This window comes from Echeneis naucrates, chromosome 24, assembly GCF_900963305.1.
Source record: "Echeneis naucrates chromosome 24, fEcheNa1.1, whole genome shotgun sequence".
Lineage (NCBI taxonomy): Eukaryota > Metazoa > Chordata > Actinopteri > Carangiformes > Echeneidae > Echeneis > Echeneis naucrates.
In genome coordinates this window covers 16,958,143-17,102,321 of record NC_042534.1, presented here as the reverse complement: position 1 = coordinate 17,102,321, position 144,179 = coordinate 16,958,143, and the positions used below count along the sequence as shown (strand labels likewise).

At 39.9% G+C, this 144,179-nt stretch overlaps 1 protein-coding gene across 3 annotated transcripts; it reads left to right on the top strand.

Annotated features, from left to right (window-relative positions):
* Positions 1–32,146: 32,146 nt before the first annotated feature.
* epha7 (eph receptor A7) lies at positions 32,147–118,198 on the top strand. Of its 3 annotated transcripts, none has more exons than XM_029497156.1 (17): positions 32,147–32,300; positions 33,970–34,034; positions 34,633–35,302; positions 56,096–56,251; positions 66,005–66,340; positions 98,509–98,633; positions 100,332–100,500; positions 104,067–104,175; positions 106,442–106,497; positions 109,757–109,882; positions 110,366–110,551; positions 110,893–110,954; positions 111,167–111,376; positions 112,211–112,360; positions 116,055–116,248; positions 116,866–117,021; positions 117,805–118,198. In XM_029497156.1, exons 1-17 carry the CDS (start codon positions 32,207–32,209, stop codon positions 117,917–117,919), a joined length of 2,979 nt encoding a protein of 992 aa, XP_029353016.1. In that variant the 5' UTR covers positions 32,147–32,206; the 3' UTR covers positions 117,920–118,198. The 3 variants fall into 3 exon arrangements, with proteins under 3 accessions (XP_029353016.1, XP_029353015.1, XP_029353017.1); XM_029497155.1 differs by having other exon boundaries at positions 112,145–112,360; XM_029497157.1 differs by lacking the exons at positions 56,096–56,251; positions 66,005–66,340; positions 98,509–98,633; ... (9 more) ...; positions 116,866–117,021; positions 117,805–118,198 and adding an exon at positions 44,819–44,915.
* The last annotated feature ends 25,981 nt before the right edge of the window (positions 118,199–144,179 follow it).

Here is a 144,179-nt window from a genome sequence, read left to right as displayed (position 1 = left end):
TTTTCATGAATTGATGATTTGTTAAATAGGCACACTTTTTAATTAGCTTGACTTGTAAGTACATGGAACATTGATTGGAGCAGTGGAAGACTGAGAAAACACACTACCAGATTTACACTAATTTTTTATTGCTCACTTTATGACACCTATTGGAGGCCAAATCTGTCAGAGTTGATCTTATCTAGAAACCTGCAATCCACAGTCAGTTAATTATGTTAACTAATATTTAACCTTCTGCCACTTGACTACACTATGAAACTGACACGAGAGATTTACTGTCAAAAAATATTTGTCAATTTCTTCTTCTTCTTTATTTATATCTTTAGTTTGACAACCATCCCTCAAACCTGGAAGATAATCTAATGACCCACCAAAGGTGTCCCGAACCCCAGATTGAGAACTGCAAAAGTGCATGAACCGTTGGCCTGCTTATATGTCTGAGTGACTGCTCATATCTCCCTGTCTGTTAGTTTGATGTAATGTTATTGTAGGAACCACAGGGGTAAAAAAAAACAAAAAAATATATTTCTCTGCCTGATAATAACAACATTGCAGATTCATTGTGACATTTTGTAATAATTTTTCAACATATGTTTTAAGAAATTACTCTACTGTTTAAACTAAGTTTTTCGTTTTTCAGCCAAGTTTGATAGTACCTCAGTCAGCATGTTCTGCAGCCTGGTAATGGCGTATTCGAATTGGTTACCTTGAAGCAGTACACTTGATTTTTGTCATCTCCTTCACAACTTCTTTTCCCTTCAAAGTTTCACCATACAGGCATGTTTAGATGCATTTTAGATTCTAACCCTAACCCTAACCCATTGGTTCGTGAGCTGCCATATTGAAGCCTTGATTTTGGAGGTTGGCAATGTCCATCTTGTTTTTTTTTTTTTTTTTTTTTGATACCAGAAGAAACCATATTTCAGTGTTATGATGTGGTATCCTAATTGGTTGATACAGTCTGTCAATCACACTGTAGCAACGCACATGGGACCATCATGTGTAAATTTTTACCTCTAGATTTGTACCTCTTTTACCTATGCTTTCCACTTTTTAGTATAGCGACTCATTGAGGTGTAAAGATGTGGCAGTGCTGAGAATACATTGTTTATGACAGCTCAACTTTAGCAGCATTTGCTTCACCTTGCAGATCCAGATTATACGTTCCACTTTCATATACACACTATAGTCATCCAGAAGTGCCCATCCAACACCAGACCTACAACATCCATACCCAAACTCTTCAGTATGGCCTCAACAACAATGCATTCAGTATCCTTCTTTGCCCATTTAGTTCAAGACATGTCCCCTCATCCCAACACCAAAGTTGTTAAGACAAAGCAGTGATTTATTTAGCCAATTACATATGGGGGTTATTAGGGGGGGATCCCGGCTGGGAATGCGTCCAGTATGCAGAGGTTAATGATAACCCTGTTTGAAATAAGTGCCATGTGACCAATGGGAGTTCAGGCTGGAGTGGCTGATCCAATCTGACGTTGCTGTGGCCTCTGAAGTGCACAAATGAGTACTGGGAAAGCACCTGGCTGATAGACTGCAACTCCCAAGTGTCACGCTTGTTATTGTAATGCCATTTCCACACGACAATACATCCTGCCACTTATTTGATCATGTTTATTTCTATCTGATTAGCACCAATGTTTTTTTTCTCTCTCTCTCTCTCTGCACAAAATTATGAATAATGGAACACAAAAATGCAATTATTCTTTCAGTGCACATGGTGAGCGTGGATTAATTGAATGAAGAGCGACATGACCTCCAGTGTTGTGTGGCGGTCTAACAAACATTGCCGGTCTGCTTTTGCGGATTTCAACAATACTGACAGCTGGATATGTAATGAACTAATCAATGCCTAATCAGACACAGTTTTATGTCCCTGCACATACTTAAAATTCAACTGAAATAACAATTGAAAAAAATTATAATGGCCAGACTGCAAGATCAGCATCAGACATGCTGAGTGAAGGTCAAAGTGTAAAGTAGTAAAGATAATGGTGGGTAATTTAATTCATTAGCCAACCACTGGCCAATGCTTCTCCCAGGTGGATACCATTAATGCTGCAGTCACCTTAAAGGCAGGTGTCTGTTATCACAGCTCTGTTTGACTTGATGATTTTTAATTCAAATGCTTTTAATTCATGGATCTTTAGCCTTTCTTTCAAAAAAGGAGGAAAATAGCACCACTCCTGGACTCACATCGCAGACACATGACTGCCAGAAAGATTATTTAACAGTTTAATGTGCCGTTTTGCAAGAGTTGCTGGAGACAAATGTGGCCCGGCAGGCAGGGGGTGGCTGCAGGATGGTAGAGAAGGTGAGGCAGGAAGCTTGATTGGGATGAGCTAACAAAGAAGACTTGGAAGGTTTATCCACAGGTGGATAAAATAAACCAGGCTGGACATGGCAGGAACATGCTTCGATGGTGTCTGGGCCAGAGGGGAAAACATAGGTAACACAAGTGTTCAAGAAGCATAGCAAACAGAACATAGTGTCACACTCACACTTTCAGATAATTTAGAGTCAACAATGAAATTGAACTTCTTTTCTTTGGTCGATGGGACGAAGGTGGAGAATCTGCTAGTAAAGATGCAGGGTTTAAACCCAGAACCTCAGCATTGTAAAGAGGGCCAATAGTGCACCCTGTAGAGTGTGTACCCAGTCAGGGGAAGTTTGTGTTTGATTGTGACTCACTTCCCTTTGCTGCATGATTTAGTCTCTTCTTATTCAAACTGCAATAACAGCTAACCCCCCCCCCCCCCCCCCCCCCCTTAAAAAAAACAAAAAACAAAACAAAAAATCTATCACCAAATAAGGTCGCATAACGCAAAATTGAGGTCTCTATATTTTACAATTTTAATCTGGCCAGCTTGTTTAACTCAACTCAACAAATGATGTCCAAAAGACAGACCTGCAAATACCGTGTACGACCACCTTTGGCACCAACAGAGATTTTTGAGATTGCTGCGTAAGGAACCCTGTTGAACCCCTAATTGAACTATCTGTTGAATTACTTGTAATTTCTAGTGTAATGTGTTTTTTTTTCGCTGCATACACTGTGCATGCAATAATACAGTAAGGATCCCTGTGTAAATGTTCATTTCTAGAGGCAAAACAAATGAGCACAAGGTTGTTGAAAATGTGCACACATCTGACAGCACATACATTACACACCAAATTAAAAGATCACCTTCCAGCATCATGAACTTTGTATGAGACAAATGCAGTGACTACATTACCACACCCAATCTTTACAACATAAGATATAATTGTTGCCACTCTAACACACAGCCTGAAAAAATTCTGCCCTTCTAATTTTATCAACCACCTTTCTTGGTTTTCTGCATTCATGCTCACTGCTGGACTTCGATCAAATCTAATCATCTCGGCAATTCCTGAGGATGGTCCAACCAGCATCTCTGTCCACAGGTCCATTGGTCCATTGGTCAGTTGGATGAGTTTTCATTAAGACAATTTACATCTGCTGAAGCCCCTAACCTGTATTTGGAGGATTTTATGCAAAAAAAAAACTGCTGCCAAACGGTTGGGTGGATGAATAAGTGCATGAATAATCATGTCAGGTATAATGCTGCTTTCACGGTGTCAACATTTGGGCCCCATGATACATGTAGAATCTACACACTCCAGATGTGTGTACTAGGCTAATATTGTGTATGTAGTAGTGACAGTAGTGGTGTGATGGAAGAGATAACACTAAAGGCTTTGGTTAGTTATTAAATGTCATGTTAACAAAACCATGCTTTAATCAAAGTAAAACTTAAGCATTATTTAATTACAGACTGTCTATAAAAGTGGATGTAGCCTCTGAGTCTGAAAGTTGCATTCTATCTAATGACCATCAGGGTGGCAACTCCACTGGTTGTAAAGAGTCAGGTTGCAATGAAGGTTACGGTGAAATGTAACAACTTGCCACTTCATTTATTCCCTCAGTAAACATTTTCCCATTTTCTACTCTTCTTCTGTACAACAGCCCCGCCCACTCCTACATTGCCTTTCTGGTTTAAAAAAATAAACACGATGGCCAATAGAAAAATTACACATGGAGGTTTCAAAAAGACACCTCAGAAACCAATTGGTGACAGTGTCAGCCACATTTGAAAGTGCAGTTTTGTCTTATTGCTCAGGGTTGTGTTTGTTGTGAAAACATTCAAAAGAAATAAATAGAATCCTTCATAGATCAAATCAGTTAAAGCTTTGAAAAACGGAGATTCAAGGTTTCCATCTGACATTCATATTAATCACAGTGCCCTGCAGGGAAAAACACATTAGGGTGCTTACATATCAGTAAACACGTTGGTACTTGTTTGTTAAGATCTGTTTTTTTGTATCCGTAAAGCGCCTCCTGGTCACAGCTGTTCAGGATCCAGGTCAATACAGTGAGTCAGCCACAGCCAAAGGAAGAGGAGACACACCTTAGCTTCTTCTCTGTTACACATTGCACAAACACGCAGACGCATGTATCTTAACAACAGCAGAGACAGTCAAGTCAGAGCAGACTAGTGAGTAAGGCAGGGATCACAGCTACTGTAGCGACGTATCAGCTTGTAAATTGCAGGCCTGAACTGGAGCAGAATGAAAAGATAGACTTTGTGTGATGATAATATTCTTCACTGTGGGAAAAAGCTGATGTCATGTATTTGGTGTTAACTCAGACACAGACTTAAACTGAGTCTGCTCATGATGACACTGCTCATCCTCTCAAGTAGGTATGAAAATAAAACAGCACATATACAGAGTCTTTTAAGCCACAAGTGGACTGAGCAGCAGACTGCACTATTGTAGCATGTTTATTTCTATCCACCCCACCCCCACGGCTGCCCCCACCTCTGTTCGGCAGGCCTGTGGAAAGTGTTGCATTCTTCAGCCAGCTTCCAGAGGTGGACCTGCAGCAGCCCAAACAAACAAAGGAAACACTGTGGGAGGAGTGGCTGGCTGCTTATTCTCAGACTCACACGGCAGAGCTGTCCTTACTGTTGGACTTCCTGCAACACGAGTACAGAATGAGAGCCTCAGTGATAATGATAACAGTAATATCCCCACATTCATATTCTACCAATAATTAGTGGCAGAATAGAAAACTCCTAAGGGAATTATATGATCTCATATGTATGTGTAGAAATAGCCAAATATACATACAATTTAGTTCAACATGAAAAGAAACTTTACTTTCATGCATTTGCCGAACACAAACGTTTTACAATGATAGAAATCTTCAAAAGTTCAGTGCAGTGGAGACTTTGGTGTTAGTATTGACGATTACAGCTTAAGTAGCAAGTACGGAAGAGAATATAAGACAGCAGACAGAGGAAGGTCCCTGCTGTTATAGGATTTGGGTCCTTGTTCACCATCAAAAAGGCACAGACCCGAAGAGAATGGAAGGAGATGGTCTCATTTGTGGGGGTTAGTTATGCTAGACTAAATTGCTAACAGGAACATAGTGGATGAAAAGGCACATGAGACTGAGTGACTGAGTGCACAAATAGGGTTCAGATGCTGATGTCACTCCAACTCCACTCCAACAAGGTAGCCAGTCTTGGTAGTGTAGGGACATGTGCCCTTTTGGGCTGATTGGAGACCTAATATGGATTCCTGTGAGGGTTTGAATATTGCAAAAGTCATCTTCCTTTGTTCTCAGTCAAAGTGAGATATAACCAGGACCAGGAGCTGGATGAAGGACTGAGTCAGGGAACACCAGACCTTCCTGATGCAGTGTGATGCAACTATGGAGCCTACTGACATCAACAACATACTAATGTAACATGGATAAATAAGCATTATAACTCAGGTTATAAAGGTGGCCCACTGCAGAATCGATGCTCTAATATGCTCTAATATTTATTATGTATAATATTTTCATAATAATTTCATATATATATAATATCATATAATTTCATAATAATTTCATCAAACCAGCTCTATTTCTCACTTGATTTATTCCATCAGTGAATATAAAAAATATTGCCAACTAAAGACTTCAAAAGATGTATTTTTACTTTCTATATCACAAAAATGTGAATGGCATCATAATTTTAAACTCTGGTTTTGAGTTGTCATGCTCTATGTCACCTTGATTAAGCAGTGACATGGGATGGGATTCATGAATTTGGCAGCAATTTGGGGAGTGGGATGATTTCCTAGGAGGTTGTTGCAAGCAGTTTGTACTGAAAGAGAAACAAAAGGCAACAATGAGTTTTTATTTGTATTTTTTTTTTTTTCGGATTTTTTGCGATACTTAATTAAATTTTTTATGTACTTTGGTCTAGATTGGGCCATGGTTTCATTCAAATCTAATTATTTTACACTATTGGACTATCCTCTGGGAAGGTTGAATATGAACATAAACATCAGTCTGGTGGTGGGGCTGTAGAGAAGGTCAGGGGGCATCATGAAAATCACTGTGGATTGCTCCACGGGGATCATTAAAACGCTCATATTTCACAGTAATCTGGCCGTTTGCTGTGAAGACTTGTTGTGGGACAACATGCCCAGTGGACAGCACACATTACCAACCTTTATCTGGCTAAAAATTGTATTGCATTCCTCTAAGTTGCACTTCATATTTTCATGACCTGCAAGCATTTCAGGAGCAGTGCCCTTTGAAAGATCATTTTCATGGCATTTCTATTGTATTACACAGTTCACAATCTGTAAAGAGAAATGGAAAACACTGTGTCAGAGGTCTAAGGCTGAATTTGTACCTTCGACATTGCAATTACACCTCAGTCACCAGGACATCCCATAGGAGCCTTTGTAAAGATTTTGCCCCTGTCCCTCCAGAGTCCAAAGCTTGTTAGTAATTGCCCCACTTGAAGTCTGAATAGATTTTCAGTATTTGCTAGGAAACCACAACCTGGAGTGAAATCCAAAGGGAAAGCTGAGAAGCTACAGCATGTATTCCAATTCTTGTGATGACAAACTGCAGGTAAAAATAAAGTTGACAAGAATCTGATGGGATGTCTGAACTGCTTAGTACTGTGAGATATCAAAGAGAAGAGTGATTGTATGTGACAGATGTCAGCGTGGGATATGTGGAATCCTAAACAAATGATTATGAGCGGCAGTGAAAGACAAGTAGGGACATGGAGAGGAGGAAAATTCATCTGTGTGCGTAAATTCTGTGTGTGGGACTCACAAAAGAGTTGATGCAGTCTCTCTCGCAGTCTACACGTTCATGGCTGAGCGTTGATGACAGGTCATGAAAGGAAAGAGTGCTGAGAGAGATATTTATCAGGATTTGAAAGACAAGAAACGATAACAGCTATCAGGACAGGGAGAAAAGAAGATGAAGGCAACAACTGTTCATTTTAAGAGGAATTCTTCTGAAGAATGTGCTCAAAAGACATGGTTAAAACTGATAAAACCTGATAAGAACTAAAAAGAAGAATGGTTAAACTAACAATCTGTGGGGGGGCAGAGGCTTCATGGTGGCTGAGCCTCCACAGAGGACTGATCTGATCTCAGCACCTATCTTGGATTAATTTCAATATATGTGTCATGTGATTATTAAGATATTAGTATGCAGTAGTAGTTACTACTATTGTCAAATGGCCACGGTTATAGCCCCTACACCCCTGACACATTAGTGGCAAAGAAAATGAATGGATTGATGATATTATAATAACACAACATATTGAGAATTAATGTCATACTATACTGTCATAACACAAAAATTATGTCGCTTCATTGCTTTATACTAATCCATATTATTTACAGTTCTATTACAGTTCTATTTTAACACAATTATTATAATTTCATTTTTATATAATGGATATGTATGCAGCAGCTTTTGTTGCATAAATGTCCCTCTTCTAGCTGTCCCCTTCATGTCACACCTTTGTTTTGCAAAACAGAGGTTAAACTTCCAAATTTGATCCACCTTCTACCGCTTTTCCGTTTCTGGATCGTGGGGGTGCTGGAGCCAATCCCAGTTCACTCTGGATGAGGACGGGGTACACCCTGGACAGGTCGCCAGTCCATTGCAAGGCCAACACACAGAGACAGACAGAGAGATGAACACACTGCTCACACTCGGACCTACAGACAATTTAGAGTTGCCACTTAACCTGGACATGCATGTCTTTGTATGGTGGGAGGAAACCAGAGTACCCGGAGGATCATCACTTAATTTCATTCTTATAGACATATGGGTTAAATTGCCTCAAGATCTTCTTTCAAATGTATGAACTGATAAATGTGTTGTTTGGGTTCAGTAAACTTCAAATTTCAAGCTATTGGTCTATGAGACAAAATAAATTTGTCCCAGACTTGGAGAAATGTTTCAAACGTAGCTTATAAGTAGCAGTTTCAGAATCAAAAACTGTGTTTTGCAAGGCCACACTGATCTTGACTTTTGGTCATTCAATTCCTGAATCCAAATGACTGGCTTCAAGTTTCAAGGCTTTCATGAAACATTGCGCCTATAAGAATGACAGACAGATGGACAACCTGGAAATACACTCCCTCATCACATTTTTTCTACTTAGTATCCTCATATGAGACCTTCATGACCTCGACTTCATGATGCCAACCTCATCAGGCAGACAAACAAATCCTATAAGAAAGAAACATTTCTTTCAAGCAATAAAGGAGTAGGTAACTGCTTTGGATGAAGTAGATTATCTTGGAATTAAACCTTGAAGCGCCAAATTCCAAATCCCATGACAGACAGACCCCTCTACTCCCTCAGTTGACACCACTGTCTAAAACTCTAGCTAATGTTTTGTTCAGCTCCTTGCATTGTCTCACTTCTTTAGACAATGCAAGCTCTTCCCATAACCATCTTCCTTTTCCAAAGCATGAGCTGCTGTTTAAGTCAAAAAACGTAGGTGGAAATGTTTAGTTTTTTTTTCTCCCATGTATGTCTTCTTCTTCTTTAACCACAACTGCTTCCGACCTGACTCATTTTCCTTGGGCAGGGTGTTTGCAGATGAGCTGGTGTGAGGTCGACAGACCGGGTTGGCCCTCCATTGGATTCAGACCACATCCATTGCACATAAGCATAACACTGCAGAGGCAAAGACTAAACCAAATGAACAGACACACTTGCTCTTTCTACAATTTTAGCCAAATGCTGTCATCCTTAATTTAATTCAAGCATGCAAGTGTATATTAAGCCTTAAATTTACAGCTTGAGAATTAACCACAATGAAAGGCTTACCTATTGCAACAGAAGGTGCCTTTTTTTCTGGCATGGATGTTGAGTATCTTCTCAAGTGACAGCTTTGAAGTCAGATTGCCCTCAGTGTGCACCAGGACCAGATCAGAAAATCTCTCCAGGGCCATTGCAGATCTCTTCCAGTTACTAATCCTCCTCATGGAAGTGAAGGTTCTCTCCAATTATGTAGGTCCAATTGGCATATTTAAATCCCTACATGCATTTTTGGCTTCTCCACAAGATTGTGTCCATGGACTCGAGCTGTTGTTGCCAAATTCTGACCTTACCATCTGCTACCTCAGCAAAAATCTAGGTTCATCATCACTGGTGTCCAGTGTTGCTGTCCAGCCTGTGTCTGCTGTTGTTTCAGGTTTCAGGTCTTTGCTGACAGGAAGTAAAACCTGGCTTGGTCCTCTGCAGCTGCAGTCCATCCACCTCAAGGTTCAAGATGTTTTGCATTCTGAGGTGCATTTTTTTTTCTTCCTATCGTTGGATAACCATAACAGTTTGTCTGTTTCAACCAGTGTTGCCATTCTCCTGTAATTTCCCTCCCCAACGGGATATTCCCATTTAGTTAACTTCTGCAATTTCTTTCCTCTTATTGTTGTCTGACATAACACGTCATGGGTTACCATGGGTTATCATGGGCACGACATGGTCACGCAGTGTAATACAGAGCATACGGATGAAACAGTAATGGGAGTCATGGATTGTAAGAAATATGGATATAATATATAAATATAAAAAATGGCACAACAATAAAAAAGAATCTATCAAATTGAGCCTGAACCTGCTCTGAAATTATTGAAAGAACTGGGAACGACCGTATTTGGTAGAATATATGTTGATTCCATCAGTGAACAGAAATACTATTGATAGAAGTTTTTGGCTTTTTGCCAACTTATTCTATCCCTCAGTGTATGTGGTTCTACTCTATACAGAATGGGTTAATTGATGATTCCTAGTATAACTACAATCAAAGACTGCTTTCTGCCTTATTTTTGCCACTTTGCTTGCTTGGAGTGTTTCTCCTCTGTGATAACAATGTGGAAGTGAGAGCAAATACGCAAGGAAATGTAAGTACAAAAGAGTGTGGAAATGTAAATACATGCTTGGAACTGGCTGATTGCACTACACATGGGAGAAAAGGGTTTAGGTAATCATCTACAAATCTCCCTAAATATGAAAAAAGGTTGAAACATGAAATACAAACAGAGATTCTAAAGGGCTTAACACATGCAGGTGGTTAGCATTAATTTTTAGGGCTGTATATTTTCTCTGCTCCAGAATGTGAATTCTTGCTTAGAATGACTGGCTGGTGCTTGTTATTTTTTTCCTTATAATAGGTGACGATTTTCCCAGTGCTACATCCTCACAGTGAGCTGGACTCTGCAGTGAGTTGGAAGGTGATGCTGAGACGAGCTAGGGCCAGCTGGTTAGCATTGCAACTTCAACAGAGGAAAGGAACAAATAGAGATAGTGAATATTTTCCACTGCTAGAGTCAACTTTTGCAAGTACAGGAGAAAAGTTTGGTGCCAGTTCAACACCTGTTATTTCGAACACTAGGGATAAGGTTAAACTTATTTTGTTTTACACAACAGTGCCAAAATGAAGCACGGCAGCATATTGGTTAGCGCTGTTGCCCCACAGCAAGAAAGTCATGGGTTCGTTTCCCAGGCCTGGGGCCTTTGTGTGTGAAGTTTGAATATTCTCCCTATGCCTGTGTGGGTTTCCTCCAGGTACTCCCACAGTCCAAAGACTTGCATGTTTAATTGATGATGAAGTGTGTGTGTGAGTGGTTGTTCGTCTCTGTATGTCTCTTTGTGTTGGCCCTGCAAAAGACTGGCAATGTCTGGTCTTAAACTATGACCTTTCCCATGTGATCATTAGCAACCAATAGAGAATATTATAGATTCAATAGCTAAAAATGATCCACCATGACACTCTGAATATCAGCAGTCTCCATCCTTTTGTCTTGGCCGACTATCATCCTACTTGCCACTGCTTTGGAGAGTAAACAGATATCCCAGCTTCTATCTGTCCCAAAAGGCAATGGCCAGGTGCTGGACTTATTCTTTTTGATGGCAATACAGATCTGTATTCTCAAGGGAACCTAAAGGAAGAAGATAGATGAAGGCCTTCTGTGTTTTCATCGTTGGTGTCAGAAGAAAAGGTGAAGTTGTGAGGATGCGTGTAAAAGGTCTTGTATTTACTGTTGCAGTACCCACAACCATATCAAGCAGGTAACATTATCTCACATAGTTGTCCAGGACTCAACACAGAGGAGCATGTTGAACTCAAAAGTTTTGAAGCATCTCACTGTGCAAAGTCAGACAAAATGGCTGCTCTCAAACTGTGGACTGACCTATAGAGAACAGTGTCATTAAAACGGATATGGACGTAGAAATACGTTCCAGGCCTGTAAAGGGAAGCAACATATATACAGCCTAATGATCATCAGAGGGTGCCTCCACTGGTTGTTAAAATAAGTCAGATAGGACTGATGTCTATGGCAAAATGTTTGCACTTCTCATTTCTTCTCAGTAAATGTTTTCCAAAGGAGTTTATGGTCTCTGATTGCAAGTCTTCTTTAATACAACATGATATTCACTTTTTAAAATGACGGTCCATTTTAGAGGTAAACAAGCCATGAGGGAGCGGCTATTTTGTGACTGACATACTATACCCCCCCAATGTGTTGGTCACTTGGTCACACAGTTTTGCTTCTGTTAGTCTAACTGTTGATTTATGGAACACATTTGCTGTTACATATTATTCCCTACATTCATTTTATAATTTTTATTTAGAATTGTGTTTCATTTAAGGGCGCAGGTGGTGGCGCAGCTGCCTTTTTATGATTTGTAATTGTATATAATGTTTGTGTAGGTTTACATACAGCAGAAGGCTTTAGTCTATTGATAAATAATAAAAATTTAATGAAGCAAAGGTCAGATCTTTTCGCAGCTTGCACTGTGATATCTGCACTCTTATTGTTTTCTGATATTGTCTCACAGGAATCTTAAAATGAATATATCTATAATATGTTGTGTGTTCCAAAGCAGTGGTCAGTGCTGACACTTGCATATTTGTTGAGGCAACACATTTCAGTTTGTCATAAGCTTGCGTTGCAGGCAAAGAGGCTCTTTGACTGTATGAAGCACGCTGAGCTGCTGTTTTGTATTGAATCCCAAGTGGATATATTTTACTTGCATACATCTACATGTTTTTTTGCTACAGAGTGAGAAGGAGGAGGAGCATTGCTGAGATCAGCCTGCCTGTGCAGGGCTTGGATTCAAGCTTGCTCAACAGTTTCCTTAAGCCATCAGATATGTAAAAATAAATGTGGAAAGATCATCAAGCCCCAACAAGAGACTGAAAAGGCAATCAACACATTTAAAAACACTGCAGAATACTCGATCAGAATACTGTATGCGGGAAAGTTTTGGTTTTTGAGATGCTGCTGCAGAGAGACTAATGGGATTATTGCGAATATCATGTGGTGATGTGGCTTCTACACTGATGACTAGCTCAAGGGTGTGGAAAAACAATTATTGCACAAAACCCCCAAGGGGAGAAAAGAAGTGGGAGCATTCTCAGAAGCGATACATTTTCTTCCCTGCTCATCTTCATAAACCTACGTGGAGAGCGATGCTTAAGAGATATGCTGTGTTACAATAGCTGTCACTCACGTTTCAACACTTTTGACAGGCCGAACCTTATCCCTAAAGCCATGAGAGTGTCGAGCAGTGTGCACATCAGCAGCTATTGTAAAGTTGATGAGCCATTAAAGTGACTTATTATGATTTCAGATGCCTTATCTATTATGTCAAGGGAACAGGATTTCAATTTAACGGGAAATATAACTTTACAGCAGCTTCTAGGTATAAAGTGCATTTTTCACACTTTGTTATACAGTGGCTATGATTAAACAAAGCTCTTGAAAGGAATAAGTATCACTCTTGTTCTCTGCAATTCTCTGATGTTGTGATATGTCTGAAAATAAAGCGCCTTTGTCTTCTTTCTGGCCTTTGTGTGTCAGAGTGGCAGTTTCGATTTCACATGTTGAATCCAACACGTGAGGCACAATTGTTTGGAGATTTAATTATCTGATAGTATTGTATGAAGTATGCGTTTACAATGATTGTAAATTCATGTGAGCTTGCCCTGTCTTTTCAGTCCTGGGTCTGGCCAAGCTTCCTTCTCTTGCCTTATTCGGGCCATCTGTTGGATCACAAGATGATCAGTATCTCTATCCCATCCTGTGTCTGCCATCTACGTCTCCATATTTATCCTCTTAACCACAAATCAACCTGTCACTTTTTTATTGCCTCTGCCTTTTGATCCAACTTTGTCTCCCACCCTAAGGTCTTTCTCAGAAATGAGAGGAAACTGTAGGACTGTTCTCTGCAGCACAGGCTAAAGTAATTGTCATGTAATGTAGTCTGACACAAACTAATTTACTGAATGAAATTAGCAAGGCTAAGACACAGGGACACAACTACAACCCCAACAAACCTGAATTGAATCCATGACCACTCTTACTGTCCACTTAACTCGCGTTAATTCAGCTAAATGTGTTCGCCGCCAGTTAGCAACTATCTGATAAACACAGAGATGCTAATAACTGCTAAATATTCAGATGTAGTCAGTGGAGACTGAATACTGAATGTCAGACTCATATTTATCTGCTAGCTGCAACCATTTGCTAATTAATTTAGTATATTAACATAAAAGTCAATGTGTCAGTCATATTGTTTCACTTGCTACCAATGGGCCACACAAACAAACAAACAAACAAAAAAAAAGTTTTAACCGCACTCTACCAGAGGAAATGATGGCCACCAACATTATTACATTACATAAGATACTGAGAACACCTGACCTTGATATGCTGGTTTTTAAATTAAACATCTAGTTGTAAATAACCTCTGTGGGTCAGTGTCTCGATGGAGTTTATTATTGACAGACAGTTTTCAGGTCTTTTTGCTGTGCTCATTTTTTGTTATACAGCTGGAAATCAATTCTTCTTTGCTGCAGATTTTTGGTAAACGCTCCATCGTTAACTCTTAGCAAAATGTCAACCGATTATATGGTATCAAATAGGTGCATAGACTCAGTGGTTAAGCTGGCTTTTGTAAAGGGGGGAGCTGACTGCTAGGCCAATTTAACTTCTGCTTACCTTCTTTGCCAGTGCTCCAAATAGCTAAGCCCTTTTATCAGACAGATTAGTAAATACACAGACTGAGTCTCAGAAAACTTTATTATAAAGTCTCGGGCTGTAGCGTGAGGGAGACAACACTTGACCAGAGGATTTCTCTCGCCTACTTGGCAGCTGCTGCATTAGAATCTGAATCATGCATTATGACGTATGATAATTTCATGTAACATTGATGGATGTATATGTAATTCATTTTGTGGCAAATGTGAATTATCCACAGTCACCTTTGTCATTGCATTTTTAAGAGATGTTATATAATTATGTGTGCTATTTCAGAGTATCAGAATTGGGAAAACTATGTGGCCAGTAGAAGGTTACAACTTTCTCTGTCTTTCAAGCATTAGAGTCCTCAAATTCCACGTCATTCTGATGTCACAGTCTTGTCTAGTGCTAGGGTGTTCAAAAGCAAATGAAGATGCAAAGGAAATACAAGTGGCCACTTTGCTTTGTGCATACAGATGACAGAGCGCATTGGAAGCGAATGAAACCAGGTTTAACCAGGCTTTCAAACTGGCAGAATTTTAAATTTTTGGGAATTAATGAGGGTCATTTTATCTTCCCTCATGACACCTGCCTGGTACAAACGAATATTATATCACAATGAATCAACCACAAAATTAAACCAAGTTTCAACTGTCCACTATGTTGGTGACCCCGCTTTACCAGCGCTGAGGGAATGAGGTTTTGTCACTGCTGTCTGCAGGCCAGATTTATTCTAGTTTAATGATATTCTATTCTCTAAAATAAGTGGCTGCACATTACTACTGGATTAAATAAAGTGATGTTCAAGAAACAAATTTCATAAGGCAAGTATCTTTGTTGTTGTTTTTCCTTGTTGGACTGATGTCTCTTGCTTGTCATCATCCCACAACAGGCTTAAATAAATCCATTAATGCCCCGTCTTGGAAATACATATTGGCATAGTGGCTGGATTCATTTATGAAATGTAGAAGGTTATGAGCTTCACACTATTACATACCGGATATGTTTGGTGACAGTGAACTGTAATGGATTAAAAGGTGTGAATCCATATGGATTCACTACAGGGAAGTAATAACACATTGCAACCGTCCTTTTGGAAGGAATGGGTGACCCAGTTGTAGGAAGATGACATTTTTTTTTTTTTCTTTTTTTGTGTGTGTGTGTGTGTGTGGTGGGCTTCAGAGCCATGTCAACATATTTCATATAATCACAAATGTGTGGTTTCAATATCCACCTTCCATCAAAAACTAAAAATGTTCCCATAAAGGTTTGAATATTCTACTTCATAATTTTTGTGTTAGTTTGTATCCTGTCTCCTTTTCATACTTTGGTGTAATTTAGTTTTGGACATCACATTTCCACCCACTGTCCAAAGACATGCATGTTTGGGTTTTGTGTTGTCTGCAGGTCTGAGTGTAAGTGGTTGTTGGTCTCTGTCTCTGTGTGTTGGCCCTGTGATGGACTGGTGACCTGTCCAGGGTGTACCCCGACCAGGCCTAATGCGACCTGGGATGGCTCCAGAACCCCTTGCGACCCAGAAATTGATAAGTGATAGAAGATCAATGGTCTATTGAGGCTTCTGCTGCGCACCCGCTTAGTGTTCATCTCTTAAATTCTAATAAACATACAAGTAAGTATACAGTAAACATACAAAGCTGCCAGTTCCAATGAACCTATATCATGATCATGTTTGACAAAATCATCATCATCATGACTTGGAAAACTCAAGGGGAAAAGTTGTTTGAGTAGAATGTAAAATCCATGTACCAATAAAGAACCTACAGTTCTTTTTCCTACGATCTATAAAAATTTGGAAGTGTTATTACCTAGTAATGTGTTAATGTGTTACTCCGTCATACTTTTAATAATTTTTTTCAGTGTTATTCTATTTCTTAGAGACAACCATCAGCTTAAATGTACTCTTAACTGTATCGTTCAGACTGTGTCAACCACCCCACTGCCACCTTTCTGTTTTGTTTCTCTTACTCTACATCACCAAACAACAAAGTGTTGTGTCTGTGGTTCTGACAGCAACACGAAACCTAAAGTTGGACAAGTTAACAAGTGGCACATTTCCACATGCTAATTCAGTTGCTCTGGGAAGCGGGCATGCAACAGTGACCTCTCTCTGAGTCAAAGTATGCCACCAGCATATTAATGCCAATGTAAACAGAATCGAAGGCTAAATTACAATGCTACAACTGTACCCCCTGCATTTTAATCAAAATGATATACTGTTACAGCTTTCGGTTTGTTGTAGGTGGATTGTTTTCTAAATCTTAGGGGTCAGGGTGTTTGGTCGCAGCTATAATTATGAAATAAGGTTCAGGCAATGTCTAATGTAGTTGTTGGTTTATGCAGTATAGCCTCCAAGTCATTAAAGTTACCAGCACTCAAATTAGTCAAAGAATATTTGTTAAATTAGCAACAGCACCATGGTGGAATAGTGGTTGTAGTCGTCCCGCAATAAGAGGGTTGCGGGTTCCGTTCCCAGCCTGGAGCCTTTCTGAGCTTAGTTTGCATGTTCTCCCAGGCCTGTATGGGTTTCCTCCGGGTACTCCGGTTTCCTCCCACCATCCAAAGACATCATGTTTGGGTTAACTGGTGACTCTTAACTGTCCATAGGTCAACCACTCACGAGTGGTTGTTGGTCTCTGTCTGTCTCTGTGTGTTGGCCCTGCGATGGACTGGCGGACTGGCGGCCTGTCTAGGCCCACCCTCACCCAGAGTGAGCTGGGATTGGCTCCAGCACCCCATGTGAACTGGAAACAGACAAGCGGTAGACTATGGATGGATGGATGGACATAAGTGCAGGAGCATTTGCAGTAAGTCAGAGTTTATGACAACAAATCCTTTATTTAATGAGCTACCGCTGACACTGAGACAGATATGTAATAATAATAATAACAATAATAATAATAATAATTATTATTATTATTATTATTATTATTATTATTATTATTATTATTATTATTATATGATAATGAAGAACAATTAAAGAAAAAAATATAAAATACAATAATAACCCTAACCCTAACATTTTTTTGTACTGATGCATTTAAATGTGAACATCAATTTCATCTTTCAATTTGATATATTTTATATACAGTTTTTTCATTCAACTATCAGCATTCTTCTGATATTATGAAGTGATTATATCATTTAAGAGCAAAATCTTTATCTGCAAAGAACTCTGTAGTTAATAGAAGAATGTCTTTAATAGTCAGATAAGTGTATATAGTTTGGTGGGAAGAGGAATATTTCCCTCAATTCACCATTTCTTCCTGACCAATAATTCTCCCAATCAGAAAGCATGAAGAGGCAGAGGTGCCAGGGTGAAGCGTTGGCCTGTCCCTATTAATCTTACATAATCCCTTTTTGTTTCCCTAAAGGGTAAAAAGAACTGAATCTGGAGTCAAAAGTGCATGTGGGGGTGGTTTAATGACAGAAACCAGCTGAAAAGTTTGGAGCTAGCCAGTGGCGTCTCATTAATATATACACACAGACTCGAGCTGGTGTTAAAGGATGACTACCTGCTCCCATACTCTGTCTCAGTCACTGCTGATGTACTACAGTTGAAACGAGTGGTGATGAAGAAGGAGTTTAACCGAGGCGTGTGGCGATTGATGTTATAATGATAGCGGGTTTCTCCCAGGGCCACTGCCTCACTGCTGGAAAGCTGATTGAAACCTGCTGAGGATTCTGCACATTTTCTCTGACTTGTCGGGGAATGGAGACATTTTTCTTAATATAAACTTGCTAACAGAGTATCAGTAACGTTTCTCTGAGTGTGTCCAACTTGATTTCACTCCATTAATGTAACTTAAATGCACTCTGCTCTAAAGAAAGCAAATGGTCTTGGTGTATTTCATACACTTTTCTATTCAAAGCGACATTAAATTACCCTCTATCACCTATAAGTGATTCAAACATAGGCATATAGTGCAATTTATAGTAATGCTCAGCCATATATAAAGGAGGGCTTTAACCCTAAATACAGCTTTATAGAACGATGCTGGATTTCTAAACTTAAAAAAGACCCAAGGCTAGCTACAATATTAATGCAATAATAAGGCTAATGCAACACTTTAAATACTGCAATTACTCTTCATTTAACCAATGGCGATATTGACCTGGGCACAGGTTTGCTGTAAATATGACAGTTAGAATGATGTTATTACCACTATATTATGTCATGCACTTAGACTCTACAAAGAAATGTCTAAAAAGAAAAGTGCATTTGGCAAGTTCAGCAGAAAAAAAAAAATGGTTTGGATTGATGCAATAAATTAAAAATATGATTCACCCAGTGGCCATTTTTTGAAGTGAAGTGACACATCCCAGTGTAGATTATCAGTACAGGCTACAATTTACTGACTCATTTCCTCATTTACAGATGCCTTAAATGCAGGGAAAGGGAAAATGGGAGTTTTATAACAATTTATAGTTGTTATTTTAAAATGTAGCTTTCTCGCCTTCAGGGCACCAAGCATGTGCCTGGTTGGCCTGTCCAGACAGTTTTCCTTTGTGGCTATATGAGATTATTAAATAGAAAAAAGCATAGATGAGGCAAAGCCACAAACATATCCAAAAAGACAACAGAACTAACAACTGATGAAGTCTTAATCAGCACCCCACCAAATATAATGCTACTTTGAAATTCAGACAGCATATGTGAACATATGAGCATAATGAAAGGAATAACCAATAAGATGTCATTTTAACATTAATCCAAATTTTACCAAAATGGCACATCCACAAAAGCTAATTTAGTATTATCTAGTCATTTTACATGATTTGATCAAGCCGGTGGGCTCTTGGGGCACCAATGCCGTCACCTGATAAAGCACAGAGAAAACAATCAATATTTCTTCAGCGTACACATTACTTCGGCATCTGTTCTGTCATGTACCCATCTGTGAAAGGCAAAATTAAGAGAATGCTGATACACTCACTGGGTTATTTTTGAGTTACGTTTGAGTTGTCTGCTGGAACAATTACAAGCAGCTCACTGGGATTGGTGGGAGACCAATTTACAGGGACTTCCATTTGATTTTCCTGCTTACACCAATATAACACTTCGGAATCATCAACATTGCTGTAAGTACGCTGTCCCACTGATCTACGACCTTAAAAATTTTTCATGTCACCAAACTTCTGTGAAAGGCTCTTAGATAGCAACCATACCATCTCCAGAGCACCAGAGTGACTCTTAAAAAAAAAAAAAACAACAACAACAGCTTATAGGCCAAATTGTAGGCCGACAAACAAACTATGTGAATCATGCAAAAAAAAAAAGTTGTTGCATTTTCAAGTTTGCTAGGCATTTGAAGCTGCAGTGGTTCATCAGGAACGGTTAGCGACAAAGCAAAAATCCTCGGTAGACCAGACCATCTCATTTCAATTTTGGCACTAATTATTTAGAGTGGACAGCACGGTGGCTGTCCACTGTGCTGTCGTGGGTTTCGTTCCCAGGCCTGGGTCCTTTCTTTGGGGAGTTTGCATGTTCTCCCCGTGCCTGTATAGATTTTCTCCAGGTGCTCCAGTTTCCTCCCACTGTCCAAAGATATGCATGTCTAGGTTAACTGTTGATTCTAAATTGACCGTAGGTGTGAATGCATGCGTGAGTGGTTGTTTGTCTCTGTTTGTCTTTGTGTGTTGGCCCTGTGATGGACTGGCGACCTGTCTAGGGTGTATCCTACCCTGCGCCTTGAACGTTTGCTGGGACTGACTCCAGCACCCCCGCGACCCGGAAACGGAAAAGTGGTGGATGGATGGATGGATGGTTTAGAGTGGCAAAAAAAGGCCACACCTTCAGAGGCCGTGTCGCCCAGAAAGTGCAAAAACAGATACCGCTAATAAGTAGATCGATAGATATATAGAGATATAGATAGATAGATAGATTTAACTTTATTGATCCCCAAGGGGAAATTCACCTAGTCAGGAGATCATAAAAATAAAAATAAAAATAAAAAAAACAAAACATTATCCAGTCAGCCGGGGTTGAAATCTCTAGATATTAATACGTACCTCAAAATGTTTAGTCTGTATCCTGGCAACAGTTTCATTGAGAACTTCACATGGAACTTCATCAGTTGTCAAGTATTGTTATAATATGACTGAATTATCTTGGTACATAGTATGGTCTCATACCAACTGCCAATAATTCATTATCTGGACAACACATCTCCTTGACAGTAATAAAGCCAGTCATCCTCCTTTCGTATTTCCACTAGCTTTAATGTCTCTGTCCATGGTATACTTTCTGAGTCTTCACCAATATCTCCATCTTATTATGTTAGTTGGGTAGAGAGTTGACATTTCCCATGACAATCAATGGCAGAAAGGGCTTATATCTCCATTTCCTGGCCTTCACCTTTGCACCAGCATGGGAACCCCGAAAACACCCCTTTGTCTCAGCTGGAATCGGGTGGTATCCTCCAGATTTGCCCAGTTTCAATGAAAGAAGTTCTTCTCTTGAGTAAACTTTTCTCCCCACAGAAATATCCATCAGCAATTGACAAACAATAATAAAAAATATTAATAAAACAAAAATAAAGTAAAAATTAGTGAAAATTGAGAGCTACCAGACTTTGCTGCTTCTCGTTGAAGCGCATGTTCTAGAAAGTAGGAGAAAGATGGAGAAACACTAAGTGTGTGGGACGTATATGGAGGATTTTCTTCATTAATTTAATATTGTTTTGTTTTCAGGCTTAACAATTGATGATCTCTGTTGCCACCACATGTTGAAAGGCATTAGATGATCTGATTGATATGATTCAAAGGGAGAAATGACAAACCAGCCATTAGACATAATAACCTCTCAACACAGAAAGTGAGCAATATTGGCTGGAAAGGTTAAACTGTAATCCAAGTTGAACGAGGAGCCCGGATCTCAAGTTCTGGAGCACTGGAGCTATCTTATTTTTGTCCAACTGATTTGCACTCTTGTTTTATCTTGGTTTCTATCATGCTCTCATTTGCTTCAGCCAACAATAGGTTCTTTTTCTGGGTAAAGGTTTGACATTTACACCGGCTGTTTATCCATCCAGCATTTCAACATCTTGTTGAAGCTAGCAACCGGGAAAACAAACAGGCTGTCCTTCTCCTGTTTTGGTTGAGCAATGGCAGACATTTTCCCCCTGAGATTTTCTAGCCAGTTGCACAAAGAATTAAGGTGAGGTTTATATGGACCACTGTAAAGCAGCAGAAATGTACATTCTCTAGAACGAACTTGCTGTGAAATAAACATTTCTACCTCTGCAGTTTAAGGACTTCAATGTGAAAAAAAGTCATTTAGCACTGCACATACATCTACCTCAACCAACTTTTCTGCCTTGCTACATGGACTTCACCACCCACTGCAAATATGTTGAAAATTAATGCAATTTCTAAACATACTGGTTTGGACAACATTTTCCCACACAGGTTATCAAATTTCAAGTTTATTTTCTGCCCACTACTTTGGATTCAACCATATCATCTTTTTCTTCCTCCTTTTACCACGTCATAATGGATTGACCACTGATTCTTGGTCTTGATTTAGCTTGTATTCACCACAGCTCAAGGAAATTCTTTAATCAGCGTTGCTCAATTCAGATGATGAAAAGAGCAAAAAAAAAATTGTGTCCATATTCTGAACGTTGTACGTCTCTCAGCAGTATTTTGGAATGTCAGAGTCAAGAGACGAAAGTACGAAACTTACTGCATGTTTCTGGTATTTTTAAGGACATAAAAATATTGGCATGATGTTAGCTATGCTAATTTTGCTCACCTTGAAACAATGAAGTGAGTTAAAGCTAGCATTAGCCTGTTTGATGTTTTTACAAAACAGAAATTTTTCTCAAGTGGCAATATTCAGTAAATATCAGGAGGTAGCAGAGCTGGACAGTGAATTTAATTTTCCCATACAGCTTCAGCTGCATGTTAAAAGAGTCAAAAACAGTCAGCACATTGTGCGGGCAGCTGATTAAAGAGCAATTGTATGCACACACAAAAAAAGGGGGTCGTGAGAGCCAGACAAACAGACTGTGACTGAAGGCTGAGTCTGGGCTGAGGACAGCCGTTGGACAGACTGCCCATGGGAGACTCTGGCCAAACATCACCTTAACTGGATGCTGTCAGTAGTGCGGCAGAGGCAGTTTGAGAAACAGTGCAATAAAACACCTTTCTGCTGTACATCCTTCAGATCCAAGGAGGCCAGTCTCTTCCCTTTCATGATGTGCACCTCCTGACTGACTTCTTCACCCTGTACCCCTAACACCCAGCTCTGACTGAGGAAGTTCATTTCAGGGACACTTAAGTAACACAACACTATTACCACATTTGGATTTGGGTATTATGCAGTCTACCTCGTAGTGTGACATGTTGTGTACCTGAGCAGGGCAACTGGAGCCCTCTGAGCCTTGCTAATCCAATTTCACTTCATAAAAAGATTTATTGCTGAACGAGCAGCTGAACAATCCTCTCACAAAACTGTGTTTCCAGTTGTGCATTGACATCTCAGTGTTATGAAACTCTAGGTGGGAAAATGTTGACTAAGTATCCAGAATAACTACATAAATAAATGAAAACATACAGTACAGGCCAAAAGTTTGGACACACCTTTTCATTCAAATGAATAGGGAAGTGTGTCCGAACTTTTGGCCTGTACTGTATTTTTTTTATCTTAAAAGCTGAAATTATACTTAATGTATTCTGTTTGTTTGTTTGTTTGTTTTTTTTTTTATTTGCAAAATGCAGCCTGACTTTGTTGTTTCTATTGTGAGCTAAAAAGAGCATTCTACAAAGGAAACAAAGCATTGTGCGTGGCTGAAAAAAAATTTGGGAACAACCCCACTATCACTCATTCATTCATTCATTCATTCATTCATTCAGCCTCAGCTGCTTATCCATCTCTGGGTCGCAGAGGATGCTGGAGCCAATCCCAGCTCACACTGGGTGAGGGCGGGGTACAGCCTGGACAGGTCTTCAGTCCATCACATGGTCAACACACAGACAGACAGAGACCAACAACAACTCACACTCACACTCAGACGTATGGACAATTTAGAGTCACCAGTGAGCCTAAACATGTCTTTGGACAGTGGGAACAAGACTGGAGTACTTGGAAGAAACCCATGCAGATACGGGGAGAACATGCAAACTCCACACAGTAAAGCCCCAGGCCTGAAACCGAACACACAACCTTCTTATTGTGGGGCAACAGCACCAACCACAGTAATAAAAAACCAAAATGTGATAAAGAAATAAAAATTGCCATTAATCAAAGTTCTTATAGCCTGTGCTAATTAAATACCACTATTAAAGGTACATAATAAAATTATACTTTATAATTCCTATTAACATATTCATGTTATTGTCAATTTATAAAAACTCTATAAAATAATTTCATATACCTGCGTATTTATAACCCTTTTTGAACTTCCAAATGAACATCAACAAACTATATCATAAACTCTTTTCAGGCATCCACATTTATTATTGAAAGTGAAGCATCGTACTCGTAAGTATTCATCACTGTCAAATTTGCACTTCCTGACTTCCGCTTATGTTTCACAGATGACGGTGGTAAGAAGTTGCTTTCAGACTTCCTGACTGTGGGATTTTGGCTAAAAGCTAAAAGGATGCCATAATCACTCTGGAAATAAACAAACAATGCAATGAACCAGTCCCATTGCTGTGCATAAATGACTGAAAACAAACACATTCCCCTCTAAGTGCTGACGTCTGGATGTCTTCATTTGTCAAAGCGACTTCAAAAAATCCACAACCGAACTGAAAGGGGCAGTGAGAAATGAAATAGAGCCGTGATTTGCGAATCAGACCATTGTATCAGTTTAAAGCAAACAAGCTGCCATGATCTCGGCATACTTTGAAATTGGACTATAAAAGCTGAATCTTATGTGAGCAAGGCCGATTAATTAGTGGCTTTAATTAATTTTCATTTTCACGGAAATATCAAACCAGAATTAATAGGATTGTCTTTATATGTGCTTGTGTTTAATGTGAGTACATCAATTACCACAGTTGTGTGTTGTTCTGTGTCATTTTGAGAATGTTTAAATCATTTGAGGCTCCATTAGTCGCCTTTGTGTCTAATTTTCTGTTTTCGCTGCCGTTCTCTCTGTAGTTACGGGCAAAAAAAGTCTGTATTGCAGCAAAAATTAGTTCGTCATAATATCGCGTTCACTCTGAAGTTGAAATATTACACATCCTGTGACCCATTAACTAAGATGCAAGATACCCAACTTCTGCTGTATCTACACAACTAAAAACTAGAGCAACATGCCAGACAGAAAAGTGCTTAATAAATACAACTGGATACTTTTCTCTTTGAATCTCCTAATTGGATCACAAAGAAATGTGAATTTCTGGTGTACTTCCTTGTTTCCTGATGAACCAATTTTCATAATTGCAACCCAAGGCACAAGAGTTTAAACACAGGGGAAATTTTGTGTGGAATGATTACTCTTTCTTTGGTGTTCTGCATTTTAAAACTTCCACGGGAGTACCAGTCAGACTCCAGCAGGAATGTGATTATATCAACAAAACGGTGTCAGGTGCAAATGGCTTTGAGCTGCCCCACAACAATACCAGTTGAATTTTCAACACTTGAGATTTCCTCTGGGACGACCATTCCATATTACCAATCTATAAAAAGAAGCAAATTGCCTGCTTGCACAACCAAACCGCCATTTGACAGGGCCTCTGGGCTGCCTCTTATGGTCGCTATTAAAGCTCTGGGTGGTGTTCTCCTCTGGGGTCTGACAAGCAGACTTCAGACTGCCACCACCCTGGCTTCTGGATGCCAGGATCAGCCTGCACACATGCATGCAGCCCCATCGGCTGTGGACGGCTCGTTTGCTACTTACCAATACAGCCTGAGAGGTGAATGGGAACAAGATACAACTGTGTACTTTAGCATTTCCAACTTCTTTACACATCTCAGCAGTCTGCGGGACTGTCTGAGACAAGTAATTTGAGCCTAGAGGGCGGAAACACTGGGAGAGGAGTTAAGTGCTGCCTGCCAACGAGGACACTGGATGAATGTTTAGCAGATTTCTCTGGAGAGGAATACAAATTCTAGATAGCTGTGTATCTCATACATTGAAAAGTAAAGATTCTTGCTGAGACCAGGCATGGTGACGTCACAAACGTCATCAGTTCAAAGAGAGTGGAATGACCGGTCAGGAATCCATAGCAAAATACTCACTATATTGTCTGTCAGGAAGAAAGAAACAAACAAGTCACTGCTTTTCATTAGCCGATTGACCATTCAACCATTTATAGCTGTATCATAAGGTGGATTTCCTCTGGAAAGAGATGGTAAATTGTTCACTTTTTTTTAACTGATTTACATGTATAATTTGAAGCAACAACTAATCCTTTCAAGAGAACAAAAATAAAAAAAGAAAAGACTCAATGTAATCAAATCTTCTTGCATGATGGGATAATCTTTAATTCAGACTCCCTCTCCAAGGACACAATTTTCACAGGGAAATGCCAATTATTAATTATTATTATTTGATTTGTGGTAAAGATGTATTATTGTTTTCAGGTTGATGATTGCCAATAAGAACTTTAATCCCATGAGGAGACAGCATTACATTCGAAATACCTTCACCTCCATCTTGTAGGGGTGGGGCCACACAGCTTTCAGAGGGCGGACAGGTTGAAGCCAGATAAACTCTGACTAATATGTGAATGGAACATAGTCTGTCTATAAAAACAGACAAAGAGGTCTGAGTAGTGAAGCTATCACTCAAGAGTCTTACAGCTGCATTCTATCTAATCACCATCAGGAGGCCATTCCAATGCAGAAGATAGACTGTACTGAAGTCAATGGGAAAAGGGCCCTATTTCACACTTAATTTATTAGCTCAGGAAGTGTTTTTCTCATAAGATTATGGTCTCAGTCTCTAGATTCAAGTCTTTACTACAACATGATACTAATTTTGAAATGATGAAAGGATGGATTAGAGGGAAACAGATCATAACGCAGGGGATGCATTTAGGGGTTGTGGTGACTGTGTGATTGACAGTTTGTCCTGCATAATCAGGATAGAGTAAAGAGCAGTTCAAATTCAGCCCTCACTCCTCATCAGCTCCCACTTCTAGGCCAAATATGGTTTCTTTTGATATCAAAAACCCAGGATGACTCACAAACAAATTACGTTCTGGAGGCTCCAAAAAAAAAAAAAAACATCGGACTGATGGCACTGTGAACTGACAGATAGCATAACTTATATGATGATGTTCATATGACCAGACAACGTGTTTCTAAAATAAGCCCCTAGTTTGTGTATGTTGTATTAATAACATCATTAGCAGCCACTAATATCCCTGATAACATTCTTATTAATAACTGTCTATAGTATTAATAGCATTAATCACATTATTACGCCCACCCTTTGCTGTGAAAAAACACATGTGACTGAAAAACAGGTAAACACCAGAGATGGATCCATCCAAAGCTCAAACTCTATTATGATTGACAGGTGACAAGCATCACAGTTACATCATCATAACACAGTAGACAAGCTGATACTTGTCATTCATTAATCAAAGCTGATCCAGAGCTATGGAGGAATAACACTAAATATGGGACTATGTGCAGGATGTCCAGATATTAGCTACTGCCCCCCACCCCCGGCTCTGCTACAGGCATGTTGTGCATATTGTGAAGTTTTTTTTAGCACCTTTTCAATAAATGATTTAATTACTTACTTTATTACAACTTAATTTCTACTGATTAATAACTATTATAAGAAATTGCTTTGATAAATTGATGTGTGATGAATATAACTTTTAATTGAATTGAATATTATTAGCTCCCACCGTCTTCATGCGATCATTTTGTGAGTGGATTATCCATGATTTCTCAATCAAATGCAGGGAACTGAAAATAAAGAATGATTGCTGTGATTAAGAGAAACAGGAAACATTGATTGTAAAACAATGATGGCAATAAACTGATATTCCAAGACTGATACGTACACAGGTGGGTCCTATAAACTCTCACCAGGTCCATTAAGTTTGCGTCAGTCAACAGTTTGCTGTAACAGTTTTCCTCAGCGCCTCTTGTTGCGACAGCTGCAACTTCCACTCCTCACCCATTGTTGCCATTTACGACAGAGCATCAACTGAACCCGAATTAGAATGAAAAGGCCCTGCTGACAGAAAGCTGGTGTGTGCTGACATGCAGAAGTTCCACAGCTCTAACGGCCTTCAAGTGACCCACTAAAGTCCAGACACACTTACACTTTCCTCTGTTAGACAATCAATTTGGAAAACAACAATGCAGGACGATAGCAGCTTCATTACTTACAGTTGCTGAACATTATTCCTCTAATGCTCTCTGTCACTTCCCTATGAATGAAACAGCAAGGCTGTAATTAGAGGATAAAACAGCAACGGTGAGCATGCTTAGTTTTGCTATGATGAGGTGAAACAGACAGCTTCCAATTTAGTGCAATATCTCACATTAGTCAAACAGTTAGCGCTTTTGTCAGGATGGACAGGGTGGTGAGAGAGGGACAAACCAGAGGAATGGAGGCTGTGTCTGTCACAATGAACACCAGCGCCTTGCACAGACACTTGGGGGGAGGTGGCTCACATGAAAAAAATGGTGCATCTCAGAATTATTTATAGGAACATAATGCCATATACACACAAAATTAAATGTACTTAAATATTCATTCATTTCAATACATATATCATATATTTTTGTAGTATTGTACATGACAATTCAACCCCATGTGTTCTATGCTATAGCTTCCATAGAAACCAAAAGAAGCAGAGTTTTTTTTGTTTTTTTTAAACAAAACAAAAAAAGATGTTGGGATGTGGAAAATGAACCTCACTGAAATCAAGTTTGCATTGGATTTTACACAATTGTCCAATATCATAATCATATAGTGATAGATTTCTTTCAGTAATATTTGTGAGAAATGTGTATTCTCTAAACAAAAAACTAGTAAGAATAAATGTCTAAACTCACAAAAAAAAATCGCAGAAAAATACGATTAACATTTGCAACTTTCACTGGTGAATTTTATTTCACTTTTTATTTTTTGGGGGGGTTTGAAAAAAGCATTTTTGCTTTTGCTCATTGGGCACAACCACTTTTGGAAAGTGTGTAACCTGCCCTGTGTAATGGCTGTAAGACTTGACAAGAAGCAACACTCTGTTCAGCATCTTCAGCAGTGTGGCAGTTTGTGTTGACATTTGTTTTGTTGTGCAACTTCATTGTGTATTGTTGATATGCAGCCTGAGGTAAGATGATGTTAAGTTACTCCAATTTAACCTTACCCATCCAAAAACCAAATGTAAAATGAAATCATAGTAATAAAATAATAATAATAACTAAAAAAAAATCATAATTAACATTTTCACTCACATTTCACTCTCTCACTCTATGCGAAATCTTTCACAGGCCTTCAAACCTCCCAGTTTCACAGAAAGATGACAGAGGACAAGAACGAGACAAGCCGTGACAATGTCATCATGTTATTGTTTATAATAAATCAAAATGATTCTCTTAGGGTGAAAAGCAATGGGGATGTCAGGGAGGAACCCCAGTCACCGAAGCCCATGCCCTGGAAGCAAAGAAAGCTGCTATATTAAAAAAAATGTTTATTGAAAACCTAAAAAGTGTTGACTCTCCCACATCCTGTCTGCGCTGCTGCTGTGATGGTGTCATGCAGGCAGTTTGCGATCAAGGTAACATTAATCCAGATTAATTCAGCAATCATACACATCCATGCAGGATTCGACAGCGCATCAAGGGCAAAAAGGATTAGTTGCAATTTGCATAATAAACAGCCCAAACAAACAAACAAACAAACAACAAAAAAAAGAGAGAAAAGCATTGGTAAATAAACCTTGAAGTGAGTCCTTGTCTACTTCTGTCCATTTTTATGTACATAGTTTATTAATCAATATTTATTGGCCATAATTACAGCTGCTTTGCTTGTTGAGGTAATGGAGATTAATTAGTGACCTGCAACAAATGCTGTATGTATAAAAGGATAATGAGCTCTGCTCTATCCTTCAATTTTTAAGTGATATGCCAAGCCATCTGAGAAAGTGGGGAATTAACTTTAGACTCTTTAATTGTATTTTTTGTTTATCTGCATTTGTTATTCCAGGCCCCTGTCGCCCCGTCCAATTGGTGGAAATCTCTGAAGCAGCTGAGCTATAATGAATCAGGTGCGGTGGTGTGTACGGCCTGTCTCAGTGGGGCTTTTCCTTACTTAAGGTGACCTTCCACAGATAAAAACACCATTTAATGTCTTCCCATCACATACTCTGTTTGGCTCAAATGTACAGACACAGTCACACGTTAGCATCCAGTTCCTGAATCTGAACACGCAAAAACAAAAAAAAAAAAACAAACAAACAAAAAAAAAAAAAGTGATAAGAATTAAAGGTGCAAAGTGTCACACAGGTCCTAAAAAAATACTAGAAAAATTGGTGTTTCGGAGTGAGAAAAAAATATCCTCACCCTTTTGCTCATGGTAAAATAAGATGCACCTTCCTAGGGCTGTAGGTATCAGGGATATACTGTACATGGAGCTGAGGAAAGGAGAGGGGTTGATCTGACCTGCTCTTTATTCTATCCTGATCATCAGGCAGGTGTAACCATGCAGTAAAGCATGCCCTGATTTATGGTTTGTTTTCCTCTGTGGGGGAAATGGGACCATCATTTAAAAGACCATAAAGTCATTAGGAAGACATTTACTGAGATAATAAATCAAACATGAAGCCCGGCAATTTTTCCATAGATTTCAAGACAAACAGTTGAGTTGCCCCCTGATGGTCATAAGGTAGAACGCCGGTTTAAGACTTTCAAGTGTTACGTTCACTTTACATCCTTGGTGTCGTCACCATTCAAAGAGACAGTCTGCGGTTACTCTATAGTCCAGTCTGCCCTGAAAAACTCGCTAAGCTCATGGGGTGCATTGTTTTGTTACTGCTTGTATTGTAAATGCAACAAAAGTGTGTGGCGGTCTGTAAACAGCTATAAACATTAGCAAATCTTACAAAGCCTTTGATGCTGTCATACTTTTGTTAATAGGTCTCAATACTGACACAACAAATAAAACTTTCCTCCAGTTTTTATTTCATCTCTATCTGACTGACTTTTCCCTCACAGCAATGCAAATAAATTAGAGCAGCATGGCAGCAAAGTGGTAAACACGGACTGCAACAGTCCTAGCTTAAACAGCAGAGTTCCTTTGTCTGTACAGCTTTGATCTGACAAAACTTCCATCTTGTTGTGAGCTGAAGTTTGTTTTTAAGGAACTAAATTGTGTCTTAGTCAGATTTTTACTGAATTTTCAGGTGTTTTTTTTTTTTATTTTATTTTTTTTTATTTTTATGTTTTCAGCTGTTACATCTTATCTGCAAAGCCGGTTCTCTTATCTTAACAAACTGATACACATATGACTTTTACAAACATCTAATCAACTCATCAACCGTTATCCACAAACTTATAAAGCATTTATCAGTGTAGATACCTAAATGATGAGAAATGGGTCTAAGGAATTCACAATCGAACAGTTGACATTTAATTGAGAAATTGAAATGAACTTGAAAAGCGTGAAGGTGTGCTTGTCAGAAAATCTGCTCCAGACACCACTGGTGTGTGTGTGTGTGTGTGTGCCTTTAAATGGTACATAGTGAGGACCAAAGGAAGTATTTTGGGACAGTGAGGCCATTTTACATTTTTCACAGCTGTAGTTGTCTGTTTGAGGGTTAAGACCAGGTTTCAGGGTTGCAATGAAGTTCAGGTTAAGGCTAGAAGGTTGGGGTTAGGTGTTCAGTTGAGATGCGGGTCGAGATTAATTGAGAAGTGAAACAGACACTTTAATTGTGAGGGTGTGGAGCTCAGTGTCTGTTAGAGGAGCTGTCCCAGCCACCCAGAAACAACTACTGTTTATGTGGATGTCTGAACTTGCAGATGCAACAATGTGGTAAACAAAGGAGGTATTTTCTGACACATTTGGGGAAAATGAAGACATTCCGACTTTTTTTTATCCCCCAAACGATATGGCCATTGTGAATTATTAGTCTTGGGTGGTTTTAGGACCTGTGTGACAGATGGTACATTTAATTCGTATCAACTTATTTTTGTGCGCGTAGATGCAAGCACCTGGATTCTAACACATTACTGTGTTTGACCATTTGAGCCAAATAGAGAATGTGAAGAGATTACACCTATAAAAGCATCGAAGCGGGAAACAACAAAAGTATTTTCTTACATAGACGACATTTTGGGAAAAGGAGGACATTTTTTTCTCCTAACAATTTTTGAGGTTTAAGACTTGGCTTTAAGGATACAAACCAGATTTAGGTTTAGTTCACAGTTCAGGATTCAGTTGTTAACAAGGAAAAGACAGAAGTGCAGATATAATAATGTATATGTTTGATCCTGGAGCCCTTTTCCTGAAGAAAAGCAAATATATATATATATATATGATCCAAATTGTAACAAGCTCTCTCACCCACCCCTCAAAAAAAAAAAAAAAAAAAAAAGATTGAAAACCCAGGCACCTCTACTCTCGCACCGAGTGGCCCTTTTATTTTCATGACGTCTCCCTCTCCATGTTACCATTGGCCGGTCCCTCCGCCTGTGTCTGTGACTGACAGGAGCGGAACCACAGTCTCCTCCCAGCGGCAGCAGACGCTATTTGAGTGCCGGGACTAGCGGCTTGCTGTACACAAACCCCGGTTTTAGTGTCGTCAATGGGAAGCGTACGAGACGGTGGCAAAGCGAGTTACGGTCTTGAGTGAAACCCGCGGCTGCACCATGCTCTCCAGGTCCAATCCGTGCGTGTGGATTATATTTTGCCTTTATTTATGCTGCTGTGTCGACAGCGGAGAAGCGCAGAATGCGAAGGAAGGTAAGTTCTTAAAGTTTGGACTCTCTTCCATCCATCCCGACGCGTTTGGATAACATCCTTAAGAGACGTGTCCAAATCCGGCAGTCGTTTTTTTTTATTATTATTAACTCTCTTTTCAACCCCCGCTCGTGTATTTAAAAAATAAAATAAATAAATACATTTATGGTTGTTTGATGCGCCCGGTGCAGTTGGTTAAGGCCGGTGACAGCGCTCTGTGCTCGGGCTGTTTGCGAGCGACCCCACGGTGTTTTTACGCACCGCAATTAAAAGCCGCGATTTAGACACAGACGCGTTTATTTATTTTTCAATCCACTCGGACGGCACCGAACTGCCTTGGTCCATATACATGTATATACACAAATAAGCCATCACGACAAAACTAATATCCAACAGCGGAACGTTGGCTCCAGCCAGCCGGGCTCGGCTTGACTTCCACAGCGAGTAAGCAGTGTCTCTGGACGGAGCGGTGACTTCCTCCAAAGTGGCCTCGGCTCCGACAGTCCTGACTGCTCTTGTTTCATGAAAGGGGGTGGGGGGGGGGGTTGGAGGGGAGAAAAAATATAAATAAATAATAATGATAATAATGATAATAATAATAAATTAATCGAAAAGACAGGTGCGCTGAGTCGTAATCTGTCTCAAGCGCTCTAATTGAGCAGAACTGATAGAATAAAATCCCAGAATAAAAGAGCGTGTAATAACTCTTGATGAAAATTTTTAATTTGGATAAATTAATGGAATGATCCCAATCGTAAAACAAAGAAAAATAAAGAGAAAAAGAGAGAACCCCCCCCCCATCTATCTCTCTCCAGGTACTGATCCATCTCAACCGAGCAGCGGACTGGATGGAAAAACTGAAAATCTTCACCCTGCTTATGGGTAAGGGGAGGTTGGTTTCCCAGACCTCCATATCAGTCACCTGTAAGACATAAGCGGGAATCATTTTTTACGGCAATGCGTCCTGTCCCTAACCACCCGCTTTCTCTCCCTTCCTCCCTCCCTGCCTCCACCCCCACCCCCCTCATCCCGGAGCTATATGCTGATATGACATTACATAGGCTGCAATTAAAACTACTTAATCCGCCTCAAAGCCGCAGAGTCCTCAACATAAAACACGCTGTTAGGGTTTTTTTTTCTTTTCTTTCTTTCTTTATTTATTTATTTTTTGCTTGCTTGCTAAGTTAAAGAGCTGCGAACAAGCCGCCACTTCCACGACTCCCTGCTGTAGTTTTATGGCCGTTTGGAGCTGCACGTACAGCGGGCGCATGTTCGTTCGGTAAAATGCAGGATGGAGAGACGGACAGAGATGAGAGAAGCAGATGCTTCTGACGTTAAACGCAACAACTTTCACTTTCAAATCATTAGAACAAAAAAAAAAAAAAAAAACGTGAGAGAGACGAAAGGAAAACAGTTAAATTAACTGCTGCGTCAAATAATCCGAGAAGTAAATTAACTCCGCGTAAATGCGTCTGCATAATGACTCTCACACATCCCAACGTGCCCGTCTGTAGACGAGCACTTTTTTTTTTTTTTTGGTTTAAGTTGCTGCTGATAGAAATTAGGTCATGGGTATATGCGCTACAGATATAGAAGTGTGGCCTATCCTAACACCCAGCCACTGGTGCCCTGGTGAGATTTAACCACCTGCCTCTTGGTTTCCTGTCACTAGTGATTCTGCTGGACTCCAAGGCACAGCAGACAGAACTGGAGTGGATCTCCTATCCTCCCAATGGGGTAAGTCCGTCTGCTAAATCTCTGCATATAGCAGGCACACTGATGTTTTATCCTGAACCTCTGTACGGATACATATATTTATTTATTTTTTTAGCTGATGTCCCAAGTCTTGGAAACAACATTTAAAGTAGGTTTGGAATATACACATAGATCCTGGTTCCATATTTCTTTGCTCGACGACAACAACAACCAAAACAACGAAAACTCTTGAGGAGAGGAGATAAAGAATGCAGGAGGATGTTTCTGCCATCAAACTCTCCTTGCTTTTGACATTCAGAGAAAAGTGGGCCACTTCCAACTTCCTATACTGATTAAAAGCAGGCTGAGATAAACTTCTTAAATAAATAATGTAAACAGAAGCAGATACACCATTCTTTAAAAATGTGTTTGTGCAATAAAAGCAGGGCTGGCTCATCTCCCTTCATTCACTGCAGTCTGTATTTCCTATACCTTTGTCATATTCATTACAGTGAAGTGGCGTTTGATTGCTAATCATGAGATTTTTATCTAGTAACAGATAGGCATCTTTTCTCTATATCTCAAAAAATGTGATCTTCCCTAATGGGTGTATTCATTACAATATGTCATCTGCTTGCAGTGGGAAGAAATCAGCGGCTTGGATGAAAACTATACACCCATCCGCACTTACCAAGTTTGCCAAGTCATGGAGCCCAATCAAAATAACTGGCTTCGGACTAACTGGATAGAGAAAAGCGATGCTCAGAGAATTTTTGTGGAACTGAAGTTCACCTTGAGGGATTGTAACAGCCTGCCCGGTGTGGTGGGCACTTGCAAGGAGACATTCAACTTGTACTACCAGGAGACAGATTCAGAGGTGGGCAGGAGCCTACGGGAGAACCAGTATGTCAAAATTGACACAATCGCTGCTGACGAAAGTTTCACCCAGGGTGACCTGGGCGAGAGGAAGATGAAACTGAATACAGAAGTGCGCATAATTGGGCCCCTGTCCAGACGGGGCTTCTACCTGGCCTTCCAGGATGTAGGGGCGTGCATCGCACTAGTGTCCGTCAAAGTTTATTACAAGAAGTGTTGGTCTATCATCGAGAACCTGGCCACGTTCCCGGACACGGTGACTGGATCGGAGTTTTCATCGCTGGTGGAGGTCGAGGGCGTGTGCGTGAGTGATGCCGAGGAGGAGGCCGACAACTCTCCTAAGATGCATTGCAGCGCTGAGGGGGAATGGCTGGTGCCTATTGGGAAATGTATTTGCAAAGCTGGATTTCACCAGAAGGGAGATGCGTGTGAACGTGAGTACTTGTAACCTCTTTGTGTTCTTACCCTAATGATCAAGAAAGGAATGCACTCATTAGCATTCCTGGAGTTGTTTCTTGTCGAATTAACTTTTAGAAACCAATCAGGGGCATCCTGGATTTCACACAACAAAAGGTGTGCCGAGGGGGAAAAAAAAGACAAACAAACAAACAAAACAAAACAAAAAAAAAGCTGGCAGTAAACAGGGAGTATTTACGATTTCATTATTATACAAAGCAGGTAAATGATAATTTAGGCATAGCTGACTGAATAGCTGTGTTTGCAAATGGGATCAAAGCAGCGGATCTGACAGCAATAACGATGGATAAAGTATTAAAGCCAAACATCCTAAATGTAATAATTGGAAGCCGTGTTAATTGATGACGAGGCTCTTAATTTGTAGCCACGTTTCTGTTGACACTGGGATTAAATAATAACTTGAGTTTAGCTCCTCAGCTCACCCACGCTCTTCCAGGCTGGCGGGAAGCCAAGACAATCACAGCACAGCACGCACAGGTCTATAGGAAGTCCAGTCTGTCTTTTCAGTATCTCTCTCTCTGCCCCGGCCAAATGACCTTGACAGAAAGGGAAACAAATAGCCGCTGCGCTGTGGCATTTAGGCCTCGGGATATTTATGAAGGAGCCTAACGAGAAGGTCAAACGCAGCCTGGCCGTGGCTCATTTATGCTTCGTTGTCACGCTGTTGCTGGATTATAACTAACAATAAGATGCTTTCTGTCACTCTGAATGCTCACAAGATTATTTTCATTGGCCACCTGATTGTAAAGATAAAATCACTATGGATTAAAAGGGGTGACTTAGGTCACAGCACTTAAGTGGACTGCCCTTTTTTTTTTTCTCCCTTTTTTTTTTTTTTTTTGTGAAAAGGGCAGCCTCAATCTAAGCAGCTTATGAGGAGCAGCAGCCAGCAATAATTGAACGGAATGTGTCTAAGAACAAATTAGTGTCCCTGGCAGACAAGCTTTTATGCCACGCTGTCATCCATTAGGGACCCCTCTGAGGGAGGTGTGTTAATGAAATATATTAGGACATGTAATTTAGAGCAACACAGCCTGCCTCAAGTTGTGCTGTGGCTCTAACATTAGTGTGCTATCAACTCCGCCGAGGGTCTTTTTTTTTTTTTTTTTTTTTTTTTAATTGTTCTTGTTGTTTTAATATGCGTGGATGTGATATCCAGTTGTCCCTATCAGGAGGAAAGAAAGTCCATGATTTATCTCCATAGGGAGAATGATACAGCATGAACGGCCAGCGCCTCAGTTTCTTTATTATGTGTTCATGCAAAAGAATCTTGACGGAGGACGGAAGCATGTCTCTATTCATTGATCTGTTTTTTTAAAACCAAGACCTGTAGATATAAGCGGCGGCACAGTGAACCAACCATCCGGTTGTTTTAAGTTGGAGGGTTTTCTTAATGTGTACATTGAACAAGTTCCTGTCTCGATATTGCACCTTTATGAGTTTTATCTCCACTGAGGGATGAGAAGCCTTTGTATTAAGGGGTAGTTAATCTAAATAAAATGAGAATCAAGGTGCACCATCAGCACTTCTAGTGGCTCCACTGACATTAAATTGTCCATTCAGGAGCCCCCGTCCCTCATGAACAATGTAAAAGCTATTCAGACTATTTCTTTCAGCTGAACAGCAGAGCAATAAGTCCAAGTAGCTGTGACTATTAAAGATGTGATAGCCTGGCTTTTGGACTCTGTGCCTGTTTGTCTTAGTGCCGTAAGAATATCATCATCTTGCAGCTGAGGAAGCTTTATCTAATGGTGATTAGATAAATCACCATTAGATAAAGGTGTTGCAGCACCTTGACTCCAAAGGGTTCAGCATGCTTCAAAAGAAATACTTTCGTCCTAGAAATGGCGATAAAGATGCGCATCTGTGAATGGTGTGCAATCAGAAATCATTTAAGGCGTCGTGGACACACCGAACAAAGCTTGAAAAAAAAAAAAAAAAAAAAAAACAATCTCAGACTCGTTTTACAGTTTTCTTAAGTGATAGCTGCGTCAGGTGGTCACAAAATTGTTGTTTTCAGAAAGTAGCAAATATTGCCCTTGATGGACTGATTCTGATGCAGGAAAGAGGGTCTCACAGGCACTTTGTTTGAAGCATGCTCAGGCTGTTGAGGATTTGTGCCATATTAATTTAACATTAAGAAAGTTTCAAGTTAGAGCTCCATGTGTTCGTTGAATGTAGACCAGGTCTAGATTTTATCTTAATACCGTGAAGTGCAGGTACTTATTCCACAGAAAAATGAGCACAGCCTGTTTTCAGAAACTAAGCCTTAAACCCTGCCATCAGGACTTCTGGACCTTTGCGCTGTCACAACAAAGCATACGCTGATCTCAGCTTTGTCCCAAGCCCCATCCGCCTATAATCCAGGCTCACTGACCAGTTGTAGCCAGAAGTCCTGAGATAAGCCTGAGAAAAGAGATGTAAAATTACACTCAGATGGGGTCTTTAATAATTGTAGGATGTTTCTTAAATGGCAACATTTGCAAGACAACTTCAGATGCATTTTGGTGATCTAATTAGCACTTTGAAGCAAACTCGCTAATCCACATAGTCCTTTAGTCTTCACTTTAATGTCTGCAGTGTGCTAGGATGTTAAACGCTCACCCATGTAAAATATGCAGAGGGCGGGTGCAGGTGGAGGGAACAAGTTGAGCTGTCAGTCATGTCATTTGAGGAGCTCCTTCTGAGGATGCAAAGGCCTCCTCTGAAACGTGTTGTGATCCACTCATTCATCACCGTCAGCGAAGAGGGACCCCTTGTCTTTCACCCCCCTGCACCCCTCACTCCTCCTGTCTCTCTTTAACTCTTTGTGTGGCAGGTCTGTGGCAGTAAATGTCACTCTTCTTCTCACCCCCGCCTGCTGTGTCAGTCGGCCCGTTGAAGTGTCCCCCCGGCAGCCTTGCGCAGGCTTCATTTTGCGAAAGAAGTGCGTGTTGTGAAAATAGCGCCCATTCATTCTCTGGTCCTGTTTAGCGCTGGCTACTGGTGGCAATGGAGCCACAGAGTCGATTAAACAGAGAGAGGGCCCTTGTGAGGGGACACTGGCCTCTTTGTCCTGCTCAATCCCGGGAATGTATGTTGTCCGATTTTGACACATCGGATGACTGTGGTAGTAAATAACTTGTGTCTGTGACGCGATTTACTGTTGATCCTCACCCAAAAACAAAAAAACAAAAAAAAAAGGAGGGGGGGGGCGACTATCTTGGTGAAAACAGATAAAACTGGCCATACCCTGCTGCTATCAGTGCATGCTAACAAGAGAATTAATGAGAGGATACAGCATCCTGTAGTAGCTGGCACCATCCATCTTGACTTTCAGAGAGTTGGACAGAAGTTAGTTGGAGACTGATTGATGATCGAGGCCCCTGAGGGAATGGGGTCTAAGCAGTCGGGGTCGGACCACGACAGCTAACATGTATGGAAGTCACCAGGCAGTCTTGGATAAACAGATCCAGTTCCAGAGCTGCAGAAAAAAAAGATGCATTTAGCATTTCAAATGAGGCCAGGAAGTCAGGAGTCAGGAGGTCCTCATACATTTCAACGCTTCCCCCTGATTGATAAGGTGTGAGTTTAATACACAAAATGGGAGTCTTTTACAACTGTTTCAGAGCTCAATTATGCAAATGGAAGGTGTGCACAGAATCCACAGGAGACCCAAGTAGATTTAAATCACTCAGAATTGAGATAAATTGTTGATGGATGAGAGTTTGTTGTGTCACTGCCAGTTTCTGTTTGCTGTGAATAGTAGCATTCTTCCGCAGCCCTGGGCTTCTCCCCTTCCTTCATGTTTGGGGCATGGCAGGTAGCATGTCTGCTCAGGATATGTCCTGATGTCAATCACTTCAGGGGGTCTCCAGATTTGACATTTTGGAGAAATTAAAAGGTTTAGCACAACAGTGATGCACGAGACTGATCTGTATCAAGCGACCAATACCATCTACGTGTCTGACTACGTGTCTTGCTATTGAGACTGGAGTCTTTTTGGAATTCGTATTGGCGGCCGGACAAAACAACATCATCTCAGGCAAAATCAATTCACATTTGCAACATGATTGCAAATATTTATTTAAGACTGAAGAGTTTAAATCCTGCAGGTAGTAAAATCTATAGTTGTGAAAAACAAAGTGCAAACTATTTTCACATTTGAGGAGCTAATGTTTTTGTTAGAAATATAGAGGATCATTTAATGATTCACAAAAAAATTGTGCTCGGTAATTTTCTACTGCTGTTCTGAGGTAATCAAATAATAATGAAATAATAAAACCTTATCAATCACAGTTACAGAGTTCCAATTGCATTTAGTTATAGGTATAAATGTATATTTAAGACTTTACAGTCTATGTGAAACCTCTTGAATCTTTTATCAAATAAGAGAAAGAAACTCATCTTTCAGAAGCTGTTTCACAGATCTTTGCCATGACCTACATGGACAACACTCCAGATACTTTCATTACGGAGTAAGTTTCTGTTGTGAGAGTGTTCCATCCATCCCTCTTTATCCACTTATCCAGGGTCGGGTCGTGGGGAGTGAGAATGTTGGTTATTGAAATATACATTTAAAAAAAGTCTGGTCCAAAAGGATGTAAGATTTCAGTGGGAGTTAAGCTACTGAGAAGAAACTTGTCTTCATGACTGAGTTATTACTGTGTTCATGTGCAGCCCTTTTGCGTTATCTAGTTCCCTCTCATTAGTGGTGAACAAACCCCAGCTGCCTTCTCAGAGGATGAGGAGGTAGCAGAATGTTCGAAAATGTGATCTGGCAAGCTGTAATGATGAGCATTTATTTCTTCTACATTCAATGACCTCCTTTTTTTTTTTTTTTTAGATATACATTTTGAAGTTATATAGAAATTAAAAAGTTGTTTCCCTCGATACACTCGCTTGCACCAGCACCAGCAGTGTTGGATTCTGGTTACTTGTAAAAACAACTGTAATACAAGTGCCTCATTTTTCTTGAAGGAGGCCCATTTACTTTATCTTGAATATTTGTCTCAGAGTTACATTCATTTGAACTGTGCTTGTTCACGTGCTAGAGCAGAGGAAAGGAAACAAAAGGCCTATCATGACTAATTATTTGCTCCAGCTGGTTTCTGCGTTGGTAGATATCACACTGAGGTAAAAGATGGATCCAAAACACACAGTGTTAAGTGCAGAGAGCTGAGCTTAAAAGGAGGACAGGAGGCAGCCGCAGCCTGGTCACTGGTAATAGGTTTGTCTCTCCCCTCTGCCGATAAGCTTCAGCTCCTGACTCATGCATACATGAATATCAAGCAGGCGATAGAAATGGCTCGATCCATTCAACTGTTGTAGATGCACAAACTTGTTCAGAAAACATCGTTGGCAGTATCTTAAACATTTGTTTTTTCCAGATACGACCACCACTGTTTCTTCTTTCTTAAAGGTCCCATATTTTTGAAAGTAATTATATCTGTGATTATAAAATATTCCTCGGTAGAATGACCAGAGGTCTCAGTCCACAGAAAAAATTTCAGTCTGTATTCGTAAACTGAGCCTTAAAACCAGCTGTTAGGGATTCTGTAACTTTGTGATGTCATAACAATCCAGTCACTCCCCCTAAACCCCGGCCCCAAGCCGAGCCCACCTGGATACACCATCCAACTATCTTTCTCTTTTTTTTTCCTATGGATCAACACTACACTAATAAAACTAAAACACTGATAATATCATATTCATAATGGAGGGGACATATGAATTTCACATTTCCACATTTTTTCAATTCAATTTTTTTTTTCGCTTTAAATAAAGACTTAGAGACAAGTTGTCTTGTTGTACCTGTTGATGGTTGTGTCTTTTGCTTCTGACCATGTGAAGAAAGGCTGTGATTTAAAATTCAAATTGCACCAGTCAGCTATTTAATGCTGCTTCAAGAAGGCAAAAAGAACAAAACATGGCCAAACAAACAAAATAAAACAGAGGAGTTGTGACTTATCAGTCTTGGAATCTGACCTGTCAGTACAACTTTAAAACCCCATGTTCCAGGATATGAAAAGACAGAATTCAAGTAAACATCCCCCATTCTCACGCAAACAAAGCCATATGGTCAGTTGCATTGGTAAGGGACTTTGTTAAACCCCCTTAAAAGGGAGACCTTTGTGCCTTCAGCGTCAGATAGTGTTATTTCCAATGTGACACCGGAGTCCACATTAGGCCGTGCATAAGGTCAGTGGATATTAACTTCATTTACACATGGTTGCAGACCAGTGCCAGCGCCACAATGGAGGCCTGCCTGTTGTGTTCAGTAACATGAGCGCTCCGGCTGACAGGACACTGTCAAGATGGAAGATGGATGATCTCAGCAGTTGACCCTTGATCGCCAGCAGAGTCACCTCTCTGGCCCCCCTCCACTCCCCCTCTCCCTGCATGACAAAGGAACCCTCCCCACGGTTGAACGGCCCTCATCTCCACTTGCACTAACAGGTTCAGACATCTCTATCGATCCCTGCCTCCATAGCTCTTGCGATTCCATGCTTTTGCCCTTTTTAAGTATCCAAACTGTGGCACAAATGTCTTTTTTTTTTCTTTCTTATTGTAATTGCTTTTTCTTTGACAGGCTAAAAGGCATGTGCTCACACAGGTGAACCCTGTGTCAGAAGACAATGTTTTGTGGCGTCCCATGTTGTATTCCTGTGGCATGAGGGTGAAAGTGGTTCGCAATTGGGCTCCGGGTCCCTCCACCTTGAGAGACAGTGGAAAGGGCTCTGTTATCAGTGGAGCTGCTCCTCCGAGAGGCTTCAGACCACTGGCTGCTGTACTTAAGACTTCCTCTCAGAGGAAAATCAATAACTTATTATATAACTTCACACTTTTCTTTCCGCTCACAACCAGAACAGAGGAAGCAGATCCTAAAATGTGCTTAGGATGGCTCTGTTGTCAGAAATTCTCATGAGTCTTGCAGTAAGGGTCCCTTATTATATAATTTGAGATTTCCATGTGCTCTTTGATATAAATCAGGTCTAAATACTATATTAATTCTGTGAGAGCATCAAATTGCTCAGTCCACAGAGAAATGTTCACAGGCTGTATTCAGAAACTGAAGCTTAAAAGCAGCTGTCAAGCATTCTGAAACCTTGTGATGGTGTAACAAAGCAGCCACCACCCTCAGCAGCGCCCTAAGCCCAGCCCACCTGGGCCCACAATCCAACCTGCAGGATTTCAGTTTCTCTGAGGATTATTAGAAAGCTCAAAATACCTCTAGAAATTTTGCAGAGAAGCTCAGATCTCTCCCTTCTAATTGTCTAATGGGCCCGCTGTTCCAAATCTCAGAAATAGGCCTGAGAAATTAGATTTAAAACAACACTGAGATTGTTTTTGGTTCGGAAAACTTGAAATATAATCAAACCTTGAAATAAAATACAGGCAAAATGTCAAATATGGGAACTTTAGAGGAAGTTTCAGCGTGTGAGAACTGATAAGTTGAAGGGCTTGTTTTTATTGAATCATCTGCTGATGATTTTCTAGATTATCTGGCAAATTCTCTCATCATATAAAAATGTCCATTCTCATACTCCATGTACCTCATTCATCCCTAGTGGTATCTGGCTTAAAAGGCGGATGAGAAAATGTGTTTTCTTTGTAATTTGGATGAACCAACCCTTTAACAGAAGTCCGCAGCTGAATCAGTTCTCCTGGTCATCCGGGGCTAAGTGTCTAAGTGTCTTTTGTCAGCAGGGGTTTGGCTGCAGCACTGGAGAGTGGCCGCTTTGACATTGTTTCATTCCTTTCTGTCACAGCTCTGGGACAAGATGAGAGGCTGTGGTGGATTTGAATGGACAGGGGTTGGGTCAGGAGGGGAGAGTTGGCTTGGGTAGGCACTGGCACAATTCAGAGATAATGCTCAGTTGCTGACAGGGGACATTTTCAGTGCTGATTTTGCTTGGGCTGCAGGGGGGCTGTGGATTGGACAGACCTTTGGACCCCCGTGCTTTTCATCCCCCAGAATCCAGAGCCCTTGCTTCATCTGCGGTGTCTTTTAGCAGAGGCGCCTTTCAGAGCTGACCACCTCCATCCATTAAAGGTAGCTGCCTGGCTGGCCTTAAGGTCCGTCACTCCTGTTTTCCTGGGAGTTAAATGAACTAAACAAAAGACGATTAGGCAGGGGCATTTTCCATGTCACTGAGAATCCATTTCAAAATGCTCACTCTGCATGATAACTCAAAGAAGCACAGCGACTCGAGAAGCGACTCGAGATTCAGCGCTGGCAAAGCAAAAGGCCTTATATTCACTGATGTAATGAGTCTAATCTTAAAATGCCCTTAATTTTCCGCCTCCAAATGCACATAGCTGAAAGGGAAAGCAGGTGTTCCAGTTTGTTGTTTTGCAACTTGAGTTGCTGTCAGCGGCTGAAGCAGTTGTCTTTTTTGAGATCATATTACTGCCTGTAACCTGGATGTGCACTTGTTTTGATGGTTTTAGTGTCAGGTTTAGAGTCATCCTGAAAATTATGGGTAATAGGATAAGATTCTGCCAACTAATTGCATGAATAAACATTAGGACCCTCATCGTTTATAGCTTAGGTATTTTATAGGATCATCAGCAGGATTCTAAATGGCATTGGTTCAAATTATTTCAAAAAAGTTTGAATTAGTTCGAAGTATTTATTTCTAATTTTCTATTTCTGCCTGCAACAACAAGGAGAATGAATATCATTTTTAGGTCCTGGAACTTTTTTCAAGAACGCTTTTAAAGAATTTAATAATGTCTTTCTATAAGTGCCAGACTGATTTTATTCTGATTAATCCACAGGAAATATGGTCAGCGATTTTACAAGGTACTGTTGTTTAAGTAGTCCATTCACTTTACTGAGCTGGAGGCAAATGGCATAGACTCAAAAAACTGGAGATAGGTGATAGACTACATGTTTGTATGGCCAAACGGACCCATTGAAAGTTGCAATAGTTAGCAAGGCTAAAGTCAGTTTCAGAAATTTGAAAGAAATCTAAATTGAGGTTGATGCAAGTGCTAGTTCTCCTGATTCAGTATTTATTTTCATTGGATTGCTGTCCAACTCCAAATGGTCCCACTTTTTTGGGGTTGACTTCTTGTGCAGCATTACTTTTAGTGCTGGAGTGTTAGCAGGAGTGTTAGCTTCAATTTTAGTATAACTTAATCAGTGTCTGACTTTGATCTTTGCTGCAAGCAGCCGAGCAGCGATTCCTTTGGGTTTTCGCTGCTTAGAGGGCAAAGCTGCATGCCCTCCAACATAGTGTAAGGGAATGCTAATCTTTTCTTTGTTTCTCATGGAAAGCTACTTATCTCCTGCTAAGCACAGGTACCTCAGCTGAATGGGCCGATTGTCTGTATGTGTGGAGTGCAGCAGCAGCCAGACAAAGTCATTCCAAATATGTGTGGGGTGGAGGGAGGATTCAGCACAATATGACATCAGATTCTTGAACTGTTTAATAACTCAAGTTTCAGTGGCTCTTTTTTTCTCCCCCCTTACCTCCCCTCTTTAGCCCCTTTGTGACCATGTCCTGGCTTTCCCCTCCTACGTCCCTTTCAGGGCCATACTGGAGGCGCTCGTTGTTGGAAATGAGCGTGAATTAAAAGGAGCCGAGAAATTCTTGTCTCCGTCCTGTGCAGAGATTTTCAGCACCACAACGGTTTTCTTCCTTTTCTTTGTGGCGTTCTGCCTGCCTGTGTCCTGGAGTTGGGGTAGGAGCCGCGCCTCTCATAAGTGGGAGATTAACCTGTCTGCAGGCTAAAAAAACAACACTGCTTTCTCAGCATCTCTTTCTTTATTGGTAGAAAAAAAAGTGAAAAAGAATTAGAGCGGTGCAATGTGCTTGGAGGGAAAAATGAAAAACACACCTGCTGCTACACTTGTTGCTCCTGTCATCAGTTGAACATCTTTGGATGTGAAGCAATAAAAATATGAAGCACATGAATTTTTCTCTGCATGCTACTTTATACAGTTAAGATTATGTAAAGTTATAAATAAAATGCAAGCAAGGACTGCAGGAGCCTTAAAGCCGGAGCGTGAGATATGTACAATTAGATGTATTGTAATATTAATATTATATATAAGGGATGTTCCCTGACATTAAAGCTTCTTTTCAAGCTTTTTTTTTTCCTTAATATAGCACCTTAAAAATTATTTGCCATACCAATATTCAGTATTAGCACAACTTACTCTAAATGACTAAACTATATAGATTTTTTCTATTTAACACATAATATGATATTTGGAAAGACTTTTACCTCATAAATCACAAACATGACGTGTTCCAGATGTTCGTAAGTTTTGTTTTCTTTATATTAGAAAAAATGGCATAATGCAAAACATGTCCAATTCCGTTTGCATATTTCAACACATACATAAATGAGGTTTATTTACACAGTTTGTTTGTTTATTTAATTGTTTAATTTTGGTGCTTATGGAACTCTTGAAGCGGCCACGTGAATCGATCACGCTGGTGCAGTCGGCAACTGATTTTTAAGTTAAGCTTGTTAGCTGCAAAGATCTGCACATGACTGATTGAAGCGTAGCAATGGGGAAGGAGTCGGCTCCAGCATGGAGGAGTATGCTGTCTGAGAAATGTTTCTGATGCTCCAGGTAGAAAAGAAAGAGGATGGATTATTGTTTGAAAAGGGGGCCTGAAGGGGGACACAAACTTTGTCCATTGCATCTTTAAGAAATAACTCAAGTCTTGACCAATATTTCTCTAAAACCTGTACAGCTACAAAAAGTCCACATATCACCAGCAAGATGAGATCAACCAAGCTGTTCTCTGGCCTTTCAAGAAGCAGAAATACACTAAGCCAGACTTTTTTTCCCCAGGTCTGCCTGCCTGCATAGCTCTGAAATTACTCACAAGATGTACGGCCTCTTGCATTGCAGGGGAAAACACCACAGGCTTTAGTCCATAAAAGCGATGCAGCCATAGTTCAGCATGCATAAAATGCCAGTAAACACAGCCTGATGAATGTCCACACCAGTGCCAATTTATTGAGGCAAAGAACATAAGTCACATCTAATAAAAGCAACACGCATACGCCCGGGGCTACATTAATGCATAAGAAATAAGCTCAGTGTGAGCTATTGACATCCTTCTCTATAATCGCCAGACGCGGTCATGGTCCTAATCGTATGCCCTGAAAGTAAAACTGGAAAACATAACGCAGGAGTTGGGTTTTTAAATAGCATTTCATGGTTGTCTGAACATCCAACTAAACACAGAGCAATCTGAAATAGCTGACAGGGAATGTTTATGGCACTATTAACATTAGATTGCAGCATAGTAGAAGTGATCAGACAGTGGGAGAAATGCCTTTGTGCTTTTTTTTTTTTTTCACAGGTAAAAGTAAATAGCAAGGGACATTTCTCATGGCTCCAACAAAAATGCAACACTTTTGACATGAAGCAAATTTGTTTTTCGAGCTGCGACAACAACTTTTAACATAGAGCACATACAGATTAACCAGCTGAGGAGTGGAAAACAGTTTCTGCTGGACTCTATTAAATCCATCCTTTGCCCACTCTCTGGACATTGTGCACTGAAAACCTGTGCTGGAACAGCTGGGGAAATGCAGTCAGTACCTACAGCACCTACTCTTAACCCTTTTAGAGCCACATGAAGGCTTTTTATCCTCATTAAGCTGCAGTTTTTAAAAATGTCACCAAGTGTTTCGCATATTCAGAATCAGCTTAACATCAGCTAATTATATATGTCACTCAACAAATACTGTTCACTGTAATAGGGGATAAAACAAGAACAAAGAAATACCTTATTTTATGGATAAAATCACTCCAAACCATAATAACTACAAACAAATCTGACAAGAAATCCACACACATTTGTGACTTTGTCTTTATTCTGTCACTACAATAAAGAAAAAAACTGCATGTCTGTAGCTCAAACCATTGCAAGGCTATAAAGTTTCTCTGGGGGTCTAAGGCAAAGCCTTGAAACTGGCTTTGGACACTGGAACTTTTCAAACGGGCTCAACAAGGAAGACCCACTTTTGGGACCCTATCACAGCCAAGCATTGTGGTCCCTATTCCCAAATTAGCACATGTAGCTGACACACATTAAAGGCTCCAAGGGAGGGCAAAGGGAAAAAAAAAAAAAAAAATATATATATATAATGTATACATGTATACAAATTGCTCAGCTAGAAACATGGGTAATACTTTGTGAAAAAGTGCCGTTTTAGTCGTGCAACCTAAAGTCTGTAATCTCCCTGTAAATGACACCTGAATAGAGAAAATATTATAGATATAAAAACATTTCAGTTAATACCAAACTCCAGGCAGGCACTGGGTATCGGAGACAGATAGTTCTTATTGTACGGTGCCTGGGTTTTGAGATAAAATTTTTAAAGACATGACCTGATCATATGGGCAGAAACCATGGCCAACTTTTATGGAAAGCAAGAGTATTTATTTATTTTTGTTGGGGGGGCTAAGAAAATAAACTGTTTCCTTTATCACGGTTGACCTGCTCCACCTGGCATTCATCAGCGACGGGGGCCTGCATGTTGGTCCTGTCGGCTGCTCTCCTCCCTCTGCCTCTTTTATCACTCTAATGGGGTGCTATCTCCAGCCTGCTCTCTCTGGGTCCGGCTCCCTTCAGTGCGCATTCTTTCCACATCCATCCCGACACATGGGCGGATTTAACACATAATCAGGCCGGACGGGAGGGCTGGCCCAAGAAAGGGAGGAGGCTCGGCCCCTGACAGGACTCATCATGCTAGGATCGCAGTGATGGGAAGTCCCGCACCAGTCAGTCTCATTCTGGCTCTGACAGGCTGCAAAAAAACAGAGGGAATCTCCCACATTCCCACACCGCAGTTCACTCTGACCCCCTTCTGCAGCAATATTGAGACAGATGGAGAGAAACTCAATATCCCAGCTGCCCTGCTTGGACAAGCCGGTCCCCTCAGCGCTGAGTAGTAATAAGGATTGTAACCTTGATTGGATTTGTGGCTTGTAAGAAAGCAATGACACTCAAAGTGCTGTTTTTCCAAAGCAGATAGTCATACTGACATCATACAGCAAATGAATTTAACTGCCAATACCAAAAGAAATTATGACACTATTAAAAAATACTTCATTCATTTTTTGTGGAAACCTGGGTCACTAATTTCATAGTTTTTATTGTTTATGTGATTTAAAAAAAAAAAAAAAAATAGATGACCCAGCTGCTAGCTACATTGCAACTGGGTGACATTAAAAGTGCTGTATGAAAGTTACTGCGACATATCGAGTAATAGGATTTTAATAATTTTAATTCTTGATCTTTTCGTCTACTGAATTTAGCCTGTTAACCAGCTAGCCCAACCACTCTTGGCATGCTACTTTCTGAGAGTGAGTCACTGTGCCAGTCAAAGGAAACATTCTCATCTCTTGTTTTATGAATGCAATGGTGACAGAAATTTTTTGAAAGTGGTGAGCATCACCACCACCAATCCACTTCTGGCAGGAAGCCATGTGTCGTGGCAGAGAAAGTTTACGTAAAGCACCTTAAAGTTAATTCTTTTAACTCCCTCACTGAAGGTTTGCCCCCTCGTTCAGATTAATGCTGAAATCTATAGGCACAAAGGCAAGAGCTTTCAGCCAGTCAGGACCTGCAAATTTAAGAAAACATAAACAAGCTGAATAGCCTGATGAGTGTGATTAGCTGTCCAGCTAATTAGTTTTGCAGCTGAAGTAGATCAGATGCAGCAGGATAGAGACATCCCGGAAGAGATAGCTGTAGCAAATGAAGAGAGGGATGTAGGAAGAGGAAATTACTGATCTAGTGAACAATTTGAAAATTCCCCTGTGGGTTTAATATAGTATTTATCTCTCGGTAAAGTAGGGAACCTTGCACTGATCATTAACAACTCTCGTCTTCTGGAATGAGTAGGTTTTCGTTCTTGATGCTGTGAGTGTATTTGGGTTGGCGCACTCAGTAACCAGCCTCAGAAAATAATACATAGAGCTGCTGGGTGTCCCTGTATGTCTGTGGGTAAAGAATATTAGCTGTGTTCCAATTCAGAGGATACATCCGTTGAAGGGCATGGCCAACCAATGTCTGGTCGTTCAAAGCTGTTGTTAACTGCGAAGGCCAATCCAAGATGAGACGTTCTGCTCTGTGGAGGATTTTCACTTTTTGCTGTTAACTGTTCACACCCAGACTATGCCATCACAAGGCATGGCTTCTGTTATTTAGCAACCTTGACAGGCAACTTTTTTTTCTTCTAAAAATTCCTGTTTTAAGGTGTCTGATTTTTACATGTATAGTACTATTAGATGAAACCAGGTGGCAAAGCACTGCGACACAATCTGCCATTTTGAAGCATCCAGTTTGTAATTTGGCCGTCATCCTCTTGAATTTGGAGAACCAGAAGGAACCATATTTGGAGGAGTAAAGGCTGGCTCTGACCTGCTCACTCTTCTATCTCACAGTCGCCATGCACACTAATGCATCTCCTGCTTTATGGTCTGCTTTCCTCTAAATGGTACCCTGATTTAAAAACGTCATGATCTATTTTACCTTCCACCTGTGAGTTTTAACAGTAAACTCTGGCCGATGCTCGATATAGTAGCGCCATAAAAACTGAAAAAAATTAGAACTAAATCTATCATCTTTCAAAGAAAGATGGATACTATCCAGCTAAGAAGAGCAGAGAGAGAAAAATGAAGCCAACCACCAATTTCCAAATTTACAGAGAGCAAATTAATATTTACTATAAGATACTTAAAGAAGCAGGAGAAGCACACTTTTTAAAATTAATCAACAATAATCAAAACAACGCAAAGAACCATATTTTCAACTACTGACCATTTAATCTACCCTGTTTTTATTCAACCTTGCAAACTGTCAAGGAATGCACCATGTGGATGTTTCCAGTCAATTGAAACAGTAAAATACATTTTATTAGATCTAATTTATCTTGCAGTCTGTGAATTTGAATAACTCAGAGTCTGTGTTTTTAAAAAGGGAAACAGTGGGCAATTGTGTCCTGGCTGATGCTGAAATGCTTGGTAGTCGTTTCCGAACGTAGCCCAGAAACTTGCGTTTTAGATCCTATACATCATCCTTTTTTCAAAGATTACCTGCCTCTTCTAATCTTATTCTTCTTAACATTGCAAATTATTCTCTTCAGATGGGTGTTTTCCCCACTACTTTTAAGACTGCTGTAGTTAAACCTATCCTGAAGAGAAATAATTTGAATCTGTCAGCACTTTATAACTACCAATGAGTTTTTCATTTGCCATTTCTTGGAAAAAAAAAACTTGCTTTTAATCAGTTGAATGATTTTTATAAACTCTAATAACATTGCTGAAACTTATTAAATCAGCTAATGGTCAATGTTTTGGTTCAGCCTTTGACAATGTAGAACACAAAATCGTCATAGACAGATTATGCAATCTTATTGGTATTTCTGCCACTGTTTTTAACCTTTTAATACAATCTTACTTGTGTTGAAAACCATTGGAGTCGATCACTTTAATGCTCTTTAGCCTTCCCTTTTTAAGCCATGGCGTCAGTGTTTACTTTTAATAGGTGGTCTACGGATAAAATTTATAAGCGTTTGATCTGTGTTGGTCATTTTCATTACCGGTGCCCAATGAAGCTTGAGATCCCTTTGGATCCCTTGCTATATTTTCTCTCTCTCCCTGCATTTCCTCTGAGTCTCTGCTTTATCTGTTGAAAAAATAACAATAAACTAGAAATTCCAGAAAAAATAACGATGTAAAAATTAAAATAGTCAAATTTGGAATCCTATCTGTAAGCAACTGCAAAGCCTAACTGCAAAAGGGAAAACGAGCCATGGTGTCACTTTCAGACAAGGGAAATAATTATTTTCTATTTTGGCCTGGGAGGGATATGTCAGACTGTGTCATAAAGAGTCATTGCCTCCTCCCTGCTCCCGTCTCTCTGTCTCTGTCCGTCACCCAGAGTGTCATGACACTGCCAAGGCGTGAGAGAGAAATTGGATATAATTCAAGAATGTTAAGAAGCTCAGCTCAGAGGAAAAGAAATAAACCAAGATCTTACAAAAATACAGAAATCCTCCCCCAATTCTTTTTGTGTGTGTGTGTGTGTGTGTGTGTGTGTGTGTGTATGTATGTCTGTATAAGATAAGGAGACTTTATTTTACTCTTGGGCCTGTGTGCTTTATGATTGAGACACTACAGTCGCAGGAACGTTTGACTATCTCTGTCCCACTGCTCCAAGGTCCTTTCTCCTCCCTCTGACACCTCTTCCTCTTTCTCTGTATAAAATTGCTGACTGTAGCGTGTTCCCCCATTCTTCCCATCTTCCCTGAGAATCACTGAATGAAAGTGCTTGACCACTGGATGGGAAATTACAGATGCCGGTTCTGTAGCCTGCAGAGGAGCTGACTGGAATGTAAGGCGTTTCTTAGTTTTTTTTTTTTTGTTTGTTTATTTGTTCTTTTGTCTCCGCTTAACCTCATCCCACTTGTCCAAGGACTGGCTAATTTCTCGGCATCATAAATAAGCCGGCTGTTTTCTGCTGCTGAGCTTCTTTTACCAGCCCGTGTCAAACAAGCACAAGCTATTAGTCGCTCTTTATCTGTCGCCTAAAGAAGGCCAGACTTGGCAAAAAATTGGCCCCATTTTTTCACACTTACACACTTAGTCCTTTCAAACAAAAAACATGCTGGACACTTGTACACAAGTCCTCTTGCCAAAGGCTGGGCATGTTCTAAAGAGGGTTTTGTACAGTCTTTTAGCATGTTCGTGCCAGTAAGGTGTCAGTCATTTAATCAGTTTAGGGGGTACTGGATAAACACTTGTGTAATTGCTTTGTAGATATTTCCGTCCAGATGGGAAAGTTATGCTGCAGGGACAGTTGACAAAGAGCCCCTCACTTACTATCAAGCCCATCTTAGTGCCTCAGACTAAAGAGCGTCTCTTCGGCATCTGGTGCCAGGAACATGGGAGCTCGCCGGCAGCGTGTTGGTGTGCAGTCGCTGGGATAGGAATGCTGGGCTGTGAAGGCTGTGTTTGCACTTGTCACTCAATGCGCCGCTAGTGGTGGGGAGAGCCGCAGAAACACTCGGGTTGCCCGTGCCATACAGGTGTTCGATTTTTGAGGCCTCATTTCCCGCCTTGCTGCTTCTGTAAACATTCCTGGATGCAAAAGCTGGTCGGACGCACCGATGAGCAAACAGCCCGTCGCTGAAGAAGTGATGGAAAATGAACTGTGTTTGGTTGTGAGCATGAGTTAAAGAACATGTGTAACAGTGTTGTCCAGTGGGGCAAGAAAGAGGCAGTCATACGAGTTATGAACAGGCCAGCAGCTACATCAGTAATTGTGCCAGTACAGACATTCCTCAGTAGATTAGCACTAGATATCCGTTCTTTGCTTTCCATTTGCTGCTGAGCTTGAGCTATCAGTGTATAAAAGATATGTCAATGTCAGGCCACTTGTGTGTTTGTCAATTTTGATGTACTGTGTGTTAAGGTGAAGCTTAAATGTGTCTTACCTTAACAGCAACTGCAGATGAGGCTACTTCGCTGGCTGTTTAATCTTGCCAAAAACAACAGCTTTTGTGATCAAGGCTTCTGGCAAATAAGTACATTTCAACCGCAGCAAAAAAAAAAAAAAAAAAAAAAAGAAATCTGAGATTCATTGTAAAATATAAATTGCCTGTATTCAGAAAGTGAGCTTTAAAATGTCAGCATCAGCTTTGCCCCAATCCCCGCCGAGATGGATTCACCATCCAAACTTGCCGGATTTTGATTTTCCAATGTGTTTACCTGAAATCCACCATTTTTACTAAATCACCCAGGAAGCAGTCAACCAATCAAAAAGATATGAAGATCCTCTTTTTTGATTGGCTAACTGACCTTTTAAGAGAGCTCCAGGGTGAAACCCAAGAGAGGAGATGCAGCAATACACCAAAATTGTTTTTTGATTCTTAAAACCACATATAGATACATTTAGGGACATCAGCACAGTAAATACAAAATTTGGGTCCTTTATATGGGAATAAATGGAGCGTTTATTTTAATAAATCCTCCTCTCTTAGGCCCTTTACTCATCTTAATCTGCACTGTGGACCCTCTTGTGGCTGCGCTGAAGAGAGCCCAGGTCTCTGCCAGGTCTTTTCCTCCTCTGCACATTGGCCACCCAGCAGATGCTCTCTCAGAAGCCCAAAGGCAAACAAACTGGATGGCTTATCAGAATGTTTAAACAGCGCAACATGTTAGGGAGAAAGCAGCGTCTTAAACTGGATCAAGACAATCTTTAACCTGTTGGACAAAGCCCTCCAGTGCCACGATCAACATCCATGGAGGGAGTGTTTATACACATATGAGATACCACAGATAGAGAAGGTTTACTTACATGTTTGTTGAACATTATCGGTTATCAAAAATGCACACACAGAAAAAAAAAAAAAAATGTTTAAATGCAAAGAGTAATCAATGTGAGCTGTATATGGTTTGCCTGGTCAGCATTATAGACCACATTACAGTGTCCTCTTGGCTCTGTTTGCAATTACTATTTCAAAAATGTAAAAAAGAAAAGAAAAAAAGATTAAAGATGAAATCTCTTATGTCTTGGTAAAAAGAAATACAAAAAAAAAAAGCACCTTCTTCTTTTGCAAGGCTGTGGCAGAGGGTGATAAATAGAGAATGACAGGGCTTTGTTGTATCTGAAATGGGGATACCCTAATCCTTGGCTTCCACTTCATGCTGCTCTGGAACTGTTAAAATGAAAAAAAAAAAAAATAAAAATAAAAACTTGGACTCCTCCGCTATGCCTCTTATCCCTGACTTGTCACAAAAGGTGGCTATCAAATTATATTAATAATAATAATAACTAGAATTGAGTATGAGTATGAAGAGCTATTTAGCGTTTAGTTTGTGCAGTTTTGCAGCAGGCTTACTTAGCTCTCCTTTGCACATCTCACTTCAAGGCTAAAATAGCCAGAGCCAGAATAGAAATTTTAATACTTGCTAGTATTTAAAGGTCCCATGTTATTTAAAGTGGGCTTTCAAAGTGTTTCCTAGCCGGTTCGATGTAAACAGAGTTTAAGTATGAAAGAGGTCTAAAATTTGTTTAAGAGTAGATGTCTTCTGTGATTATAAATTAGGCCTCGGTTTTCTATGGAATCATCAAAGCTCTCAGTCCAGAGAGAAATGCTCACAACCAGCTAGAAGGACTTTTGGAAGTTTGTGATGTTGCAACACTCAGCCATACCCTCCAACCTCAAGCCACCTTACAAGATTTGGTTTACTGAGATTTTACCAATTTGTTATGAAAGAGAACCCGTTGGTAACAATCAACCACCACCATTTTAATGCAAAATATTAGAAACAAATGCTCGTTGTGTTTGTATCTATATATTGTTGGAATTTCCTTCCAATAATAATTTTAACTTCTAATTTCAACTTATGTTCTGGTATGTTGTGATGAATCTTTCATGAAAATACTGTCACATGATATTTGCGGCTGGTGGCTATCTGCATTGTCCTGTGTGGATTCTGTTAAGGAGGGAAGGAGGCCAACGGGACTGGTTTCTGAGTATTTACCCAAAACTGTCGTATTTTAATGGATCACTTATCATAAAAGAAAGTTCTCTCCCCCGATTGGCTGACTGAACTGTTCTTAAAGTTCCAGAGAGGAGATGACTATGCTGAAATATTAACTCAGCAGATCCATATGGTTGAGAGTGAGGTCATTATGAATCAGAATATCTCGTTCATCACTTTGTTTTGTCTCAGTCATTCATGAGTCTTGCCTGATTAGTCGTATCATTCTTGGGTTTATATACATTCTTGGTGAAAAGTAAACTGTTGAGATGATCCATGCGCTTGTGGTCATTCTCTTATCTATTTGTCCTCTACAGAAGAATGTTTCCCCTCAGAGATAAGACTTATTCTAAACAAGACCACCCCTTTAGAGACTGGAGCATTTATCAGAATAAAAATAGCAGTGATATTTTCCCCTCAAAATAAACGACTTCTAGTTTATCCCTGAGTGCTTGCCTCAACATAATGCTTTGTCATTGCTTAGCCTGCTTGATGAAGCCCAATGGTTGAGGTTAACCCTAGATGAGAACACAATAGTTTGTTCTGAAATGCCCTCTTCATAATGGGAAAATCAGGTGTGAAGCACAGACTCTCAGACTGTGTTTGCGCAGGACTAATATCACCCTAAGACTATAGTGATTTGTTGTAACTGCTGAGATCATCAGTGGATAGAATCCTTTACGAACCAGGCTCTGCTGGGGATTACGAAATAAAAGAAATTCCTGTGAGAATACCTGATTTTATTTTTTTATTTTTTTATTTTTTTTTTATTTTTTTCATTTTTAAATGTATTTTTTTCCACATCAGCCATATAAAATTTTTGAGAACCCATTGGTAAAAATGATCTGGTGGCCGTAGTGGCTCCTGACCCCTTTGAACAGAATTGCTGGACTATTGCTGATAAAATACCGAATGACACAACAATTCATATTTTTACCTGTAGGTGATGTAACCGTATGATGTGAAGATCCCCTGCAATATTAAATATTGAAATATCTAAAATGTGTATATTTTAATGTGGCAAAACTTGTTGCAGCATCTATTATATCGTTAATATTAAATATAATAATAAAATTATTTACCATATCATAAGTGTTCTGAAACAAACTATGAAAACAAAGGAAACTAGATGAGGTGACTGATGAATTGAATCAGGGCCCATATTGTATTGTTTGTGCTGAGAGAGTTTTTGTTTTTCACCTAGTCTCACTTTTATTTTTTTATCCTTTCACAGCATGTGGTCGTGGTTTCTACAAGTCTTCCTCCCAAGACCTTCAGTGCTCTCGCTGTCCAGCCCACAGCTTCAACGACCGTGAGGGCTCCTGGCGCTGTGACTGTGAGGACGGCTACTACCGAGGGCCCTCTGACCCTCCATCTGTGGCCTGCACAAGTAAGTCTGCCATGCCGTTGCTAGGTAAACACAGCACAGACCACTCGCCAGGATCTGAATTTAAACAGTTGCACATGTGAGTGGGGAAAAAAGAAAAGAAAGACACATACTGCTCTGGACCCCTGGCCAGACTGGTTCAGTCAGTCTGCTATGGTCTCATGAAGGCCCCAGATGTGTTCCACAGCAGTTCGTCTGCCTCCCAGTATGTCATTATAATTATGTTTGCAGGCTTGCGTGTCTGTTTTCTGTCTTAGCTGGTTGCTAATGATGAGAGGAGCAATTTGCCATTTCCCGTCTGAAAGATTGCAATTACAGTCAGCAGCGGCAGCTCAGGCAGCACCCTGTCTTCATTTGCCCTGGCTAGTGTAACAGTTATGTGACAGCATGGACGTCTCACTTACACAGGCAGGGGGCTGGGGGGCCATCTAGAAGTCTGGGACTGATTTGGTTCCAAATGTGTTATCAAACATTTTTTTTTTTTTCAAAATGTTTCCTTGAAGGTTTTTTTTTTTATGTTACCTTGCCTTCAGCTAAAATGGCCAGGTAATGTCACCAAATGTTAGAACCCCTTTATCTTTATCTGGAGGTCGACAGTAGTCTCTGTACTTTGGGTGTGCCTTCATTCCACTGATCATGCTTCACAAGATTCCTGGATTGGCCTGTTGACTTGGCTATATATATATATATATATATATATATATATATATATATATATAGATGATTAATTCATACTTTAGATTGTTGTCATTTATTTTACACCAGTTTCAACAAAAACACAATGTATATGCAGGAAAATCACCCTGTCTGATGCACATCCTGAGTGGTGCCGCCTATTCCCTGAGGACACAAAGTAGGCCAAGTCAGAATCCCTAATGTGTGTATGTGTGACAGAGAGGGGCTGAAATATCATGCAAGTAGCATCATTTTTTATAGAGCTGTGTTGGGTTGTCTGCTTGTTACATTTCAGAATGAAAGAGAGGATTATGCGGATTGGAGTTTAGATGTTAGATTGTAAATTTCTCATGAAGAAAAAATTTCATTTAACGGTGTCTGTAAAGGTGTCTGGAGCAACATCTCTGTCTCGACTTACCCTAAAGCTCTTTCTGTTTGTTGCACCATGCCCTCAGTGCTCAGGTGTGTTCATGCTGCCAGTCATGAATTATTTGGCCGAAGCCTTAAACGTTTTAAGCATTTTTATAGATTTAATTTCCCTCTCTTGGGGAAAATAAATACAGAATTGCTGGCTTTAGGTTTGCGATTTAAACAAAATATGTCTAAAAACAATTCTTACAACACAGGGTGAGATATTTAAATTTGTGTCTTGGATAAGAAGGTTTTCTGTCTCCCATTATTAATGAGATATGATGTCCCACAATCATTATCCAGCTACCAAAATATCAGCCACCTATTTTGCATTTTAGCTTTCCATTTTCCCCTTCAGTGTTCTCAATAATGTTCTTAGTATTTGGGTCCGTGTTAGACAGCTGTCAAAGTACATTACCTGAACTGTCAATGGAGTCAGCCATTTCCTTTTTGTTCCAGTGCTAACAAAGTTAAATTGTGGACACACTAAGTACTTTTACAAATTATGGTTTTTGTCATTGAGTCTGACACAAGCCTACCTACTGAAGATGCTGGCTTGGAGACTAAAATTTCATTTTGGTGATGCCAATGGGCACAGTTGTCACACCGTGCAATGGAGATGAGGGAGCTACTTGATGCTTAAAGAAGAAACCAAAAAGAGATAGTGTGGGCCTCATCAACACAACTCATAGCTGTGGTAGTTGTAAAATATAAACTTGTCAGTAATGTTGCAAAAGCGCATAACCTTTGTTGACATACACTTGTGTCATTTCGAAAGCCCCTAGTATATTGGGTGTCAACTGGTTTGTATTATTCGATTGAATATCAAATTTGTCAGCATGGAACAGGGTGAGGTGGGGAGGGAGATCAATGGGTGCCCTAAAGCAAATTTTTTCACCCATTGCCCCCCTGTTGTGCTAATCTGGCCATGGTCGATTCCTGGTAGGAAAAAACAGGAAGCACTAAGGCAGCTTGACTCAGGATAGAGCATACGTTGTTGATGTGACACCACCCTGCCATGTGCCGCTTTGAAATCCCTTCACATGAGATTGACTTGTCATTGAGGTTAACACATTTCACTGTAGAGACATTTACTATCTGCCAAAAGAGAGATATCCATCAGTCACCACCTTCACTTTGGTTTCCTTTGAATAGCTTGAAGACGTCATTAACACTTGTCATTTAAAGTGAGTCTGAATAAGGGCACTGATGGTACAAATTACTAGCTCATTGAAATTCTCGGAGGGGTTTTGCAGCAGTTGTTCTCTACCTGTTTCTAAGCAATAACATATGATCGTTAGTGTTAATTTTACTCAGTAAGATTTGGAAAGAGTCTGTCCTGCAGTGTAACTGAGCAGATTAGCTGACTTTCCGACTTGTCGAGGCTTCTTATGTCACCGTACTGCTGCATTTAGAATTAACATTTAAATGAGGATAAACATTCCTGGGGTTAAAAAGATCTGTTTGCTGCTTCAGGCAGGATTTAAGGTCATTTGATGGTTTCTGCCTCTGCATGTCTACAAGCATCTGTTTGTGCCTACATAGGTTTACATGGTCCAGGTCAGATTTCGACATACAGAAAAAAAAATTAGTTTGCAGTCCACATCCATCCAAGGCCAAGCAGAAAATAGTTTCACGTAGATTTCTCTCCACAACAGGTAGAGTCACAATCTGTTGGTCATTAGGTCAGTGTTAAGACTCTTCAGTGTTGGCTTCTCTCCATAACTAAATTCTCGCTCATAAACCCCGAAATGGCATTCAGTCAGGCTGCCAAATGATGAGGAAACTGACTTTAGGAAATGGAAGTGCCACTATCACATCATTGTCACTTGTGTGGCAGAAGCTACATTACAGGTGCCTGACATGGCTAGTTCTGATCCTTTCAGTCAGGTAAGAGTGGCAGCTGGCAGAAATTGTAGATTCAAAAAAAGAGTAAAAGGGAATCAGCAAGCTCAATTTGTTCGCATTAAAGTTCCCTACCAAGCCAAGGTCTCTCTGTCTAACTTCATTCACATCACATGTCTGTCACAAACAAGGACATAATTCAGGCTAAGCATATCTGAGGGCCACCATTGACCACAAACCACCAATCTCTCTGTGTAGCAAATAGGCCACCATCCAGATTTTATTCTAAAAGACAGGTCCATTACTCTCTTCTCCAACCATCCTAATCAGATGTTAATGCTGCTCAGGAACGTCTCCCACTGATCAAGAGAAGGACACACATGCGGCGGTCAGGAGAGGAGAAAGTTCCTTCTTTTTCACTATGTCCTTTGGCTGTTCCCTTCTGGGTAATCACCTTGGCCAAGAAGCACAGTAATTACTGAAGCTGGCTAATGCATACTTTCCATTATTCATTTTCATTAACTTCAGGTCTATACTTGACGACCCCATACCATTATATGTAAATATGTATTTTTAACTTGTATGAATAGCTTCCCCGACCTCCTCATTCACCGAGTGCAATTTCTCTACGTGCATTTCTCCATTCATTGCCGGATTAAGTCAGTGTGACCAATAGTCACTTTGATTTTCTTTTTCAAGCCTTACTCAGACCAGGAAAGAATAGTAATTGAAAATGAATTTGCACTGTCTGGACAAATATCTTGATTGACAATTCCTTTTTTTAAATAGGGGTTTGTAAAGCTACCATATTGTAGGCCTTAGCAAAACAGTGAGATGGATCTCTGGCACACAGAGATTAAGAATGTGTCTATGAGGATTTGAGAGGAAATGAGATGACGATGTAATGTGGGGACATGAAAAGCCAAATCCGTGCTGAATAAAGATGAGGGAAGAAGTTCCAAAAAACACAGCCACCAATACATTATTTCCCAAGAGGTATGTGTTGAGAGAGGGGGCAGAAAGAAGAAATGCTTTTGTCTGATGAATGTTTGTCCATGCTATTCATATGCAAAGTTGCCAGAGATACGTACAGGGACGGCTTTTCACTAGAGGCGAGGCACAGACTGGAGTTGCGGACATGTTGGGGAGTGGGCATCAATCATGCAACAGCTGTGAGCAGTGCTGAGCGAGGTGCTGAGAAGAGCATTTGTGAGTGGTCGTCTCCTTCTCCCAGATCCCCAACGTCCCCCCCCTCCCACCCTCCCCCGCTTTTCTCACTCCTTCCTCAAAAATGTGCCACCTCAACAAGTTGATATCTGTCAGTGGCTGGGGGGGGGCATGGAGGAGGGGGTGGTGGCGCAGAATGTAGTGCTGCCATCAGATATCAGAAGTAGAGAACAGCAGTGACCGACAGTCAGCACCATGTTGAACCACACCCCTTGTCAATTTACTCTCTTCAATCTCATATTGAAAGTCAAGATCAGATTCAAATATTGGCACAAGCAGGTTTAATCCACTCACTGTGTAGTTGTGCAGTTTTTGTGTTAGAACTTCAGCTTCATTTTGAAACTTTTTTCAATAAGCTTTTTTTTTTCCCCTCACGATTTATCGCAACTGCTCGAGTTTCTCCACCAATCACGGCATGTTGTGCTAATGAGGTTGAGATTTACTATAATCAGGGCTGGATTTACCAACAGAGTTTAAGTATTTTAAATCCACAGAGAAACGTTCACAGCCTGTATTAAGAAAAGAGCTTGAAAACAAGCTGGCATGACTTCTGGAACTGTGATGTCACAATAAAGCAGTCATTGCCTTCAACCACACTCTGATTTTACCCCACTTGGACCTACCATGTACAAATAAGACTTGGTTTTTCTGAGTAATGATTAGAAACCTGCTATATTTTTATTGGATGACTCTGAAAACAGTCAGCCAATGAGAAGAGAAGAGACGGTAAGCTCTTCTTTTCTGATTTGCTCTTCTGACCTGTTTTTGCTAGAGCAGAATTGCTACGAGAGGAAATGTAAAAAAATATCCTGAGATGGATTTTGGTTCCTAAAGGCATGCATATATTTATATAAACGTTTCAAATGAAACACAGGGAAACGTTTAAACTAATAGTACCTTTAAGAATACACACTATAAAAACAATTGCTAGTCTTAAAATGCTAACCCCAGATTGGAGGCAATAATAGGGAATGATGTGAAAGCCTGTTTGTAGGAGTCATTCTCATGCATACGCAAATATCTTGTCCATATTGTAACTTTATAAGACCATGCAAACAGGGGCCTTATGTAAGGACAACCTAGTTATCGTTTCCTCAACTGGATCCTCAGTGCACAGCCAAAAAACCATGTGTATGAGCTGCTATGTGTCCATGTGCTTGAAGGACTGTGTGTGTGTGTGTGTCTGGTGGGGATGGGGGTGGGGGTTCGCTTTTAACTGTAAAACACTTTGTGTTAAGCTTCATGTATGAAATGTGCGATATAAATAAAGTTTTGATTGATTGATTTTGAACCAAGTGTTCATATTGAGACATCACGCTCACAAGGCTTTGAACATTTTTTTTTTTCACCCACATAACAAAAGAGGCCAGCACCATGCAGAACAACGCTTTCATCAACAATGCTTTGAGCTCATGCAGCTGAAATGCACAAAAAGGCATATTGTTCTACCAAAGTGTTTCTTAGCGATGGCTTACTTTTTTATTCATTTATTTATTTTTTGACATAATACACAGAGAAACTGAATTTCCAGTTCTAGCACCCATATCTTGCAAGAGTGGCAAATCCAATATTGATTTCAGCACGGTGTTGAAGTAGTATTGAAATCTCAGTAATAATTACAACAGCAGTAGAAATCTCTTCAGCTTGAAAAAAAAAAAAAAGCAGAAAAATCTTCACACTCTTCTCTGGCTTCCCCTCAAACAGGTTCTGCTGCAGCCACATCATTAGAGGCTAGGTCACGGGGTCACAACACACATTTGTAGAGCGAGGATTACCTCATGGGCGATTTGAATAGTGCTCACCCCTGCCGCCCCTCTCCCTGCCGTTCCCCAATTAGAGCGCAGTCTGCTAATAGGCTGCGGAGGGTTAAGCACATCTCAAGGCTGATAAGCACCGGATTCTTCTCTCCTAAGCTCAGATTTAGTCAGGTCTCACAACTCTGAACAAAGTGGAGATTGGCTTTGAAAAATGACCTAAAAACCCTCTATTTTACCATGTTTTCTATATGGCAAATTATTAGATGTAGCGTGTAGCAGTTGCAGGCTCCCTCTTTTTTATTTTTTTCACAGATTCTGCTTTAAATCTGTTCCACGTTAGAATGAAAATGATGCAGAAGGAAACGTGAACTGTACATGCATGTATTCCATATTTATGCACAACAAAAATACCTTCACTCGCATACACTCATGCTTGGTCACACTGGCAGCGTTGGAGGGAAGCTAGCAAGTGATTGAGACATTTCAGGCTGTGGGGGCTGTGGCACGGTAATCCGTGAAATGAAACTTGACTAGGAGGAGGGGTGAGGGGAGCGAACACGAAAGATAAGACAGAGTGGGGGAGTAAGAGGATGGGTCGGTGGGGCGGGGGGGTAGAAAGGAATAGGGAGAAAGGCCCCTGAGCTATAAGGATGAGCAGGCAGGCAGACAGACAGTAGAGGGATCAGGATGTGGTGAAAATCAGTGCTGCAGGTGAATTGGGGGCAGAAGAATTCCGTATTCCAGAGTTCAGAAGGAGCTTGTTCAGAGAAACAAAAAGACGGCAAGGTAAGAGAAGAAAGTGATCCGAGGGCTTCAGCGTGCCTCAAAACAAACTAGGTTGTATGATGTGTCATCTTTCCACGTCTGGAGGAAGAAGTGTTTATACTGTTTTACAAGTGGCCACGCTTGTGGTGGGGTGAAATGTCCACCTCATCTGCGTCATGCTCCATCTCTCAGCAGTTAGCTTTTTCCTTTTCCTTTATTTGTGCTCTTCATGTTTGGATGGCAGGCAAAATTCAGCCCAAAGTTCTTGCAATCTGAGTTCTCAGTCGAACTCCATTTGAAAACATACCAGTGTCTCTGAAGGACAAAACAACAAAAGTTGCATGGTTGTATGCATGTGAAAAAAGACAACACAATCAACAAAGTTCAAACAGATCCAAGAACAATCTATCTAATCTTGCTTTTAGTTTTTTTGTTTTTTTCATCTTGCTGGGAAATCAGATGTGTCGTACCTGACACCTAAACAAAGCATTATCAGCACCATAGAGATGACAGAAAAGCATTAGCTTTAGCATAGCATTTTAGTAGCACTGACAGATAATACCAAGCTCTTTTCAGCACTAAACAATACACTTACCAGCACACAAAATCACTAATTACCACAATGTATTTTGTGTGCTTAATGTTCCAAACACAAACATTGAAATTACTATTTGTCCTATGCAAACAGCAATGTAGCCAAAGACCCCAAGCTTTTGTCTTAAACGACAAATTCTTGTTTTTGGATCAAACAACAATGCAACAATGTAAACTATGTTAATTGCATAGTTAATTACATTTACATATTTGGAAGACTATTTTTTTCAAAGTAACTTAAAAAACTAATTAGTGAGCTTAAAAGTACTAAAGTACTACTAAACTGGGCTACAATGTTCTACTGTTCCACCCAAACCCAAATTTGTGTTTTTGGATTAAACAAACAATTTGCTTTACACTGCATGAGCATTGATTAGAAGAATGTAATGAATCAACAAAAGAGGCTTTATGGAGACTTTTTTACCCAATGACAACAAATGCTAAAGTATGCTATCGCTTATTAGCATACAAAAATTCTGATCAGTTAGACAGCAAGAGTCATGAATGATAGATAAAATATAACATGGAATTATATTTTTTTTCATTGCACACACACACACACACACACACACACACACACACACAATCTGAGTTTTCACTCAACCAAAATACCATCGTCAAAAAAATACCAATGTCTTTGAAGGAAGAGAGACAAAACTTGCAGGGTGGTGTTCATCTGGGGAAAACAAAACAAACAACAACAAAAAAAAAAAAACACAGCACAATAGGAATATCTACACAAATCCATGAAATGTCTAATCTCATTTCCTTTCTCTTGTTGCTGCGAAATCAGCTCTTTGATCCTGATCCTGGCACCTGAGACCCAGACAAAGGTGGCACAGTAGAAATGTGGTGTTATCAGCGCTTAGTGCAGCCATCAAAATGTCAAAAATAAAAGATCATTGAGGTCTGGACTTGGAGGGAGAATATGTGTGTGTGTGTGTGTGTGTGTGTGTGTGTGTGGGCGTGTGTATGTATCAAGCCTCACCTTCCCCTTTTTTTGTTCGTGAGGAAGATTGAGAGCATGGGTTGAGTGTCGGTGCCAAGGCTGAAGTCGAGTGGCTATATCAGCAGTCACTCCTCTCCACTTCACCTGCCACAGGTGGCTCTTTCATCTCCCCAGTCCACACTCTTGTCTCTTATCTTACCCGATAATCATGAGTACGGATGTCTTCTCTGAGCCTTCGGTTCAAATGAGTGGAACAGGGAAAAAGCAAGCAAGTGCTGTATTAATGAATATTGCAATAGAATTTTTTGGCTCTCTGCATTTGCATGGGCTATTTTGTTAGTAAATGTGACAAATTTAATGAGATGAAAGGTCCCTCCCCAAGATTCCCTCAAGGAATATTTCCTGAGAAAATGGAGCAACAATTATGTTCACCAAAGCATTCATTAAAAAAAAAAACATACAAACAGACAAATATATCATCTTTACTGCGTTGGGGTGGGAGGGGAGTTTATATCAGCATATCATTCATAAAGGTCAACAGCCAGGAATTCAAAAGATAAAAGCTGCAAATAGTTCTTCATTGTTTTATGATATGAGCTAATCTCCTCACCATTATGAGGAGGCGACGCGATGCAAACACCCTGTAGTCTTGCCCATGTTGGATTGCCATAAAGAATACTTGTAACTGGACGTTAAGTGAAACTGTATATGGCAGTTACAGGATGGTGATAATCCACATTTAAATCTTGTTCGTAAATTCTCTGGCATTCTCTGCAGTGGGGATGGGCAGGACTTAGGCTCAGAGATGCATTCTCCGCTTCTGACTCCCTGCTAAACGTTTGTCTGACCATGTAATCATGTCACAGGCATTTCCATCGCAGCTGCAGATTTTATGCCGTTAACAGTCACTATGTAAACAAAGCCTTCAGTCCATCTGGATGAATCACCAGCTATATTTGCATGCACGAGTTCCCTGTTAAAAAGCATTAGGCTCCTTCAGAATGAAAATATGAGGAACATGCCCCTTATCACTTGGATGCAGATGAAGATTGAATGAAATAATTGAAAGGTAAAGAAAGACCCACAGGTATGATAGGTGAAGTGTTAGTAATAATTCCTATATATACAGTGAAATATACTGTTCGTGCGCGCGCGTATGTGTGTATAACAATGACATAAATTCTGCAGTGCAGTGTGTAACTGTCATACTCTTTGACTTTGAATTTATTCTTCCTTTGAAACTCTGTGCTCCACTGCTTGATTTCACAGCCTCGTTACGCTGACCTTGGTGCCTGCCAAAGCTGACTTCCTTTCTGTGTACCTGAACCATTTTTTTCTGGATCTTAGCCTTATTATAATTGAGTGCCAGTGTTTGGCTCTAGGGCCGGACCTGGCATGTCCCATAGTGCTTTTTTTTTTCTTTTTTCTTCAAGAACAGAGAAAGCACAGATCCAGTCAATGCACAGTCTTGGCTGTCACTTTCCTTGGCACTCAGTTATTTAATTCTGTCTCCTCCATGTCCACCTCTGACAGGACCTCCCTCAGCGCCACAGAACCTGGTCTACAACATCAACCAGACCACCATTAGCCTGGAGTGGAGCCCACCGGTGGACACAGGCGGGCGTAATGATGTCAGGTACAGGGTTATATGCCGGCGCTGCAGCTGGGAACCTGAGGAGTGCGTACCATGTGGGCTGAACGTGGGATATTCACCCGCACAATCAGAATTAGTGGAAACTTATGTGACCATCACGGACCTGCTTGCCCACGCCAACTACACTTTTGAGGTGGAGGCTGTCAACGGGGTGTCGGACCTGAGCCGCACGCAGAGGCTGTTTGCAGCAGTTAGCATCGCTACTGGTCAAGCAGGTAAGGAATCATACTTCAGACTATTAATCCAAGATTTTTCTCTCCAGTGCTCTCCTATGGTGCAAAAGCACTATGTGATTGAATGTGATTTCAATTGCTGTGGAAATAAGAGTGACATTCGCAAAGTTTATTTTACTTTTTCTACTAAATTTCTTTTTATTATCCCCTGCAGTCATCTACTAACCTAGATTCAGTGTTTTTATTGTAGAATATTGATTTGGGAAATCATTTGGAATTACTTGGACATTTGTGTCTTTCTGTTTAGTGACACAGAACATTTTGTGAAATACACTTATTCACCTTCTTTCTGAGAAAATCAATAGCAGTCTCATGTTGCTGGTGATTGAACCAAGGAGCAATAACATTAAAATTAGTGATAGCATTAGCATGGCATTATTGGAACTCTTTTCCAAAATTTCTTAACACAGACTAATTATCATAATGTTTAATGTTCCAAACACAAACCCATGTAAAATGATAATTTGTGCTGGACAACTAGTGATATAGCCAAAGATGGTAAACTTTTATTTAATTTCTTAGGATTTCTGATTACATTTCTGTTTTTTTATATCAAATTGTTTTTTTTTTTTTTTGGTTTTTTTTATCCACATTGACCGAAAAACCAATTAATGAACTGAATGAGGTGATACTTTTTAAGATAGGTTAACTCTGGTTAACTCTGGTCAACTCTGGTTGATATGGGATTAAAAAAATTATTCACAACAACTCTAAAGCTGATTTCTTGAAGCTCAAGATGGAAAATATTTGTCTCACACTAGTCTCCGCACAGTTTACAGTGTATAGGTCATGCGCTATGATAGCATGGGACTCAACCTTTGGACTCAACATGGTGATTGAGATCTTCATTTAAAAAAACTGACATGCACACAACATTAATGATTCCCCATTTGCATTGATGATCAAACCCTGTTAGGATCCAAAATATTTCCAATATGCATATGACCAAGAATTATATAAATTATGTAGCAGCACTATAGTGACAAACATTGTTAACCCTGCAATCGCACAAAGAGTTACAACTGTATTTCCAGCTCAGTCTCAAGGGGATCCACCATAATTAAAATGCTGTTTTTTTACAGTGACAAATTCTAAAGCCTTTTTTAATTCCTTATTTCTATTGATCCACCCAACAAGATTCCTTTTTCATGCTCAGGCATGCATATAACCAAGTTGGCCCAGAAGACCATTTTCTGGATAACTGGATATGTAACCTCTACTTCTAGGTAACTACACCTGGCCGTTGTCCTATGACGACCAATCATGCCCTGTTGAGTTTACCAAGTTACTCTAGAAACATACACGTGAATAGGTTTTGCATTTTTACTGAATCTAGATGTCTGTATCCATAGAAGGATAGAGAGAGAGGAAGATTCTTTGTGTGGGGAAGGGCATTAGAGATGATGTATTTAGTGAGGCCTGGTTCATGACAGTGACACAAGCTGGCCTGTTCTGAGGGGTTGCCTGGGCAAAGACACAAGGACATCAGCGGGAGGATGACCTACAGGAAACGAGCCAGGGAAAAAATCGAAAAAATTAACACTTGCTCTTGTGGACTCGCTCATAATTATACCTGGCATGTTGACAACAGACAATTACTCAGTTAACCCGGCGGAATATTTAGCCATTAGCTATTGTGAGAGAGTGCGGCATGCTTGGCCAAGACAGTGTCATGTTTATCTTTTCGAGTAGGGGCACCATTTTAATTATTATTACACTATAATCACTGTAATATGGTCAGGATGGTTCAGGTCACTGATAATTCTGTTGAGCACTTCCCTTGAGTTTTCATATCTGAGGATTAATGCCAAACACCAGTATTTGTTGTTTTTCCATTTTTCATTTAAATAATTACAAAGTTAACTTAATTATTTGTGTTGAAATGTTTAAGGATGGGCCAGCCTTTGAAACAGGATTTAGACCACATCACAGTACATAAAATTTGCTTTGAAAGTAAAACTAATCACCCTAAGACAACCAATCCATTTGTCGAATGGAACAACAGTTTTGGTTCTTCCACTTCCGGGTTGCGGGGGATGCTGGAGCCAATCCCACCTCACACTGGGCGAGGGCGGGGTACACATCCAGGCCCAACACATACAGAGACACACAGAGATGAACAACCACTCACACTCAGAGCCACTAGCATTACCAATCAACCTAAACATGCATGTCGTTGCACGGTGGGAGGAAACTGGAGTGCCCGGAGGAAACCCACACAGGCACGCGGAGAACATGCAAACTCCACACAGAAAGGCCCCAGGCCCTGAAACCAAACCCACGACCTTCTTATTGTGGGCCAAGAGCGCTAATCACTACGTTGCCATGCTGCCCCACCTTGAGAATGATATATTTATACATGATATATTATGATATGATATATTTTTTATATCTTTTATATACTTGATGAAAGGGTTAGGGTTAGGGATTTTGCTTTGAGTGATTGCTTAGGTCCTATTTTGTTTGGCCTCCAGATGATAAACACTGACTAGCCTTGAAACCATAATGATAATGTGTTGGTAATGTAAGTTTGACCAAGATCAAGATAGTGACCTTAATTAGGGTATGTCTCCATGGTCAACTGCAGAATCCCTCAGTTCACCTTCATGAACAACTATTTCCATGGTCAGCAGGAATCAGACAGTTAAACTTAGTTGATCCATCCATCAACTTTACCTTCCTGTTTATGAAGTTCTCTAGTAGGTCAATATCATTGGCATTTAGTTGATACTGGCAGTCTGGTGATGGTTAACTCCTCTTTCCCATCTTGAGCTGACATTAATTCCACACTGCAGGGCTCATTGTCCTGCTCACTGGACCATCATTGTGTCCAGCGCTCGGCTGTTAGGGAATGCCTGAGCGCTTCGTAATTGGTAGGCAGGCGCATCCTAAAACAAACGCTTCTTCCTGACTAAGCATGCAGGACCACTCATTAAAGAATGACTGCATTATTAAAGCTTTTATGGCTCATCATTCAGAATTGATTAACCTTTGCATGGTGTGGCACTGAAGCCCCACAGCAACTGAAAGAACCTTAAAAAGGAGAAGCCCTCTCCTCCTTACTACCCATCTCCACCTCCTGCATGATAATCAGCGCAAGCTTAGGCTCCTAGCTGGGGACTAGGGGAATGAACACGTATTGTGTGAATGCAGATGGTGATCCATCTGATGAGGAATTCACACCTCCCCTAATTACACTAAAGGAAATGTCTGGAGCGAGGCTAGAGCTTACACAAGGTGCTGAGTGCTTATTTTTCCCAGAAACCTAATTACACCTCAGCTCTGTCTTAAATGAGTTTAAAGAGAGGCTGCAAGTGGGTAAGCTTGATTTCTCCATCCTCGCAGTGGGTGAATAGAAATTCGTCATGTTGAGGTTTTCTGCTGCCGCCATATGCTGGAAGTTAAGAGTGTGTTTTAATCAGAACTCCATTGTGAGTCAACAGTGCAGGAGAGCCACCCTCCGAGGGCCCTCTTCACTTTTGCTTCCTCGAGCGCACTTGGTAAACACGGCTTTTTGTTCATCCAGCATACTCGTGAGTGGGCACTGCTCATAGAATAACTATTAATATTTATTGAAGTGGGAGTTCACACCTATGAGCCAGAAAAAAAATAACTATTGAGAAGCGCACATTGATAGGATTTGAAATAGGTTATGGGAAAGGCTACAGAACCCATGTGTGTTTGTATGTGTGTGTGTGTGTGTGCATGTGTACATGCTGTCTCAACTTGAGAACAATGAAATTAGGTTTAGACTAGCAAGAGGTATAAATAGTATAATATGCAAAAGGAAGAGTGGAAATTGATTCTAATATTGACTGCTTGTGTTAGCCACCAGCAGATAGCATGTCATACTCAGATAGGGACTTTTTTTTATTTTTAATTTTTTTTTAATAGTTGAGCTGTGCTCTCAGGTATTCACATGCCCCACAGGTTATTCAGAGTAGAAAACTGGGGGTATAGACAGAAGTAGCCGGATGCACTATTTAGACTGTGGTGAATTTGAATAGAGATGCCAGGAATGCCATGGCTATAATTAAAAACAAAAAAGCATCAGTTCATATAAATATGTGAGTGTCATTTCTGACTACATCTGTTTGTTACTAATATTGGCATGTTCTTCTTCATGAAGGATATGTCATATCATTTATGGAGCCAAAATTTACTACACATTGTACACATAGAGGAGTGTTGCTCTTACTGCTTAAAGTCATAGTTAACTCTTTCCCTGTTTTTATATTTTGAAGTGCAGATATCCATAAGAAGATACATTGGTAGATTTAAAAACCAAAAACCATGCCAATGTAATTTCATATCTTTGGGATAGTGACTGCTTTGTTGTGACATCACAAAGCTACTACAGTCCTGACATGTAGTTTTAAGGTTCAATTACTGAATACAGAATGTGAGCATTTCTCTGTGGATTATCTCAATATTAATATAGAGCATAGACCTGTTAATGGTAAAAAAAAAAAAAATAAATGCATGAATAATTTATTGGGCACTTAGCAACATGCTTTAGTTAAACTCACCCCTTTGCATCTGGCTACAAATTCAAAAGAATGACTGAGGCACACAAAACCACCACACTGAACAAGACCCGCCCTTGTAGTACCTCCCATCCCTTTCTGACGGTTGTTCCACGGATATTATTACTGAATGTCAGTCCCACTACCAATGGAATATTCTTTGCTGGTTATGTAGCAATGCCAGAACAGGGATGAATGCAACGTCTATCTTGTTTCACTCACTTGCCCGAGGCATATTAATTTATTTACCAACTATAACTGAAAGCAGCAGCATTGACCTCAGCCGTTGAGACAAACATGTAACACTGCCGTCACATTGACGAAGATGTGGAGGAGGCTTTGGGCTGTGATGACTGGATTGTGCCAAACGCCACGAATGCTGTGGTCATGATTCCAAAACCATCTAAAAGGGCAGAGTCATAATGGTGAATTTTAAAGTAGCCTTTTTGTGAGTTTCCCACATCTCATATCCGAGGAATTTTTGAAATCAGCTGAGTTACCTCTTGTGTTTATTTTTAGCTAATCCTTACTTCATTTCTCGTGTAGGAACAAGTCTACTTACATATTCAAAAAAATAAGAGCCCATTCCTTTTAGTACAAAAAAATTAAAATAAAAATACTACGGCACAAAAGAATGTAGGCTAAGCATTTCAGCTTGATCTTGGCGTTGCACATAATAGTCTTGTTTAGCTTGACTGCTTCGGTTTGGTAATTATTTAGCAATGATTATCGAGTTATTATTTGATCATGGATGCTAATTAGTAGAAATATATGTGGCCACTTAATTGACACTTTATTGTCACTCAGTGGAAATAATTTAGTGCATTTTTGATAGTAACACTTGGGGGACAATAGGACCATTGATATATCCCTCTCTTTGTCTTTTAATCTCCCATGTTGGCCTTATACAGAGGGACTGATTGATTGTGAGGAGTCCCCACTGACCAGTCCCAGCCAGTGTAATTTTCTAGTTACGCAGATCCTCTTTTGTAGCATTTGCCCCCAGTTTTACATTACCTGGGAGCTCGTTCTTTTCACCGCCCTCCTGCTCCGCATGCTTTGCAGTAATTTGATGAGAGCCGGGCAAAGCAGCGCGATTCAACAGCTGCAATAAAACTGGCAGTAGTCTCAGAGCAGCAGCTCTGAGCACTTAACCTGTAGCGTTTTCTGTAAATGCCTTCTGATTTGTCTGTCACCCAATCCGTCAGCAATGAATAATTTTCATGGAAGGTGCACTTTAATTACTTTCCCATTTAAATGGCATTATCATGGCCTATCTTGGTAATTAATCTCACCAAGTATCCTGTTTCAGCCTTTTATTGCTGGCAGACGAGCTCCCTAAATCCCCCCGAATCTGCCGTGCTTGAATGAGTCCTCCCTCACAGAAGCTGGCGCTGCCTCTTTCCCCTTCACTTGGTCCCAATTGCAGCCCGTTTGGACGGTCCTTTCTCTCGACGCAGGCAGCCTGTCAGAGCAGTGGGCTCTTTGACTGCCTTGGAAAAGGATGCAAACAGACACATCCATGCAAGGCTGCAGTCAAAGAATAGGCCTTGACTAATGTCGTTTAAGAGAGCTGATAGCTGCAGATAGGCTGGTGATATTCTGTTTTTCTTCTTACTGTCACCAAATCCCATAAAAGAAATCACCCAGGAAACAGTCAGCCTATCAGAAGAACGACCGAGAATATAAAACTACAGTGAGATGGCCTTAAACAATTGGTCTTGTTTCTTTAAACCATGAATACATCTTCTGGGTATCAACCCTTCAAAATAAAATGTAGGTCAAAACACCTTGCTTTAAGTGCTGCAAGTACATCAAATGTGCAAGTGTGGTCATGTCTCAAGGGAAGTCTGAATATTATTGAGTTAATCCATAACCAGCCCAAGTCTAAGTCCAAGAAGAACTAACAGAAATAGAAATAGAAATTGCACATGCCGATACTGAAATATCCAAAAGAAAAAGAAAAGAAATATCAGAAAAAGGGTGGACACAGCATCCAGTTGTGGATCATAGAAAGGCCAGGGCATCTGCAAAAACTGTTTTAAGATTGAGGATGTGCATGTTAGACACTTACAGAAACAGAAATATCAGAATTTCTCCATAGCTTTGTTCCATTAGTGACATAACAAGTAGTTTTGCTGGCTGGCTAAATAAAGTGTTCTCAAATACCATATTTAACCATGGGTTTAAAACATTTACAAATCATTACCTCCTGTAGATGGATATTAGGTTTTCATTGTTTCTTCTGTTGCTATTTGCTATAAAGTTTGTGTTTGTCTTTGACTCCTCTCCTTTATTTTTTCAGCTACTAATTTATTGTTTGTTTCTGCGGAGAGTCTGTCTCCAGCCTTGTTTGTTTTTGCTTGGATGCAGCGTTATTAATTTGGCACATTTGTATAGAGAAATATAATTTCATTCTAAGAAACTGTTGGGAAAAGTTGCAACATTCTGATGTTTTTGGGTCAGCTGGGAATCATGTGGAAGTTGAAAAGGCAACAGCTGATTTGCATTCAGTTTCAACCTATAGGCTGTGTTCCACCAGAACACAGACACACACACGGCTTTAATTATTCAGCCCTCGGCGAGGCAGCAGAAAGAGACTCCGGCAGTGTTTTTTTGGCAGTCATTGCGCTGTTTACCTTCTACAGAGAAGCTCAATGTTTCAGTCAGACCCTCACCTTTACTGAAATCACTTCTCTTTCACAGACGTCAGATGCTTGAATTTTTTTTCCAGTCAGACACTGACAACTCATTTTTGCAGATGTTGGCTGCAAAGCAAGTTTCCTGGAGCATTGTTGCACTTATCAACGTTTTTGGGGATATTAAATCGATTTGTGTGTATTTAATGATAGCTTAAACCCCTGTATAAACAAATAAGGATTGCGCTGTTTGAATTAAGCAGGAAGCTCAGACATTGAAGAATGCTGATGAGACTCCACAATGTGTTTACATATTGGTGACAGGCAGGCTGAGTAGTAAGAGTGACAATCCAGAGTTAGACAGACATGGATTTGTCTATCTGCTCTGCGTTCAGGTCAATCTGAATGAAGCGATGAGCCAGATGCCTTACAAATGATCAAAGACTACAAAATGTAGTCATTCATTTGTTACTCAGTGGTTTTATACAATGCTTGTCGTGATACGGTGTCCCTTAATGTAAATGTCCTCATAACATATCCTTCAAATGTTCTCACTTCCATCTGAAAGCTGAACATCTTATCAACCAAACAGAATTGAACGGGTTTTCAGTTTTAGTGATAAAAGCCCTGAAAAAATGACTCATTTCCAAATGAAGCAATAATTTAAATAAATGAAGCATTTTTAATTAGATACTCTAATCCCTTTTCTGCCATCTCATATTAATTATTTAATTATCAGGCATTATTTGTTACATCCTGCTGGGAAGTAATGAAAAAAGTATGTATGTGTCAATAAGTCCATGTGAATATTCTGTAATTGAACTTGAAGAACCCTGCAGCTATCAAAGTGTGCACTTGATTTTGATATGGGAGACTGTTTGTCTCCTCTGTGAAACCAATAGCCACTGTGTAGGCTCTATACTGACTATGATGTCAAAGGTCGTCTAACATTTGGGAAAATATATACAACAGATCATGTATCCTGCACCTAATCATGTGAGGTTTTTTTGTGTTTATATCTAAGCAAAGTGCCAACTTGTCCCCACCCTTTGATATCATCTGAAGGCCCAATATGTGGTGATAGATGCAGAATACTTTGGTCAGGGTTGGGAATAAAAACAATTTGATTAGGGTAGTAAATATTGGGTGTGGGTTGGCCATCAGTTTCACACGGGAAATGAACAGTAGATGCCTGTGAGACCCCTCTTAATGCAGACTCGGTAGCTGTTTACACTACAAACCTGCTTTTTTGAGGTGTTAGATGTGATAATGGTTGTAATAGGTTAATTGCACAGATACTTTTTGGTAGTATCATCATATTAGGCGGTAAGGACCTACCACATTCTGTCTATAGCTGTTTAGACTGAAGGACTTGGCATTTTGAAAACCTTTTTTGGAGCAGCCACAGTAATTTATGTTGACACAATTTAGTGGGACAAATACAAATATCATTTAGTATAATTGCATGGAGGTGGAGGTGCATGATACAATATGTTCTAAGTTATTTTACATTCAAGATGGCTTTACTGGCTTGCTGTGTGAAAATGCATCAGCTAACCTCACCTGTATTTGAATTGTATTTTCTACGACAGTGCTACATGAGCAGATTAAGGCATGAGCGCCTGAGCCTTCTCTATTCCACCACCATGGGCTGACAGAGCACGAGCAGAGTATTCGCTTGGTGAAATTACAGACCTGAGGGGTAGTTGATGAGAAATGTCACTGTCGACAAAAATGGAACTCTAATATATTCCATCTCAGGTTTGGTGGACACTTATTAATGTCTCCCAGTAACGGCCACTAATTGAGGTAGTCAGTCACATGAAACTTGGGACAAATAACGGTGCAACCCAAGAACAAAAGAACCACATATTTAGTAGCCTTGTTAGTAATTATAATGCTGACTAATAAATATATTCATAAAAAGAACATTACAATAGCACCGTCAATAATAATAATAATAATAATAATAATAATGATAATAATAATAGTAAAAACCAATAGCAAGGAGTAACTTACTTGATGACAGGAAGTCACAACTATAAAAGTGTGAATAAAAAGATAGATTGAACCACTGGAGGACCTCAGGGCCTCTGACAGCACACAGGGAGTTAAAAGGTCAAGAATATAGTATTCAGGGCTTTAAAGATGATAAGAAGAATATTAAAATCAACTCCATAACTAGAGGAAAGCAGAAAGTGATGGTGCAATGGGTAACGGTTAAAAACCTTCCGGCTACATTTTGCTGCAAGTGGAGAACAGAGGCATGACTGACTATTTCAAGAGTTGTTTTTTTTTTTGACAAATATAACTGAAGTCTGGAAATATTCCAGTTTAAAAAAGAGTGACTGATTTAATATGGTAACTCAAGTTATTGGTGTTGTCAATTAATGGCAGTTAAGTATTTGTGAATTATAGTTGCGTGGCTCTGTGCTGAAGGTAATTATCAATTTATAAATGGAGACATTCAGGAGGTCAATTTCTTGGTGACACAGTTGACATTAACCTGGACTTCATCTGCATAAAATAAAACTTGATGTTGCACGAATGCCGCAATGCAGCCTAGAGGTGGAGAGACCACGACTCAGAACTCAGGGCTTACCAAAAATGAAAGTCCATTCCACTCAAGGTCTAAACCACTGATGCCATCAAAAGACAGGTGCGTTCAACAGTGCAATAAATGTGACACTGAGGTATAAAACAGCTGAACATGACCTTAAGAAGAACATTTTCTACTCCATAAGCTAGCAAGACTTGATTATTGAACATTATTCAATATCAAGATGTTTCCAACATAAAAAAAAAAAAAAAAAAGATTTTGTGCTAACAACTTGGAAACGGGAGCATGTCTAGAGGACACGCAGTGGTTCATGAGCACGGAACTCAGAACACTGCATTTTCAAGTTAAGCATCAAAGAGCACATTAAAACATAATGATGCTCCTGATTATTCATCATCTTTTTTTCAATGTAGTTTTTTTTTTGTGTTGTTTTACTGCCTATGAGAGAGTTTCATTTAGAAAAATGATCATTGCTAGCATTGAAATCTAATACTAGTAATAATAATAATCTGTGGAAGTCAGTTAACGAATGTGCTGGTAGGAAAAAACGCATTGGCTACAAAATCAAACACTTTTTAACAAAATTTAAGAATGTTATAGGAAAAAAATTAAACAGGGTTCACTTAATGACTCTTTTTGTGCTTTCATATAATTTTTGTCAGTCTTTCAATCTTCCAATGCATGAAGTAAACACAATACAAAAAGAAAGTCATAGTAAGCCTTGTAAAACAAAAAGTCAATTACAACTACATTATTATCTTGTCAAGCAAAATGCCATGCCGAACATTCATCAGTTCTGTTGATTTTCTGCTTTTCTCTGTTGTATATTACTATCAATTGAATAACGTGATTGTTTGCTACATAAAGCAATTTGAAGATGCCGTTGTGGGCTGAGTGAACTTGATAATTACTTTTTTTTTTAACTATCTGCTGCAATTTTACAAAATAAATGATTATTGAAGTAATCTGGAAAGTAATCAACAATTAGCTGATAGTAAAAGCAGTTAAACCTTGCAGTAGCATAAACAATTATTGTCCGAATTTTCCTCCCCGACGGGTTCTAACTGAAAAAATGAACTTCAGCTTCCATATTTAAAGTTGCCGTGTGTTTTCAAGCGTTGACTACTCACTAAAGGCTGCTGGCTTTAGCTCTGGAATGCAGCCGCTCTCCGTTTGCAGCCCACGGGTAACTATAAGGCCTCAGTAAACACCAAAATACTTTCTTTCCTTCTCTCTCTTTATCTACTCACTCACTTGCAGTCCAAATGTACATTCACAAAGACACTCACGCATACACACTCACACTCACCCTGTCAGCATGCACCTGTGACTCCCAGAAACTCTCTTTATATGGAACACATGCTCAGGAATCTCACGGCCCTGGCTGCAAATGGCTCCAGCACTTTGCAATAGAGCCATTCAAGTGTTTCATTTCCTGCCGAAGGAGTTAAAAGAACTTCCAAGGGTAATAGAAAGCCAAGCAGGGTTGCATTCCATAGGTGCCCAAGAACGTACGTACATACACACACACACACACACACACACACAGCAGCAGCAGCAGCAGCAGCAATCCCAAGTCAAAAGCTTAACTTTTATCACTGTTTCCTGTAGGCAGTGCTTTTCTGTCTTGTGGGCCAGAAAGACTGTTCGTTGCCTGACAAGTGTTAGCATGTTAACCAGAGAGCGTACATTTCTCTTATCCCAGACAGAAAACAAGCAATATTACATGGGTGTTGGTCACAGTGACCTGACAGAAAGTTATCTACAAACTCAGCCTTTAAGGCTCTTTTAGGTTGTTGTTTCAGTTTCCGGGCCAGCAAAGGACACACTCTCCAGCCCTGTTTCCAGCAGCAGCTTGCAGCATTTTTAAGTTAGAGAGTAGCTTCGTGAAGAATACTATTTAATTAGCAAGCTAAGGTGGCCCTGTGTTTTTTCTTATTTTCATTATCACACAATAATGAATATTAATGGATGTTAAATTTACAAATGTAAATAATAGGGTTATTTATTTTAAGTGTAGGGGAGTTTGTTGGAGTCCTAAATGAATGTGGTATTAAGGAACAAGTGGAATCACCTCTTGTCATGGGCTTTTTAAGATTAGGTTATAATGCAGCATCTACTTTCAGGGTCTTTTTACTTTGGGTCAGTTTTTAATTGTGTTGTAGTAGCACATCTACAGCTGAGTTTGCTCTTAATAAAGTTAGAAAAATACAATTTAACTTGGTTGAGGCATGATTTGGAGCTGTTATTCAACAATTGACATGATAATTAGTTAACATGCCATTTCCCAATTTGGCTGCATTAGCTTTGCATATGTTCACTACTCATGGAGATATTAGAGATTTCACACAATTGAAGTTTAAAATGTAAACCTTATTAATCTACTGTAGAACTGTACTGCCAGAGTACATCTTTACATTTTTGTGTCCTGCGTGGCCATTTTTTGGAGCATTTTAATTTGCTATACATCAATACACCCCTCATATCCCAATTTTAATATTTGCACACTTATGTTCAGTAAATAGCTAAAAAGCACAATAACCATAACAAATTAAAATTTTTATTTGACGCACATTTTCCTAAATATAGTAATATAGCTGTACCACCTTAAAACAGTTCATGCTCACATGATGACATGTACTCCAACGATTTATGCTGGATTTCTGCAAGAACGTTAGTCAGAAGATTTTATATGCAGAATCAATACTGAAACATAGACATGCAAGTGGGATCATGGTTAAAAGAGAAAAAATGTTGCAATAACCCAATGTTTTTCGCCTTTGTTTATCTGCTCGGCTGCTGTTGCTGTGAGGAAAGTGCGATTAATCATGTGATCACAAAAGCTTGTTAAACTTGCCTAATATTTCACCTGTGGCGATGAACCTTCGTAGGCTGAGGATGGCTCCTCAAAGTCTATATTATCAGATCCTTGAATATAATTACTCTTCCTGAAAAAAAAAAAAAAAAACATTTTTTAAAATTGTACTTTTTTTCATTTCCAAAACTTTTACTTAACATGCCCTGTATTTTGTTTGACAGAGAGCATCATCTTTTCTCTTTCATTGCATTTTTTTTCTTTTTCCAGAGGTCTATGAAATGTTTTGTGGTTGTAAAATTGACAGAGGTTTGCCTTGGATAGCAGATTTGTGTAGTTGCAGGGTGTGTGGGGATTTTTTATTTATTTATTTTTTCTGGGAAAGGTTGGTGGGGGGGGTCTGAGCATTACTCACTGGAGCTTTGTGAGATGAAAGAATTGGGAGAGATTGACAGCTCGGCTTTTCCGTCTTTCATTGTCTCATCAACATACTGTCTCCTGCAGAGAGGAAAACTAATTATGGCTTCGACCCCCTGCTTCACCCCTCCCGCCTTTTATTCAGATCATCATCACACTTGGAAATCATAATGAGTTTGTGGCCAACTGCTTTAACTGTGGAGAAAGGGAAGGGGGAGAAAAAAAAAAAATTCTGAAAGTCCATTTGCCTCCACTCAAACAGGCCGCTGGCAATTACGGACAACCTTTTGACCCCAAAAAGCTGTCGCCTCAAATTCCTACAGGGCCTGACCAAGACTTAGTTTAGTCCTGCACACCTGCTAACCTCCAAAGCTGTATCTCTACTGCTTTAAACCAGCGCTATACCAAAACCTTCTGTTATCAAAGCAGAACAAGTGTGCGACAGCCATCTGGTGGGCTGCTTTTAATTATTTAGTATAAGACAAGAGTAAAAACATTATGGCAGCCAAGGATCTGAGATGACGTTGGTATTAGCCGCGGAGCAGATGGGCGTCACATCTGGGCGAGAGAAAGTTAGTAAGGGCTAGAGGGACGCTGTGACAAGTTAACGTGGCTCAGAGCTTTTGCAAAAGTCTCCGCCGTCCTTTTCTACCGGCTGATCTCCTTCAACCGCCAGTCCTCTCTGCTCACTCCGTTCCATCCGTTGACAGGGACGGATGGAACGGAGTTGCTTGGAAGTGTTTGAATGTGGTTGAAGCACTGCAGAGAAAATACTTGCCCATTTAACCTTGTGATGTCGGAGTTTGTTTACAAAATCTAAGACTGCGCAACGCACAAGTTTCCTTCAGAGAAGCAAATTCCTGGCTGGAAACAGAATATTAGCTCACATTACGCGGAGGGAAAACTACATCCTTGCACGAGTTCTCCAGTTATATATCACAATATGATCTGTGATGCTAAGAACTATTTAGTTGTTAGTATTTGTGGTATTTGGGGCTCTGCCTTTTTCTGCCTGTTGCCTCTGTCTCTTCTTACTGTGTTCTTCCTGTATAAAGGAATGTTCATGCAAAGGATTGAGTCACAAATCACTGCAACATTAAAAATCTGGTAACTTTCATATATATTACAATTTTTTGTTATTTTTGCCATTGTAAAAATGCCAAGCGTTGACAGACATTTCCCATTGTTTTGTGAGCTGCCTTTGAAATGCCTATTTTTGAACTAGTTTAAACCATATTTGGAAGAAAAGGTGGAGCTGAGGAGGAGTGAGGATGGATTTGAGCTGCTCTGTGCTCTATCCTGATTGTTAGACAGGTTGTACCCGTGTAAAGTTTGCCAATCACATTCCCTGATCTTCCCATAGCCTTCAATACAATCTGACTTCCTTTTTCAACCAGTGGAGGTGCCCCCCGATGGTCATTAAATACAATGCAGGTTTAAGGTACAGGCTTCACATTTTAGAAAAATATTGTCCACTTTTGGTTCTTCACATCTGCCTCATATAAACAAGTTCAAAGTGTGTGTGTGTGTATCGGCGTGAGACTGAGCGGAGCTGTTCTTCACTGAGAAACGTGATGTGAAATTTATTCTCCAAAGAAAGATTACATCTAAAGGAAAGTTGGAAGAGCTTATATCCTTAGACACTGAGTTAATTAAATTTGTAAATTCCTCCCAAATCATCTCCCTGTCACACATACAACGCTGCCAAAAAAGTATGTCACAATCTTGTTAAGGACCGGTACACTTTGGCTGTAAATGTCTAGATGAGAGAGAGAAATTAAACGCCTGCAGAGACCCCCGTGTTTTGCTTTTGTGGAAAACACTCCCCCAGTGACGACAAATAATCACTTATTATTGTCAGGTTGTTATTTGATTTTTGTCAGCCATGCAAAAATTTTATTGCATCTATCTTGTGAGTTTCACTGACTTTGTGTGCATATTGGATGTATTTCAGCTTTTGTGGGCTTGTTAATCTGACATGTTACAGATAACATCCTGTACTTTCTAGCCTTAAATTGCAGTTGATAACACAAGGTGAATCCAACCTTGAGAGTCCAAAGCCTGAAAGCCTCTGGAGACAAGTGCATACCATAAAGTCAGTGCCCCCCTGCCTTTTTCAATTCACTGAAATCATAGCTTGGTTTGCTGCAGGAGGAGAAGACTTCTCCCCAAGACTGTCAACATGGTTTTTTTGCCATTTTGTAATCTCAAGCTAACTGAATGTAGCTGGCTTTAAATTGCACGAACATGCCTGACATTTGCATCAGAATAACTCTCAGCTCTCCAATTAACTGGTGACAAAGTGGATTGGAGATACACTAAGTAAACATGCTGGACGTCTGACACAAAGAGGCAAAAGCCGTCGTCTGTCATTGTTCCTGGGGTAATTGGGTAGGGGTTTGAGAGAAGTTCAGCACCTTGAAAAGCAAACTCTTGCACAGGCCCTCCCACTAAGTCCTAAGCCTCATCTCCCTTGTTGCCTATCAGACAGAAATCACCAATTACAGTAATGGCAAATCCTGCAGCCAATACACAGAGGCTGACAATGATGTGACACCCCGCCAGCCTTAATCAGGATGTCGGGCTTCATCTCTCATTTTGGAAGGCCTCTGTCACTCCTTTGTTACACAACTTTAAGCTGCTTTGGCCCACGCTCATATAATGCTGTTATGCTGCTTTGACTTATAGTGAGAACAACAGGAACAGACACAACAATTAGCCAACATTATTTTTCCCCTCAGTAATGAGAAGAAAGCTCCACATGGCATCGATACTGCGCTGTAGTAAAAGATACTGCTTGCTAATGTGGCATATACTTTTTTGTTAAATTAACATTTGATAAACTTACACATCTGTGTTCACCAAACAACAAACCTCTTCATTGGATTGTGTCTTTCTCTCATGTCTTTTTCTCAACTATGCCCTTTATAATGTACATAGCATCCCACAGTGCATCAGGAGAAGGAACATGCAACCAATGGTCACATACATAGCAATATGCAATCATGCTGACAGATGATCTAAACTTAGATCTTCCTGAACAGAGAGTAGCGAGCAGTGAATGTGCGACTGAGGTAGTGACCACTATTGGTAACGTCACAGTAGCAGTTAGCACATCAGTCACAGCTTTCTGGCTTAATCATCCTTTAACGGCAGAGCTGGCTATTATTTTAAATTTTAAATAAGTTTCTTTTCCAGAGACCGAAAAAAAAAAAAAAAAAAAACATTCTCAAGCTCCTCGGGTCTGGATCAAATTAAATGGCCCTATACTTGTTATTGATTAAACCAGGATCTACCCGATAACGGTTTAAATCAGATTATGGCAGCATACACACATTTCATTCTGCGCTATTAAAAGTATTAAGGTTTGATCCAACCACCTAATAAACACCAATATGAATAAAACTCTTTGACCGGCTTGTTCATGCAAGCAGACATCCGTGCAATTCGGTGGGTAAAACCCTGAGCCTCCTTCCGTCACACCAGCGGCTGGTTCATAGAAGTGTGACTTCCTCAAGGCTGGACTCTGCCGGATATACTGACAAACCAACACGTTGTGTGTGCACTCCACATGGCTGGTGGTCCTCTTCGAGTTGAGAATCTGCATCACAAATACAAACCCCAATCCCATCCCACCCCCTGCTGCTTCTTTCTGAGCCACAATCCACACAGCTCTGCTAGTCCACAGCGCAGAACATCCGTCTATGTAGATATGAATGGCCCCACCAACTATTCTTGAATCTAATAGTAAAGGATTAAAGCAATTCAGAAAGATTTACAAAGGACGGGTTTGGGCAGCTTTTTGCTTTATTGTCCCTTTGTGACTCATGGCAGTTGTGGGCATTTTAAGAGACAACACAATGTGTTCTAGACATTGGCTGCTGATTATTTCCATGTGGAAGCTGAGAATTTATTTGACCAGAGTGTGGTATTTGCAGCAGGGATAAATTAAGAAATTGTTTTTTTTATCCCCCTTTTTTTTTTTTCAGTAAAGCGCTGCTCTGACAGTTTTCCCCAGTGCTGTACCTGCTTCTGTCTCCATCTCAAAGAAAATGTTTTGAAAATGAAAAACATATGATTCGGAGTAAAATAAAGAAATACAAGTTGCTGCACCACCCCCCACACACATTTTTTTCCCCTTGTCTGGCTAGTTTCCAAACTTTAATCACTTTGCTGACTTCAAGGGGTACTTTCCAAAGGCATTTCCTCCAGCTAGTAGGGAAAACGATTCATCTGCTAACCCCACAGTTTTATGTAACCATTCCTTGCCTCTTTCGTTTAAAGCAGCTCTCTCCATAAGCACGCTGCAAAGCCATGAAACAGCTGAAATGAGAAAACATTATACAGTTAATACAACTAATACACACACAGAGCAAAAAAAACAAAAAAATAACAACAACGGAAAACCTTTCGAGATTGCTTAATGCCACCAGGTGCCACCTTGAGCATGCTGGGTGTATTATGTTGTTCAGCTCACAGTTGTGATTTGAAGTCCTTCTCGATATCACTGTTAGCTTCACTGATGATCTCTGACATCTGATTAGGGCACCTGTTATTCATATTTCTTGCCTACCCTACCTAAGTGATGGAGTGCTGGATATTGTGAGGTAAATTTCTGTAACCAGCCAAAAGAATAGAAGAGTCATTATCAAGTCCAATACATAATTGGCAGAAAAACAGAGATACTTTGCTTGAAGGAGAAAGTACAAGCTATGAGATTGTTTCCCAAGATACATTTTCAAGCCTAATTATCTCGCAATAATGACATCATTATAATGATAGTGAGCCAGAGCTCAGACTGTTGAAGAATAAAGCTTTGTTCATGTCGTGCTCACATTCATTTGTGCATAACCACAACGGAAGGTTTTCTTTACCCCAAAAACAAATTCTGTCACTGACAATAACTAAAATATCCAAAGAACCTGCAGGTATGTTTATTTAAATGCAGGCACAATGATGTCCATAAACTAGTTTACCTAATCTGATGAATCATAGTCATCTCTTACTGTATATTCACTGTTTTCCCTCCACTCTCTTTGAATAAATGTTTTTTTTTTTTTTCGACTTCTGACAGTCCTCTGAGAGGTGGTGTGAACTTCAGCTGTCAGCTGTGGGCTTTCTGCACAGGTGGAGAGTGTAGCAGTGAGAGAAAGTCAAGTCGAGGGAAAGGGAACATTACAGCCCAAAGCTGAAATAGTTTTATGGCTGTTAGGAGTTGCAGTCATATAGAAAATATAGAAACTATATCTAAAAATATATTCCATATTTTATATACATGTTTAAGGATACACCATTTTTGAAACTATCAAATATTAAAATGTTCAATCACTATTGTATGTACAGTATGTTTCACCATATAAAAAATATAGTCATACTGTACATAGCTATAATTAATTTAATATGAATATCAATTGAATTTTCAGTGGTATATGATATATGAGAACATTAGCAAGATTTTAATGTGACCCTGTGAGATATACTCTTGCCCTCATGTCTAGCGTCTTTGGGTGTGAGGAAATTGCTGCTCATCAGTGATTAGGGCAGTTCTTCTGGCATGAACACATTTTCATCATATTTTTACACCAACGACATGAAAACCTTGATTTTTTTTTTCTTTTTTTTGTACTGACCCACCCAAAGATAGGGGCGTCATTCATGTCTTGTCATTTCATCCTTTTATGCTATGCGTGGATTCATCAGTAAATTCAAGGTCAATTTTTAGTATACATTAGGTAAAGTTTTATTTGTTATGCCCGTGATGCCGCGTGTTTTTAGGCCCGTGGAGAAGCTGTCTACTTTAACCAGTTAGTGATCAACTATGGTATGAGCTCTGGAAGCACTTTGTTCTGTCAAAGTAAATGATTTGAGCTGGATTATCAGTTTAACAAGCACAGTAAGCATAAGGTACCATCTCCCAACTCAGCAAGCCTTCCTGGAGGTCTCTTTCCTAGTTCAAAGGTCATATTTGGTCACTCGTTGTCCTTTCCCCCTCACTAAAGGCTTGTAAAGGGGAGTCATGCAGTGCTTTCTCTTGGATCCCTTTTGTTTATCTAGCAGGTGTACCAGTGTGTCACCGCGCACCGAATCTGACTCCATGCCCAGCCACTGCAGCATGGAAGCCAGCAGTGAGCAATGTGTGTAAGTTTGTATGTATGCATGCGTGCGTGGTGGGAGCGTAAGTGGGGGGCAGGGGCACAGCTAAAGGAGAAAGAACAGTGGATATGACTTTGTAGGGCAAAAGGGAACTGGGAGTGTACTTGTGCTGAGTCCAGCCCGGGCAACCTGAGAGCTGGCTTTGTCTGTGCAAGCAGCGGATCACTCAGTGTGGCTTCAACGGTTCAAACTGTTCAGAGGGGTGGGAGGCCTGGCTTGAGTCTGGGAATATTCTTGTTAGACTCTGCTTTTTAGCTCTACAAACAGCATTACACATGACAAATGCTAATAAATCATAGTTATGAATTTGATCGAAACAGATTGTTACACTCAGTGAGTTGTGGCAAACGAGAAGCACAATATGTATTTTTTTTCTTTTTAAATCTCACATTTTCCATAAGCCCCATTGAAATCGAGTCGCTGCTTGTCTCTCTGTGCATTTAGTAGTCATTAATCATGATCAGTTTGTTGCTTCCATAAGTTAACAGAATATAAAAATGAAAAGATGGGGCTCAGGGGGCCAATCTTTTAAAGGATCAAGACTTTCAACACAGCGATACACATGAGCTATTACCACTACAAAGTGTCTCTCCAGGACAAACACGATTGGTGCATTTTTGTTTTTTTTTGGTCAAGTGTGAAGCGGCACACCCAGTCGTGAGTGTTTTTGTGTGTGTATGTGTGTGTGTGCACTGCTGTCTGTTTCTCTTCATGTCCTGTCATTTGCTTTTTGTGCGTACATAAAGAAGACATCAAGTGAGCTCATAGCAGACAGATGAGCAAAAGAAGAGTCACTGCTGATGACAGAGACACACAATAAAATGTGAATCCTACTCAACTACAGTCAGCCACTAAGTAGGCTTTTGTGCAATTTTTTTTTTCTACCACATGGCGTCTGGCTGGAGGCCTGTCCTGAGTGTCTGGGCTCGGGGTTACTCATCATGAGCGCGGCTGTCGGCATGAGGCCGTCCCCTTGATTACAGGGCTGCTGCCGAGTCGACTGGGCGTTCCTGTCTTACCTCTTATCAAACAGGTGCTTTTACTTTGGTACTTTGCCAATCCACTTCCTGATGGATGTGATTGACTCAACCCAAGTGCCCATTAAAATAAGTCCCGTACTTTTCCCTGTGAGGTCATTATCACCATTATTTATAGGATCATTGTTATTTCGAAAACTAAGACAAAAATACCTATATTAGATGACGTGCAGTGTTGGGTATAGTTACTTCGGAAAGTAGGTAATTAGGCTACAACACCATCAATTAAAAGTAATCAGTTACGTTACAGCGTTACCTATGAATAAAAGTAACGCATTGGAGTACTTATGCGTTACCCAAAATTAAAAGCCGCTTGAAGTGCGGCAAGTAAATTACAGTAATTAGAGTACTAATTACCCACAACACTGGACACGTGAAAGGTGATTAAACACTAAAGGTCCCATATTTCAAACTTTTCAAGTGTTTTATTCTTCCTCTCAAGAAGAGTTCTTAGCTTCTCCTCTGAAGAGCTGAATGTTTTTTGAGGAATGGAATGAAAATCCTGCAAATTTAAGATAAACTAAATCCTGGAAGATATGATGGGCTGTCTTGGGGCATGACTGAGCATGATTGTTGTGACATCACAAATTGTTGATCCATCATCGTATCATGTCATTGAAGATATATTTGTGATTTTAAGAACAAAAAAATATCTAAATATAATTTATGTCTTTGCTCTAGTAATGCCAGGTTGGTGAATTGGTTACATTTTATATGTCAGTGTTTCAATTTTGCATTTCCACTTGTCTCAATTGAAAGGTGTATGCAACCACTGTATATTTGATTCTTTCAGAAGAATATGACCGCTGATTATACATTATGTCAATGGATACTTGGCTTTATTATTGGGAATTTATCAGATTATTGTATGCCAAGAAACACACACAGTTTAGGGTCTGTTCTTGTTTTAATTGACCACTTTGCGTGGTTGGTTGTGGTCATTTCGTGATGAGATTTCGCTGTATAGATCAGGCGAGGCCACTTGATCTTCCACAATGATGCCCCAGCAAATTGATTTCTTGTCGTCCTGTGGGGGGGGGTCTCAACATGCCAGCTCTGGTGCTGCTATGAATAAAGTTGGCACATTGTCACTGCCTGTGAAGTAGCTCTGAACGTGTTGACAGATTCAAGGTGCTCAGTTAAAACCCAGAGAACTCAGTGGCGTTGGAGCATTTTCAGCACTTTAGCGCAACTGTCCACGGCGGTTAGAGTAAGGTCATTTTCGACACTTGTTGGAGTTGGTCTGATTTAATTGCATAGTATCTTGGAGAGCTTCAGACCCTGGCCTAGATCTTTTGGCAATCAGGACTGTGTTGGATTAGACTGCTCTGTGCAAAATTACAGAGGCGGCTGTAAGGGCCCTGGATAGGATTTCCCTGGGACGGAGCCTATCCAAGACTGTGATTAAAGAGCATATGAGCGCTGATTAATATGATCATCTTCTTAATGACAGAGACATCTAAATGGATGTTTACGATACCAGCGATCAAATGTCCGCACACTCTGCAAAATGGCAGCGGTGGCTTCAATTTCCAATTTTAGATTTTTTTTACAAACGAATGCCAAGCATTTAGATTTGTTCATAGTGCTAAGGGAATGAAAGCAGTGGTCAGGAGCAGCTGCCTCTGCTTGAAGCTGTAGATAAGTGCAGGTATAGGTGGGTTAAACCTCAAAATAATAGTAATGCCTTAGGATTTTGGCTAGGTGTGCGCCATCAGTCCACAGTACGCTGCGTTTTTGTGAATTATATCACTTATCAATTCCTGCGGCGCTTATACACCCAATCATGGCTTCAGGGCCCTCAGGCTGTGCTTTGACATTTAAAGGAAGGCGAAGAGGTGGAAGGCCATTTGGCTGCTTAACGGCCCCTGTAAATATCCACCGTCAACGGGGCCACAGCTCCAGCCGTAATCGGGCTCTGTGTCTTTCCACTCTGCGGCCTTTGTTTTATTAAGATAAACGATAAAGCCGCCACACATGCACACACATATCTCTGCTTAGCCTGGTGGTGTATTTGAAAAGACATGCCTCGCAGCTGCTTGTTGCTAGAAAAAATAAGGTCAGCGAAGGCACCGGGATAAGCAAAGCCAAGCATGTACATTATAATAAGTACCAGCTCTTTCATTTTTCATCTGGCATGAGCCTGTTTGTTTCACAGCGTATTCTCCTTGACAGGTCCGTGTGCTGAGCTGGAGTTAGATAGCATCATTATAACACAGCTCACCAGCATTTTGGACAAGCACGGCATGTTTTTATGACTTCATCAGGCTGTCTAGGCAATGAATTCAGGAAATTCAGCAGTTAAGAACAAGGAGATCAGGTTGTACATCACGCAGCCAGGCAGTTCTTGGGAGGATTTACTCTGATTAAGTGGGTTCAGATGAAAATGATCTGTGAACACAAAAAGCAAGGTTTATTTACAAACTCCTCTGTGTCTGACCCTGTCATTTATTACCAGCGATCTCCATGAAAACAAGCCTGAGCCTCAAAGTGCTTAGCTCCGTCCCACCACATCACATCACATAACGTTACAGCCCCGCACGCACACATGCTTGCCTGCTGTGTATTGTCACAATAATTATGATTGCCAGAGTAAGTCAACAAATGTTCTTATTTGGCGGCCGGGGACGTTCATTAAAGACAAGTGGATGGTTAAGGATTTTGAATAGAGAGGCTCTTCAGTGACTCCAGAGCTTGTTTCTTTGGAAGATTCAAGCTGCAGCGCACATTTAGTGTTCCATGTTCCATGTGATTGTTGTGTGAATCATACCGCTGTTTCCCATCTGCCCTGCTAATCTTTATGACCTTTTTTGACTACACGACCTGGAAGAAATTACGCCTCATACCTAGCGTCACTCAAGTAGGTCTCAGCTGATCACGTCTGCTTTGCTGCTGCATGTTTCATTTGAGAGGAAGCACACACCTGAAGTGGGCAGAGAGCTTTGTAGAGCTTCATAATTTGTTATAGAGAAGAAAAAAAGGTGTGTGTGTGTGTGTGTGTGTGTGTGTGTGTGTATATAATAGGCGATATGCCAAATATATGTGCAAAACAATTTACACTAATGCTAATGCTTTTATGTCATTGACCATTTGTGCAATTATCACGAGAACAGTCAAGAATGCAGAAAACACTGTATATCTTAACCTATGTCTCTTCTATGGTGGGAGACTGAAATATAAAGAAACTATCAGGTGGACCTGTGAAAGTCTCAGCTCAGGATCACTCCAGGATGCATTTCAGTGCCCAGTGTGAACTGAACTGTCATTTCACTATTACTGGTGTATGATTATGCAAATTCAGGCCATGGTACAATGGAGTCAAAATGACTCTATTCTCACCCCACGAGAGGGAAAATAAATATGGCTATTCCAGAGCCAATTCGAGCTGACTTGAAGAAATCAGGGACTGTGCTGAGAGCTGCTGATGATAGGCTCCTAACCCTGCTCCCTAATTTGGACACTGACTTGGGGGAAAGCTGAGTTCTCCTTCAAAACAGGGATAGGCTAAGGTGGTGGGGGGGTTGTTCGGCGCACCCACTGGCTGAACGATTATGTAACAAAGCTGACCACTGATTTCTGCATCTTTTCCACCAGCAAATAGTTTTTGTTTTGTGTGTGTGCATATGTACAAATGAACTCGCCGTCAGGAGGCATTGGAGAGGCAATCATGCACAGTGCATCTCATATGTGCACGTCAATTTTGCTTCGCTGACCTTCTGCTATGTCACACTGGGGGCTATACTTAAGCTGTTAAGTGTGGGTGATGCAGTCATAAAATTGCACACCAGAAGATAAAGATAAAAATAAATAAATAAATAAATAAAAATCTTTAATTTGCTTTAGCACTGAGAGAGCTCCGCAGAGGATTCTATTAAGTGAAGAAATTCTTGTTGACAACAAATGTGCTATCTTTATGACCAAACTCATCCTATGATTAACGTTTTCGTCAGACACTTAAGGAAAAAACTAGGTGAGTGGCAAAGAGAACTGGATCTGATACTTCTGTTGATCCAGAGAGTTGATGTGAATATATGATACAGGGGGTCCTTGAACTGCAAAATAATGAGGGGAGAAATTTGACAGTTGTGTTAAGCTGTCAGCGTTGAAAGCATCTGATATGTATTAATAATCATTCCATCATCTCTGAAGCTGCCAGTCCTATGGAACATGAAAGGCTCTGTCCAGGTCACATATCAAGCCCAGCTAATTGCTTTCAAGCGGAGGTGCCTTTGGCCTCCCCTGCATGATCACCAAAGGTGCCCCTGCCTCGACCACCATTGTTATGCAGCAGGCACTCTGTCCTCTGTGGGACTCTTAAAACTGTATTTTCCAATATAGTTGGTTCAAGGGTACTTCATGCACCTCCACCTGAAGTGTCAGCAGTGAAATGGAATCATCAGACTATCAAACTACTCAGGTGGGGACAATACCACTGCCGCTTTGATGGAAGGCTGCGCAGGTGCTTTTGCTACAACCAGATCTAAGATCCACATGATCACACGCAAGCACATCACATTGCTCAGATGGGATGATAGAAAGTCCTTCATTGGTCCAAGTTTGGTTTCACAATTAAGAAGGCAGGGGGGTCGAATTAGCTTAAGGGTTTTTCAGATTCTTAATGAAGACAGTTGAGCTAAAACAGGCTAAAAGCTCATAAAAAATGAAATCTCTGTCACTCCTATGATGCTGATAATATGTTGTATGTTGTCTACATGCAAAAACTCGTGAAATTCTCCAGTGTTGCCCGCTGAGTGTCTGAGAATTGAGACACTTTAAGTCTCCACAGACGTGGTGACACTTGGAAGGAGGGCAGAGCACATACACCCACACACAAATGCTTTCAACGGGGTTCACGCCCATGAAGAAAACATACACAGGCATGTCCAGCTGGAACAAAAAAAAAAAAAAGAAACAATTGAGGTCACATGACATTTGGCAAAATCACAGCACTGTCAAATTTTTTGAAAATATAAAAGATATGGTTTTTGCTCCAAGTGATGATTATAGTGAAAGGAAGGTGGAAGTGAAGTTGAAGGGGGTTGCGTTCATATAGTTATAGTAGTGTTCATTGGACTGAACTAAAGCACTTAGCCTGAACTTCAAAGGGGGGAATTCCATTGGTCAAAAACATCGGCATGAGTTTACTAAATCTGGTATGGCTCTGACAGAGCGTTAAACCACTTCAGTCTGGAAAAATATCTCCTGATGTTGTCATCAGGCTTGGATGGATATTTAACAGGTAGACAAATAAACTAGTATATTCACAGGAGAACCTACCATCATCGTCACGGCTATTACCATAACAGTCATGGCTATTACCATAACAGTCATGGCCTGATTAGGTTCAGGAAAAGTTGAGTTAAACTCAGCACTTCCTCAACGTTAGAGGATCTCTGTTGCTGTGGTTACAATAACAGAAAGCAGACATAACACAAGCTGTTATTTTCACGGGAATCGAACACCCTGTGGTTTGTTGACACATTCATCCACCAAACATCACCACATATCACCGAACTTTCCCTTTGTTTGTGTCATCATTACTACGACCACTAGATCTCACCGAGCAACAAAACCTAACTATGAGGTCATAATAAGCTGCTGCAAACGCCAACTATGGGCCCACATGCAGCGACCCTCTAGCTGCCTGTCTGATCTGCAATGACAGTCACAACATCAAGTAGAAGTCATTTTGATTATGTCACATCTTGTCAGTGTCAAGCTTTCCACAGGAACAAACTGTCGCTGTCCTGTTTTGTGTTTTTTTTTTTTTTTTTTGGTTTGTTTGTTTCACATGTTGCTGTAGATAATGTGCTAATATGGCTCCAGTCTGATAACTGGATTGAGACGAAGAATATTCAGCTGCTGAAAGGCATCTGAACAGACCTGAACCACATGTTAAATGCATCTGTACGAGTGTAAAATACGTGATATAATGGGGAGTAGAGCCAGCTAACATTTTAAATATATTTAATAAATTTAATATATTTTAAATATTTGGCCATGCATTCTTGAGACAAAAAGTTTAGTTTCTGAAAGAAATGCTATTAATGTGTCAGGTTTGCTTTTATCCAGCACACAGTGTCAGTAGTTAAATTGTAAAAATGTCTGCAGTTTCCTTTATCAGACATATTTCATTTCCACAGTTTGACACTTAATGTCATGCTTAATGTTTGTTTATGTGCCTGTATTGGGCCCAAAGGATTTTTTGTCAAAAGGAGACATTGAAAATTCAAATTCAAATGTTCAAATTAGAAAGCTGTAAAAAAAACCCTTTAAAACAGTGCTCAACAGCAGCAGTCCTCACACATCAACACAAATGGTGCTGTAGGCATCACGATACACAAGCATGTGTTGAAAACCGCAGTAATTAATATATGAGTTTTTAGCATCCATGCGGTCCATGAAACAAGCAGAGAGGCAGAGAAAGGAGCTTATGTAATGAACTACCTCTGCTCTTCTCTTTTTTTTTTTCCCACCTCGGAGTTGAATCAGCCAGCTGAGTGAAAGAAGAGGATATTAAAAAACACAACGTCTAATGTATTCATATGATATTCAAATGCAGAGCACGGCAGCGACTGACTTCTGGATCAGTTAGCTTTAAAGGACGAGCTTTTCAGGGTCACTAACAGATTTTCTAATATTGAAAAATGAATGCACGAACGCCTATCCAGTCTCTCATAAGAGCGCAGTAGCAATTATACAGTTTTCCAACATGTTAAGCCCTACAGATACGTTAAAAAGTCTGACTGGGACCGCTCTCCGCTATGTCAAATCAGCCATTAATGGCTCGTCGTGCTAAGAGGCAAAGGAACGGAGGCTTTTCTAGAACAATGCACAACTCTGGTCTTCATTATCACCCCGACTGAGAAAAGGAGAGCAACTGCTTCCTCCCATTCTGAAAATCACCTTGAACACAGCGTCTGCTAATACTTTTCACTGATCTCATGATCTCTGTGGACACAACAGGGCCCCGGCGTGCTGTCACCTGTAGCGGTGGTGAGGAAGTGAAGACTGGGCTAGGCTGGGTTGGGCCAGGCTGAGTCACTGCTGCTACAGCGCCAGGCCAAAGGGCTGGGGGTGGGGAGGTGAATAGGGCAGGTCTGGCGCCCAAGCCTGCGCACAGTCTGAAAAGAAGAGAAGCTGTATGGCAAAGTAGCTCATCACACTGCTTGCCAGCTCTCTGTCCCAGGCAACATCACTAGTGCCACTTCAATCAAGACTGAAGAGCACCATTGTCCTCAACAAGAGCCATATATTCTGTTTTGTTTTGGGTTTTTTTAAGTTAATCAAGCTCATTTTGTCTCTGGCGAGTAGTTTTAAGACTGTGCTGCATCACAGTAGCTGCTGAATCGAGTATGTTTGCAAGTCGTCCAGTAGGTACTTATAGTCAGGATATCTGAAAAACCTCAGGATTTCTAAAAAGCTGGATCTGTCATGGGAATAGTAGCTTGAGAAAAGTTGCAATGTGGAAATTATGGTATTCAGCAGTTTTGGAGTAGGGTCTGAAACTCAGGATATTGCAAGGCCCAATGACTGGTCCTTAGGTCAGCAGTTTAAGACACCTGGTCCTCTTGGTCTCACCGAACACACCTCTGAATTGCATTATGGGAACATTTTTAAAAGCCTGCACCATACAAAGTACCCCTTGCCTCTGCTAAATTGAGTTTGATCAGTCTCTTGTGCCTCCCTCAATTTCACACAAGTGCTTAATTATCAGAGTGCTCAGATTTAACTTCATAATGTTCCAAATTGATGTCAACAAGAGTGAAAAAATGTCCACACCAAGTGATATTTTGTTGGAATTACACATTCTTTGTGTAGTTGATGGCCACAAACCAAGTGTAGTGTGTTCCAGCAAATCTACAGCATGTTTTTGTGTTCAATAGCAAGAAAACTGAAAATAGAAAAGAAATGGATTTGGGGTGCCTCATCAACAGGGTGAATCTAAGTGTATTTCTTCTTCACTTGTTTTTTTAAAACAGGATGCAGGCCATTTTCTTTCTGACTGATGAAATGAAAAAGAAAAGTGCTGGTTAACATTTAGTCACATTTCCTATTTTCAGGTCAAATGTAGGTTAATACTGTAGTGGTATCAACAGTCTCAGTCCACATAGAAATGCTCACCTCATGTGCTCCCATACACAGGTTTTTGGGCCTGGGGAGCCGGGGCCCCTGACCTGACCCTTGGCCCTGGTGATGGTCTCATTAATCTCATATTTAGGAAATGCCCACATGCATGTGTGGTTTCACTTGCCAGCTCATATTGAGTCACATCATGAAGAATTGATGAATCCTAAAATGGGCTGAGCTGTTCTTTCATTCCATCATTATGTATCTTATCTTTGACTCCGCTCCTCTGTTGGACATCTTCACCTACCTGGAAGCCCACAGGACTCTCATTATGCTGAGTGAGATGACAGGAAAAGCAACACATTCGTCACTCCACCAGCTCCTACCATCCATCCTTCCACACCTTCTCCATTCCTTACCCCCCCCCCACTATTCACTGAGGTGTAGCACTGCCCTCCCTGCCACACAGAGGTCATTTCACTCAATAAAGATCAACAAATTAGCTTCCAGGGAGTGCTGGTGATGGTCACAAACATTCACTGAAATAATAAAATATTTAGCTGCAAGACGATAACTGCATCAGTCTCATTTAATGTTGACACCCTGTGATGCTAAACTATGAGGATAAATGCAGACAAATAAATAAATAAATGCTCACAGTTTTCTATTCAGAAATTGAGCCTTTAACTTCTGACTTCTGGAACTGTCACAAAAAAGAAAAAGAAAAAAAAAAAGCTAAGCCCAACCCTCCACCATAGTGCACTAACACCATGAGTATTTCCCTGAAATCTGCTATGGGTTTGTTCACCCATAAATGATTCAGTCAGAAACTTTTCTCACTTGTTACTGGAGTTCCACAGAGAAGCATGAAAGAGGAGATGTGAAACCGCACTGAGATGTTTATTTTGTTGTTGTTCTTAAAACCACAAAAATATCCTCTTCAGGAAGTCGACACATTGCAAAGTCTGTTACCTCTAATACTTGAAAACAAAAAATAATATTGGAATGTTTCACTGTCAATAGGTCATAAAAGATAGCAAGCAGCCAGCGTGACCATTGAGCTATGAAACCATATAAAGTCCAAGAGTTGCAAAGAGTGTAATTATATGTACCCTGAGCTAGTGTCTGTATGCACAGGCAGGGTGGAAAGCAAATGCATCTACAGGGCATGAAAGCAAATGTTAGATTAAAGCAGTAAACACAGACAAGAAGCATCACTTAGTGCCCATAAACCCAAACCAGAATTAGAACAGCAAGAGAAAGGTCCATATTTCAAGGACACCGTCTGGACGGTGGCAGAGAGAGCAGCCAAGTTGGACGGAGTTGAGCCGCACTAACTGCTTGTTGTGATTCTGGGGAGAAAACTCAATCGGCCCTTTGACTGGCCGACTCCGCTGAGAAAGGATGCACTGTTCCTGTGTTTTGGGTGGATTATGAGGGGGACATGTCACAACAGCAGGTTTTTGACAAGGTCCTGGGTGTCTGCCGTTGTGTGCTCTACTTGTCAAGAACGCTGATGAGTCCTAATGAGGTTTTAATCCAGCCGGCGTTATTAGTGACAGGTCATTTTACAACAACCTGGGGTCAGGCTGCATTAACGCTACAGAGGTCCACTCCCATTGGATCATTGAGCATGACACAGACTCTTCAGCAGCTTACGCCCGTTTTCCAGACGGAGTGGTTTTATCTCTAGCAGTCTCTTAGGACGGTGCATTTAGCAGGCTTTGGAGCATGCTACAATGCCACATAATGCAAACTTGTTGTTCTGCATCATCATGTGTGAAACTGCTCATGGTGAGATGATCGACCAGGGTCGGTTCCCTACGGCGTCGTTTCACAATCCTCTTCGGCGTTAGTTCTTTATTCATAAGCCTTTGTTTCATTCGAAATCACTTTGCTGATCCATGTAAAAGAGCAAGAAAACAAATCAGAAAATGACTCTGACAAGTGGCTTTTACCTTGCAGTTCAAGTCGTCCCCACGACAGCTTTTCAAACTTGCTAAGACTTGTTAATTAATATGTTTTGCCCCAAGAGCAGCATGAATCATCAAAATTTCACAGAATGTTTACAGAAAGGATTTCGGGGCTGTTTAGTGTGCAGATTTGCAGTAAGCATATTTTTTTTGAAAGCACCATCTCCTTAGGGTGACGTTTACTAATCCAAAAAGCCTACCCCCTTTTTTTTTCCCCTCACTGGCGTCTTTAAGAACGGTGCTGTAAAATTATGGCAATTCTAATTAAGATAATGATAATAATGATGTAAAGCTGAAGGAAGCACAGCAGCAGTCACAGCTGCAGAGCAAGTAGCAGCTGTGCCATACTGCAGACTATAAAACAAAATGTCATAAAAGCCAGATTTTTTTCTATAAGTGAAAAAGTACGTCAGCTAATTAAGTACAGTTCTGCCTATTTAAAATTAAAAATAAGTTTTACAGCTCTAGAAATTAGTTTTTTGTATCTTTAAACATAGAAAGAATGAGGCAATTTGCGGCTCGTGAATGAGGAGGAAAACATTTATTTCAGAAAAGCGCTTGAAGTTGTTCAGTTTGCATTGGAAACAGGTTGCTCTGCCAGACTTAAAGCGCCACTTATCAATACTTTCTTGGCAACAATGGGTCAAATTAAATTATAATATGAAGGGCTCGTTAGCAGTGAGAAATAAATAAATAAAAATATTAATCCTCAATGCTGCAGTTTCCCCCGAGTTAAAAGTAGCATTTTGCTGTCTACCCTCCCTGTTTTGGTTTTATTGTTTATGTCTGTTTCTTAAGTCATGTGTATTAATCTTTAGCAGCAGCTATTTTCAGTGGACAAGCTTATAAAGCCTTTTTGCATTACTTCCCCAGCACCAAACAGCACTGAAAAAGTAGCTTTTTTGCTTGAGTATATAGCAGGTAAAAATATGCTATATCTGTCCCTTTGTTTGACAGATTTTACAAGATTACACCTCTTTAACAACATTAACTTCGTTAGGTGATAATACTGTATTGTACACTGGACTGTGTTTATATGTTCTCTTAATAGCTTCTTCATGCCCCCCACAAAAAAATCACTGTGTGGAGCTTTAATTGTGGACACAGGGACCTTTAACCTTAAATTACATTTAATATATGGTTCTTTATAGATTCCCCCTTTGAAGTGCATGTAAATTTAATTGTATATCCCATAGGAGCGGTTCCTTTGGGAGTTTGAGCAGCATTAGCACATAGCAGTATGAGTACCCATGGCATTATTCGTGATGCAATCAGAAGTGGAGTGGCAGCAGTGAGAGCACTAGCATCAGAAGTGGTGCAGTACTTATAGCTGGTATTTTTGCAGTTGCTGTAGCAATAGGTGCAGTCACAGTATATAGAAAGGCTGTAGGTCTGTGCTGAGACGTGACATGGCACTGTTCTGAGCTCCCCCTAGACGAGGTTGTTAAGTTCAGTGCAATCATTTACCCCAAGTATTGACTTCTAATAAATAAAAGTGTGTATGTGCACTGTTGAGCAAATCTAAATGTGATAGCACATACTCGGGCAGCCTGACACTTCAAATGAGTCACTCAAAGAGCCAGAGATAATTAGTGTGCATAAGACTGTTTTCAGAGGGTTATAGGTACGTCCATGTTCAGCTAAGAGGCTTTTTCAATAGCTCTGGCATCAGGGAGAGAAAGTGCCTGCTTGTTCCACTGGATATGTTGGAATTAATTGTAATGAATTGTTATTCATAATCCACGTGTTGCAGTTTCCCACTGGCAAGGGGTAACACTATCTTCCGTTTGTTTGCACAGTAATCTAAATTTTGATCATGAGGTGTGAACTTTTAGGAGTACACCGTAAATATTCACGCCGGTGAGCATCTGTGGGAGTCGTCACAGGCTTATTTTTGGCCGACTTGCATGCATGTGTGTGGGAGTTGCCCTTCGCTTATTGACATGTCTTGTCTAAACAGCTCCATCCCAGGTCAGCGAGGTCATCAAGGAGAAAGTACAACAGCGCAGCGTCCAGCTCTCCTGGCAGGAGCCGCAGCAGCCCAACGGCGTCATCACCGAATATGAAATCAAATACTATGAAAAAGTGAGTTTTGTTTTTTTTTTTGCATCTCTCTGAAACGCTCTCTCTCCTTTCTTTTCTCAGCTCACATTCACTTTTTGCCCACTCGTCACTTTGTATTTTGTGTGCATGCTGTTGTGAGAGGAATTCACAAGATTTCTTTCTGCAAGTGCTGTCTTTGTCTCATAATTGCAATAATGAATGAGATGCTCGTAAGATTTTAATTGGGCTGTAGTCCTTCACAGCCAGCCTTATGCACATGTTATACACACACAATCCATGGCTGCTTCACTGCTAGAATTAGCAATCTGTTACTGTTATCTCCTCTCCCCTCCCACATAGATTAGATTTCTGCCCCCCCCACCTGTCTTTCAAGTCCGAGCACATCAGCTCTTTACAGCAAAGGCTTAATGGAGCGAATTTAACCCAGCAAATCAAAGGCAGGGCAGCAAGTGCTCCAGTGCCAGTCCTGCTGGCCGTGGCCTCTTGTGACGCTCTGACAGATCAGTCTCCTATGTCACGTACTGCGGCTGCGGTCCGCCCAGCTGTAAAAGTGGAAAATTGGAAACAACGACTTCACCCCTAACAGTCCCTGGCATTCCATTTGGGCTTTTGCCGAGCAAAATGTTTACAGTTCAGCAACGTGCAGCCTCTGCATCCAAATGCATTCTTTGATGGAGAAGATTATATGTGTTCATGTTCTTGTAGGACAGTGACTGAAACCAAAATGCAGGGTTCTCTGTAACCGACAATGAGTAGAAAACATTATAAGATACTTGAAACTTGTAAATCTCAAAAATCTAAAATAAAAACTGGTGGGTTAAAAAAAAAAAAGGATGTAGACGTTAAAGTTAAATAAACGGGATATTTGAAATAAAAAAAATGAAAAAAGGTAAATAAATAATATTGCAATATTTTTACATTGTATCACGATCTATAACCAAGTGCTCTATAACCAAATCTTAATGGGCTGTATAATTGCACAGAAATATTAGTTTCTTTAGTTCAGCAGCTCCAACTGCTTCAGCTTTGTTACTTTTTGGATGCTGTCATTAAGCCTTGCTTCTTGGTGACATTTCACGTTAAAGCTCTTTGGCCACAGGAATGTTTTTAACATTAAATCTGTGCAGAAAGACCTTAAAAAAACAGACATAAAAACACTGTAGAATTTGACAACAGTGTGACAGTGCAGTGCAGTGTACAGAGAGAATTAGTACTGTAGCAATATAAGTTATGCTTAATTTAACAAGACAGAACGCAGCAGCAGGGAGGGATATGTCCATGGTGTACCGACAGAAAATGAAACCAGAAGCAGAGCAGTTTGAAAAATTCCAGGTTACTGAAAAAAGGCCTGGCTGCCTCGGATATAATTAACAAAAAGGTATACTCTATTGAAGAATTGATGATATGTTAACTGAATATTACAATGGCTGCTAAATGTTTATGTTAAATGTTAAATCAGCACTCAGTGTATCTGGTAGGATGAAGTTGAAGGGAAGTTGTTTAAATCGCACTTATGTCATTTTCAAAGTTCAAGTTGGCTGTAATTTTGAAGCAGAAGACGTGAAAATAACAACAATTTAATAAAACTGAATTATAAGCTGGAGTTTCACACAGCAGTTGAATGTTCTTCTTTTGTTTTGTTTTTTGGTTGTTTCTTTGCTTTTTTTTTTTTTTTTGCCTCCAAAAAATCTAAATGAAGATATATTTTTCTCTCCATAGGATCAAAAGAACAGGATCTACTCCACTGTCAGATCGAAGTCCACATCTGCGACAGTAAACAACCTGAAGCCCAGCACAGCCTATGTGTTCCAGATCAGGGCCTTCACAGAGGCGGGGTATGGGACCTATGGTCCTACACTGGAGATAACCACGAAGGAGGAGGCCACAGGTAAGAAAATGTACTCATAAACTAATATACAAGAACACACACCTTATCCACTGCGGCTTCTGTGGGTGTGCATCATGTGTCTGATATATAGTCGGGATGTAAACGAATACATAGAAATTATTCAGATATGAACAGCAAATAGCCATATGAGCACATAAACAGCCTCCGCTTACCACCGAAAGCAGTTTTGTTCTATAATTTCTCACAGTTCAGACCTCCCACTCCATCTCCACTCTACTCTTTTCCACATGGACCATAAACACATTTAGATTTAATTGTTTTGGGTTTGTTTTTCTTATATAGAGACTTCTTGCTCAGCTAAACAAGTGAATACACAAATGATTCTAAATTACAGTTGAACACAACTAAAGACAGAGATGAATAGACATGTATATTGTTTTTTTTTTTTTTTGTTTGTTTGTTTTTTTTGCAAAGTACTTGCTGAAAATTAAGAATTTAAAAGTCCATGCAGTCTTAAGATAAACCTTCACATTGTCTTTGATTATAGATCAGGTCTAAATTAACACTGTGCAAGTATTAAAGGTCAGAGAAATATTCAGTGTGTATTCAGGAACTGAGCCTTAAAACTAGCTGTCAGGACTTCTGTGACTGTGATGTTACAACAAAGCAGTCATCACCCTCAGTTACGTGCCTGAATAACATTAATTCTTAGAAAATTGTGTTTCTTTAATTATTATTATTATTTTTTTTTACTGAAATCTACTATATTTAAGACTCATACCATTATATGCTATTTATCCCTTAACAGTTGAGTCCCCTATTCAATATTTGCATGTTACGCCATTTCTCTGACTATTCCCTGATGCTTGTGTCTCTTCTGGCCAAGATCACCACCTTAAAAAGCAGAATGGAGACTAAAATACTAAAACCACAAAAATGTTCTTTTGATCGTCATACTATCAATTAGTCTTCTTATGGATATCTACACAACACACAAGGACAAAGTAAAATATGGGAAAAATATGTTTTTCTTCTCTGTTTTTTTTTTTTCATTAAGTTCACATAATTGCAAAGTACAAAGATATGGACTTTAAGTGCAATCCACCACGGAATGATAAAGTGTGAATGAGTTAAAGAGAGGATTAAAAGTGGAGAGAAATTGTTTGCAGTGGGTTTGATTCCCAGGCCTGGGCCCTTTCTGTGTTTGCATGTTCTCCCTGTGCCTGCATGGGTTTCCTCCCACCATCCAAAGACATCATGTTTGAGTTCATAGGTAACTAAACTGTCTGTAGGTCTGAGTGTGGGTGTGAGTTGTTGTTGGTCTGTGTGTTGGCCTGTCCAGTTTGTACCCAGCCCTCTCCCAGTGTGAGCTGGGATTGGCTCCAGAACCCAGAATGTATCTTCAGACACACCGATGCCCCAGCAGAAGCAACATTTGACCAAAGCAATATATCAGCAAATCATTTCATGGCTCGAGCGTTCAGCTTCAGCTCCGGATTAATGTACAACCTGTTCATGTTTTCAGCTATTATGCTAATAGCCCAGGGAAATTATTTGCTTTCAAGCAAAGCGAACGCAAATTGCTTTGACTTTATGCTGACAAGACATCATGGGAAAGAAATCTCAAAGCATAAGGACAAGCTACTGTAGCATCATGAGGATAAACTCATTTAAAGCTAATCAGTTACATTAGTTCTACCCTGAGTATCACAGTGTGTTGTTGTGGGTTTTGGCGAGAGATGCTGCTGTGAGCTGTGTTATAGTTGATAATGTCTAACATTATATATATTGCTACTGTAAACATGGAAACATTGGGTGGGCCCACAGTTTCTGTCATAAGACTCTAGCAACCTTCAGACTTAAGTAAACTAATTTGCTGCTCCTTTCTTTATTAACACTTCTGGTAATAGCAGTGCTACATTCAAGGAATGTGAACAGTGTTGTTCACTGTTCACTTTCATACTCAGATGAGAAAATGATTTAATGATGAATTTCACATCTGTGCTTCACATTTAAACAAGCTTGGTTATCTTAGCTTAGCATAGCAGAAAGAAAATATACCAATGCACCTATATATATATATATTTTTTTTTTTTTTAGTTGTTTGACTTTTTTTTTTTTTTATATAGTTGTTTGACTAATCTGTGTACAACTCAAAATGTAAAAACAACCATTGCCTGAAGTCAATCCATATTTACTATGCAGGCCAGCTACTGGCTTCATTTACTTGTTGGTGATGATGCATACTTCAGAATCTGTGTTTTGTATAATATAGGATAAATTCTTCAGTTTCTGTTACATAGGAAGAAGGACACATGGACCCAACTGTGCTCAATCCAGCTGTCAATCACAAAGAAATAGTTGTGTAAAATAATAATAAAAAAAAAAGTTCAAAGAAACTGCAGATTTTCACTTTTGCCGCTGAAATACTGGTTACAAAGTAATTTGTATATTTTGCTGATAAATAGTTTTTCCATATGCCTGATAGAGGATCAAACATTGTGGTTATGCTGTAATCAGAGACTTAAATGTGATGATTTAGAAGTTTTGCTTTGTAAAGGAGAAGCATTAGTGAATGATTCATCAAGCATTTTTAAAGTTTTACCTCTAAATTACTATCCCTTATAAAAGGTAGGCTTGGGCACTTTCCAAAATCTAATCACAACAATGTCTCGTCTAAATGTTACTATGTACCATAATTATATTCCCGGATGTTATTGTGCTTGCTTGACTGTAGTAATAACTGACTATTATTCAACATATATACTCTTTAATGGATATACTCCCTCTTCCGATTTGTAAAGACCTGCCTCTGCTTTCAGCATTTCTGCACAAAAGGACACATTTATTACTTTTACATTTATTACTGCCAAAAACAGAGTGTGTCTAGTCACAAGGTCACAAGTCTAAAGTCCAACCAAAGTCCCCCTGTCCAGCACAATGAACTAAAACTCTCCTCCATCCTTTTAATAGGCAATATGGGGAAATATTGAACAGTAATAGTTGATCGAAGGCACCACATTTATTAATACCCACCACACACACACACTCCTGAGAAAGGTCACAAAAACAACAACAGAAAATCAACTTCTTCTCTTCCTAAGTATTTATACATCAAAGAGTCGCTTGATTTAAAATGCATGAATTTCCCCCCACAAACACCACTGGCGTTGACTTTATATGGTGAGCCATTCGACGGAGCAATCGGCAGTGTGTCAATGCAAACAGTCTGAGCACTGTGAGAGCTCTGAATGGGAAACAATCCAACCTGAATGTGTCTTTGTTTGAGATGAAGGGCATCGCGGTTGCCGTCTGGGACTATTAAGCCCACTTTCTGAAACAGTAGAGCCGTGTGTATAAGGACGGCTCAAAAATAGAAGCGTCCCTCCTCCACTCTCTGAGGGAAGTTGAGGAGGAAGAGGAAGAGGAAGAGGAGGAGGAGGAGGAGGAGGAGGAGGGGGGGGAGGAGTTATCAATCTCCAGGCCACTCATTCGACTCAATTATGTCCTGCAGATTGTTGCTCTTTGATGTGCTGAAGTTCTCACTGTGCATTTCTCCCTTTCTACGTGTGTGTGTGTGTGTGTGTGTGTGTGCGTCTCATAAGCTGCGATTGTCTCCAGCGAGCAGAACCCGGTCATCATCATAGCTGTAGTGGCTGTGGCGGGGACCATCATCCTGGTGTTCATGGTGTTCGGCTTCATCATCGGGAGAAGGTACGCTCTCGCGGGCCCCATTGACTCTCCGCTCCTGTGAGTCTGCGCTTGACAATTAGCCTTTCTGTCACTCAAAGGCCTCCACGTCTGTGGAGTCGTCACATGCGCACAAACACGTGCACCCATCATCTTGTGGCATGCTGTGCTAATGGGTTGTAATGCATCATATTTTTTCTTTTCCCCTCCAAGCGCACTCCCACCCCCCACTACATTAAAAAAAAAAAAAAAAAAAAGAAAAGAAAAGAAAAACTTAAGCAATTTTTGCAGAGCCATTATGAGACAAGTACTCCAGAGTGAGAAAGCTTTGGCTCTGCATTCCTCGGCGTGACTGTGTGAGATCCTGAGGGCAGGATGAAGCAGTGGCGCTGCTGTTTTTCCGCCGTCACAAAGCACCCTACCCACTGTCATTATCACCATTTCATACTTCTGCTGTGTTTTCCATCTGCACGAACAACATTTCATCAGCTTGCTTTTAATGTTGGCCTCATCAGATTTAGCTTTTCCTCGCCTGCCTATACCAGGACGTGCAGATGTCAGACTTATCCCACTGGCATTTAGTCTGATTTCAGCTTTCCAGTAATGGCACAATCCTTGATGGCAATTGAAAATATATATCCAGAAATCACATAAAAAAAAAAAAAAAAAAAAACAACAAACAAAAAACTTATATACTTATCATGCTTGGTTACTGTTTCCCAAATAGCAATATAAATAGCAATATAAATAGCAATATAAATATTAATGCCTCATCCAAGTGATAGGAGCCGATTTCATAAAGATACTTGACACTGGTCTGTGGTCTATTTGACACTAGAGTTACCATGGTAACTATCAATATCACCCACACTGAACAGCAGAAAACATGTTTTATAATTTCTGGTTTGCCACCACTGTTTTGGAGTGAGCAGATTTTGTCTGATGTACTCTTCTAAAAGACAGAGCTCATTGGTTGGATTTTTTTTTTTTTAACATAGGAAAAAAACTGTTACCTTTTGTTATCTGTTACAGTATATTAGTATCACTTAGGATAGCTAACAACTGAAAAGTATTGTACTTTGGTCAGTAAAAAAAATTTATTTAAAAAAAGGTTCTAGCTAAATTATCTATATAACCCCAGAATCCAAACAAAATGCCCAGTGAATTTTTATTTACGTATTTTCCCTTTGTGAAACTTTGTCACCATTAAAACTGGTGAATTTAATATATAGCCATCATTTCTGATTATTTCAATTCCCATCAGGTTTTCCTGTCATTCTCCTATGGTATTCGGTAGATTTCCACACTCTGACAGCTCTGCATTCTTGAGCTTTTAGTACCGTGAGCAGATGCACCCTGGATGGCAGATTTAAAATTGAAATGTTTGTACATTTCAGTTTATCAAAGAAACAGATATTTTGCCATGCAGTTTCTCACCTTGTGACAATCAAACGACAAAGGTTTCATGTCCATCTGAGCCACAGAGTCTCCTGACACAGTCTTGCATAAAATAAATGTTAAAAACAACAGGCAAAATCCACAAAATTGAATCAGATTCAGTTAGCCAGCCAATATGCAGCATGCATGGAGCTCATTAAATCATGCTGCTGATTGCCTGTTTATGAGACTGAGGATAAAAGTGAAAAAACAATACTGGTTTTAGTTTTTGAACCAGCAGTGACCAGTGTCAGTAATAATATTGTAGGATACTTGGTCCTACTAACAATTTGGAAATAATTTTTTCCTTTGAAAAAATCTAAATGTAAATAATAATAAATGCTCTGAATAACAAGCCAGCAGATGGGAAATGGGACATTTTATTATGAATATGGCATGAACATAAACAGACCATTCAGGTCTTCTCTAAAGATTCATATCCTGGTTCCGTTCAAAGCCGCTCGAATCGTCCATAAAAGCTCGGGAAACAGGATGTGGAGCTGTCACAGAAAAAGGATGCGTATGAGCAGTGGAAACATGGTTTTTCATCTACAGTAAAAGCATAACCATTACATGTGGCTCGAGGGAATATTCCACAGGTTGATATCCATTATAGGACATGTTGAGCAGTTGTCTGCAGCGTTTGTATTATCAAATATTTTGCATGATTAGATATTTGAGTTATGTTCCTTTGCTGGCCTGTTGGGTTCAGTGCTCCTGCTGCTGTTGGGCTTGTTGGGAGATTTTTTCCCACACGCACACTACAGCACATTGTAAAACTTGTAATTGAGGGTGTTTATATCTCCGGTATCATCAACTGAATCTGCCACTTTCCCTCTTCTCTTTCCTGCAGGCACTGCGGCTACAGCAAAGCGGATCAAGAGGGCGATGAGGAGCTCTACTTCCAGTGTGAGTGTCTTCATCATCCAAACACACGTATGTGTCTGCGTATATATATATATACATATATATATATATATATATATATATATATATATATATACATGCAAAGAGCTGCATCATGAACAGTTAGGAGGACATAAAATCTATCCTGAAGAAAAAAATATTACTGGCCCAGAACTAGGCCACATGCTTGTGTTCCTTCTGTCCCATTATACATCTGGTTCTAGTTACTTGCTACTTCCATATCTGAACCAATTGTGGTGCGCACACACAAAATATTCAGTTTATAAGCCGACACGAGGATTTGCTATCCTGAAGTACTGAACAATGAGCAGGTAGGCTGCTTTAAAACCTATCCAAACTAGCAACATGCATCCTGTCCAGAAATGGGCCACATGCTTGGATTTCTTCTGGTCCAGCATACCTGCAGGTATCTGTAGGTCTGGTCTGGTCCAGACAACAACTGGAATCTACACGTTCAGTTGTTTAGGTAAATGGCCCAGAGCTGAGCGGCAGAACTGGGCTAGAAGATACATTCTGCTCTCTGGGTTTAGCACCTACAGGCCATGGCTGTTGAGTCCGATCTGGGAATGATTGGGCTTACTACTGGTGCTGATGTGGCTATACTTTGCCTGCGTACAATGAAGAAGTCAGGAAACTACAGATGAATGAATGAATGTGACAGCTGTCAGGAAGGGAGTAAAGGGCTGACCCTTGATTACAGAGGGTCCTTTGAAAGAAAACCTTTACACAACAGCACAGTTGGTTTTAAGAAGTGACAGAATTTCAGTTTACTGTGTTATAGGTGCTTCTTTTTTACACCACCCCTAATTATTCCCCCAGAGATACAGCTGTATACAGCTTCCCCAAGTGGAGCTGTAATGATCCATGCTGTAGGCAAACTGCTGATTTGAAAACAAAGGGGTCAGGGGTGTCGCAAAGTGTGCAGCTAGAGCAGAAGCAGTGCCAGTGAGCCCAGCTTGGATGCTGCTAAGTATGTGCCAGATCCACCTCAGTGACTCACAGGTCACACCTGCTAAAGAAAGAAATAATGAAAGAAAGAAAGAAAGGGAAAAAATCTGGGAGAAAACACAAACAAGGTTTGTGTCTGGCTTAATGGAGGGATCTGCCATGCAATATCAAATGACAAGAGGCTGCCAGGGCGACAGAAGCCAGATAGCGACCCAATCCAACATATAGACCCAATTTGTCTGCCATGTAGTGGCCAAGAAAGCTGTGATAAGACATTTCCTATCAGATCCGCTGACATCTCGAATGGACAAAGCAATTATGGGAGCAAGTGGAAGGGAAATCTCAGCTGCCAGCATCCCCCACACTGTAGCACAATGCATTTGTTGTATTTGCGCAGCCGGATTTCACCAGCGTGCCTTCTACCCAATTGGGAAGCTTGCAGTTATTTTGTCCAGTGTGTAGTCATTATTAAAGTTGCACATTTGTGGATTTTAAACTTGACAGGTTATATAGTTATGAGTCATGTTAAAAATATACAGTGCAATAAGACCCTTTAGTGGTCTGTTACTGAATACTGCATAATAAAACTTAAAACTGTAATTTGCTGTTAATTTGAAGTACTATTAAATGGTCAACCTACACTCCCCTAACACTATGGCCTTTATCTTTAACCTTGTTGTCTTCTCTTTATTTTCTTCACAACAGGCTTCCACTTTCACTTCAGTGAAATTCATAAGGCAGTCATTTCGAAATTGCAGGGATTTATTTTTTAAGAAAACCCCAAAATGCCTCACTTCAAGCTTCATGCTAAGAACATAATTAGAAATGTGCATCTGCACCTCCCACAAAATCCAAATCAGTTTCATTTGTGGATTCCATTATTATCTTATTTGTTGCTGTTAATGTCACTGTCAAAGGCTATGATTATTCATTTGTTAACTGTCAGTCAATATAAACCTATTGTGTTCTGCTGTTGAAACAGCTTCCACCAATAAATCAGAACATGCTGCATGTAGCACATCCTCCAGTGGAAGGATATCCAAAAGGCACACAGAAGTGATGAGCCCGACTGGGACACAATTATTTGTTTAATGCTTTGAATTTGAAAACACTTTTAACATCATCTGTGCTATTTTCAGTGTGTTTTACTATTTGTGCTCTTTGACACTGCAGTACATTGAGCCCATTAGACCACTGTAGCGACAGAATGGCACCGGAGACAACTTAATACTTCAATGACATTAAAACTATTAGGTCAGATGAAATCAATCAGTTTTCAGTTAAAATATCTCTTTGGTTCTTTATAACTAGTGCAAAATATTCCCTGTGTTTCAAATTCAGATTTACTTGTGAGTTAAGTTAGGTAACATTTGAATTACCTCAAACACGTTACTTTGTGTGTTGAAATTTTCTTTGGTTATTACAGTTTATGAAAAAAAGGAAAGATTCAATGTTCATCTTTATTTTTTCTTGATTTTTGAGCTGATATTGCCAATTGCAGTGAACAGCCTTTACTGAGTGACATATATAAATAGCTGAGGTTGTGTTTTTTCAAAATGGCTACTTGAAAAGGTAAAACTGAGAAGCCTTAATGTGAGAATTTTAACAGCATTCATCACATTTAAAGTCAGACAATAAAATGAATTAAAGGTTAAAAATGTAAACTGGAAAGTCTACATGAACACCAACTATAAAAATTTATCATAGTCATATAATTTTTGATTATCTCCTGCAATTTCTGCACCGCACAAAATGTTATATTGGAAATAATAAGTTTTTTTTTTTTTTGAGTTGTCAAGTGGAACTTGAAGAATTCAGAAGTGGTGCTTACAAAAATCCAATAATTACAATGCTTCCATGAAAAATATTTAATCACTGTTGGTTGCGCAGCTTATTGCCATGGGCAAACTAATGTTTTTTTGTTTTTTTTTTAATCAGCTTTAGACTCTTGAGATTTAAGGGAGTAAATCAAATTGAAATAGTAAAATAGTGAATATTTCAAGTGATATATTACAGTTTGGGCTAACGTGAGCATTGAGACAGAGTCCTTTTCTTCTCAGCTGCAGGCAAGGTGAAAGGTAACTGGCAGCCTCATAAAAACACAAAGCATAGGTTACTAAAATGTTTCCCTTTCTCTGATGAACACCCCTCTTTTGTGTGTGAAACGACTCCTGACACTGCCCAGCACCTCTCTCTGAATCGCCATTCTTTGGTAATCGTTTGCCTGTCAGATGCCTGCTGGTGCGCAGTATGCATATTTAATCGTAACAGTAATCCTCTTACCTTTCTACAGTCAAATTTCCAGGCACCAAAACCTACATCGACCCTGAGACGTACGAAGACCCAAACAGGGCTGTCCATCAATTTGCCAAGGAGCTGGATGCCTCCTGCATTAAAATCGAGCGGGTTATTGGAGCAGGTGAGCCCTTCCCCGCCGCGTCTCTCAGCTCTTTGCTGTTTAGTCACTCCATGCTCTCATATATCACGCTGACAGCCAAATATTTATACCTTGAGTAGGGACACAGCTTTATGCATGGTATATTGATTGTGCAATTGCAAAGTGAGGAAAAAGTTCATTACAATTAATGTGTGTCTGGGAGATGCAGTCATTGCCATTCCTGTTGCTAAAAAAACTTGCTGCCACACCGGTTTTATAGAGGCGGTCGATGACAGCATCCATGAATCTCTAGCATGTCTTATTATAGGTGTTAGGTCTAGGACTAGGTTACACTCCCCTAACTATAACAAGATGTCACACACCAATTTGTAATCCACAAAAGCACAACTGCTTTGTCTCAAAAATTGACTAATGGATTTGTCATCGTGAAGTGCGTGCTTTTTTCTTTTCTTTTTTTTTTTTAAATAAGCCAGTAAATTCAAAACTCACAAGTATTTTAAACAGGAGAGTTCGGGGAGGTGTGCAGTGGCCGGCTGAAGCTTCCTGGGAAGCGGGATGTGTCTGTGGCTATCAAGACTCTGAAGGTGGGCTATACAGAGAAGCAAAGGCGGGACTTCCTGTGTGAGGCGAGCATCATGGGGCAATTCGACCACCCCAATGTGGTTCACCTGGAAGGTGTCGTCACAAGAGGTGAAGACACTGTAAAGACGAACCTGGAGAACAGTTTGAATGCTCAGGTTTTATTTATTTTTATGAGGCAACAGTGCCACAGTTGTCACTAGTGACATTACATCTGATTAAATTAGCCCCACTCACTGTTTAACATTTTCTCATTTAGCCACTGTAATAAAAGGAGCAGATGGTAACTTTTAATTAAAAGTCAATGAAACTCGCAGCTAAAAATAACTAGGAAGCCATTTTGGCGTGGTCGTTTATTGTGAAGCATTTTGGAAGCAAACAAAATTTAGGTATCAATTAATCATCCCTTTTTTCTTGGTCTACTTTTTTTTTTTTTTTTTTTGGTTCTGCAGGAAAACCAGTCATGATTGTCATCGAGTACATGGAGAACGGCTCATTAGATGCTTTCCTCAGGGTGAGTCTCACCTTCGGAGCACAGGAGGCTTATAGAGCTGCATCTTTTCTAACTTCTCTCGAAAGTTTTCCCTAAGAGGAGGCGGGTTGCAATAGGATCTGTGCGTTGCATAAATATCATAAATCTTGTGATAGAGCCTGCTGCAGTGTTATGACCTACATTTCCCTCATGGTCAGTGAGAGTATGACTGACCTGCCTGTGTTTCTCTGCAGAAACACGACGGTCAGTTCACAGTCATCCAGTTGGTGGGGATGCTGCGGGGCATAGCGGCAGGAATGAGATATCTGTCCGATATGGGATACGTCCATCGAGATCTTGCTGCACGAAACATCCTTGTCAACAGCAATCTTGTATGTAAAGTTTCTGACTTCGGCCTGTCAAGGGTGATCGACGATGATCCTGAGGCTGTCTACACAACAACCGTGAGTCAATTAAACCGCCTGCTCTCTCTCCCGCTCTCTCTCTCCTTCGCTCTCTGTCAAAATTCTCTAATCGAGTCACAACTGCTGCATGAAAATAGAGCAGGGTGTCTACTCCGCCCATATAGCAGCACAATGTTTAAATAAAGCACCTTTCTCATGAAAGGTTTTGAAGTAACTCATTCCTTAGTAATTTTTCATAATCAAGGACTAATATTCAGTTACGAGAATAAGTATGCTAATTACTGATATTATTATTATTATAAAGATAACATGTCTGCATTTAAAATAATTCCATCATATGCCAAATAGTAAGTTCAACATATATGGTTAATTATATTAATTATATTAGGTGGAACAAACTGCTATGATATATATGATATATATAATTGTTACTATTACTACTCCAGATGTGTCCTAAAGGAGCAGCTTCATCTAGTGAGATGTTAGGCCATTTCCACATAGATTTCAATACAATCTGACTTTGGCCTCACTTTACAGATATAGAATCCACTTCTACCCTTTAAAAACAACAAGAAAGAAAGCAATTACAGCCTGCAGTAACACATCGTAACCATTTTATGCTACTGATGCAAATAGTGTGTACTTAATTGCTGTGTTAAGATGTGATTTTGTCTGTGGGCGTCGCATGGCTCAGGGTTGAGCGGTTAAAATGGTGGAGTCATTTAAGTGTGAATATATTTTGAAGTTGCAGTGTTTGCATGTTGACCATGTTTGTAACTCTGAAACTCTCTCTAATTGACATTTTAGGGGAAGATGCAGGATGTAATGAATTTGATCTTTACTCCAGCCACTGACCTGCATTTCACTGAACAGGGCGGAAAAATCCCCGTCCGGTGGACTGCTCCAGAAGCCATCCAGTATCGTAAATTCACGTCAGCCAGTGATGCGTGGAGTTACGGTATAGTCATGTGGGAGGTCATGTCCTATGGGGAACGGCCTTACTGGGACATGTCCAATCAAGACGTGAGTGAACAACTGATAAACCATATCCCGTACTTGTAACCTAAAAGGAATGTGTTGTTTTGTGTACATGGATGCCTATGTAGCGTTTTACAGAGAATAAAACCACCATCAAGAGTGTTAGTACAGTCAAGGTTACTCATTACCCATCAACAAATGCTGCTATCTTAACCAACTAATGATGTAACAAGTGCATGAAGCATAAGAAAACAACGTTTTCCAAGATTAATCTCTAATTAGCCCTAATGAAGACATCCCAGGAAAACAGAAAATCACTGATAAAAATCCCAGTTTGTGGTTTTTCTTTGAGGCGTTCTCTCAGGACGCCCATGAGAGCAGCTCTGCGAGGATGGTAACCTTGGGCTTAATTAGTTCAAGAAGTCTTGCTATTTTCATGCAGTTTTGAATCCATTTGAAGGAGAAACAGTCCTGAAATGGGACAGGCATGAAAATTAAGTCCTGAGAGCACAGGGTTTGTCGGTGCTATTAATATGAGTAAGAGCAGTGGAAAACACTTGTCATGTAGGGTGCTTCAGATTCAAATGTTCTACGTTCATAATGACTTATTGTAACGGAGCCTAGTGCGAGAAGCTGCATATTACCAATAACACAGCAAACAAGTTGTGCATATATTAAAGTTTGATTTTATTGCTTTGTTTTAGATGTAGAATTCCACCAGTTTTTCACATCAGCTTTACAGCCCGTGGTCAGTCTGTAGTCTGTAGCTGTAGTTCAGTGTTTCTTGAACTTTTTCACACCAAGACCTAACCACTAAAACAAATCTGACTGGCCACCTAACTTCAAAACCAATCGGGCTGCTACAGCCTGCAAGATTTTATCCCACATCTGAAACTTTGGTACAGGCAGGAGCAGTCAAAAAAAAGAATTCCACTAAGTCAGTGTATTATAGGAAAGTGAGATCCATATATATATATATTTTTTTTTTTGCATTAATGTTGATTATTTTTAAGGATTTGTGGAAATCAAATATTACATTACTGAGCAGCTCTTTAAGTATCCCCTTTTATAGTTGTTATGCACCTTTAAATGACATATTTAGTTTATTCATCCCTTGCAAGGGAATTACTTCACCTCTCTCTTGTTGCACATAAAACATTGCAAATATTGCTAAGATTTATGCCATCCAAGTTCTAAAACTCGCCATGAGTCATCCACATCAGATTGTATCCCCTAGCGATAAAATAATAAAATAACGATTATCAAGTTTTATCAAAATTATACAATCAGTCTAAACACATCCAGCTCCCACCCACTCCAGCTGACACCACAACCCCCTGTCAGTGTTATGAAACTCAATGCACCAAGGCTTGAAGGAAATTGGGAAATTTCAGGGCTCTATTAATTTCTATATTTAAATAAGATAATGTATCTTTGAAGGTGCTGAATGGAAAAAAAAAAATAATTTGGGTCATCAGTCTACAATGAGCCATAATCAATACAATCATTTTTATACGAGTTTCTATATCGACATCAGCTAAATTTATTGCACTGACTGCTGACATTGTCCACACTTTCCTTCCTCAAAGAACTCCTTTGCCTCACACATATTTGTTTTTGTTTTTTGGGGGTTTTTTTTAACAAATGTCACAAATTGCTATAATGATTGACTCGCCTGCAGTTCTCCGAGTGCTGTTGCCTGCTTTTCTGGCAGTTCCCACTGTGAGAGTCCAACTGTGCCAGACCACTAGAAGCTTTGCCTTATTGGTGGACACTTGACACATTTTGATTGATGGCAGAAGGCGAGAGAGTCCTGACTTTGAGATTCCTGCGTGGCGCCCAGTGTTCAGTACCCATGGCATTAGAGGCTAAACATGATTAAGATTCTCGGGCGCTGCAAAGTGGAGGCCCGCTGATGTTAGAAATGCTAAACAAGATGTCCAGCTATTATAGTGGTGCATGTGACATTTTCCCACTCTGCTACTTGACAGTTGTCAAGGTCAGCATTGTTGTTTAGTTTTTTTTGTTGTTTAATGTGTTTGTTTTTTTGGTTTTTTTTCTGCTTTGTCAAGATGTCAGCATATATTCTCCAGGGATGCTGGAAGAACATTACTGTCCAACTTACTCCTCCCTATAGTTTCAGAAGTTTGACACCGCTTCCCTGAATAGTTGATCTTTTGTGGTTTATAAGCATCTAAATCTCACGTATTTTTGCAAAGTGTTGACAATCCAACTACAAGCATGCCCCGCGATGCCATGCAGGTTATCAGCAAAATCTTACAATCGATTCTGAAACCCACAGTCGAACCGTAACGCAACACAAAGACTGGCAGGATATGATTCCATCTCCTGAAGTGTTTGTGTAAAAGCATAGCTGGAGCTTTTAGCACTGACTGAAGGCAGAAGATTGTTTTCTGCCTGTGCCTGGTGAGAGAAGACTTGCAGTAATCAAGCTGAGGCGAAGTAAAGAGCATGCATAACCTTTTCAGGATCAGTAAATGATAGCTTGATGAATGAAGTGCAATAAATCACACAAGCTCTTTAACATGACCGTCAAAGTTAAGTTCATTTATTTATTACATCTTGGATCTCATTTCCTTTGTCTTTGGCTGTTGTCACCTATGAATTATGATAACATTTTCCTCAGCAGCTTCACTGATTATACTAGTTAGAAAGCTTTACAACGTTGTGTTTGGGGAATAAAGACATTTAACTATGACTATTGAACCAAGCACTTTACCCTGATTTACATTCATCCTGTCCTCCAAATAAGTGGTCTAAAAAATTTGGATGAAAAGGGCGTTTGTTTAAAATGTGTCTGAATGTGACATTAATGTGTTTACCCTTTCGGACTGAACAACACAAATCTCTGTTCTGGCAATTCATTATCACAACTCCACAAACTTAGGGCAGCACTGTGATAGAAATATTCCAAGAAGACAACTGATGCTGTGAAGACAAATATATTTTTAATCCTTAGAATGGTTCACATTCCAAAATTGCTGAATCCCCCTTTTCTCGTAATATGATTATGTAGCTTCTTCAGTTGGATGCTTGGTAAATCACCACTTATTTTAAATCCATGCCCCCACTGAGAAGTTTCCAATGTCGAGATAGTATTTCTTTTAGACTTGACTAAGACATTAGACACAAGGTTTCATAGTCTGAATAATCCTCCATTTGATGGGTAAATTGACATGGGCATAACATAACCTTGGAGAAGTTTGTCTTTAAAACATTTTTTTCAACTATTAATGATCCCCACAAATGGAGATAACTAATATCATTAATAGCAGGAGTTCAGTAACAGTAGAGTGATCTCAGCAGCATCATTTTGAAAGAGGAATGTTTATATATTTAGTATCTGAGTGGCATGTTGGTGGAATAGGATGATTAGAAACTTTTTTCTTTTTTTTTTTTTATTGGTTAACTGAATGTTTAGTTTGTTAATGGTTTAGACCAAAGGTTGATAAGAAATGGTTTGACATTCAGGTTTGGATGAGACTAAAAGAGGATACCAAGAGGTTTGGGTTAGGGTGATACTAAAGGTTGCTATCAAAGAGTTTGAATTCGGGGTAAGAGTGAACCTAAAGGGTGGAACAAAATGGTTGAAGGTTGAAATGTTGCTACAGGGTGGAGAAAGGGGCTAGGGTGATACAAGAGACTGATGCCAAGAGATTTAAGGTGAAAGTGATGCTAAATGCTGATACTAATAATCCATCTGTTTCTCATTCTCCAGGTCATAAAGGCAATAGAGGAGGGCTACCGTCTTCCAGCCCCCATGGACTGTCCACCAGGCCTGCATCAGCTAATGCTGGACTGCTGGCAGAAAGACAGAGCTGAACGCCCTAAATTCGATCAGATAGTTGGCATCCTCGATAAGATGATCCGTAACCCTAACACCTTGAAAACCCCAGTGGGGACATGTACAAGGTGAGGAAACCCAGAATGGCTCATGGGGCTTTCTACAATAAAGAATTCTAACTTTTATTTTAGTGCATTAGTGGATGATCCAAAGTGTCCAGAGGATGATTTAGCTTCTGTAGTTCACAGATGAAAGATAAATCCCAAGGGATCGATACCCCAAAGCAGCCTCCATGGCTTTATGGTCAATAGCAGGGCTTTTAAATCAATCTCTATAATGAGTTCCTGGTACTTTAAAGTGCAGCAGGGACTCCAAACCTCAGTTTGACGTCTGTCAAATGAATTCTATTTGCAGTGAGAACATATTTTCCTGAGGTGAGATTGAGACTCAGAAGTTACCACTGGTTAAAAAGTCCTTTAATATGGAGGCTGTATGGTGTGGATGCATTCAGATTGATAAGATATTGACCAAAATATTTTTTATAAGCAAAAAGCCGACATGCTGGATCTGTTTGTGAATGTTGTATTGATTGAAGCCTCCATTAAGCTTCTTTCTACCCCGATTTGCAATTTACTGCACCGCTGGATGCCTTCGGCCGTTTCTTTGTCTCATCTCGTGCTTGATTGTGTTTTTGCCGTTCTCTTTTCACATAAGGTGTAAACATCTTTCTGTGCTCTTCCCACAGACCAATTAGTCCGTTGTTAGATCAGAGCACACCAGACTTTACCGCTTTCCGCTCAGTAGGAGAGTGGCTGGACGCCATCAAGATGGAACGATACAGAGACAACTTCACAGCAGCTGGCTACAGTTCCCTGGAATCTGTGGCCAGGATGTCAATCGAGTGAGTAGATCAGAGCCCTCAAGGGGTTAAGTGTCGGTAGGGAACACTGATAGCAGCCACGTCTAGACTGTGATCTCACGCACATGCTCTTCTAGCTAAACCTATGTAAACAAATATACTTTTTGGAATTTTCAAGTCCAGTTGCACTCCTTTTGAACTGACGTCCCCTGAGCTTTAGAGGTTTCTGTAACAGTACATCAAAGAGTGCCCTCGGCCTTTATTTACTGCACAGGCCTTTTATTCACTGAAAGTACACATAAAGTAGGACTTTATTCCAAATTCTCCCTGTTCTACCAGCATAGTTGACCGTGTTTGAGTCGATACACTAATAATTCAAACAAAGCACTTGTTGATGATATTTCAGCGGATCTGAAATCCTTAGCCTGACTAGTGCACATTATAAAATATTAAAGATTAAGAACCTGTAAAAAAAAAAAAAAAAAACAAGTGTTCTGCTACCAGTCATTAATACCTGCATAATTGGGTATGAAGTCTTGGCTATCACATTTCACTCTGGCTGGATGAGAACATCTGAAAATCTAAATATGAGCATCAGACCAGACTGTGGCTCCAGATTGCATGTGGCTCTGTTCCCACAAAATTTCAAAGATTCAGAGGAATAAGAAAAATAATGAATGTTTTGACCATCCCTGTTTTGCCACATCTTATTTGAAATCCCTGTAAAAAAATAAACAAACCTGTGTGTTTGGTTCTCCGTTCCTTTCAATAATGTCCTGTGCTGTGGTCCGGTCCATTGACTGACATCATTGTCCTGTCATCCAGGGACGTGATGAGTTTGGGGATCACACTTGTGGGCCATCAAAAGAAGATCATGAGCAGCATACAGACTATGAGAGCCCAGATGCTGCATCTCCACGGCACGGGGGTCCAGGTGTGACTGAGTCGACCTGCCACCTCAGCACAGAGGGAGGTAATCAAAAACTGAACTGATCCGGAGCGGCTCCTGGGACTTAACCGGGAAAATGGTCAAAGTAAACAGACATCTGTTATGTCTGACTCTTCCGGCTGCATCCGGAGCGAAATCATTCCTTTGTTCCTCAGAGACGGACTGTGGTCTTCAAAGGGCACTAAAGAGAGGAAAAGGGCAAAAAAAAAATAAAAAATAAATAAATAAATAAATAAAAACAGCAATGAAAAAAAAAAGAAACTACCTGGACAAGACATTTTTCTTTTCTTTTTTTTAAGAGGCGCTTGCAAACTCAACCACATATCAAACGGCACATTGGAAAGGAGTTTGACGCTTATTGTTTCTTTTACTGAATGAATGAATTAGGTGCACACCACCGCTCTGGAGTATCTCACTATCTTTGTTTCGTTAACCTTTCTTTGTATCAACCACCGTGACTTGTTGCGCATGGAGCGATTCTTTCTTTTCTTGGACTTGACAACAGGGTAAACTCTTATTTCTCCAAAAACAAAGGAGAACATTTTAGGTCCAGATTCCAAGGAATGTTTTTTTTTTTAATTTGGACTCGCTGGACTGTTTGAACTGTTTGCAGTGTTTTCCATGGTATCCTCACAATGCGTGTTTGCCGCCTGCAGGTGTGACTTTTTTTTTTTTTTTTTTTTTTTTTTTTTGGACATGGTTTCAAACGTAGGAATTTTAATTTTGATTTTTTTTTTTTTTTTGTATTTTTCTTTTGAAGCGGAAGAATTTTTCCGAAGAGTGCGACACTGAGGAGATGCTAGATGTGATCTTTTCTGCGAATCACCAGACTTTTATATCAGAGTAGCAATATCCTTTGTCCTAGGGTTCACGGGGAAACATGGAAACTATTTTTGGTGGCACTGTAATTGAGTAGAATGTTTTAGCACTATTGAAAGATTGTATTGGAATTGGAGCTGCCGCATGTTGTTTTGCCTAAAATGTCGCACACAAATGTTGTTGCGTTGTACAATTTTTAAATGGTGGATCTAAGAAAGGTGTAGATGTAATACTGCCTTAAAATATGTCCGTATTAAGTATTGCCGCTATTTCAGGCACTTCAATGGCAATGTTTCCTGCTGTTTATTTTGGAGGGTGGACAAGCTCCCTTTTTTCTTATTATCTGGAACTTGTGGGATCAAGTTTAAGAACAATATTTAATGCCACAAGTGACACAGTAAGCGAAGAAGAACTAAACAGAGCAATAATTTCCAGGTAGAAATGGTCCTCACCTGAGATTATTTTATGTTTTTATTTTTTTTTTGTTTTTGTAGTTGTTTTTTTTTTTTTTTTTTTTCAAGGTGCTAGGTATTAAGGCATGTGTGTGCTGTGCTGAGACTAAAAGAAACCTTTTGGAAAGATTCAGTCACTGCTGGAAGGTAAAGCAAAGGAAAGGAAAGGAATGTACGGGAATGTGTTCAGAAAAAACTGCTCTGCCAAGTCATCAGAAATAATCACAGTCGCGTTTTCGCCACATGATATGCTAAATGTCTGACGAAAGTCTAACATGGCATGAAAAAAGCAACATTTTCAATGTGAAATATGTTATAGTGAGGCTTTCTTTGATAGTGCAGCGTGTAGTTCAACGGAGTGAAAACCATTACAACTTCTTTTAGTACTGGAGCCTGAAATATGAATCTGTATTTTCAAAGATGTAATCTGTTTTCTTATAGCCTTGCATTGGAAAAAAATACACATCTTTCCATTGTCTGTACACCCAAAATGAGCCTCTTATCCACTCTGAAATCCAAGCTGAAAGCACCTGTTTTACTATATTTTACTATAATGTCCATAATGGCGGCGGGCTGTGTAGTGAAGCTGTTCACTACACAAACCTCATTTTCCATTACAGTACAGGTTCTGTCATGGACATATATCTGGTACAGTATAGACTATTTACTGTCTCATCGTTAGTTACCTCATTCATAAAATAAGTGATTGGGCTGTAAAATAACAGGAAATGGTGTAAAATCGCTTCACAATACAATCATCCAGTATTAATAGCATTATATAAGACTATGTGATATGCAGTAGCATGTGGGTACAAATGACAAAATGCTTAAACCAGTCATTTTTACCCTTTTAAAACTGATTACAAACTTAAAAATCTTAAAGATGTTGGCAGCCTAGAAAATACACCAACTCATGGCCTCGTGTAAAGTTTGCCCTTCATCATCGACCATCATTAGGTTTGAACTGACCCTAATTTACAAGTCAAGAGCAAATTCAACTGGCCATTACTACCAACAGGGATTGTGTCATTTTGAACAATAGTCCTCAAAGTTTAGTCTGGGGACCCACAGTGTCCATAAATGATTTCCCGGGGTCCTATTTTTTTTTTTTTTTCTTAAATTCCATCCATAAAAAAATCACATTGACACAATGTCAGACTATTTTGGTCAAGTTTCAAACATGTTGTATCATTAACTGTTTAAAACTAAAACTCTTATCAGATGGGGGGGCTGTGGTCTAATTTGTGTCACTTCAAGGGTCCTTGATGAGAAAAAGTTTGAGAAATGCTGATGTAGAATTCACCGCTGGCTGAAATTCTAGTTTCTCTTCTTTTATTATATAGAAAGAGATACATTGTTTTATTTTGACAACCTGGAGCTGTGGATTTTTTATTTATTTGTTTTATTTTTTATTTTTTTGAAAATGGTTATTCAGTAAGGTCAGCTGAAAAATGATTAATTTGATTAATTGATTAATGGGCAGACTGTGATAATGCAGGCTTCTTACTGTTGCACCAGCTCCTTTTATCAATTGAACCGAGGGCCCACCAAACCAAATAGTTTTATTTTGTCGTAGCTCTGACAAGCTTTTGACCTGATCTGTGCACAGGAGGTGATGGAGCTTGTGTTTTTCTTACTTCTAATGGGGACACCAACCCTCCTCAACCTCAATTAGAATTCAACCTTGATTCAGTCTGGAAGAACTGGATCCATCAAAATGGATGGAGTTTGGAAATAATACATCATGTTTTAGTTGATCATTTGATCGTTACCATCATGTGATTTTCTTTCACCGCTGAACTTGGAATTTTTCTTCAACTTTTAAGAGTCAGTTCCAGAGTTCACATCCTCCCTCTTTCCTTGGCCTCTTGAACGCCCCATCACCATGAATAGAGCGTTCATTGTCCATCACCACGGTTATACAACTCATCCAGTCTCACCGACTTCACTGCTGTGTTCTTGGGATTGTATGTGGAGCTCAATGTGTGGTGTTCACTGATGTCAGTGTAAACACGCATGGCAAAGTCAACAGTTCAAAACCAGCTCACCTATGTCTGCTGTGGATTGTGTTCACACACATCACCTGTTGGTTTCTCTGTCTGTCTGTCACTGATGAGTGGGTGGGCTCTGCGTTCTGACTTAGAAACGTTTCGTCAATCCGGAACTGAGACGTACTACATATAGTTTTGTTGTTGTTTCAAACCTCTGGCTGTTCTCTTATGTTAGAGTGAAAGGAGAACATTACAAAAATGACTCAAGTTGTAAAACTTGAACACTTGTTTTCTAGGATGATTCGGCTCATTCCACATGACGCTTTGATGCATTTTCACTGTGGGACTCACCCTGAGCCCCCAGTGTCACACACACATACACACATTCACTCCCTTTATCCATACAGCAAAGCTCAGCAACTGGGACTTGGCCAGACCTTTGAATTGAATACCGGCATAAAGTCATTCAGTCAGCACAAAACTCCCTGGTTTGCAGGCAGCACTCTTTCTCAGCTCTTCCCCAAACCCCTGCTCTGATTTTAAACTGGGGCCCCTGGAGGCCCCTCACACCCTAAAGTAATATGCATCTGTCCTTTTTTGGGCCAAATTGAGATTAAGTTCAGGATAAAATCAATCCAACATCCAAATCACCTGTAACCTTCAACCTACAAGGTCACTTTACTGTTTCAGTTAGTTTCTAAGACCGAGGTTCCTCAGCTCCATTTCAACAAAATACACAAAAATCAAAAAAAGATAAAACAAAAAGCAAAACAGGATGTAAATGACTGGTTGGTATCAAGAGCAGCAGATAGAGTAGGAAGTTATTTTTCAAATCTTCTGGTACAGTACTTGGAACCGCTTTGCCAAGGTGGTGGGCAGTTCCAAAGAGTGCAGCACTGTTGATTGTGTCTGGAAAACTCTGAGATCTGAGGGAACCTTTGTATATGTTCTAATTGTAAAACTTGTACATTTTATTTATATTGTTTTTTTTTGTTTTTTTTGTTTTTTTTGTTTTTTACACATATTACTCAGTAGAGAACTCTGAATACATTAAAAATGCACTATATTTTTATATCTTGCAGATGAATTATTGTTGCCCCACAAGATTTCCGTTGTACATACTTTCTCATTTAGGACCAAAGACAGTTGATAGGCTCTCCATCTTTTCTTTGACTTTGTCTTTATTTTTTGCTTTTTAGTTTGTTGTACAGTGATACAAATTGTCAATTTATTATTTATTTTTTTGTGATGAAAGTATTGAAGAATATTCACTGGTCAAAAGTATTTTCCCCAACAGAAGATCATTTAATTAGACAATTTCTTGTTACATAGACAATTCTTTTTGCTTTGTAACCTTTGTAATAGACTGTACATATATTTTTGGAAATATAATACAATCTCTATAGAAGTTTCTGTTGTCCTTTGCTGTGTTTTGTCATTTTTCATCCCCTGTGTGGAGTTCATTTTAAAGTCTATCCTCACATAACATGCCACATTTGAAGACAGTTTGTTCAAGCTGATGAAGACTCAGGATATTTTTGGCTATTTTAGCCTTTTCTAGCCAGAGTAGTTATGATTCTTATACATCTCATATGTGCCTCTACTAGAATACTGGATCAGGACTCAACAGATAATTATGCATTGTAACCTCTGCATAAAGTCATACTATATATACTATGACAGGAAATCAGAGAGATGAGTGACATGCTTGGTGTCTGTAGTTTTTAAGTGTGACAGCTTCATGCCTGAATGCCATGTAAACACTGCAGAGTCGCAACATCAGAACAAGATCAAAGAGAAAACTCAACCTGGGCATCAATAGTTGGTTTAGATCATGTACTTTAATTCTTGTCTAATTCTGGGAAAAAGGCCAAAAAAACAAAGTGTTAAACTTTGACCAAACACCTTGAATGAACCTTTCATCCTCTGTTTCAGAACCAAAGAGCCAAATAATATCAAGATCCTGTGGTGAACAACCCCCCACCCCTATCCCCACCGACACTGCTACACACATTTTCACTCTGCCAAGCTCTGCTTTTACTATGATTTATTTTTCTGTCACCTTCTCATTTGGCCACACAGCTCTGAATGGAGGATCCAGCTGAAGTTCCAAGCTCCTGTGCCTTTGGTGTTACACTGCAGGTGTAGCATCCACACAAAAACACAGACTAAACCAGAGCAATTCTCCCTCTCTACAAAACCTTTGTATCTCATCTACACAAGGATCCAGAACTTATTTTCATCTTTGTTATGGATGTATTTAATCCCCATCAATGTAAACACTTATCCTAATGATTTATCTTCCCCCGGATTACACTTAGAGCCTGCCCTTCAGGTTTGTGTGTGCAACTGTGATCGAGGAACTGCGGACCTGCTTGGAAAACTTGTTTGTACACGTGTGCATGGTAAGACTGCCAGAACTGTCCAAACAGTCTTCCCCCATTTTGTCGTTTAATCCTGCAGAAACCTCATTTCTTCAAAGAAGCTCGAATGGATTTCTACTAATCACATCTTTCGGCAGCTCTGATATTTATTCTGGTAAGTCTGCTGGCTCATCATGCTGTCTCCAAGCCTGCTCGACTGTCTCTGTGCAAGCGCCGGTTTGGTTTTCATATGAATTTGGCTTTCATCCATCTGTTTCTCTGTGGCTACTCCTTGATTTCCATTAATTTAAACTACAAGCCTGATCCTGCTTAAATGGTGAGATCATCTTCAGAGGTAGGAGTTTGGAAGGAATGGAGGGGGAAAAAAGTGCTCTGATGCTTTATCTCAGAGCCTGGCTTTGATATCTAAAGATAGATACTTAGTTTAATTGTCATCCCATAAACTGGGACCTCATGTGCCTGTTTTCACTTATTACTGTCAGACAAATCTTCGACAGCTTCATCAAACTGCAGCTTGGATGCTGTGAAAACTTAAAGTGTCAGTTCACCTAAATTGCCAGACATTTGTATATAAACATCTTTCTCCAGAAACAGGGTCCACATTACACTGGATGATCAAAAGAGGACGATTAAGTCAGGTCCTAAAGAGTCAATTTATTTTGTACAAAACTGCTCATATAGCTAATTAACGTACACAGAGAAAGTAAAGCAATGGTAATTGCTCAGTTCCATGGTAACTGAACAAAATCCATTTGCTAATGGAAAATTAAGTCTCGTCATTAAAACATTATGGACTTAAAATGGTGTTTTAAATGGTCATCCAGATCATCCAGATGACCCTTTTGGCTGTGCATCAGAAGTCCTTTGTGTAGCAAGACACCCAGACAGGAAGTAGTTTATCTACTCTCAGTTTTACTCAGCTGTTTGACAACAGAAAATACTACAAACTGCAAACAGCAAAAGCATTGTAGCATTAACATGTTAACAGTTTTGCTGATCAACAACTACTAGCAAGCAAGGTCAGCAACAGCTGTAATTCATTACTAGTTTTCCTGTATGCACAGGCAGTCCAGAACCCTATACAACCACCCAATCAGGGAATAACTTGGTGTGACTATGTCATCATAGTTTCCAATGGTCTCAGTTGTTGCAGTCCAGATTACAACACAACCCTGGAGTCAAACTAATACCAGGTCAACATTCTTTCCAAAATCTTCAAAAATTCTGATGAGTGAAAACATACCAAAAGAGACCCATTTTAAAATGAAAACTAAGTAGTGTTGGTATTATCTTAAAGAACCACTTAAACTTACACTAAATAAAAATTGCTAAATTTAAAATTGCCCCTGCTGGTAAATGCCACTACAACACTAGAGCCAAACTGTTTTCCTCCTTTTCATGATACATTTTATAAGTTTTTAAGTTTAAGTTATTGTCCTTCTCTCACCACTCTGGCCTGATTGAAATGTGCTGTGATCAGTTACACCACGATAAGGTCAGAGCCTGGATGTTATCTGCAGTAAGTGATAATGAACACATAGCTCCAGTACTCAAAACATTTTAACATTCTTCTAATCACCTACAAAGCAATGAGTGACATTGCTCCAAATAACACATAGGACTTGATAACCCCATATGCGCCTAAGCGTTCGCTCCGATGAAGAGTTTTATGATCTGTTAGAGGAAAATAGACCATATAGCAGTCTATGTATCAGGAGGTGCGGCTACTGTTGATTAACAGCCTGCCAATCCACAAACAGGATCGAGTTAAGAGCAGTCACACCAACTCCACACTCGATTTACTGTATTGGCCATTAAAGTGAGCAGATAGCACATAAGGATAATATTCCTCAGTATTTGTTGAAAACATGATGCAAATACAATGTTGAGTCAGTGGTCCCATTTGAATATATTAACTGATTGAAATGTTCACCTAAAGGACGGAATTGTAACTTTTGTTATATTTGTTGTAGCTATTTTATCTTTCCACAGGAAATGTGTATATATATATATATATATATATATTATACATTAAAAATAAAAACATATATATATATATATATATATATATATATATATATATACATTAAAAATAAAAACATATATATATATATGTTTTTATTTTTAATGTGTGCCTTTTCTCTTCCCCTTTTCTTCTTGTATTACATTTTAACTTTGTGAAGAAAAGTGCTATATAAATAAAGTTTATTTCTATTACTTATTGCCATATGAGCTGGCTGACTGAACAGTATTAATGGCATTATTAAGAAAACTTGTTGAAACCACAAGAGATAAAACCTTCCATTCATCCAAGTTAATAAATGTTATCGCTGAGATTTTAACACCTTGGCAGGCTGCAGTGAGAAAGTTACATGCAGTTATGATGGTCATAAATACTTTGGCAAACACAATGTAAAAGGCTTTGGAGGGTTCAGAGCCGTCACAGCTGAAGTTTCTGTCCCTGCTACATATAAGTGGTGTGTGTCCTTTTAGGTAACTTGTATTTTTCTTGAACATCAACATGTCAAAGCATGCAACTCGCTTAGCACTATTATTACTCAGCGTCTGTTTTGCTGAATTAGGATTTCTTATCAACCTGACTTGAAACAAACCACCAGCCTGCATGAAAAGTGAAAATGTGGGTACCAGTGTCTCATCTAACTTGCAAAATACTTATTGTATTTCATAAACAAAAACCGTTCAGTACTAATAGTTTCAAGGCTCTACACAGACCTAACAGAGGCACTAAGCTCCTACCAAGCAGTTTCCTGAATACCTGGAGTATTTCTCATATTTACCAACCAGCAGCTGCATATTTCTTTACTGTTTTTAGGACCTAGTCTATTTTACCACCTGTGATATTTTGAGATTTTTGAGGACCCACTCCACTGTTCTTTAAAAAGTTTTAAAATGTATGTCACAAAGTAAATCTGCTGAAGAACACAGAGAAATAAATAATAATAATAATTGTGGCTGATCTAGTGTCTGCAGATGTTCTCACACTCTTTGATATGGATTCATTATTTTGCCATAAGATACTGTATGTGTCAGACGACAGCGTGCAAATGTTCGCAAAAAGGTAGTTAATCATTCATACATTCATTCATCTTCAACCGCTTATCCGTTTCCGGGTTGTGGGGGTACTGGAGCCAATCCCAGCTCGCACTGAGTGAGGGTGGGGTCACCCTGGACAGGTCACCAGTCCATCTCAGGGCCAACACACAGAGACAGACAGAGACCAACAACCACTCACACTCACACTCAGACCTACAGACAATTTAGAATCACCAGTTAACCTAAACGTGTGTCTTTGGCGACCAAGTCCAAGGTGTACCCCGCCCCTGGCCTGGAACGTTGGCTGGGATTGGCTAAAGCACCCCCCATGACCCGGAAACGAAAAAGCAGTAGAAGATGGATGAATTGGTGGTTAAATGCTTGAGGGTTAAACCCTCTGTTTAAAGCTTAGAATGAGATTAAGGGTGAGGTTAGATATTTAGTTGTGGTGGTTCATGTTGAAGTAGGGCTACAGAATGCATTATGTCAATGACAAAATAGCTTTGGAAGCTAAATAATGCCCATCTCCAAAATGTCTGCAGTGAACTCAAGTCACTGACAGTTAAGATTGATGCTAAGTGACTGTCTGATAACTGAAAGCAATCAGCTTCCAATCATTAATGTGATAGCTGCTTTTTTTTTTTTTTTTTTTGGTTTGTTTGTTTAGCTAATTACCACCCTGCTACACATACTGGATCTTTACAAATTTGAGCACAAAATGTCCTCATCTATATCTCTCAAATACACTAATCCTGTGCTGCAGAAAAACAGGGGAACCCAGCAGACTGCCAGAGGATGATAACAGGGAAAGAAATCATTTGTATTTGGCGATTCTGCAATAATCCTGAGCTCCGCTTCAGCGTTATTACAGTATCTGACATTTTGCATCTCATATAGAAGTCAAATGGGGATATGGAGATGAATGGCTCTAAAGTGCGTAAATTGATTAGGAGGAGCGCACAGGCCTGACTAATGGTTTACCTGTTGGACTCCACAAGGAAAACAGATCATGACCCATTTAGAAAACAAAGGCTGTGCTTTTCAACGCTCAGACACATCCTATGGGGAAATATAATGTGGTATTTACTGATGTAACAAAGTAGACTTTTCATGCCTAATCTGTTGCTCTTGTCTTGAAGAAATCGGGGCGATGTCTTGGGGAAAGAGGGCCTATATACTAAAAAAGAAGGAGCCTGTGCTTCATCAGATGTTTAGCCACTGGCTTGCCTGTAGGAAGGGACTATTAATCCATTCTCATTATGTTGTTCATACTGGAAGAAAGTTCTGGTAATTCAGAGCAATGTGTAAATACATTATAGTTTTCACGTCATTTAAACATAATTCTGAGCGCAAAGGCTTAGACAATGCAACATGCAGGACAGCAGACACTGGAGTCATGAGACTGAAGCCCTGTATGACGCTGAGGCTTCGATTACTCACCAATCTGCAAGAAACACAGCACGGGCATTCATCACGAGTGTTACGCTGAAACTTTAAATGCTGCATAATAAATGTTTGTCCCTTTGATGAACAAAAAACAGCCGAGCAAAATCATTAGCATTAGCATCATTAGCAAGTCCCATTATCTTCTATCTATTAGCACAATCAAGAAAGAAGAACTTAAAAAGAGGAGAAGGTAAAAACCCTTGGCTGGTGCTGTAGATGAATATTTTCATTCTGCAGAATGTCAGCCAGTTTCACCGCTTTATAGGAGTGACATTTTCACTGATGTTTATAGTAGTCTGTGATCTGTCTAAGGTAGCACCGAAATACGATATCAAAAGGTGGAACAGACCTGGATTGCTTTGCCTTCACAATACAAAGGTCACGGCATAATGGTCCCACTGAGCTGAAGTCTGAGTCCTCTTCAGGAGGGTCATGCTGTCGGTTTATGGCAAGAATTCTCAGAATTGTGTTCATTCCAAGCATGTCACTTGTGCGCTAATCGGTGTGTTCTTTAACTACCGTCTACAAAGTGCTGGAGAGATGACATACATTTTGTGGGCGGGCCCAGTGTTGGTCTTGCATTACCAAACAAATTAGGATTCTTCCAATACATCTCATTATTCCAGAAAATAATCACTGTGGCGAACAAAATGATACTGACAGGTTGTGCTCTTCAGGATCATCTTTAAATGAACACCAATTGTATTATTTTATTTTGAATCGTACACACAATCACTAGAATTAAAGGCTAACGTAAACAACCAAACACATCATTCCCAAGATAGAGTTGGATCCAGCTCTGAGTGCTTCTAGAAAATCCTACAAAAATTTGCAGTTTTCAAAAGAGGTGAAACACACTAAAGCAATGGAATTTCAGACTGAATCAGCACCTGGAGAACAAAATATTCACTCCACTGTAGCTTATTTTTCCAATGGTCGATCAGCGACACTGAAAGTAACATATTATATTGCTATTCAATGGCGGCAGAGTAATGCTATTTTATATTATTTATGATTTCATATAAAGAACCAAAACAACATAATTCTAAATAAAGTCATATATCATGTAATCATCGCAGCAAATTTTTAGAAATTTCAGCTGGACTTTATTGAAATATTATAATTTAGATATGGAAAGAATGGATGTGTTCAGTGTGCATGATAGCTATTGAACAGCATTGCCAACTTATTAGACCAGACACACTGCCTGCATGATCGACTTATTTGACCTATTTTTTTTATATGTATTGAGCTTGACTAGAACCTAAAACACACAGGAAAAAAAAAATGTTGAGAGTCAATAAAATGTCACACAAAAATATTATCAAAAATTGGCACTTTCAATCTGAATCTGTTATGTGTCACACATATATTCAATACATATCTTATATATATCAATATATATCTTCATCAATATATCTTTAAACCACCAACCACATTCCTCTGCTGCATTCATTATTTACATTATTTTGGGTAAATTGAAGCAGAAAAACCTTTAATTCACTAATCTAGTGCCACGTATCTGTTTCCGGCTTGCGGGGGTGCTAGAGACAATCCCAGCTCACATTGCGTGAGAGTGGGGTACAGCCTGGATAGGTAACCAGTCCATCTCAGGGCCAACACACAGAGACAGAGACAAACAACCACTCACACTCACGCTCAGACCTACAGACAATTTAGAGTCACCAATTAACCAAAACATGCATGTGTTTGGACAGTGGGAGGAAACCGGAGTACCTGGAAGAAACCCACGTAAGCATGGGGAGAACATGCAAACTCGTCACAGAAAGGCTCCAGGCCGGGAACCAAACCCATGAACTTTAGCAACAGTGCTAACTATAATGCCGCCCTTGCAGAAAAATTAAATAAAAAAAAAAAAAAAAGTTGAGTTGTGATAGTTAGTATAGCATCTGTCATTCTGTCATTCTGATTCTGAAGGAGATTACAGTATATACAGTACAGGCCAAATGTTTGGACACACTTTCCTATTCATTTGAATGAGAAGGTGTGTCCAAACTTTTGGCCTGTACTGTACCTGGAGGAGATGCTGATGGTTTGTCCAATAACAGTAATAGTGATATTCTGTGCTTACATGGTATTGGTTTGGCCAACTTCACCAATCCTAAAATACTGGGATCTCTAAAAGTTATGTCTATGAACATATTTCATAATGATGTATATGTGTATTTTAATAAAATACCACTTATATTGAATTATGGTACCGGGGTGGTTAAGGTTTACAAGTATTGGTTTACATTTTCTGCTTTTCCTGTTGATTAAATGTCTTTGTCATGTATATAAATTGACAATTGTCCGCCATCCAGTGACATCATAACATGCAATATACATCTTTTGAGCAATAGCTTTTTGAAATCTTGATGTCAGATGCCAGACCTGTTCAAATCCACTGTTCAATAGTGAAGTGGCTGAGATGCTTTCTGGTTCAGCTAACCGCAGAGTTGTTGCTTGATTTTCCCTTTTAATGTTGTGTGTAATCCTAAAGCTACTCAGGCTTTCCGTGTCAGATGTCAACAAAATAATCTCAAAGTCAAACAACACCTCTCGGCTTAATCTCCTCTCCAGTTTCATCATTATGAGGGTAAACATCACATATTGAGCACAGAGTACTTTCAGCCGTCTGCAGCCACTCTTACTCTGTATCATCAAAATCAGGGGAAATTATTATGGCAGAGTTAATTAAGAATCCTGAGTGACAGATACAAAGACGTCTGAGCAGGGTCTTCATCATCGATCCAACTCGCAGTGTTTGTCATCCTGTTTTACAGGTCGCCATCAAACAGCTTCGCTGATTGGGCTCTTCAGGCATTTTAACATCTTTCAGCCCAATAATTTCCTTTTAAAGCCTGCGAATCTCTTCAGCATCTTGATTAGAGATGTTACAGTTCCATGTTTCCTTGTCAAGAATTTTGATGAGTCGATTAAATGCCAAGTTTACCGAAAGACAGTTAGAAGTTAGTGACTCACTGGGGAATGGAGTGGGACTAAAGCCTGGTTTATGGTCCTGCGTTAAATCAACACCATACCTACGTCGTAGGAAAGGGAGGCTCACCGTAGCCCCCGGCGTAGCCTGACATGCACCTCCCAAAAAATTTAACTGCGCGTCGGGGCGATGCAGACCTAGCGCAGACCGAGGCTGTGTCCGAAACCACTCCCTAATACCTAATTAGTGGTGTCCAAAATCTTTTGAGACAAAATGTAGTGCACTAAAAGTATCCCACAATGCACTGTGAAAAACAGTCTGACTGATGGTCACTAACCCAAGCAAGATATCCAATGAAAGATTATTTATTATGGAATGGTGATTAAAAAAATGGCAAGGCAAGTTTATTCAATTGTTTATTTTATAGCCCATTTCAAAAACAAGGCAATTAAACGTGCTGTTTACATAAATTTGAAAAGCATTAATATCATGCAAAACACAGTATGATCAGGCATTCAAGTAACGTTCAATTACAATTAAAAGTGTTACCTAAGATCCAAGAGAATAGAAAATAAAAATATAATAAAAGAAGACCAAATATAAGAATAAAAAAATCACAGTGCAAAGCAAGACTGTCAAAAGCCTTTAACAAAATGCAGTGATAAACAGATGAGGTTTTTTTTTCTGTCTTTAGCCGTGAGTTAGGTACGTTTTAATTGTGTGACAGCAATGACGCAATTATCAACGCCAAAATTAACGAGTGGGGGGGTGGTTTTGGATGTGATTGGTTTGCTTGGTAGCAAGATGTTTCCGGTTTTGTCTTTTTAGATTCTTCTTTTTCTGTTGCGATGTACAGTAGATGTTGTAAGGATACTTTCCTCGACATCCAACAATTCCAGCAAGATTCTTTCCTTCTCGGTCGCCATTGTTCACTGTGACCGGAAAAATCGAAAGGTACGGCGTTGATTAAACGCAGGGCCAGAAACCAGGAGTCATTTATGTGTTTATTTGACATGGAGAGTATTAAACTGAAATGTGATTGGTAATCCAACCAACTGCCCCTGATAAGTAGGTTTTCTGCAGTAGATTTCATTTGGAGTGACTTGTGCTCTGAATGGAGAAAGCCAAACAGTCAATATCAGTTGTACTAATAACTGGGACCGTCAAATAATAAACATTTTAAATCTGATTAATTATGGGGTTGCTGCAAATTCATCGTGATGAATCACCATTCCTAAATATGACAGAAGAAGATTCTCTGGATGTTGTTGGAACTGAAGAAAAAATGAAAGTAAATTACTTTATGAACCTTTTAGATTTGTTTCAAATCAGAGTGTAATAGGCCTGAAGGAATGTGGTGTCTACTTGCCTGAAATATGAAATCTAAACTATTTCAGTTATGCTTTACACAAGCTGCTTATTATTTTAACCTGTCTAAAGAGTCGTTTAGATGAAAAATATGTTAAACTATGATCAGCATTGTTGTTGGTTGCCTCCATGACCTATGCAGCATCAGGAAGCAGGAGGCTGCTGACGTCCAGATCGCAAGTAAAGGGTGTGGTGAGGGTACGACGAATGAAGTTTGAAAAAAGAACACGTAAACCACGACCATTTTTACTACTTGTCGTGATAAACACGTTACTGCTGACAGCCCCAGTAATAACATTTTTTAATATGTTCATCCCTTTTTATTGTTCTGTAGAAATGTTAGTTTTCCTTTGGAACTAACAGCTGCAGCTCCCTAGTGCATCACTTGGTAACTTAGTCGCCAAGAGCTCACACTCACATCTTACAGTAGCTCCTCATGCCAACAGTGATGTAATAGAGGGATAGTTATGAAAAAAATGAATGGTTTGTGGAGGCCTTTGAAGCAAGTGTAAACCCCTGCGTCATCTAATATCACCAACATCAAATCAGTTTTCTTCTTCAGCACATCAACTTCAGGAACAAATCACAACTTCACCTGATGCACTGGTAGATGCCACGGTGACAGTGCTCATTACTCAACTACAGAATATCATGGTTGATTAGTGTAGTTGTGACACGACAGTTTGCCTGTGGCTTTAGTTTACTGCCATTTTGGCAACATCCTAATGTATTGAAATAATCTTAATTTCATCAGGGATATATTTAAATGAACCTACCTTCAGACATAAAAGAGAGTAATCTAGGGAGACTTGCCTAAATTACGCAGTATTCACACATAGAGAAGACTGCCACGTTGATTACAATCATTTGTCCAGGGAAAATCAAAGGATAATGTGGTTCTAATGCAAATCTCACTGCCGTAGCTTGAAGAACACTACAATCCCATCCTGCTTTGCTTTGTGATTAAGTGTTGCAGCCACAGTCAGTTTCATCATAGGTCTGTATTCAGAGTGTCTCAGGGCACTCTGAGCTGATTGAGAGAGGTCTGGCTACCTTGGTTTCATAAGGTCCTATTTATGGCTTAGACCCATGGCACCTCCTTGCATCAAATATTTAAGGAGGCAGTAAAATATGGCCTCCCCCACTATGGTCCACAATCCCCAAGGTAGATGATCAGTTTCAAAGGCTTGCAAACGCCTCTTTGGAAGAGGTTGATGGATTTGGCAGATACAATGGTTTCTTCAAAGACACAGCGGAGGCAGGAATGAGTGATGGTGCTGCTGCCATTAGCTCAGCCATTTGCAGAAAGAATCTCAGCTCTGCTTCCAGCTCAGGAGGAGAGGCTGCTTCAAAGCAGACACCAACACATAATCTGATGCACAACATGGAAATTACATTATACTGCATAGTTTTAATGATCAGAAACACTTTGTCCTGACCACTACCCCATTTTCCTGCTTTTACCTTGTCACATTCATAGTGGTTAGGGTAGAAGTAACAACTTCTTTGAGTTCTTGTTTTTTTTTTTAATTTAATATTTTGTTTTTTTTTTACTTTTCACTTAAAGCTCCCCTGAGGAAATTATGCTTGGACTAAAATTATAATAATCTTTATTTGAGATTTTGAGATTTTCACATGTATTTATTCTTCGACAACTTATTGGCACTATGCAAGTTTTTCTTTAAATTGTGTGTATTGCAGACTTGATCTATCCTGTGAGCAGTGGTGGGTAGTTACATGTTATAATTATTTTATTACTTTTTACATAAATTATATTTGTAAGATTAGTTCATTCATTCATTCATCTTCATCTGCTTATCTGTTTCCAGGTCGTGGGGGCGGTGGAGCGGGGTACACCCTGGACAGGTCACCAGTCCATCACAGGGCCAATACACATAGACAGACAGAGACAAACAACCACTGACACTCTCACTCAGACCTACAGAAAATTTAGAGTCACCAATAAACCAAAGCATGCATGTGCTTGGACGGTGGGGGGAAACCAAAGTTTTTTTAATAGTAGTTAAAGTAGTTTTAATACAAAATACTCAAGTATATTTATGAGCAAAAAATTCTTCTTCTACTCTGTTATAATGGCCTACATTCCCCTCATTATTTTTGGCCATTTACTAATCAATGCCAGAGCTATTTGTTTTGTTTTGTCAAAAGAGTTCCACCAAAGACTCACATGATCAATACATCAATCAAACATAGCCACGAGCTGCATTTGATTCCGTCCTACCAATCAGATATAGCCAAGCAGTCACATGGCAGCTTGGTGCCGGTTATGCGCACAGGAGCATAGTGAGCAGGATAGGAAGTTAACAACATCTGCGACAATAGCATGCAATTCAGATTTTGACAAGACAGAATCCTCAGAACATCCCTTGCCGCACATTCAAGCTATGTTTGGTATGCAAATTGAAATTAATTATTAACTGTTTGACAATATTTTATTTTAATTAGTTTAGTATACTTTTTGAATAGTTCAGAGTGCTTTTTTGTTCTTTACTAGGCTCTGGTCTTAAAAGTTTCTTTATTAAAAAAATGACAGTCTGACAGAAGAGAATGCTTTGCAAAAAGAATATTTTATTTCATGTGGTGAATGCCTTAATTTATGTTTTCATTTATTTATTGAAATTTCATTTATTAACATATATTGTAATTCAAGTACTCAGTACTTGAATCGTTTTCTCATTAAATACTTCTGTACTTTTATTTGAGTAATGGTTTAGTTGACTACTTTTAACTTCTACTTGAGTAATATTTTTCTCAAGTGACAGCACTCTTACTGGAGTACATTTTTTAGTTAGTCTACCCACATCTGATAAGATCACAGTGTCACACCAACAGGTTTAAATAATTAATGAAATTACTGCTGTTAGATGCATAAACTGTTCACAGCAGCTCATTTCATTTGGAAACACATGTGGATCCGATTTAATGTCCTCAAAGAAAAGGAGCATGTGTAGAAATCAGCACTCGTGAATACTCGGCGACCATAATGACATCATTACAAACCACACCCATCTTTGAACTGCATCTTGCACAAGCCTTTCCTCCAGTAAAGAACAAGCCCACATATTGTCTGTGCAGGAGGTTATCATGATTGTGTTGTTTGGGGAAATGTAGTGGTCATAATGATTGTGATGGTAGCAAACGTGATGTAGCTTTTACAGGTAGACAGAGAGTTCACATCAGGAGGAGGTTGGCCTGGATGGACAGGTCAACACAGGAAACACGGGAACAACGGGAGCTGTGTTTGATTTTCGTGTGAAAATAATATTTTGTTTGTTTGTCTTTAACCACAATGATACTGCTATAATAATGACCAATCATTGTAATCTGCTTTAAAGTGTCTTTGCCATTAATTCTCAACAATATATAAATATAAAATCAAAAAGATTCATTAAAATTAAATTCTTCACCACAAGAAAACACAGCTAAACACATATCATAGCAGACATAAGTAAGCCATAAAGATAGAATAATAAGCACACTATGAGCAGGAACTATATTTCTTATGACGCAAGATAAAATCAATAGAGGTCAAGGTCAATGAATAATGTGAGAATAATTACATTTTATACAAAAACGATGTAAGCAGATCCATTTTTATGGTGATATGTATTCAGCACCACGCAGCAAAGTTGGAACAAGAAAGTTTGTATCACAGGAGAGCAGCATCCATGAAAATGTGATGCAGAGAACCGTGAACATGAGAGCTGATGTTCAAGAAGGTTAATCCAGATTGGAGTGTTGGATTGGAGCTGCAAGCATGCAATTATTTCACTTGTAGCAATAAAACAAAATTAGTCTGTAGCGCAGAAGGTTAACAGTTGGACAGTGTAGTCTTGGTGTATTATCCAAGGGTACGAATATTTCTGCCATCTTTACTCGCAGCTTGGAAAGCAGCAGCCTCTGTTGATGATCGGACTAAGTGTCTTTCTACCACAGAATGATTTTTGCGAAAGTTCATCAACAGATTCTCTTGGGTGGCAATGACGCATTGACATTTGGCAAAGAATAAAAAGCAAAAAACAAAACTGAATGTATTTCGTTCCGATATTCCTTCCAATTGCAAGTGTCATGTGTTTGATTTGAGTTTAAAGTGGACTCAATGAGTTTTGGAAAACTCTCTTCAGCTGAATTAGTGCTGTTAGCTCAGTGTGGTACAAGCCCGGCCTCTTGGAGTAACACAGGAAATAGGTCACGAGTTGCACAGCAGTAGCTCAAGAGCTCATTCTCAACACGAGTATGCTAACAGTTGTTAATATTTCTAAATAATCCTTGTTCCCTCCTGTCCATGATTTAATACTTCATGTGACAAAAAAATAAATAAATAAATAAACAAACTACTTAATTTTGGTTGTTCAGGCCCTCAAATGTTATAAAAACCCTTTTGAGCAGCTTTACTAATTCAGGGATTCTACTCGCTATCAAAAAGTGACATGTAAAAAAAAAAAATGGAAAAAAGCTGAACAAAGGGTGTTACATACACTAGTCTTGATGAGTAAAGGAATGAATTGTGATGTTGAATTTGCAATGCTTCCTTTAGACTGGTCAAGAAATAGTGTTAAATGCTCATGTTGGCAATTGTAGCAATTACAAAATGTACAAAAAGCTACTTTAAGAGTGTCTCTTTATTAAAAATAAGCATGGGTCCATCTGTTGGGATGCTAATTTTGTTATCTGAGATGGTGATCAGAATAATCTAATCCATTGTCCATCGTTCTCGTTCTGAGTATTTTAGTATACTCCTAGCTGTAAACGTAATCTTATTTAGTCAAATTCAAGTTCTTGGACTTAATATAAATATAAATATCTGGTTGGCAGTAGCCACTCAGAATAGAGGCTATTCTTATTAGCTGACTGTTTTTTAAAAGATCTAATAATCATAGCAGATATCAAAGAAAACAAAATCCTACAAGGCTGGCTTGTACATCTAGATGGGCTGGTTCTAGGGCGCAGCTGAAGATGCTTTATGACATCACAAATTCCTGACACTTTAAAGGCTCAGTGTCTGAAAACAGACTGTGGACTGAGCACTTTGGGACTTTCACAGTATTGACATAGAACCTACAACAGATTTAATATAATGCGTTTCAAAACAGCTCTACTCAAGACTTGAGGAAATGTTGGCCGAAGGCCTAATCATGTCAACCAATAGCCGGCAGATTGCATAGCTTATGTGTGCACTTTTCCTCATCTTGATGGTCAGAGTTAAAACAGTTTTTACTGCATAACAATTTTGCTCAAGGCTATACTATATTCAGCAGAGCCGCAGGAAGCAAGCGAACCAGCCCAATCAGGACTGATCAGTAGCATCCGAGCAGTCAGAGGTCAACAACAGTGATTTGTGTGGGTGTATGACTGTGTAAGGTCAGTACGTGCTCCTCTGCAAATCAGCCTCTCACTGGGCAGCAATGTGAGGCATGAAGTGGAAGAATGGCCTATTGTAAATTGTGCTGAGCGGGAGATGTGGGGCCGGTATTGTGACACCATTATCTTTCCATCTGACATGAGATGCGCCACATTATTCATGGCGAATGAATAGATGGAGAATCCCACAGGCTCGGCTGAATGGAGTCAGGGCAAACAAACAATAGATGAGTATTTATGTGGCTGCGGTAGTGGCAGAGCTGCCTGGAGATCACTTACGAACCGATGTATGTGTCTGATATGCCATCTCTTTACTGTAGGAATGATTAGACAGTGCAGATTTGCAGATATTCATGAAATGAACATCTGTCCCTTCCGTGTTGTATTTTTGCACAAGCACACGTGCAGTTAACGCTAAAATCAGCCACAATTCTTCTTCACGAGTTGCATCTCTTGCACTGAATGTATAATAGCCTTGTCCTACTCGCAAACAGCTGTTCGGTTGTCCTTTCACACGCTGCATCGATTTTCATAAACACAGCTGATAAACATATCTCACAACGCTACCCAGTAGTCACAGTAATAATATCAGTCCTCAACTAGAATGCATGACACAGATTGGAAAATCAAACAATGCACCTTTAGGAGCAGCAGCAGTGACATGGCAGCCAGCAGGGACCAGTGGGGGCTCGGCACCAACCAAGGGTGGGTGGGTTGATGTTCAGAAACCAGACCCGATAGGGGTCCCTAATGGGGCCTGCATTGATCTTAGCGTGGTGTTCACCGCATGGGTCTAATGGAAACGACTGCTGGAAAAATAAAACAGGAAAAGTGCTCGTCACTGTTAGAGTTTGTATCACACATTGGGGCAGAAGTGTTCACTTTGTCATGCCCTTCAAATAGACAAATAGACTCTGGAAGACATTTCTTCGAGCAGCTAAAAGCAGAGGTGAGCTACTATTGTAAAATTAAGCAACAGTGGAGGCCCATGCTGGAAAACTGGGCTGCCCTCGAATAAACGCCTCTCTTCTCCCTGGGCTCACAGCCACCTGCTACTGTATGATGTATAGCCTACATGTCCCCTAAAGACCTTGATGTGGTATATTGAATGTAAACGAGCATTCTGTGTATTGCTGTTGCGGTACCTGGTGCGGCAGGGTCATCGTCAATCTTAAGGCCAGATAAACAGGCAGCTTTATTTTGCTATTGATTAGACTTGGGTGGCAAAGATGCTGGGAAGTGAGGCGTTTCTGCCGCTCTGTGGCACATATCAGATGGTTGTCCCAGGGATTACCTTCATCATGTACCATTCTGCCCGTGGACAGTGTAATGTCCAGTCTTGAATGTAGGAAAGCAGTACTAAAGTTGGTGGCTGGGGGAGGAAAATTAACTTTCATGTGGTAAACTAAACTTTGCATTCAGTTACAATCCAGCAGTTTTGTGTCGCACACTCTTTTCCATAAACTAAAGGCCTCCCATATATTTTAAAGGAAGCCCCGCTGTTGGTCTTTTATTAAGAAATAGATCTAGATCTATATTAATACTGTGAAAGGTACAGAGTGCTCAGTCCACAGAAAAGTGATCACAGTCTGTATTCAGCAACCGTAAAGCCACGTTGGGATGTCACAACAAAACAGATGTAGTCATGCCTCAAGACAAGCCCACCTGGACCTAGCCTCCACCCTTGAAGGATTTCTCTCTTTCCGTGTTTAAATTAAATCTGTTGTATTTTTATTTGATTACTCAGAAACGAAGTGGTTCAGATCTTCTCTTCTGATTTCCTGAATAATTTGTTACTAAAGCGCCCAGGAGACACTTGAGGGAGGAGCTGTAAAACTACAGCAACATGTTTTTTGGTGCTTAAATCCACAAATATACAGTACAGGCCAAAAGTTTGGACACACTTTCCTATTCATTTGAATGAGAAGGTGTGTCCAAACTTTTGGCCTGTACTGTATAATCTTAGGGATATCATCATTTCAAAGATGCTACAAATGGTAAAATCAGTTACCTTTAAAGAATTTAGATTGAGTCATTCATTAGACCCTCCCAGTAAAGCCAGTCTCTCAGGTTACACGTACATTATCTTCAGAAAAACATGTTTATTAAATCTAAAATATAATTATTCAACAATCCTCCCTTCATCATACCTACAGAATGCATAAAATCTCACAGCTGCAGTTAAAGTTCATATCAAACATCAGAATGGGTACAGAACACCATACTGGTACCAGATCCTGCTGGTATTGTATAAGTGCCCACCTCCCAGGATTTTCATTCTCTTGAAGTCACTAATAATGGAAAGAGACAGAAGTCTCTGTGGATTTTAAACATCTGGATGAGAGGGATCATAGCTGGCTGTGGTAATTCAGATAACTTATACTCTTTACACATGTAGAGAGCAAAGTAGCATCAGGATGAACACACCTGGGACGGATGGAGTACAACAGCAGAACATCACGTCAGGTTCCACTTCCTGTCAGCTAACACTTGACTGTTGAACACTGGAAATCCGGAGCCTGATTGGATGCAGCCTGATTTCTGCCAAGGCAGCAGATGCTGGAGTCAGAATTTGGAACTTTCTTTGTGTCCAAAGTAGTGTGTTGGTCTAATGGTGGTGTTGTTGGTGTAGTGGTGTGGGGAATGTTTTTCTTGTCACACTCTGTCTAGTCAATCACTATTTGAGCATTGCTTTATCCAGACCTGAACCCAACAGAATTAGAGACTGGCAGATTCAATCATGGAGACCACCTCTTTGTGCAGGGTCACTGGGGGACAGGGTTAGCAGCAGACACTAGCTGAAGACAGGACACACCCTAACTTAACATGCCTGTCTTTAGACAGTAGACAGAAACCAGAATTAGTGCAGGGAACCCATACACAAAAAGTGAAAATGTGTAGAACTCCAGGCTAGAGATTCAAACCTAGAGCCATCACACTGTGATAGCACTAACCAGTTCACCACCTTGCTTCCCATGTGGAGCTGACAATGATCCGATACAGTCATGTCTACATGGAGCAGAGTCGTAGAGGAAAGTTTCCATAACCTGTGGAAATATTGGCACAAAGAGCTGAGGTTGTTTGAGCACAACACATCGTGTTAACTACCAAAGTGGTTATTAAGTGTTTATAGCAGTACAGTCACTATGGAAAAATAGATCCTGTATATTTCACACTTTTGCTGGTCACTGTACCAAAAGTGATACACTCAAAAAGATAGCAACAAAGAAAGTAAAGTTAATGAAACTTATGGTATATTATAACTTTCCTGTTCCAAATTTTACACTCAATGATCCACATCATTCTCCAGTTCAGTTTGAGCTGGGAAGCGTCCTCTCTGATTCAGTGATATATGTCTCCCGTTGCCATCGTTCATCTCAGATGTCATTACAGCGGATTCAATGATTACCAAATTAACCTTGAGATCACTGATCAACAGAAATTGTTAGCGAGAAATGTTTCCCTGCAAATTGCTCGTTCTCTTTCAGCCACTGCTCCAGCTGTCAGCTGCAGCACACAACTGCAGGGAAAGTGAGTATATGGCAGAAAGAACAACTTCCTCCCAAAACCCACACATACACACAGACACACACACAAAACAAGATGCTGCACTTTAGCACAAAAGTTTTCCACATTCTGCAGAGTTTGATCAGATCACTCAGCTGTAATTTATGGGAATTATTCTGTTCAATTCTGTTGATGCTTAATGAGTCGTCCTTGTAAAGCAAAGGTTTGATTTTGGTCTTTCCTTTGTCATCAAAGGCTCAGTCGAATTGACTGCAAGACAGGCCAAAACTCACTTCAGCTTTATGACATGGAATCCATAAAGAGTGACTTTAAAACATAAAATAATTGGATTAGTGGCCGTCTTCCAGCAAGTTTTAGTCCAGTGATTGTCACACACCCAATGGTTTTTTTCTCCACTGCCTATCTCTCACTAAATGTGAACAGACATTTGTGCTGAAATATCTAGTCTTTCCAAAATACTGTAATGGGCCCTTTTAGGGTTTTAGCGTTAAGTTTTCATGCCTGTGAAAAGCTCATAAATCCCATTCCTTGGTTTTTACAAGTCTGAAAGGGTTAACCTTTCAACCCCACCCCTCGCCCAATGTGTGCTGGGATTGGCTCCAGCAGCCCTGTGACCTGGATATGGATAAAGCGGATGAAGATGAGTGAGTGAGTGAGTGAGTGAGTGAGTGAAGCCTCAAGTTTGTAACTGGTCTGTCAGCCATTACATTTTCTGAAACCAGAAGAGGCTAAATTTGGAGGAGCAGGTGGAGCTGAGGAGGATTGACGACTGATTTGACCTGCTCTCTCCTCTCTCCTGATTGTCTGGTATACACTGTCAATCACAAAGTGGCCACGCATCCCCTGCTTTATAGTTTATTTTCTTCCAAATGGGACCATAGTTGATGGATGAACATCATGTACTATTGAAAAAGATTTAAATCTCACAATTGAGACCGTAAACTCATTAGGGAAATGTTTACAGAGGTAATAAGGGCAAATTTTCTCATAGACTTTAATATAGTCTTCCTCTTCATATAATCATTGGCATTGTGATCTGATGGGTGTTAGATAGAATGCAGGTTATGCTTACAGACAGACCATATTTCACAACATGATGGACCGAGTGTGAGCTGCAGAGAGAAAACCAGCTTCTTGCTGATCTGTCAGACCATTGGAGGAGGTGAGAGATGTCTGCATTTAATGCTGTACCATTGGTTGCATTATCATAAATAATGCACAGTGAGGGGTAATTTGAATTATTGATAGAAGTTTGACTGAAGACTTCTCCAAATATTAGCTCTTCTGTATCTCCGCAGTCAAAGACCGATAGGAGATAATGTGGAAAAAATCCAATGTCCAAACCTCAAACCCTGTAACCTTATGAGACCCTCCTCATTGAGGCTGCTTATCATTTGCACAAAATTAAAACAATGTAGACTTCACTTGAATTTTTCATTTTCACTATACAGTACGCTTTTTTTTACAGCACACAATTGTGTTGAAAAATATCGTCATCACATGTAGTCTCAGGGGTGAGTCAGTGATTCTGTATAATGACTTCAGTGGTTTTAAAAAGATAATTGCATTGAAGTCTATCGGAAAAAGGCCCTTACCTCCCAGTTCATTCATTAGTTCATTAGTCTCCCCATTGACAATAACCATGCTTCTCCGAAATCCCTGTTTCTCCCAGTTCTAAGCACAAACACTGTATTTGCTAACCATGTTTTCCCAAAGTTTCTGTCTCTCCCAGTTCGTCTCCTCTCTCTCCCTGTCCTCATCCTGCAATTGGTGAATCATCATCCCCTATGTTCCTGCAACGCCTGCTGCTTCCATATCTTCATTAGCTACAGTACAGGCCAAAAGTTTGGACACACCTTCTCATTCAAATGAATAGGAAAGTGTGTCCAAACTTTTGGCCTGTACTGTACATACAGCAACATTTCTATGAACTTCATACGCCATCAGATGTTCCTGCCTACACCTGTACTGACTATGCCCTCCTCCCGCTCTCATTTTGTCCCTACTCTACCTATCTTTGCCCTCTCCTGTGTGTCTCTGTCTCTCTTTGCCTCTCTCCCTCTCTCTCTCAACCCAATTGGTCGAGGCAGATGGCCGCCCCCCCGAGCCAGGTTCTGCTAGAGGTTTCTGCCTCTTACAGGAAGTTTTTCCTTGACATTGTCACCAAGTGCTTGCTCATCGGGGGATATGTTGGGTCTCTTTAAATCATTATATAAAAAGTTTGGTGTTTATATGTAAAGTGCCTTGATTTAACTTTGTTATGATTTGGCTCTATCCAAATAAATCTGATTTGATTTGATTTTGTTGCATAAACGTTTGTTTATAAAAGCGTAATTGAATGTGTCCATCCCAGTGTAAATGCTTAGGAAGTAGGACCCTCTTTGCAGAACCTGAGGATCAACAACTTGTATTCTGGGTCTTTATGTATAGATTTTACTTCATGAGATTATATTCATTGTTTCTCAGGTATGTTTTATCTTTAACATTCCTGGATGAGTTAAGATTTGAAAGAGTTTCAGCCATGTTTAAAAGACTACAGCTTAATATATGACCTCTAAGCAGTTACTTCGTCCGGGCGCAATGGACACAACAGTAACTCCATATCAGAATGTGACATGGCAGGCTGCTGGGGCCACAGTTTAGTGATTAGCATACTAGCATCATGAGGAAAAAGTAAAACAAGACAGAAGGTCACAATTATTGGAATGAAGTGAACATTTCCTCCACACTACAAGGTAAACAGCCATCAGTGCTAAGATTACTGATGAAATAATTGAAAATTGAAGTATCCTGAAATTAAATCAGAAAATTTTATTTGCCACCTTATTAACAGATTCACTTCTTGTATCTCAAGTATAAATACACAAATTGTAATGCATGTCTACG

Bases quoted from the DNA above. Each gene is read 5' to 3' on its own strand.
- epha7 (XM_029497155.1), top strand. From the start codon at position 32,207: ATGCTCTCCAGGTCCAATCCGTGCGTGTGGATTATATTTTGCCTTTAT. The intron at 35,303-56,095 runs GTGAGTACTTGT...ATCCTTTCACAG, and splicing joins GAAGGGAGATGCGTGTGAAC to CATGTGGTCGTGGTTTCTAC. The intron at 106,498-109,756 runs GTGAGTGTCTTC...ACCTTTCTACAG, and splicing joins TGAGGAGCTCTACTTCCAGT to TCAAATTTCCAGGCACCAAA.